Source organism: Macaca nemestrina, chromosome 12 (assembly GCF_043159975.1).
Source record: "Macaca nemestrina isolate mMacNem1 chromosome 12, mMacNem.hap1, whole genome shotgun sequence".
In the NCBI taxonomy this organism is placed as follows: domain Eukaryota; kingdom Metazoa; phylum Chordata; class Mammalia; order Primates; family Cercopithecidae; genus Macaca; species Macaca nemestrina.
The window spans coordinates 156,626-294,070 of NC_092136.1; the positions used below are offsets into that span (position 1 = coordinate 156,626).

The 137,445-nt window shown below is 55.7% G+C and overlaps 8 protein-coding genes, 1 long non-coding RNA gene and 1 pseudogene across 13 annotated transcripts; 5 read left to right on the forward strand and 5 right to left on the reverse strand.

Annotated features, from left to right (window-relative positions):
• Positions 1–17,622: 17,622 nt before the first annotated feature.
• On the forward strand, positions 17,623–24,806 carry LOC105494122 (NLR family pyrin domain containing 6). Of its 3 annotated transcripts, none has more exons than XM_011762247.2 (8): positions 17,623–17,817; positions 18,539–18,819; positions 19,048–19,086; positions 19,298–21,056; positions 21,924–22,016; positions 23,137–23,307; positions 23,386–23,553; positions 24,041–24,806. In XM_011762247.2, the coding sequence occupies exons 1-8, from the start codon at positions 17,789–17,791 to the stop codon at positions 24,177–24,179; spliced, it is 2,679 nt and encodes an 892-aa protein (XP_011760549.2). In that variant the 5' UTR covers positions 17,623–17,788; the 3' UTR covers positions 24,180–24,806. The 3 variants fall into 3 exon arrangements, with proteins under 3 accessions (XP_011760549.2, XP_011760547.2, XP_011760550.2); XM_011762245.2 differs by having other exon boundaries at positions 17,684–17,817; positions 21,921–22,016; XM_011762248.2 differs by lacking the exon at positions 23,386–23,553 and having other exon boundaries at positions 17,684–17,817; positions 21,921–22,016.
• Positions 24,807–27,096: 2,290 nt separating this feature from the next.
• LOC105494123 (protein-glucosylgalactosylhydroxylysine glucosidase) lies at positions 27,097–33,782 on the forward strand. The gene is made up of 14 exons (XM_011762249.3): positions 27,097–27,250; positions 27,721–28,131; positions 28,444–28,654; positions 28,725–29,160; positions 30,019–30,138; positions 30,591–30,722; positions 30,985–31,096; positions 31,262–31,334; positions 31,465–31,601; positions 31,692–31,825; positions 31,927–32,022; positions 32,195–32,292; positions 32,363–32,574; positions 32,661–33,782. Exons 2-14 carry the CDS (start codon positions 27,873–27,875, stop codon positions 32,759–32,761), a joined length of 2,121 nt encoding a protein of 706 aa, XP_011760551.2. The 5' UTR covers positions 27,097–27,250; positions 27,721–27,872; the 3' UTR covers positions 32,762–33,782.
• Positions 33,783–36,413: 2,631 nt separating this feature from the next.
• Positions 36,414–37,390, reverse strand: LOC105494125 (interferon induced transmembrane protein 5). The gene is made up of 2 exons (XM_011762252.2): positions 37,205–37,390; positions 36,414–36,626 (listed from the first exon to the last, which is right to left on the reverse strand). The coding sequence occupies exons 1-2, from the start codon at positions 37,388–37,390 to the stop codon at positions 36,414–36,416; spliced, it is 399 nt and encodes a 132-aa protein (XP_011760554.1).
• Positions 37,391–43,231: 5,841 nt separating this feature from the next.
• Positions 43,232–44,449, forward strand: LOC105494124 (interferon-induced transmembrane protein 3-like). Its single transcript, XM_011762251.2, has 2 exons — positions 43,232–43,565; positions 44,135–44,449. Exons 1-2 carry the CDS (start codon positions 43,317–43,319, stop codon positions 44,285–44,287), a joined length of 402 nt encoding a protein of 133 aa, XP_011760553.2. The 5' UTR covers positions 43,232–43,316; the 3' UTR covers positions 44,288–44,449.
• Positions 44,439–47,902, forward strand: LOC105494171 (uncharacterized; annotated as a pseudogene).
• A 5,875-nt stretch (positions 47,903–53,777) lies between these two features.
• On the reverse strand, positions 53,778–55,011 carry LOC105494126 (interferon induced transmembrane protein 1). The gene is made up of 2 exons (XM_011762253.2): positions 54,677–55,011; positions 53,778–54,127 (listed from the first exon to the last, which is right to left on the reverse strand). Exons 1-2 carry the CDS (start codon positions 54,860–54,862, stop codon positions 53,936–53,938), a joined length of 378 nt encoding a protein of 125 aa, XP_011760555.1. The 5' UTR covers positions 54,863–55,011; the 3' UTR covers positions 53,778–53,935.
• A 3,769-nt stretch (positions 55,012–58,780) lies between these two features.
• Positions 58,781–60,018, reverse strand: LOC105494127 (interferon-induced transmembrane protein 3-like). 2 transcript variants are annotated; one of them, XM_011762256.3, is made up of 3 exons: positions 59,661–60,018; positions 59,216–59,383; positions 58,959–59,093 (listed from the first exon to the last, which is right to left on the reverse strand). In XM_011762256.3, exons 1-2 carry the CDS (start codon positions 59,907–59,909, stop codon positions 59,246–59,248), a joined length of 387 nt encoding a protein of 128 aa, XP_011760558.1. In that variant the 5' UTR covers positions 59,910–60,018; the 3' UTR covers positions 58,959–59,093; positions 59,216–59,245. The 2 variants fall into 2 exon arrangements, with proteins under 2 accessions (XP_011760557.1, XP_011760558.1); XM_011762255.3 differs by lacking the exon at positions 59,216–59,383 and having other exon boundaries at positions 58,781–59,093; positions 59,661–60,003.
• A 10,047-nt stretch (positions 60,019–70,065) lies between these two features.
• LOC105494172 (interferon-induced transmembrane protein 3-like) lies at positions 70,066–71,775 on the reverse strand. Its single transcript, XM_071073989.1, has 2 exons — positions 70,886–71,775; positions 70,066–70,319 (listed from the first exon to the last, which is right to left on the reverse strand). Exons 1-2 carry the CDS (start codon positions 71,033–71,035, stop codon positions 70,179–70,181), a joined length of 291 nt encoding a protein of 96 aa, XP_070930090.1. The 5' UTR covers positions 71,036–71,775; the 3' UTR covers positions 70,066–70,178.
• Positions 71,776–77,454: 5,679 nt separating this feature from the next.
• LOC139357392 (uncharacterized) lies at positions 77,455–81,876 on the reverse strand. Of its 2 annotated transcripts, XR_011610379.1 has the most exons (4): positions 80,787–81,876; positions 80,139–80,355; positions 77,987–78,228; positions 77,455–77,493 (listed from the first exon to the last, which is right to left on the reverse strand). It is a non-coding gene; the product is annotated as an uncharacterized lncRNA (long non-coding RNA). The 2 variants fall into 2 exon arrangements; XR_011610378.1 differs by lacking the exon at positions 77,455–77,493 and having other exon boundaries at positions 77,513–78,228.
• Positions 81,877–125,290: 43,414 nt separating this feature from the next.
• LOC105494128 (beta-1,4-N-acetyl-galactosaminyltransferase 4) lies at positions 125,291–136,857 on the forward strand. Its single transcript, XM_071073990.1, is given in 21 exon segments — positions 125,291–125,477; positions 127,578–127,681; positions 128,145–128,237; positions 128,329–128,424; positions 128,503–128,593; positions 128,669–128,769; positions 128,922–128,989; positions 129,215–129,293; positions 130,469–130,535; positions 130,641–130,775; positions 130,849–130,958; positions 131,087–131,187; positions 131,269–131,369; positions 131,439–132,103; positions 132,105–132,346; positions 134,280–134,563; positions 134,728–134,881; positions 134,992–135,064; positions 135,154–135,307; positions 135,674–135,800; positions 136,403–136,857. Coding segments are annotated over 21 exon segments (3,120 nt in total). The 5' UTR covers positions 125,291–125,326; the 3' UTR covers positions 136,527–136,857.
• Positions 136,858–137,445: the final 588 nt, after the last annotated feature.

Sequence of the window (137,445 nt, forward strand, 5' to 3'; positions counted from 1 at the left end):
AAAATTAGCCAGGCTTGGTTGTGCACACCTCTAATCCCAGCTACTCGGGAGGCTGAGGCAAGAGAATCGCTTGAACCCAGGAGGCAGAGGTTTCAGTGAACTGAAATCGTACCACTGCACTCCAGCCTGGGCAATAAGGGCGAAAAATAAAAATAAAAAAATGAAATAAAATAAAATAAAAAGAGAAGAAAAGAAAGAAGCAAACTAAGCATAGAAGAAATTTCCTTAGTCTTTTTTTTTTATTTTTTTTATTTTTTGAGACGGAGTCTCGCTCTGTCGCCCGGGCTGGAGTGCCGGACTGGAGTGCGGTGGCCTGATCTCAGCTCACTGCAAGCTCCGCCTCCCGGTTCCACGCCATTCTCCTGCCTCAGCCTCCGGAGGAGCTGGGACTACAGGCGCCCGCCACCTCGCCCAGCTAGTTTTTTGTATGTTTTAGTAGAGACGGGGTTTCAGCGTGTTAGCCAGGATGGTCTCGATCTCCTGACCTCGTGATCCGCCCGTCTCGGCCTCCCAAAGTGCTGGGATTACAGGCTTGAGCCACCGCGACCGGCAATTTCCTTAGTCTTATCTTTAATAAACAAACAGGGCTGGGTGCAGTGGCTCATGCCTGTAATTCTAGCACTTTGGGAGGCTGAGGCAGTCAGATCATCTGAGGTCAGGAGTTTGAGACCAGCCTGACCAACATGGAGAAACTCAGTATCTGTTAAAATTACAAGCCTGTAATCCCAGCACTTGCAGTGAGCTGAGATCCGGCCACTGCACTCCAGCCTGGGCGACAGAGCGAGACTCCGTCTCAAAAAAAAAAAAAAAGAGAAAATTACTGGGCTCACTCATTTGGAAAACATCAGCTGCTCCCACTGGGTGCCAGGACCTGTGCTAGGTGCTTGGGAAGTGTCAGCAAGCAAAACAGACAAATCCCCAGCCCACATGGAGGGGCTAGGAGAGAGGAGGAGGGGGAGGAGCAAGGAGGGAGGGGGGAGTGAGGGGGAGGGGGAGGAGCGAGGAGGAGGGGGAGGAGCGAGGAGGAGGGGGGAGGAGAGAGGAAGGAGGGAGGAGCGAGGAGGAGGGGGAGGAGCGAGGAAGGAGGGAGGAGCGAGGAGGAGGGGTGAGGAGAGAGGAGGAGGGGGAGGAGTGAGGAGGGGGAGGAGTGAGGAGGGGGAGGAGCGAGGAGGGAGGGAGGAGCGAGGAGGAGGGGGAGGAGCGAGGAGGAGGGGGAGGAGCGAGGAGGAGGGGGAGGAGCGAGGAGGGAGGGAGGAGGGGGAGGAGCGAGGAGGGAGGGTGGAGCGAGGAGGAGGGGGAGGAGCGAGGAGGAGGGGGAGGAGCGAGGAGGGAGGGAGGAGCGAGGAGGGAGGGAGGAGGGAGGGAGGAGCGAGGAGGGAGGGTGGAGCGAGGAGGAGGGGGAGGAGCGAGGAGGAGGGGGAGGAGCGAGGAGGAGGGGGAGGAGCGAAGAGGGAGGGAGGAGCGAGGAGGGGGAGGAGCGAGGAGGGGGAGGAGCGAGGACGGGGAAGAGCGAGGAGGGGGAGGAGCGAGGACGGGGAGGAGCGAGGAGGGGAGGAGCGAGGAGGGGGAGGAGCGAGGAGGGAGGGAGGGGCGAGGAGGGAGGGTGGAGTGAGGAGGAGGGGGAGGAGGGAGGAGGGGGAGGAGCGAGGAGGAGGGGGAGGAGCGAGGAGGAGGGGAGGAGCGAGGAGGGGGAGGAGCGAGGAGGGGGAGGAGCGAGGAGGGGGAGGAGGGAGGAGGGGGAGGAGCGAGGAGGGGGAGGAGCGAGGAGGAGGGGGAGGAGGGAGGAGGGGGAGGAGCGAGGAGGAGGGGGAGGAGGGAGGAGGGGGAGGAGCGAGGAGGAGGGGGAGGAGCGAGGAGGAGGGGGAGGAGCGAGGAGGAGGGGGAGGAGCGGGGAGGGAGGAGCGAGGAGGGGGAGGAGCGAGGAGGGGGAGGAGCGAGGAGGGGGAGGAGCGAGGAGGGGGAGGAGCGAGGAGGGAGGGAGGAGCGAGGAGGGAGGGTGGAGCGAGGAGGAGGGGGAGGAGGGAGGAGGGAGGGAGGAGCGAGGAGGAGGGGGAAGGAACTGGACAGGACATCGTGCCAGCCCGAGGGCAGAATGAACTTCAGAGAAGTTTGAGAGCAAAAGGTGCTTTGCTGCTGTTAGACCCTGAAATTCCACAGACCCCTGGACAGTTTTGGGAGCCGGGAGGGTGAGGAGAGTGGATGAAGCATCGCGGGGTGGACCCTGGAGAGATGGGGCAGTGAACGGGTGTGAGGGACTGTGGGATCCTCTCGGGGCGCGGGGGAGTCACTGTTTGCCCTGAGGGGAATCACCGCAGCGGGGACAAGGCTCGGGGGAAACACTTCCTTCTGCGAGGGCGCTGCTGAGCCTCACCTGCTGGAGCTCGCACTGTGCAGTTCACGTTGTGCCCTCACTTGAGCTTCTGATGAGGACGCTGGAGACTTGGCCCTTTGAAGTCCTCACCTGTCCGTCCTCGGGCTGGGGGTGGTGGCTAGGAGGGGCTGCATGGCTCCTGCCCTGGGGTGGTCCCGGCCATCCCAGCTCCCTGGTAAACAGGCTTCTCAAACTAGGGTACCTGGTCCTTGGGAGTTACCTGCAAACCCTGTTCCTCGCTCTAGTTCCCCACCTCCATCCCTCCTCTTGCCTCAGCCCCTTTCTCATCTCACACGCCACATCTGATCCACCCTTTTTATGCATATGCAGAATGTGGCTCCCTCCCTGATTCCCTTCCCCTCGGGAGAGCCTGACGTCTCCCTCCCCTCACACCCTCCCCAGCTCCACAGCAGCTCTCCCAGCCACCCAGGCCTCCTGTGTCCTGACTGGGCCAGCTCCTGCCAGACCATGGCCCTGCCCTGCACCTGACTGTATCCCCACAGCTGACCCGCCCACTCGTGTCTTCTCTCCTCTCTCTGCTCTGCTCTGTCCTTCGCACTGTTTTTGTTTTTTGTTTTTGTTTTTGAGACAGAGTCTCGCTGTCACCCAAGCTGGAGTGCAGTGGTGTGATCTCTGCTCACTGCAATCTCTGCCTCTCAGTTCAGACAATTTTCTTGCCACAGCCTCCCGAGTAGCTGGGATTACAGGCGCCTGCCACCACGCCTGGCTAATTTTTGTATTTTTAGTAGAAACGCGGTTTCACCATGTTGGCCAGGCTGGTCTCTAAGTCCTGACCTCCAGTGATCCACCCACCTCAGCCTCCCAAACTGCTGGGATCACAGATGTGAGCCACTATGCTCTGCCCTTGGCACTGTTTAATCCATGTGTTGTTTATTTATCGTGTTTATTTTCTGTCTCCCAACAAAGGCGTAGCTCCTTCTGGGCAGGGCATTTTCTTCATGCCCTCAGGTACCGCCTACCGCCCTAGAGCAGGAAATAGTGGTCAGCACCAGCTGTGAGGAACATGGTATTGCGGCCAACACAGGAACCACTGACCACAGGGCAGGCACTATTTACAAATTGTGGTAAAGGATCACACATAACAGAACTTTGTTTTAATCATTTTTAAGTGTACAGTTCAATGACTTTAGTTATATTCACAATATTGTGTAACCATCACCACTATTTCCAAAATCCTTTTTATCCGTCAGACAGAAACTCCCTCCCCGTTAAACAGCAACTCTGCATTTCTCCATCCCCCCAGCCTCTGGTCTACTTTCTGTCTCTATGGATTCACCTGTTCTAATTATTTCACAGAAGTGGATTCATACAGTGCCCGTCCTTCTGTGTCAGGTTCATTTCACTTAGCGTGATGTGCTCAAAGTTCATCCATGCGTCAGGACCTCACTCCTGAATCGTATTTCTCTGTGCGGATAGACTGCGCTTTGTTCATCCCCGTTCACCTTTTAGGAACACTCAGGTTGCTTCCACACTTTGACGATTATGAACAATGTGTCATTTGAGTTCCTGTTTTCAATTCTTCCGTGTCTTTTGATTAAAAAACAAGCCTTTCAACACAGTTGCATCATTTTACCACCAGCAACGTGGGAGAGCTTCCCATCACTTGTTTTTTTCATGTTTGTTTTGTTTAGTTGTGTAATCATTGCCATCCTAGTGGAGGTAATATAGTATCTCACTGTTATTTTCATTTGCATTTTCCTAATGACTAACGAGGTTGGGCATCTTTTCACGTGCTTGTCAGTCACTCTCATCTTTTTTTTTTTTTTTTTTAAGAAATGTCTATTCAAGTCCTTTGCTTATTTTGAAATTGGGCTGTTTGGTTTTTGGTTGTTGATTTGAAGGAGTCCTTTTTATATTCCGTATATGAATCCTTACCTGATACATGACTCACAAATATTTTCTCCCATTCTGTGGTGATCTCTTTAGCCGCTTGATAGTGTCCTTTGATGCACAAAAGATTTTAATTTTGATGAAGTACAATTTATCTTTATTTTCTTGTTATTGCCCGTGCTTTTGGTGTTATATCTAAGAATCCAAGGTTGGCCAGGTGCGGTGGCTCACACCTGCAATCCCAGCACTTTGGGAGGCCAAGGTGGGTGGATCACTTGAGGTCAGGAGTTTGGGACCAGCCTGGCCAACATAGTAAAACCCTGTCTCTACTAAAACTACAAAAATTAGCCAGGAGTGGTGGCGCACGCCTGTAGTCCCCGCTACTAGGGAGGTTGAGGCAGGAGAATCACTTGAACCCAGGAGGCAGAAGTTGCAGTGAGCCGGGATCACACCATTGCAATGCAGCCTAGGTAATGGAGCAAACTCCGTCTCCAAAAAAAAATCATCATCATCATCATCTAAGGTCATGAAGATTTCCCTACATTTTTTCCTAAGTGTTTTATAGTTTTAGTTCTTACATGTAGGCCTTTGGTCCATTTCCAGTTGCTTTATGTGTAGGAGGAAGCCTGGCTCCACCCAGGCCCGGCTCTAAGTGTTTTAATATCACCTCCTTTGAGCTCACAACCACCTTATGGAGCAGGAACCGTCCATCCACCGACAGAGAAACTTACCTAGAGTGTGTCCAGAATCACAGAGTGACCAGTGAGTGGCAGAGCCAGGAGCTGGACCAGCCGCCCACTCAACAGGGTGCACGGGACCCCAGACCCCCAGGCTTCACCACCTCTGGAGACCAATGCAGGAGAGAGTGAACTTGGGGAGTACCTTAGGCAGGTGGCCAGAGGCCTCGAGAGAGGAGACATTTGAGCAGAGAAGGGAGGTGGTGTGGCAGTCGTGTGAACCTGCTGTGGGTGTGTGCACCAGAGCGGTGCTGGTGAGAGAGGAGGAACTACCCAGGAGGGCACACTGGGGAGGGAAAGCCAGCTGCCTTTCCCAGCAGGCAGCAGTGTGGCCCTTGGGGCAGGGGCTGGGGCCACCGTAGCGCAGGGGATGGGGAGGCAGAGGGCCCCTGGGCCTGTAATGAGGAGGAGGCAGGACCCAGGTCCTGGTGGGCTCCCCAAGTGCAGCAGAAAAGGCCCTGGTGCTTCTGAGAGGTGACAGTGTGCTAGCAGCCCTCACTCTCAGCCCTTCCTCCACCTCCAGCCTCGGCGTCCACTCTGGCGGCGCTTGAGGAGCCCTTCAGTCCGCCCCGGCACCGTGGAAGCCCCTCTGTGGGATGGCTGAGACCGGAGCCTCCTCCCTCTGCTTGCAGGGAGGTGTGGAGGGACGGGCGCGGGCGGGAACCGGGGCTGCGCTGGCGCGAGTTCCGGCGGGCAGTGGCGCAGGCTCCGCGGGCCCCGCACACGGAGCTGCCGGCCGGTACCGCCGGCCCAGGGCAGTGAGGGGCTTAGCACCCGGGCCAGCAACTGCGGAGGTTGCGCCGGGTCCCCCAGCAGTGCCGGCCCACCGGCGCCACACTCAAATTCTCGCCGGGCCTTAGCTGCCTCCCTGCGGGGCAGGGCTCGGGACCTGCAGCCCACCAAGTCTGAGCTCCTCCCCCTGCGGTGGGCTCCCCGACGGGCGTGCCTCCCTGACGGGGGCCACCCCCTGCTCCTTGGCGCCCGGTCCCCTCAACAGCCCAAGGGCTGAGGAGTGCAGGCCCGGCTAGGGACTGGCGGGCAGCTCCGCCCGCAGCACTAGTGCAGGATCCACTGGGTGAAGCCAGCTGGGCTCCTGAACTGGATGGGGACTTGGAGAACGTTTATATCTAGCTGGAGGATCGTATGTGCACCAATCAGCACTCTGTATGTAGCTAATCTAGTGGGGACTTGGAGAACTTTTCCATCTAGCACTCTTCTGTCTAGCTCAAGGATTGTAAATGCACCCATCAGCACTGTGTCTAGCTCAGGGTTTGTGAATACACCAGTTGGCACTCTGTATCTAGCTAACTCTGTATCTAGCTAACTCTGTGTCTAGCTAGCTAACACTCTGTGACTCTGTGTCTGGCTCGAGGATTGTAAACGCACCAATCAGCACTCTGTCAAAACGGACCAATCAGCTCTCTGTAGAGTGGACCAATCAGCTCTCTGTAGAGTGGACCAATCAGCAGGATGTGGGTGGGGCCAGAGAAGGGAATAGAAGCCGCGGTCCTGAGCCAGCAGTGGCAACCTGCTGGGGTCCCGTTGCGCAGTGTGGGTGCTTTGTTCTTTTGCTCTTTGCAATAAATCTTGCTGCTGCTCAGTCTTTGGGTCCACGCTGCTTTTATGAGCTGCTTTTATGAGCTGTAACACTCACCACGAAGGTCCGCAGCTTCACTCCTGACAGCGAGACCACCCACCAGAAGGAAGCAGCTCCGGACACATCTGAACGTCTGAAGGAACAAACTTCGGACACACCATCTTTAAGAACTATAACACCCACCGCGAGGGTCCGCGGCTTCCTTCTTGAAGTCAGACCAAGAACCCACCAATTCCGGACACACTTCCATGTACCCAGTCACCACCCTGATGGCCTTGACAGCCGGGAGAGCCCCTGCCCTGCAGGGCAAGAGGGACTTTCTGCCCCGAGGAAGACCTTCATATGCCCTGGAAGCAGTTCTGCCTCAGGGGCCACCTGGCTCTTTGCTCCTCCCAGGCTGCCTGTCCGCTATGTCCTTGGAAGTAAAGGGGACTGATCCTGGGGCTCCACAAAGATGGGCACCTCCTCTCATCCACCTAATGAGGCAAAAGAGGGGGTTCTGCCCCTGAGGCTGCGGGGCACAGCCTCCTCTGGAAAGAGAGTCCCACTCATGCCCCTCCACCAGGCCCCGCTAACAGGAGGTCCCAAGGGCAAGGCCCTGCCTCCCCAGTGAAGACCACCAGGGCCTGGGGGCCAGGGGGGGAGGGAGGCTGCCCCAGCTGGTGAAGGGACACCCCACAGCCACCAGCGGTCATGATTAATTCACACTTGAGGGACAGCTTTGGTTCTGAGCATCTTGGCTCTGAGGGAATTGGATAGAGGATAGACAGCTTGCAGGCGCCTGTTCTCCGAGGGTGGCAAGGGTTGGTGGCGTGATGACCCTGATAAGACTTTACGGCCCCTGTTCTCGGGGTGGGGCAGATCGATTGCTGCTGTCAAGGTCCTGCCGGGGGCCTTCCTGAAGAAACAGGCAGAGGCTTTGATCTCCTGACCTGTCTGGGGAAAGCACTTGAGCTAATAATTAATCAGATTATGGTTACACTGGCTTTTTTTAATCTTATTTTTTAAATTGTGGTAAAATTTATATAACATAAAATATACCATGTTAACCGTTGCTAAGTGTGCATTCAGTACATTCACAATGTCCACCCATCACCACCGTCCCTCTCTGGAACTTTCTCATCTGCCCAAACTGAGACTCTCTCCCCATTAAACACCCGTTTTCCATCCCCTTCCCACAGCCCTGGCACCTGCTGTTCTACTTTCTCTATGAGCGGGAGGTGCTAGGGGCCTCAGGTAAGTGCTGCCACACAGCATTTGTCCTTCTGTGTCTGGCTTATTCGATGTCCTCAGGGCCGTCCATGTTGCAGCTGTGTGCAGGTTCCCTTCCTTGTGGAGGCCGTCTTACTTTTGAGACCAGTTTGAACCTTTCTCTCTTTAGCTACCAGGTTTCTTGGTAGAGTGAGTGCTCAGTGGAGCAAGCGTTTGACCAGCAGTTTCATGGGGGAGGCACTTTCTCTCTGGGTCTGTGGGGGGAAGGGAAAGACCTTCCTTAAGGAGCGCTGGACGCAAAGCACCTGCCTCGGAGGAGAGTTTGTTTTCATGGAAGATTGGGCCACAGAGAGCATTGCTGCGGAAGGAGACATCAGAAGTGGGGCCAAGTGCACATTGCCTTTCCACCTGCAGCCTCGGAGACAGGTCCAAGGTGTACGTGTTAAGATGGCCTTGGTCCGCACGAAACCGAAACCCACAGGGGAGTCGTTATCCCAGAACAAAGCCCTGAGGTGGCCTCCCAGCTGCCAGGGTCATCTCCTCTCCCGGGCTCCTGAGCCTGGGCATCACTCATGGACCTCTGAGCTTTGTGTCCATGTCCGACAGGACAAAGGTGGAGGGAGGCCAAGAGCCAACGTGTAGGGAGACCCCTTTCACTATCTTGTGTGTATCTATTATTTCTCGACCTGCTGATCCACTTGGAAACAAAGAGGCCCATTGCATTGCGGGCTGCTGGCCAGATCCTCAATACCAACGGCCGTGGCAGCTCCACCCACCACCTTCAGGAGCCATGGTTTCCCCAAGCCCACCCAGCAGGCTCCCTCTCCCCTAATTGCCCAGACTATGTCCCAAGGTCACCTTCTGCAAAGCTTTATGGGAAAGCACTTCGCTGATCCACAGAAAAAGGGTTCTGTTGGTAAGAAGAGGGGAAGATGGACCTTGGGTTGGCAGCAAACAGGTGCTGCCACTTCTGGTTCCATTTGGGACCCCCGAAGGCTCTGGGGGCGAATTGTCCTAGAAGGAGAGCTGGGGGTTGATGAGTTGATGAGGCGGGGGCTTTGGTGCTGTCCCCAAGAGGAGTGCACGGGAGAGAGAGGGCTAGCATCGAGGAGAGAGGTATGGGCGGTCAGAATGTTGGGGGCCCAGGGGAGAAGGACGGAGGAAGTGGATGAGAGTATGGTACCAAAGCGCTGTCGATGAGTGACAGAAACGGAGGGGGGATTTTCGGCCACTGTCCGGAGTGTAGGACTCTGTGCGGAAAGGGTATAAGCCTAAAGAGCTTCTTTGAGGAAAACTGTGCTCTGTGATGTGGGTAGATCCTGGTACTGCCCCTTTGCAGAAGCTGAACACAGATCACCGTTGCCTTTTCAACTGAACTGAGGATTTCTGGAAGCAGCTGTGGCCCGTGGGTCAAGAGGCTGTTTAGATTTATGTGGGTTCCATTGAGGACTCTCAGGGATTTTGGACCTAAATTTGGCAACTGTTGCACCTTGAACTGAAATATCATCCAACCGTTGAGCAGAAGGACAGCATCCCTAGCCTGGGCACCACAGGGAGACCTTGTCTCTAAATAAATAAATAAAAAGTAACCAGATGTGTTGATGCATGCCTACAGTTCTAGCTATTTGGAAGGCTGAGTAGGAAGGATCCCTTGAGCTTAGAAGTTTGAGGCTTCAGTGAGGGAAGATCGCACCACTGCACTCTAGCCTGAGCGACAGAGTAAGACCTTGTCTCAAAGAAAAAAGATAATTCTTGCCGGGCGCGGTGGCTCACGCCTGTAATCCCAGCACTTTGGGAGGCCGAGGCGGGCGGATCACAAGGTCAGGAGATCGAGACCACGGTGAAACCCCGTTTCTACTAAAAATACAAAAAAAAAAAAAAAAAAAAAAAAAATTAGCCGGGCGCGGTGGCGGGCGCCTGTAGTCCCAGCTACTCAGGAGGCTGAGGCAGGAGAATGGCGTGAACCCGGGAGGCGGAGCTTGCAGTGAGCCGAGATTGCGCCACTGCACTCCAGCCTGGGCGACAGAGCGAGACTCTGTCTCAAAAAAAAGAAAAAAGAGAATTCTTTGTCTATTTTGGATAACAGTCCCTTATCAGATATGTGTTTTGCCAATATTTTATCCCAGTGTGTGGCTGTCTCCTCATTCTCTTAATACTGTCTTTCCCAGGGCAGAAGTTGTACATTTTAATGAAGCCCACTTATCAACTTTTTCTTTTTCTTTTTCTTTTTTTTTTTTTTTTTTTTGAGACGGAGTCTTGCTCTGTCGCCCAGGCTGGAGTGCTGTGGCCGGATCTCAGCTCACTGCAAGCTCCGCCTCTCGGGTTTACGCCATTCTCCTGCCTCAGCCTCCCCAGTAGCTGGGACTACAGGCGCCCGCCACCTCACCCGGCTAGTTTTTTGTATTTTTTAGTAGAGACGGGGTTTCACCGTGTTCGCCAGGATGGTCTCGATCTCCTGACCTCGTGATCCACCCGTCTCAGCCTCCCAAAGTGCTGAGATTACAGATGTGAGCCACCATACGATCAGTTTTTTTATATCTACAAAATAATTTGCTATGATTTTGATTTTTATTACATTGAATCTGTAGATCAATTTGGGAAGAACTGGCATCCTAATAATATTGAGCCTTCCCATCCATGAACAAGGAATATGTATTTAGAGCTTTGATTTCTTTCATCAGATATTTTCAATTTATCGTGTACACATTTTGTGAGATTTATACCTAAGTCAGGTTTTTGATGCTAATATAAATGATACTATGTTTTAATTTTCAAATTCCAACTGTTCATTGCTAGGCAAGCAAGTGACTTTTGCTTATTACCCTTGCAACCTGCAACCTTGCTATAATCACTTATTAGTTCCAGGAATGTTTTGTTCTTTGGAATTTTCTATACAGACAATCATGTCATGTGCAAGCAAAAATAGTTCATTTCTTCCTTCCCAATTTGCATACCCTCTTCTCCTTTTCTGGTCTTATTGTGAAGGCTAAGACTTCCAGCACAATGCTGAATAGGAGTGGTGAGAGGGGGCACCCTTGTCCTGTTCCCAGTCTTAAAGAGAAAGCATCCAGCTTCTCAACATTAAGTATGATATTAGCTGTAGGTTTCTCTGTAGATGTTCTCTATCAAGTTGAGGAAGTTCCAGCTGGGCGCGGTGGCTCACGCCTGTAATCTCAGCACTTGGGGAGGCTGAGGCAGGTGGATCACGAGGTCAGGAGATCGAGACCATCCTGGCTATCATGGTGAAACCCCATCTCTACTAAAAATACAAAAAATTAGCCAGGCACGGTGGTGGGCACCTATAGTCCCAGCTACTGGGGAGGCTGAGGCAGGAGAATGGCGTGAACCTGGGAGGCGGAGCTTGCAGTGAGCCGAGATCGCACCACCGCAGTCTAGCCTGGGCTACAGAGCGAAACTCTGTCTCCAAAAAAAAAAAAAAAAAAAAAAAAAGTTAAGGAAGTTCCACTCTATTCCTGCCTTGCTAGAGTTGTTATCATAAATAGATGTTGAGTTTTGTCAAATGATTTTTCTTTATCTATTGATATGATCATGCTTTTTCTTAAATAGCCCATTGATGTAATGGATTACATCAATTTATATTTGAGTGCGAAACCAGCCTTGAATGCCGGAGTAAATCCCACTTGGTTGTGATGTATCATTCATTTTACACATATTGGGTTCGGTTTGCTAACTTTTTGTAGAGGATTTTTATATCTACATTCCTGAGAAATATCAGTGTGTTGTTTTCCTTGCTTGTAATGTCTTTGTATAGTTTTGGTATTAAGGTATTACAACCTTCATTACAGTCGTGAGTCACCATTTGGTAAAACCAAATTTTACCCTTTGCATTAGTATACTATTAATGTCAACCCCAATTCTTAGTAAAACCTTATAGAAAAATATATTCAATCTTAATCAGTTTAACCATAATGTAAGATTCTCATAAGCCTTTTGTAACCCCTTACAATTTTTGTTAAAGAGCGATCAGTACTCTAAGAAAAACCTGTTGTGCTTTTATTTTAATGTTTAATTTAGAGAAAAATTGAATACCCCTTTAGCTTCATCTAATATGCTTGCAGAATCTCTTTTATAGTTAATTTTTTATAAACCTTCCACAACTTGTTCAAACCTTTAAGTTTTTTCTGTCTCATTTAAACAATTCTTTAACACTCTAAACTCAAGAAATCCACATTCCCATGCTGTCTTTTTTTTTTTTTTTTTTTTTTTTGAGACGGAGTCTCACGCTGTTGCCCAGGCTGGAGTGCAGTGGCACGATCTCGGCTCACTGCAAGCTCCGCCTCCTGGGTTCACGCCATTCTCCTGCCTCAGCCTCCTGAGTAGCTAGGACTACAGGCGCCCGCCACCGCGCCCGGCTAATTTTTTGTATTTTTAGTAGAGACGGGGTTTCACTGTGGTCTCGATCTCCTGACCTTGTGATCCGCCCGCCTCGGCCTCCCAAAGTGCTGGGATTACAGGCTTGAGCCACCGCACCCGGCCCCCATGCTGTCTTATAATCTTTTACCAAAAGCATACTCTACTTTCCTTATGAGTAAAACTGTTTCTTTAGTAGCCTCAAACACATGTTATACTGTTAACTCTTAGCAACTTTTACTTTCGGTGAAAAATCTGCTTAGTAAGTGACTAATTATGTACCAGGTGTGCAGCCTAGGACATCAGAGAGAAGTGCAGATAAGGGTTATTTCCAACATAGCTAGGAGGTGTGGCTCTCCACATGTTCCCTAGGACTTATCTAGAATCCAGTGCTCCAAAGTAGGTAAAATGAGGCCAGGCACAGTGGCTCAGGCCTGTAATCCCAGCCCTTTGGGAGGCAGAGGTGGGCAGGTCACAAGGTCAGGAGTTCGAGACCAGCCTGGCCAACATGGTGAAACCCCGTCTCTAATAAAAATAGAAAAATTAGCCCAGCATGGTGGTGTATGCCTGGAATCCCAGCTACTTAGGAATCTGAGGCAGGAGAATTGCTTGAATCCAGGAGACAGAGGTTGCAGTGAGCTGAAATCACACCACTGTACTCCAGCCTGGGCAACAGAGCAAGACTCTACCAACAACAACAAAAAAAAAGTAGGTAAAATGAAGAACTTTTAAAAGTCAAAGAATCAGTTTGTGACCTTAAAGCAACTAGCAAACCTAATATCTCCCTGACTGACCTGCCCAATTTACACCAAATTTTGAAGACATTTTTATTTTACCAAGATAAATTGTCTAAATATTTATCTAAATTTGTCTATATTTGTCTAAATTTAGACAAAATAAATTGTCTAAATTTTGAAGCCTTTTTTTTTTTTTTTTTTTTTTGAGACATAGTATCGTTCTGTTGCCCAGGCTGGAATGCATTGGCGTGATCTCGGCTCACTGCAACCTCCACCTCCAGGTTCAAGCAGTTGCCTGCCTCAGCCTCCCAACTAGCTGGGACTACAGGCATCTGCCATGACACCCAGCTAATTTTTATATTTTTATTAGAGACAGGGTTTCACCATCTTGGCCAGGCTGGTCTTGAACTCCTGACCTCGTGATCCACTGGCTTCTGCCTCCCAAAGTGCTGGTATTACTCGCGTGAGTCACTGCGCCTGGCAAATAAATTTTTGTTTTACCAAAAATATTTAAAATTGCCTTTATTTCCCAAAGCTTACTAAAGTCACATGAACCAAAAGACATTATAGTGTTCCTTTTTTTTCTGGGACAGTTTCACTGAACTGTCCAGGTTGGAGTGCAGTGGCACGATCTGGGTTCACTGTAACCTCTCCCCTCCATGTTCAAGTGATTCTGCTGCCGCAGCCTCCCAAGTAGCTGGGACTACAGGCGTGAGTCACGACATCCGGCTAATTTTTGTATTTTTAGTAGAGATGGGGTTTCGCCATATTGACCAGGTTGGTCTCGAATTCCTGGCCTCAAGTGATCCACCCACCTTGGCCTCCCAAAGTGCTGGGATTATAGGCATGAGTTACTGCACCTGGCCAGTTTTTCTGACAAAACATTTGGTGTAAGCACTTATTATTTTTAAACCAACTAATTAAAGCTCTTTTATTTCACACACACAACACGTATAAATACACAGACAGAAGAAGATCCAGTAGTTGTAAGATTTTTCATTCACCAGTTTCTTAAATTGGATTACTGGCTTCAAAGTGGAGCCCCTGGAGGCACAGGGCCAGGAAAGCAGCTTCTATAGCCTAATAAACAAGCACCGCTGGAAGCAAAACAGACCCCAGAAACGAAGGGTCCCATTTTTACACTGGATCCTAAAAGATCCTAAAAGAGAAACACTACAGAACCAGACAATGCAATGATCTCACAGTGCATTTCACTGCACAGCAATCCAAAGCCAATCAGTCCATTTTGTAATTAGCCCATCTCCCATGGGGGTCATCTCTGGGGGGGGCTGGGAGCATTTCCACACCTTCTAGATGGCCAGGAGCTTCTCTAATCCAAACATGCAAAGACCAAGCATTCACCCTTAACTGCCATTAGCCCCTCCTAAAAGTTATTACACATCAAAGCTCTCTCATAATGCGAGGTAATTTCTAGTACCCCCAAAAGTCAAAAATGTCAGATAACGCAATGTACAACAGAACAGAGCCTTAGATTTTGAGAAAGATCTATCCACTTTTAATTCTTGGGGTTCCACGAGGAAAACAGAGTTGTTGTTTTTTTCCAGAACAGGGTCTGTGGCGCCTCCTCCTTTTTTGCCCAGGCTGTTAGAGCATGAATATCCACTTTTAACCAAGCTTACTGTTAACCATACTGCTCTTAAAAAAAAAAAAAAAAAAACTCCTTTTAAATCTCGTATTACCCAGCTTTAGCCAGGCCAAACAGCCAACATTTCTGCCTTTTGAACTTTACCAAAGGTAACCTCACAGGTGTTCAGAGAAAGAAAAAGTCAAGACAGTTCCTGAAAGGGAAGATAATGAATAAATGGTAAAGGTCACTCAAATATCAAACCAGAAACAACTCACTCCCTACGTCAGGAATTGAACCCTGAACCCAGGCCACCATCCTGAAAGGACAGAGCCTCAGCTACTGAGCTACGGCACTGAGCAGTCTCCACTGCCCTTTCCAGAAGGAGCCTGACGCAGCCAATTTTGAGCTTGCAAAGGCTTCTAACTGCTCAAGATAATTTTTAGGACTATGACATGAACCCCCAAACTCCTGTCCACTGGATGGTGGAAGCCAAGAGAAAAAACCGCCACATGGTTACCAGGTCAGAGTCCCAAGGACATGAAACAAAACGAAAGGGAGAATTCATCCTTTTGTTTCCTAGAAACCTGCAGCACAGTTTATGACTGAGCGGTTTGCTGAGCCACCTCGAACAGCAGGTGCCTAGGCCTGCATTCTATACCCCTCTTTATGACAGAACAATACAGGAAGACACATAAAGCACCTCAGATTCGCTACAGTTTAAGACTAGCCTTGGCCAGGCATGGTGGCTCATGCCTGTAATCCCAGCACTTTGGGAGGCTGAGGCGGGTGGATCACCTGAGGTCAGGAGTTTGAGACCAGCCTGGTCAACACGGAGAAGCCCTATCTCTACTAAACACACACACACACACACACAAATTAACCAGGCATCATGGCGCATGGCTGTAATCTCAGCTACTCGGGAGGCTGAGGCAGGAGAATCTCTTGAACCAGGGAGGCGGAGGTTGCAGTGAGCCAGGATCACGCCACTGCATTCCAGCCTGGGTGACAGAGCAAGACTCTGTCTCAAAAAAAAAGGAAAAGAAAGAAAGACTAGGCACACGAATCCTTTTTCCCATTAGTCCGAACTTTACAGGAGACAAACAGTGATTTTTACCATTCATTCAACCAGTTTGCACAGAGAGAAAGAAAGAGGCCGGAAGTCTGTCTGGTAAGAAATTCTTACCCTTTTGCTGGTATGTCAGGGTTCTGGGTTCCCTCTCCCTAAGCGGCCCTGGTGACCCAGCTGGCTGCACCACAGCCCTGGGGCCAAGCGGCAACACAAAGGAAAATTATCTTTGTCTGTTCTGGCCGGAGTAAAATACGTGTGACAAAACATAGACATTAGCCACTCTGCTTAGCACCCAGTATCAAACTGGCAAGGTTCAAATTTGCCCCCGTCATCGTTAATCCAACCTCCAACATGTAGTCTTTGGGCAAGATGGTCTCTCTGACTAAGAGAAAAGTTAAGAAAGGGAAAGATCAGAAAGGGAGAAAAGCATTGCCTGAGGCAGGGTGGGGAAGGCCAGCGGCTCAGGGAGGCCAGAGTAAGATCCACCCTTCCCAGTGACACTGAATCAAAAGCTCAGGAGGCCGCTGTCAGTCAAGAAGGGCTCTTTCCTAGTAGTCCCATCAGCTCTTTTTTTTTTTTTTTTTTTTTTTGAGATGGAGTCTCGCTCTGTCGCCCAGGCTGGAGTGCAGTGGTGCGATCTTGGCTCACTGCAACCTCTACCTCCCGGGTTGAAGCAATTCTCCTGCCTCAGCCTCCCAAGTAGCTGGGACTACAGGCACCTGCCACCATGCCCGGCTAATTTTTGTATTTTTAGTAGAGACGGGGTTTTACCACGTTGGTCAAACTGCTCTCGAACTCCTGACCTCAGGTGATCCGCCCACCTTGGCCTCCCAAAGGGCTGGGATTACAGGCGTGAGCCACCACGCCCGGTCCCATTAGCTCTTAAGTGTCTCACTTTGGGAAGGAGAAAGCTCCACATGTCCCATGATCCTGCACATGCCTAATTCTGTCACCCACAGCCATCAGCAAAGACTGCAAGGCAGATTACTCCAAAGACAACAGCGCTTAACATCCCATGGTACCAAATCCATTCTTAGCCAAGAGGAACTTTACCGAGTGGGCTTCTAAACTCCTAAATCTTAGAAGGGACTCTAACCATCCTAAGTTGGGCCTCAAACCCAGGTTTGGTCAAGCATCCTTGCCTTTTATTAAGAGGGGCCTTGCTGAGCACAGTGGCTCACGCCTGTAATCTCAGCACTTTGAAAGGCCAACGCGGGCGGATCACCTGAGGTCAGGAGTTCGAGACCAGACTGGCCAACATGGTAAAACCCTGTATCTACCAAAAATACACAAATCAGCCAGGCATCTTGGTGCGTGCCTATAGTCCCAGCTACTCGGGAGGCTGAGGCAAGAGAACTTCTTGAACCCGGGAGGCAGAGGTTGCAGCGAGCCGAGATCACGCCACTGCACTCCAGCCTGGGCAACACGAGCGAAACTCCGTATCGGAAAAAACAAAAACAAAAAACAGAAACAGAGGCCTTTAACCCTCTTGGTCTTAGGAGAGACTCTAACTCCCCTAAGCTGGGCCTCTAACGCAATCCCATCCTTTACTCGGGTACCTACCACTTATCCAAAGTTGGCCAATTTGTGCTGCAGCCTATTTCCTTTGGGTCAGGGGTCTCCTCAGTATCATCCCTTCTGTGGTTTGACAGAACGATGTCACCAGAAAGGAGTCCCAATCCGACCCCCAAAGAGGGTTCTTGGATCTTGCACATGAAAGAATATGAGGCAAATCCATAAAGTGAAAGCAAGTTTATTGAGAAAGTAAAGGAACAAGATCTTTCATTTTCCAGGTGGGCCTAAATGTCTCCCTGAATGCCATAAGTTGAAGCAGAGGGTGACTAGACGCCAACATGGCACAGTGTGGCACTGAAGCTGCTGGCTCTGAAGATGAGGAGGGAGGCCTCAGGGAGGCGCTGAGCCAGTCACCTCCTTCACAAAACCCACCTTGCTCTGCAGCTGCCTGCTCACAGCCATGCCCCGATGCCACACCCAGGGGTTCTCGGGGAACATTAATGGAATGAAGGAGTAAGAAAATCAAAGGTCACCAAGCCGAGCCCTTAAAGGGCAATGATGTGTGTGCCACAGGGCCCCATGGCATCTCGTGCCAGCTGAGCTGGGGTGTGTGGACCCGGGTAATGGACCCGGCTGGACAACCTCTAAGGCTTGGCTCCATCTCAGCCTGTGAAGGAATCACTTCTCTGACCCCCCCCACCTCTGCCCAGGAGTGTTAGAGCCAGGGAGGAAGAGACCCCATGGACCAGCCAGAGGACCCCGGCTCCAGGTAAGTGCTGGCTCCAGGGTAGTCACTGGGAATCAGCTGGTCTCAGCCCTCTGGGGCCTCCAGCTCACCCGCTGACTCCCTCGGGCTCTCCACCCTTGTCGCATCCTTCCCCACCCTCACCCCCAGGCTCAGGAGTCTAAGGACTGCCTCCCCACAGAGGGCATTTGTGGAGTCTGTTCCCCACCAGAGGCTCAGACTCAGGCCCTGGTGCAAGGCCCCCAAGCTGGGCCTCACCAAAAGGCAGCCAGGTGGGGACCCCAGGAAGACAGCCTGGGCCTGGCAGTGTCTGCTGCCATAGAGGCCAGTTCTGCCTCGGCTCGGGAAGAGAGGGAAAAGAAGGAAAGGGAGGAAAGGGGGTTCAGGGTCTCTTGGAAATACCTCCCTCAGGGCATGTGACCTGGCCTGGGGTATGGAAGAACAGAAGCAGAAAGGGAGGTGCAGGGGAGGAAGGTGCCCCCCAGAGCTCAGGTCGGCGGTGGCCAGTGCCCACTTCACCCTCAGAGGGCGAAGAACACCAAGATGCCCCGACCCGGGTCCGGGGACGGAGGAGGGCAAAGTCTGCGGTCACTCCCCGTTGCCCCCTTCCCTCACCCCATGGATCCAGCTTGGCCCGGGGCTCCCTGAGGCCCTGCCCGCGGTGGGTTCTCAAACGCCAGAGTCGGGGGTGGGCGGGGGTCACCCGAGGGCCGCTCCCAGATGACCCACGCCCGCCCGTCTCCAGCACCGGGCTGCGCCTCGCGGTGGCCCGCGAGCTGCTCCTGGCTGCGCTGGAGGAACTGAGCCAAGAGCAGCTGAAGCGCTTCCGCCACAAGCTGCGCGACGTGGGCCCGGACCGACGCAGCATCCCGTGGGGGCGGCTGGAGCGCGCGGACGCCGTGGACCTCGCGGAGCAGCTGGCCCAGTTCTATGGCCCGGAGCCTGCGCTGGAGGTGGCCCGCAAGACCCTCAAGAGGGCGGACGCGCGCGACGTGGCGGCGCAGCTCAAGGAGCAGCGACTGCGGCGTGAGTTCCGGGCGGGAGGTCCCTCCTGTCTGGACAGAGGCTGGGCCGCCTTCCTCCCGGCTTCCGCGAGAAGCCCCGGCGCGGCCCCCGACCCCCGCGCGTTTTATCCACAAATTCGCGGGCCCCAGGGGTAGGATCCTGCGTGCTCCTCAGGGTGACTCGGACCCCAGTGGCGCCTTCCCCCGGTTCCCCGCCCTCGGCGGAACCTCACCCCAGTTTCCCTTCCAGGGCTCGGGCCCGGCTCCGCGGCGCTGCTCTCCGTGTCCGGTGGGTCTCTCTTGCTGGGGGGCACGCGTGTCCCAACCCCACTTGGAGGGTCTGGGGGAGGACCGGGGTGGGAGGGCCGCCAGGGGCGTGGGCCGTGGTCCAGTAGAGGAAACTGAGGCCTGAGCAGAGCCGGGGAGGGCGTGGGCTCCCAGAGGGCGCAGCCTGCCCCACCGCCGACCCCTGTCCCCGCGCTGTCTCCCGCTGCGCCCAGAATACAAGAAGAAGTACCGGGAGCACGTGCTGCAGCTGCACGCCCGGGTGAAGGAGAGGAACGCCCGCTCCGTGAAGATCACCAAGCGCTTCACCAAGCTGCTCATCGCGCCCGAGAGCGCCGCCCCGGAGGAGGAGGCGCTGGGGCCTGCGGAGGAGCCCGAGCCGGGGCGCGCGCGGCGCTCGGACACGCACACTTTCAACCGCCTCTTCCGCGGCGACGAGGACGGCCGGCGGCCGCTGACCGTGGTGCTGCAGGGCCCGGCGGGCATCGGCAAGACCATGGCGGCCAAAAAGATCCTGTACGACTGGGCGGCGGGCAAGCTGTACCAGGGCCAGGTGGACTTCGCCTTCTTCATGCCCTGCGGCGAGCTGCTGGAGCGGCCGGGCACGCGCAGCCTGGCTGACCTGATCCTGGACCAGTGCCCCGACCGCGGCGCGCCGGTGCCGCAGATGCTGGCCCAGCAGCAGCGGCTGCTCTTCATCCTGGACGGCGCGGACGAGCTGCCGGCGCTGGAGGGCCCCGAGGCCGCGCCCTGCACAGACCCCTTCGAGGCGGCGAGTGGCGCGCGGGTGCTGGGCGGGCTGCTGAGTAAGGCGCTGCTGCCCACGGCCCTCCTGCTCGTGACCACGCGCGCCGCGTCCCCCGGGAGGCTGCAGGGCCGCCTGTGTTCCCCGCAGTGCGCCGAGGTGCGCGGCTTCTCTGACAAGGACAAGAAGAAGTATTTCTACAAGTTCTTCCAGGACGAGAGGAGGGCCGAGCGCGCCTACCGCTTCGTGAAGGAGAACGAAACGCTGTTCGCGCTGTGCTTCGTGCCCTTCGTGTGCTGGATCGTGTGCACCGTGCTGCGCCAGCAGCTGGAGCTCGGCCGGGACCTGTCGCGCACGTCCAAGACCACCACGTCCGTGTACCTGCTTTTCATCGCCAGCGTGCTGAGCTCGGCTCCGGTAGCCGACGGGCCCCGGGTGCAGGGCGACCTGCGCAATCTGTGCCGCCTGGCCCGCGAGGGCGTCCTCGGACGCAGGGCGCAGTTTGCCGAGAAGCAACTGGAGCAACTGGAGCTTCGTGGCTCCAAAGTCCAGACGCTGTTTCTCAGCAAAAAGGAGCTGCCTGGCGTGCTGGAGACGGAGGTCACCTACCAGTTCATCGACCAGAGCTTCCAGGAGTTCCTCGCGGCACTGTCCTACCTGCTGGAGGACGAGGGGGTGCCCAGGACCGCGGCTGGCGGCGTTGGGACACTCCTGCGTGGGGAAGCCCAGCCGCACAGCCACTTGGTGCTCACCACGCGCTTCCTCTTCGGACTGCTGAGCGCGGAGCGGATGCGCGACATCGAGCGCCACTTCGGCTGCGTGGTCTCAGAGCGTGTGAAGCAGGAGGCCCTGCGGTGGGTGCAGGGACAGGGACAGGGCTGCCCCGGAGTGGCACCAGAGGTGACCGAGGAGACCAAAGGGCTCGAGGACACGGAAGAGCCAGAGGAGGAGGAGGAGGGAGAGGAGCCCAACTACCCCCTGGAGTTGCTGTACTGCCTGTACGAGATGCAGGAGGACGCGTTTGTGCGCCAAGCCCTGTGCCGGCTCCCGGAGCTGGCGCTGCAGGGGGTGCGCTTCTGCCGCATGGACGTGGCTGTTCTGAGCTACTGCGTGAGGTGCTGCCCTGCCGGACAGGCACTGCGGCTGATCAGCTGCAGACTGGTTGCTGCGCAGGAGAAGAAGAAGAAGAGCCTGGGGAAGCGGCTGCAGGCCAGCCTGGGTGGCAGCAGGTGCGTCTCCAGGGCAGAGATGCTCTCTTGTGTGTGAGGTGTGTGTGCGGGTGCAAACCTGTGCACCTCAGTGTCCATCTGGCATGGGGAGCACGTTCAGACCAGACCTTGGCTCCCCAAAAGGGGAGACTTTGACCACCCCCTTGCAAGGCGACCACTGAGTTCCTATCTTCTTCCCCAGGGTGTCCTCACCATGCCCACCCTCAGCCACCCACAACCTATGAAAACTTCCTAGTATGTCCCTACAGCTCTGGCCCAGCTCTTCTTCCCATTATATGTCCTGACAATAAGTTCTGGAACACACGATGCCCTCTGTCCTGAGCCTCTGCACTTGCCCTTCCCTCCACCTAGAATATTCTCAGTTTGCTGCCTGTCCTACAAGTCTGCCCTGGCTCCCCCAGCTGGCTGGGGGCCCAACTGGCTCCGGAAGTGCCCTTTTGACCATCCTGCTATGACATCTGCCCCACACCTCCACCAGACCCTCAGCTCCTCCCGGGCAAGGCTTTTGCCAGAGTTCCCTTGAATTTAGCTCCAATTCAGCCCCTGCCCAGGTGCTTGGCATCTGTTGAGAGGATGAATGTCACGATGTTGGCAGGGACTGGGCCTGGGGACCCAAAGACCCATGTAGGGGATGTGGGTGATACTCAGACACTCCAGGGGGATGGTGCCTGGGCCACAGATGAGTGGTTTTGCTCTGGGTGTGGTGGGGGGAGTGTGAAGGGAGTGACTTCACACTCCTCACCTTCAGCATGGAGGTGAGGAGGAGGGGCAGCTCTGAGACCCCAGGACCAGAGATAGGCAGGAGTCCTTTCTGGGAGGGCACTGTGAGGGGCAGGGTGGGCTTCACCTTCCTCTCTCTCCCAGCAGTTCTCGAGGCACCACAAAACAACTGCCAGCCTCCCTTCTTCATCCACTCTTTCAGACAATGACTGACCCGCTGTGCCGTCTGACCAGCCTCACGTGAGTGGCCACACCCCCAGCCCTTCCTGTGGAGCAGACTGAGAGCAGGACGCCCTGGGAGAGACAGAAGTGTGGCCTAGGAAAGAAGGCTGAGGGGTCAGGCCAGAGCCTGAGGCCTGTGGGTGCTGGGACTGGCAGGCTGTCCTCACACAGAGCGGAGGGAGGAGGGGGTGGGGGTCTGGAGCTTCATTACCAGGTTAGGTACTGGTAGGAAAAGGTTGGTCCTGGTGTGAGTGGAAAGCAGCGAAGCGTACTGAGGGAGGGATTAGAGAAGACAAGAGTGTATTTTCCTTCTGAAGGAAGGAAACTGCCGTTGGAAACTGCTGGGTTCTTAGAAGCAGTGGAGGAAGGCGTTCAAGCCCAGGCTCTGAAGTCAGGCTGTCTGCAAATCCCAGCCTGCTTCTGTGTGCCCAGTGGCAAGTCCATCTATCCAAGCTTCCATTTCCTGCCCTGTGAAATGGAGCCAGTAGATCTAGAGAGTTGGGGTGAGATTTAATGTGGCCACACATGTACAGTTCTTACATGGCAATAACTTTCCAGTCACTCTTAGCTACCACCAAGTGAGCAGAAAGGAAGAGAAAATCTAGGAACTAGTACTGATGATGAAACAGGTACATCCTACATGGATGGCGACTCAGCAGATTAGCTTGGTACGGGGGTGGGGGTGTGGCAATCTGGACATAAGCATAGGAGCCAAAAAGGTGATCGCATTTGGCTCAGCAATCCTGCTGGTAAACTAAGATGTTCAGCACACCATTATTTAAAATGGCAAAAAAAAAAGAGGAGAAACACCACAACTCCCCAACCATCAGGACTGGCCGACGAAATAAACTGAGTCGGCCACTTCAGCTTGGTGGACAATCGTGCGGCAAACATGTTGAAACATGTCTCAGCTCACCAAAGAGCTCGTTGAGAGTGTTGTAGGGAGAAATGGACACAGCTCCCAGGGGTGCGTGGTGACAAAGGGCACGGCAGGCTCTGTGGGGTCCAGCGAGGGATGTGGTGCCAACACATCTCTCAGCTGAACCTTGGGCCGCTGGGGAGTGGGCAGTTTATCCAGTTGGAGGTGGTGTGGTGGCTGAGGTGCCCACAGGTAAATCTATGTGCTTCTTGACCACAGGCTGTCCCACTGCAAAGTCCCTGACGCAGTCTGCCGAGACCTCTCTGAGGCCCTGAGGGCAGCTCCGGCACTGACAGAGCTGGGCCTCCTCCACAACAGGCTCAGTGAGGCAGGACTGCGCATGCTGAGTGAGGGCCTAGCCTGGCCCCAATGCAGGGTGCAGACGGTCAGGTGAGGCCTGGCTTGGGAGGGACCATGGGATGCCCCCCCCCACCACCCCAGCAGCTCCTGAGGTCTGCCCTCCCACAGGGTACAGCTGCCCAGCTCCCAGCAAGGGCTCCAGTACCTGGTGGGCATGCTTCGGCAGAGCCCCGCCCTGACCACCCTGGATCTCAGCGGCTGCCAACTGCCTGCCCCCATGGTGACCTACCTGTGTGCCGTCCTACAGCACCAGGGATGCGGCCTGCAGACCCTCAGGTGGAGGCAGGGGTGGGAAGGGTGTTGGGGACACAGCCCGTCAACCCAGGTGGGGGTGGGTGCCTGGGGGCTTCCCCTGAACCCTGAAGAGGAGCCTCTCCCAGGGACCTCCCACGTGACAGAGCTCAAACACCAACCTGGGAGCCCGGCCCTGACAGGCCTGCCCTCTGAAGCCCTGGCCACAGCTCCGGGCCTTGACCACTTTGCCTGACCAAATGTTCATCTGTTGTCTGGTGCCCATGGCCGCACCCTGGGCCAGTGGCCCCGAATACCCTTTTGCCACCCCCAAGGCCTGGCCTCTGCCCCTCCCCTAGCCTCTGACAAACCTCTCAACTGACACCGCCTGTCCCTGAGTGTCTGTGGCACAGCTAAGCCGACAGCCCCGTCACTGCCCGCAAGCCCTGGCTGCTCCCACAGCCCTGCCCGAAAGCCCTGGCTGCTTTCCCCCACCGCTGACCCTGCTTCTGCTCTGTGTGTGTGGCTGCAGGCTGACCTCTGTGGAGCTGAGTGGGCAGTCACTACAGGAGCTTCAGGCTGTGAAGAGAGCAAAGCCGGATCTGGTCATCGCACACCCAGTGCTGGACGGCCACCCAGAATCTCCCAAGGAACTCGTCTCAACCTTCTGAGGCACTGGTGGCCAGAGCAGGGTGGAAGACCCTAGTCAAAGTCCCTATGGAGAGAACGGCCCATTCCAAGCACGGGAGGACATTGCTCTCAGCCTCTGGGAAACTTCTGAGCTGAGAGGCCCCGGACAGGCATGTGGGAGGCCCAGACATGGCACCCTGCCCCGTCCAGGACAGGTCCAGGATCTGCCCCTCTCTCCATACTCTGGGGGACTCCTTCTCCCCCGGCCTCACCACTACTGCACCCACCTTCCTCTCCTGGGCCCCTCCAGCCATTCCCCTTGAAGACACCCCCCAACCAACCCAAGCCACAATAATGATGGTGAGAGCTCCTACCTGGGACACAGTGACCCTTCTCTGCCCAACCCCCATCTGCAGTGTGGCCCAGCAGCCCCCAGGACTGTGCCCCTGTAGACCGAAGGTAGGCAGGTCACCGTCCCTCCCTGTTAGGAATGAGACCATCCCTGAGGCTGTGGCCCAGGCCCAGAGGTGTCCAGGGTCTGAGATCTTTGGGAAGGGAGACTAGGGCAGGGTAGAGACAGAGCAGAACCCCCGTGCTGGGTGGGAGGCATGACCACATGGCAGGTGAGCAGCCCCCATGCACTGATGATAAATTCTCCTGTGCACTCATTTCTGTTGGCTTCTATTACACCTGGCCAGGCATGGTGCAATCCAGGTCGGTGCTCACAGTCTTTCCAGCATCCCACTTTGACAGGGCAGGATGGTGGCCCCCAGTTCCTCAATGAGGAAAGTGAGTCTCAGGGGGCAGGCTGACTGCAGGAAGCGCTGTGACAAGGGCCTTGATGGACAGGACCAGCAGCGGACAGTCCTTGAATCCTGGTGTCTTCTCTGCTCAACCCTACTGGGCTGCTGAGACTCCAGTCTGAGTGGGGAGGTGGGGGAGACTCTAGATTCAGCCCCATCACTTCCGAGGGGAAATCTACTATAATCCACTTTCAAACTCCATTTCTTCATATCACAAAACACAAAAAAACCCTGTCCTCCTAGACTTGGCATTCTAGGTAGGAAGACAAACATCTACATGATACATAGTATAATACTATATATATATATGCTACACACACAACACATATGTATGTGATACACAGCACAATAGCACAAATACGTATATTATACGTATACGTGTGCCAGGTGTGGTGGCACGTGCCTGTCATCCCGGATACTCAGGAGGCTGAGGCAGGAGTTCGAGGCTTGAGCCTAGAGTTCGAGGATGCAGTGAGCTATTAGGTTGGTTGGAAAGTAAGCAAAAACCGCAATCACTTCTGCAACAACCTAATATGATTTTGCCGCTGTACTCTGGCGTGGGCCACAGAAAGACACCCCATCTCTAACAAGTAAATAAATGTGTCTCTGATACATAAATACACACCACAATCAATAGGCCTATGATGCCTAAACAAGTAACGATGTAATAAAGATGCACAGGTAGGGCTGATAAATGCTGCGGAGGAAAGTAAGGCAGAGCCTGGGACTGGTGGGAATGGAGCCAGGGTTTCCTGTTGCATGAAAGGGGGGTCTGAGGAAGTCTCATTGAGGACTGGCCATTTGAAACCCCAAAGGAGTGAGGGGCAAGCCCCGAAGAGGTCTTGAGAAAAAGTGCTTCAGACAATGATGCTGCCAGAGCAAGCCAGGCAGGGGAGTGTGCTTGGAAAGTTCTAGAAGCAGCAAGGAAGCCAGGTAGCCGCAGTGGGGTAGGGGAAGGCGGCAGCGGCAGCGGGGAGATGAGGTCAGGAAACCAAGGCAGGTGCAGGAGAGGGTTTGCGGGTGGAGCTTGTATGAGGAGCGCTTTTGGCCCATCCTCAGGGAGTTGGGTGCCATGACTGCGTTCTGGGCAGAGTGCAGGGTCTGCCTTAAATGTTGGGGGGGGGGGTCTGTTCCCAACAAAAGCAGAACTTGGGAGCGACTGAGCCACTCCAGGAGGAGGTGTGGGCGGATGGAGGTGGAGCCACAGGACCTGCCCATGGGTTGAATGGAGTGTGGGTGAAGACGGGCAGAGGTAAACCAGGGTTCTTGGCCTGGGCAGCAGGACGGGTGCAGTTATCCTCACCTGTGCTGGGGAGGCTGTGGGAGCAGCAGGCTTCCGAGCACGTGTTGGGCTCCGGCGTCTCTGGCTGCACCCAGTGGTCAGGACAGGGACATGAGGGCCGGGTCAGGGAGCGTGAGATACAGGGACAAGCGGGCCCAGGGCTGAGCCCTGCAGTGTCCAGGTGGGCGGTGGCGTTGGGATGGGAATTGGGAACTGCACGGGTGGTTGCAGGAGGATGGAAAAACCCAAACAACAGCTAGAACAGGACCGAGGCAAAGGAACCGCAGGATAACAGAAAACCCCAAATGAGGGCGAGAAAATGGCCAAAACCCCGTGCGAGGGACACGTCCATGACCCTCCCGGCAAAAACCCAAATGAGGGAGAAAGGAGGCAGTCACGGCGGGGGCCGGGGTGTCCCTGAAATCCCCTTCTTTTCCAGACTCCCTAGAGATTATTCCGCCCCCAAGGAGGAGACCCAAGCTCCGCGGAGCGCGGCGGGTCTGCGTCTTCGCTTCTCCTCCTGCCTCTCGCTTCCTCCGACCCCACCCTGAGTTCTTTCCCCTGACGATGTCGAGAACCCGGGCGCCGGCTGGGGCTGGGGTCTCACTGGCATCGGAGCCCCCCGAGCCCCCCGGCAGCAGCGAGGCGAAGACCCGGGTGGAGGCGGCCGGGAGGGCGCAGGGGGAGGGAGGAGGCGCGGGAGGGAAGCCCCGGCCCGCGGGCCCCACCCACAGCCCCCCGGACACAGCTCCGGGTCCCGGCTCGAGCTCCGCGCACTCAGGGCGCTGCGCGCGGGAAGGCCCCGGACGCGACCCAGGGGAGCCGGGGCTGCAGCCGCGAGTGCACGTCCCGCCCCCGGGCCCAGCGACCGCCCCCGCCGCCCAGCGACCGCCCGGGCCCTCGGGGGCGGGGACCGCGGGCCTTCCTGGTGGCGCGGCAGCCGGGCGGCTCCTCCTTCCCCGGCCCTGGCGTGGAGCAGAGGGACACAGGTTTCCACGCTGGCGCCCGGCGACCGGGTGGGGCTGCGGTGAGTCCCAGAGGCCCCCGCCCCGCAGCTCCAGGCTTCCTCCCCGCTGCCCCCCGCCCGCCGCCCTCCCAGCCTCCAGTCGCCCCCCTCCAGCGACTCCAGCCGCCCCATCCTCCCTCCCGACCCCCGCCTGCCCCAGTCGCCCACACCCCCGAGACCCCCACCCGCCCAGTGCCCCATCCCCCCAGGGCCCCTGGCAGCCCCAGACTCCCTCCCCCATCCCGCCCAGCGCTCCCCCCTCACCACACCCACCCCGCCCTCGTCCCCACTTCCACTTCCCACCGACAGACGCAGGTCCCGACCTCAGAGGGTGGGGGCAAGACCGGGGTTGTGGGGGCGGTCGTTGGGAAAGCAGGGTTAGGACTGGAATCTAAGGTGCCAGGTGGGAGAGACAAACTTAGGGACTCAGCTGGGCTCCCGGAGATCAACCTCAGGGGTCTGAGCTCCGTTCCTGGGCGTTTTCCTCCTAGGAGGGGCCTCAGGAAAATCGGGGCTGCCCAGCTGGTTCTGCAACTCCCCCCAGTTCTGAGGGAGGCTTCAGGGGATTACAGACGGTCTCAAGAGGGCGGCTCAGCCAGTCCCGGGGCCCCTGAATCCCCATCAGGCCGCTCAGGCCCAGCCCATGGAGGACTCCGGCGAGGACCCCACCACGTTTGCTGCCCACTCTCTGCCCAGTGACCCCCGTCTCTTGGCCACTGTGACCAACGCATACCTGGGCACACGAGTGTTTCATGACACGCTGCACGTGAGCGGCGTGTACAATGGGGCTGGCAGGGACACGCACCGGGCTGTGCTGCCCAGCCCCCTCAACGTCCGGCTGGAGGCCCCTGCAGGGATGGGGGAGCCGCTGACCGAGACCTTTGCCCTAGACACCAACACAGGTATGGCCGCCTGGCCTGCCTCACCCCTGCCCCAGACATTGTTCCAGGCCAGTGGGGGAAATCCCACCAGCACCTCCTGAGTTTACACAGGAAGTCTCACTAACACAGGAGGCCCCAGAGGCCCGCAGAGTCCCCCTTTCCCTCTGCCTGGAGGCCTCCTGTGCAGCTGTAGCAAGAAAGAGCAGCCCAGGGTCCGGAGGGATCTGCCTCATTGTGGGGAGAGGCCACGGTGGGGGGTCCACTCCTGCCCCAGGGAGGCCGTAGCTTGGCCACCCACCTGGAGTGGTCCTGCCTTCCCTTCTGCCTCCCCAGGCTCCTTTCTTCACACCCTGGAGGGCCCCCACTTCCGGGCCTCGCAGTGCATCTATGCGCACCGCACACTGCCCCACGTCCTGGCTTTCCGTGTGTCCATCGCCCGCCTGTCCCCGGGGAGCGGGCCCATCACGCTGCTGCTGTCCTCAGCCTTCTCCCCGGAAAGCCCAGACCTGGACCTGCACCAGGGTCCTGACTTCCAGGGAGCCCGGTAAGGAGGGGGCTAGATTTGCGGCCAGGGAGTTCAGGAGGGAGCTCATCCCTGAGCCATACTCTCACAGGTACCTGTATGGCCACACCCTCACCCCTGAGCAGCCCGGGGGGCCACAGCAGGAGGTACACATGCTGTGGACACCAGCACCCCCAGACCTGACCCTTGGGGAAGGTGAGGAGGAAAGGACATGGGACTTCCTGACGGTGGTGGGCGGCAGCCGGGCTGAGGCTCAGGCCTGCCTCACTGAGGCCCTGCAGCTGCAGGCCAGGGGAGCTCTGTACACGGCTCACGCACAGGCCTGGGCCCAACTCTGGGCAGAATGTGGCTTGGACATGGTGGGGCCCCTGCCGCTGCGCCAGGCCCTGCGTGGCTCCCTCTACTACCTGCTCAGTGCCCTACCCCAGCCCAAGGCCCCAGGATACATCTGCCATGGCCTCAGTCCTGGGGGCCTCTCCAATGGGAGCCGTGAGGAATGCTACTGGGGCCACGTCTTCTGGGACCAGGTGAGCATTGTACACCCAGCACCAGCCACACAGCAGGCGACACATGGAGGTCCACGGTCTCTGCCCTCCCTGGCATCAGGGCTGTGGCTGGGGAAGCACAGGGACTGTGGCAAAAGGGAAGGGGCCTGGAAAAGGTGGCATCTCAACAGGAGGGTGGCAGAGGAGTGATCTAGGTGAGGGGAATGGAAGGTGCAGAGACCAGAACTGAGAGGGCCTGAGGCACCTGCCAGGGCGTGGGGAGGGGCCCCCACCAAGGCGAGAAGGGCTGCAGACCCAGGTCGCCAGGGTTTATAGGCAGCAGTGTGGTGCTTGGCGTTTACCTGAGAGCCAGTGAGCTGCAGAGACCTATCAGGACGGGGACCTGTGGGGACTGGGAATACCTGTGTGGCTGCTGCGTGGAGCCCGGTGCTGGAGGCCGGCGAGGGTGACGGGGGCACTGAGGGCACAGGGTAGAGGGGCGTGATGGCTGCTGGGCATGCAGGTGTCGAGAGTGACGGCGCTGGAGCTGAGCCTCCCTGTGCCGCTACTGTGGCGTTTCTTTGATGAGGCTCCCAGAGGCGTTCACTGCGGGCCGGCCGGCCTGAGGCCGCCCATGCCCATATTCCGGCCGAGCCTCGGAGGCCACACAAACTCTGGCTGGGGAGGCGAAGTGTGGGGCTGAGGACCAGAACTCCAGGAGCCTCTGGGCTGGAGACAGAACTGGGTGGGCAGGTGGGGAGGGTCTGCAGATCTGAGTGGGCAGCAGAGGAGGAACCCAGCAGGCGCCAGCAATGGAGCTCTGCCAGGGTGGAACGTGGCCAGCAGGGGCGGGAGCAGTGAGGGCCTGCCCGGCCCTAGAACGAGGGACTGTGCTCTCAGGACCTCTGGATGTTCCCGAATATCCTGATGTTCCACCCCGAAGCCGCCAGGGCCATCCTGGAGTACCGCATCCGCACGCTGGGCGGGGCCCTGGGGAATGCCCAGAACCTGGGCTACCAGGTGAGGGGACCTGGGCACTGGCCACAGGGCCTTGCAGGGCCTGCAGCCCCCACACCCCTCCCAGGCATGTATCCCTCTCCCCAGGCCCCCTCTCTGGACAGAGCTGGGATGTCCTAGATTCCCCACCCTGAGGCTTGTGGGGCCTCAGCAGTGTCCCCCCCGCACCTGAGAGAGAGAGGAGGTGGGAACCGCAGCAGGGCTGGGACCCCACTTTGGCCCAGGACCCCCTGGGGTGCCCCTGCTGCCCTGAGCCAGGGTCAGCACTGGGTGAGAACTGGGCAGAAGCTACGTGGCCCCCAGTGAGGACTTGCAGTGGGCACATCTCGCAGTAGCATCCACCAGGGTACGTGGTGCAGGCCGTGCCCCCCTCCTCCAGGGCAAGGGCATGGGAAAGTTGATGGGCCACCCCTCGCCTCCAACAAGGCCAAGTCTGCCCCCTCCCAACCCCTCAGGGAGCCAAGTTTGCCTGGGAGAGTGCAGGCTCCGGCCTGGAGGTTTGCCCTGAGGACATTTATGGAGCCCAGGAGGTCCATGTCAATGGGGCCGTGGTGTTGGCCTTCGAGCTGTACTACCATACCACCCAGGTGAGGTGGGCCTGCCTCCCATTCCTGCAAGGGGGCCAGGCAGCTGGTGTAGTCCCCACTCCTCGTGGCTCTATCTGGGGCCGGTCCTGGGAAGCTGGCTGAGGACGGGTGTCTCAGTGCCAGGCCCTGTTTGGGGCCGGTCCTGGAAAGCTGGGGCTGAGGACAGTTGTCTCAGTGCCAGGCCTTGCTTCTGGGCACAGACAGGCCACTGGGAATGAGAGTGACTGGGGCCCTGGCCTCTGTGCTGTCTCCTGCTCCCCAGGACCTGCAGCTCTTTCGAGAGGCTGGTGGCTGGGACGTGGTCAGGGCTGTGGCCGAGTTTTGGTGCAGTCGTGTGGAGTGGAGCCCCAGGGAGGAGAAGTACCACCTGAGGGGTGAGGGCCACGGTGGGGAGGGGCTCAGGGAGGAAGGGTGGATGTTCCCAGACTCGGCAGATGTTTTCAGACACCTCACGTGTGCCAGCCCCACGCTGACCGCCAGCGTGGAGGGAAGGCCTCTGAGGCTCTGCACTGAGCACCATCTTGGACTTGTGTGTCCAGGAGTCATGTCCCCCGACGAGTACCATTCAGGGGTCAACAACTCTGTGTACACCAACGTCCTGGTCCAGAACAGGTCAGACACAAGATCCCCTCACCTCACCCCGCCCCTGCCCCAGCTGGAGACCTGCCCCAGTGCCCCCACTCGGCAGGCAGCAGCTGGAAGCGCAGGGGTTGCAGCCTCCCCCACCTACCTCCACCTCCAGCCTGCGCTTTGCTGCTGCTCTGGCCCAGGACCTGGGTCTGCCCGTCCCCAGCCAGTGGCTGGCAGTGGCTGACAAGATCAAGGTACCCTTTGACGTGGAGCAGAACTTCCACCCGGAGTTCGATGGGTATGAGCCTGGTGAGTGACCCCTTCAAGGCCTCCTCCCCTGCCGTCAAGACCCTCGAGTCTGTCCTGGAACACCCTCCAATCAGCAGCACCTCCACGTAGGAGAGGTGGTGAAGCAGGCAGATGTCGTGCTCCTGGGATACCCGGTCCCCTTCTCCCTGAGTCCTGATGTTCGCAGGAAAAACCTGGAGATTTACGAGGCTGTGACATCCCCCCAGGGCCCCGCCATGACCTGGGTGAGCACCCTGGGGCTGGGGGGTTCCTGCCTCAGTGGCTTCAGTCTTCTCTGCCCACGCAGTGGGCCTCACCCCGTGTGTCCTCTTACCTCTGACCGCAGAGCATGTTTGCTGTGGGCTGGATGGAGCTGAAGGACACAGCGCGGGCCCGGGGCCTCCTGGACAGGAGCTTTGCCAGCATGACTGAACCCTTCAAGGTCAGCCTGGCCACGCCTGCCTCCACTGGGCCCCTCGTGGTGGGAGTGGAGCCGGGCCTCAGAGCAGGCACGGCAGGGTGCACCCCTGGAGCTTCCTGCCGGATCTTGGGACAGCAGCCCAGAGAGGACGGTGTCCGGGGGGTCCTGGTGTCAGCTGCCCTTGCCCCTGCAGGTGTGGACGGAGAATGCAGACGGGTCAGGTGCTGTGAACTTCCTGACAGGCATGGGGGGCTTCCTGCAGGCGGTGCTCTTCGGGTGCACGGGGTTCAGGTAAGTGCAGAGGCTGGCAGGGGGCAGCCCATACCCCCACCTGCCGCCTCACAAACCTCTCCTCCCGCAGGGTCACCCGAGCAGGTGTGACCTTTGACCCCGTGTGTGTGTCGGGGATCTCCAGAGTGAGCGTCTCTGGCATCTTCTACCAGGGAAACAAGCTCAACTTCTCTTTCTCCGAGGACTCCGTGAGCGTGGAGGTCACGGCCCGAGCAGGGCCCTGGGCTCCCCGCCTGGAGGCTGAGCTGTGGCCGTCCCAGGCCCGCCTCTCCCTGTTGCCAGGTAGAAGACCACCCCAGCCCCCAAGAGAAGAGCCCAGGCACCTGTGACCACAGGCTGTGCCCCTCAGCCTGCCTCTCTCCCTACAGGACACAAGGTCTCCTTCCCCCGCTCGGCTGGCCAGATACAAAGGTCACCCGCGAATCTGCCTGGGAGTTCCAGCTCCGGGTTCCCTGGGAGGACTTTTTGAAGATGTTGGGTACCTGCTCCAGAGCCGCAGGGCCCCCTCTGGGTCACCCTTGTCGGTCCCTCCAGCCCCACTGAGTCACTCACCGTGGACCCTGCCCCTGAACAGTCAGGAACGTTGGCTTCAGAAATGCCTCTTCCTTCCCTCTGGCCACTCCTGCACCCACTCCTCCTGGGCACCCTCCTAGCCTGCCACCCCTCACCTGCAGCCAGGCTCCCAGGGAAGGTCCACGCTGCTTGGCCTGAGTTCAAGGCGTTCTGCCTGTGGCCTGGACTCCCGTGGACCCCCGTGGGCAGGTAGCTTCCCCGTGGCATCCCCACGCCACCTCTGCCTGCCCCTGTGGACTGATGCTGTCACGCACCGTCCCATGGCACCGCCCCGAGCTCTTGAAGCCAGGGTCTGAGCCGACATCACCTCTGGCCTCTCATCCCCTACTCTCCTGAGAGCCGTGGTCACAGCGGCCGGCCGCTCTGCTGAGAAGGCAGAGAGGCAGGTGCAGGCCTCAGCGGGGACAGCAGGGATAAGGGCACGAAGGAAGGGGACTCGGCCCCCTTCAGAATTCCTCCAGACTCTCAGATGCAGCTTTGCCAAAAAGGAACTTTTCACGCCATGCGGCTGTGGAACTTAGTCTCAATCCCAGGCTCCTCTTGACTCTGGGCAGCTTTAATCAGGTTGGGCGGCCTCTGCCACAGCGTGGGGTGGGATGGCCGTCTTTCCTCAACCATGCAGCTTGTGAGGATGGGTGGGGGAGTGGGAAGTGGGAAGTCACCAGAGAACAGGAGAGGGATTTGAGAGCGAGACCCCAGCGCTCTCCACAGACCAGCCAGAGGGGCTGGAGCCAGACGTGCATGGGTTCAAGGCCCTGGCCCTGCCCAGCCTCTGTCTCGGGGCCTCAGCCCCAGTTTCCCAAGAACAAGATGTGACGGCGTCTGCCGCCGAAACCCTGACGAGGACCAGGCCCCCTGCTCTGCGGTCAGCCTGAGGAATTAAAGCTTTGGTGCTGGGAAGAGCATTGTTCCTCCGAGGAATTGTGCTTCCTTCCTTCTGAAGTAAGGGCCGTGCCCTGGGCCCCATTTCTCCTTCCACTTGGGTCGGGAAGCACAGCAACTTTGAGGCTCACGCTGAGAAACGTGGGTCCCCTCGCGTCTGCGCCTCCCTCCTGCACTGGTGCTGCCGCCGCACCCTGTCCTCAGAGTCTCCTTCGGATGGAGACTCAGGGAGGGAGGGAGGGAGGCAAGGACGCCTGTGGAAACCTCTTCCAGGCAGCTCTGGGGTCTGGGGATCAGGAGGCCTGGGTCTCCCAAGGCCTGTCTCTGCCACTCTCAGCGGCTGCCAGAAGCAGTGTGTGGGGGATGCGTGTCTCCAGTGCAGCGCACCCGCGGCCGAGACCAGCACTCAGAGGTTGGCCGGGAGTTCTCTCAGGTGCCCTGACAGGAGCCGCGTAGAGTGCAGATGGCTGAGACCTGTGGACACCGGGTGTCTTGCGGCAGCTTGCTTGCTGGGGCTCACGGCCACAGTGGAGAGGGGCTGCGGGTCAGGGTGCAGCCCAGCGTGCGGTCCAGTGCCGGGCGCGAGCCTTGGGGAATGCAGCCTGATGCCTCCATGTGGCTCCCCAGTCCCCTACAGGCTCCCTCAGCTGCAGAGCTGGGTCCCATCCAACGCTGTCACTGGGCAGCGAGAGGCAGGTTCCCCGAGGGAAGCATGGGCCCCTTCTCCCACCAGGGTTGTCCCAGCAGGAGCTCATCTTTGCAGTCCCAGAGCCAGGGTGATGTGTGCACAGGTGTCAGGTCGGTGGGTCGCCCCGTGCCTGCAGGAGAAATGTGGCCTGAAACCTGCTGCATGTGCATGCCACACAGGTGTGTGGTCACCTCTGCACATCCTGAGGTGACCTTTTTGGGGGGTTGTGATGGCCAGTGCATGTGTGCCAGCCTGGCTGGTCAGGGTTCATCCGCCTGCCCAGGAGTCTGAGCCTGAGGCAGGGAGGTGCTGGTGACTGTTCCCCCAAGGTGGCTCACCCACAGCACTGGGCACGGGCCAGGTCGTCCCTGCCCCTCAGTAAGCCTGGGGACTGGCAGACCGTCTCATCCCTGGGGACATGTATCCAGCCACACATGGGCTGACCCCCTCCCAGCCTCAGCATCCAACACAGTCTGGTCCCTTCTCAGGCCATCCTGGGGCTCAGGGCTGGCACACTGTCTCTATCCCAAGGCAAGCATAGGTGGGCACACTGCCCTTGTCCTTGGTCCACCGTGAGACTGGGCTGGGCTGGCCGGGCCTGCACTCAGAGTCCTGGCCACACCTGCTGTCGGCTGCAGGCATATCACAGATAGGGAGCACTGCCCAGGGCTCCAAGTAGACCAACTAGATAAAGATTCCCACCCACAGCCCAGGAAGATCCAGCAGGCAAGGGTGAGGGAAGGGCCCCGGGGTGGGGTGCTCAGAATCCCAGGCCACTCTGCGGTTAAGCACCACCTCCTGGCAATGGCTGGCCTCAACGAGGCCCCAGGGCCTCCCTGCAGCCCACGGTGTGCATGTCCCTGGCACTCTCCCATCACCAGGCTGTGGTGGGGGTGTGTGGGGAGGCAGTGGTGCACAATGCAGGTAAAATCATATGAGAACATGCACCCCATGGTGCATGCACCCATACACCAAGGGACTCAGTGCAGGTAAAATAATGTGAAAACAAGCATCCAGCACCAGGGGACTCAGAAAATGTCACACACACACCCATTTTCTGTCTTTCTGGATAGTTTGGTTGGTGTGTGTGTGAGAGAGAGAAAGGGGAGCTGCTATCCTGCCCACATGTGTATGTGTGTGTATCCAGCCCCGCCCATGGGATGGTCCCCGCCCTGCCTTCCCAGTCACCCTCACTGGCCCAGGAGGGAGGGAAACCACCGTGGGGACTGGGATTTCTCAGAATTAAGGGGGCGCGCAGGGTCATAGGGACAGACAGAATGACCCAGAAGGAAGGAGGCGTACACCAGACCCCAGATGGGGCCCACACACAGGCACGGACCCTCACGCAGACTTCGAGCACACGCATGTGCACAGAGATGGGACGGGCACACGTGGAGTTGGGACGCACCCATGATGTTCTGGGGCACAGGCCACTAAACCACAGAGCAGCAGAGATCAAAGGCCTGGGCTTCAAACTTAGTTTAAAATACTCGGGGCCTCCACCCCATAAGCCACAGGCCGCCAGTGGCTGAGAGAAGCGGGCAGTGGGGGCAGGGCAGGGCTGCCAGGGGCACTCGCACCGTTCACTCAGGGTCGGCCGTGGCATTTGGCTTTGCTGGTCCCTAGGGCAGCTCCTTCCCCCACACTAGGCAGGAAAGAGGCCCAGGCGGCACTTTCTGGAACCAGGCACTTTTAATCGTGGAACCGAGGGGCCTGGAGTGTGAGGAGGGAGGGGCAGGGCTGGGGGCAGAGTTAGGGCCCGGGAACCCTCAGGTTAGGGTGAGGACCCTGGGGTCTGACTGGGTCAGCGTTAGGTTCCCATGTTGGGGCTGGAGGGCCCCAGGTTCAGGATGGGGCAGGGATGGAGGCCCCACAGAAGGAGGGCCAGGCTCCGGGGAGTCAGTATTGAGCCCCAGGGGCAGCAGCCTGGGGTCAGTGTCCTGGGGCTGGGACAGGACCCAGATCAGGACCCAGCCTGTCAGTCATAGTCCCCATCGTCAAATTTGGTGCTGAAGAAGGCGGCAGAGTCCTTGGCCAGCCGGGCCAGGTGCAGGGCACCAGTCACCACCAGCCCCAGGAGCAGCAGGGGCGGCACCAGCGTCCACATCGCGGCCAGGATGTTGTAGCACTTGGCCTTGGAGCCAAAACGCCGCGCCGCTTCCAGGTCGCCAACCACCTTCTGATCTCGGGCCTGCAGAGAGACCGCAGGGCCAGATGGCTTTGTGTCCTTGGGGCCTGGGGGCCATTCCCCACCCCCACCCAGGGCACCTGGAAGGCCCCTGCTGGACCCAAAATCTGGATGGAGGGTTGTGGCCTGAGGAGATACTCCCCGGGGCCCCAGCTATGGACCCAGGGGCCCTCCCAGGCCAGTGTCAGCCTATCAGAGTTCTCTACGGGTGAGGGTCCTCCAGGGTGCAGAGACACCCCCAACCCTGACACCCAGGAGCTGAAGTCAAAGGGACCTCTGTTCCAGGAGACCCCAGCACGTGAAACCCCTTGATTGCAGAGACCTCTGTGGGTGCCTCCCATGGCCTCTGTGCTCTTGGACACGCCAGACCCCCTTAAGAAGAGGCCCCGTGTTTAATGGAGAGGCCCCTGGCCTTGCCTTCCTGAGGAGCTCCTTCCAGGCCATACTGATGGTGTCCCCTTCACAAGCGGTACCCACAGAGCCCCTCAGACAAGTGGAGCCCCCCGCCGCCCCCAGCACGGTGAAGACCCCCACGGAGCTCCCCACCCGTCCCCCCCCACCTTGGTAGGGCCCCCGCCCACCTTGATGGAGTAGGCCAGCGCCAGGAAACCAAGGCAGCACAGGTTCAGATAGAGGGTGCTGAACACTGACCAGATCAGGTGGTCTCGAGGTGGGGGGTGCGGGGCCCCCAGTGTGAGGGCTGTGTGGGCACGGGCCTTGCTGGGCGTGGGGGCCCGGGGGTCCTCGCGGGGATACGCGGTGTCCATGGGTTCCAGCGCCGTCTCTTCCACACTTAGACTGGTGCTGGGAGGGTGGGCACCCACTCACTTATAGCCCTGCTGCCCTCCCAGCCCAGCCCCTCCATGCTATATATAACACAAATTACAGCCTGCAGCCCGAGGGTGCGGCCCGCCCCTTAGCCCCCACCCCAGGAAGCCCCGTCCGAGGCTGCCGTGGACCACCCAGCAGGGCCCCTCCTGCCAGACATCCCCCCTTGGAAGGCCACTGCCGGGCAGTGGCAGAGACCCCCACCCACACACCTCATCCCCCCACCCCCATCAAACGCAGTGGGCAGACCATTGGCCAGAGCCCCCTCCCTCCAGGCCAAGAAGGGTGGGAGGTGCTGCCTCAGGGCCACGGGTCTCACAGTTCAGGGACGTACAGGAGCCCCCTCCTCAGAGCCAGAGCTGCTGACACCGCAGCCCCTCCATTCCCAGAACTCAGAACTCAACTCTGCCCCAACACTCGCCGAGCAGGAGCACCAGCGCCGGGCCCTAGGAGCGCTGGCGTCCCTGCAAGGGGGAAGAGGAGGGCGGCTGTCAGAGGGCGCGCGGGAGAGGAGAGAACCGCGTGGGGGGAAAGCCAGGGGGTGCAGCCTGTTAAGAACCCGCAGGGGACCCCCAGGGGCCAGCAGCAGCTGTTAACACTGGTGGCCGGATGCAGGGAGCCTGTGGGCGCCTGTGGTGGACACTCCCCTCCTCAGCCTCCTCGGCTGCCCTCCCTGATCCCAGAATGTCTGTGGTGAGTGGTCCTGCTTAGGGCTCAAGGTCCGCCCCAGTCTTGTCTCTGTGGCTGCAGATGCCTCTGCGTGCTGACGGCTCACATTTATGTCTTCAGCCCAGACTGACCCCCAAAGACATTGGTTTGGTCCCCAGCTCTGGACTCACACACTGCTCTGTGGACCTCCACCCACTTCCCAACGATAGACCCCGGATCCTCCCTCCAAACCTCCTGTGCCCAGCCTTCCCGCAAGCAGTGGTGGCAACTGCACCCGGCCAGAAGGCTCAGCTTCCCAGTCTCGCAGTCGTCCACACTCCCGAGCGCCTGGGACTGAGCTGCCCTCCCTCCTCCAGGACCCGCACTCGCCACCGGCAGGGGATGGTTGGGTAGGGGGTTCCTTGCTGCTGTGCTTGAACCTGTGAACCCCAAATATCTGAGACAGGTCTCCGTTAATTTAGAAAGTTTGTTTTGCCAAGGTTGAGGACGTGCCCATGGCTCAGGCTCAGGAGGTCCCGAGGGTATGTGCCCAAGGTGGCCGGAGCACAGTTTGGTTTTACACATTCTAGGGAGACAGGAGACATCTGTCAACATGTGTAAGATGAACATTGGTTCAGCCTGGAAAGGCAGGACCACGCAAAGCAAGGCGGGAAAGACTCGAAGTGGGGGGCGCTTCCCGGTCGCAGGTACATAAGGGACGAAGGTTGCATTTTGCATTCTTTTGAGTTTCTGACTCGCTTCTCCAAAGGAGGCAATCAGATAGTCATTTACCTCAGTGAGCAGAGCGGTGACTTTTTTTCTTTTCTTTCTTACTTTTTTTTTGTGAGACGGAGTCTTACTCTGTCGCCCAGGCCAGTGCAGTGGCGCTATCTCGGCTCACCGCAACCTCTGCCTCCCAGGTTCAAGCGATTCTTCTGCCTCAGCCTCCCGAGTAGCTGGGATTACAGGCACCTGCCACCACGCCCGACTGGTTTTTGTATTTTTAGTCGAGAGGGGGTTTCACCATGTTGGTCAGGATGAAAAAAGCTAACTGTGTAAAGTATTTAAAGAGGTTTGTTCTGAGACAACTATGACTGACCACGGCTCATGACACAGCCTCCCGAGTTCCTGCAAATGTACCAGAGGTGGCCGGGCTACAGCTTGGTTTTATACATTGTAGGGAGACGGAAGTTACGGGCAAAGACATAGATCAATGCAAGTGTCAACGAAAAGAGTCCAACTCTGTGAAATATTTGAAGAGATTTATTCTGAGCTATATATGAGTGGCCATGGCCCGTGATGTGGCCCTCAGGAGGTCCTGAGAACATAGGCCCAAGGTGGTCGGGGCACAGCTTGGTTTTATACATTTTAGGGAGACATGAGGCATCAATCAAGTCCATTTAAGAAATACATTGTTTTGGTCCAGAAAGGCAGGACAACACAAAGCCTGTGGGGGGGCGGGCGGGGGAGGCGGCAGTGTTCCAGGCTATAGGCGAATTTAAACATTTTCTGACAATTGGTTGAGTTTGTCTAAAGACCTAGGATTGGTAGAAAAGGAGTGTTCAGATTAAAATCAAGATTGTGGCTGGGCATGTAATCCCAGCACTATGGGAAGCTGAGGCGGGCAGATCACAAGGTCAGGAGTTCAAGACCAGCCTGATCAACATGGAGAAGCCCCATCTCTACTAAAAATACAAAATTAGCCGGGCGTGATTGTAGCAGGACGAGCGGCAGACAAAACGCCTCAGACACCAAGTTAAAGAAGGAAGGGGTTTATTTGGCCGGGGCATCCACAAGACTTCTGTCTCAAGAGCCAAGCCCCCCCCCCCTCGAGTGAGCAATTCCTCTCCCTTTTTTTTTTTTTTTTTTTTTTTGAGACGGAGTCTCACGCTGTTGCCCAGGCTGGAGTGCAGTGGCACAATCTCGGCTTACTGCAAGCTCCGCCTCCTGGGTTCACGCCATTCTCCTGCCTCAGCCTCCTGAGTAGCTAGGACTACAGGCGCCCGCCACCGCGCCCGGCTAATTTTTTTTTGTATTTTTAGTAGAGACGGGGTTTCACTGTGGTCTCGATCTCCTGACCTTGTGATCCGCCCGCCTCGGCCTCCCAAAGTGCTGGGATTACAGGCGTGAGCCACCATGCCCGGCCGTCCCTTTTTTTTTTTTTTTTTTTTTGAGACTGAGTCTGGCTCTGTCGCCCCGGCTGGAGTGCAGTGGCCGGATCTCAGCTCACTGCAAGCTCCGCCTCCCGGGTTTACGCCATTCTCCTGCCTCAGCCTCCGGAGTAGCTGGGACCACAGGCGCCCGCCACCTCGCCCGGCTAGTTTTTTGTATTTTTTAGTAGAGACGGGGTTTCACCGTGTTAGCCAGGATGGTCTCGATCTCCTGACCTTGTGATCCGCCCGTCTCGGCCTCCCAAAGTGCTGGGGGGGCTTAGATTTTTATTTTTGGTTTTCAGTCAGCACTCCCGTCCAGTCGGGGGCTTCAGACCATGAAGAGGGAAGGTGTCCCAACAGCACAGCCAGACACAAATCCCAGGACATCCTGTGTGTGGGGGAGACACAGCCCAGGATAGAAGGCGTGTGGAGGCCTGGACGTGCCTAAGTCCTTTGCACTCACCCCAGCCAGCAGAAGAAAGAGGACTTAGGGACCCAGGCCTGACGACAGACTCCTGCAAGTGGGCATTAGTATAAGACATTAGTGGCCGGGCGCGGTGGCTCAAGCCTGTAATCCCAGCACTTTGGGAGGCCGAGACGGGCAGATCACGAGGTCAGGAGATCGAGACCATCCTGGCTAACACGGTGAAACCCCGTCTCTACTAAGAAATACAAAAAACTAGCCGGGCGAGGTGGCGGGCGCCTGTAGTCCCAGCTACTCGGGAGGCTGAGGCCGGAGAATGGCGTGAACCCGGGAGGCGGAGCTTGCAGTGAGCTGAGATCCGGCCACTGCACTCCAGCCTGGGCTGCAGAGCGAGACTCCGTCTCAAAAAAAAAAGACATTAGTATCTTACTTTCAGGGCCGGCAGTGGTGGCTCACACCTATAATCCTAGCACTTTGGGAGGCCGAGGCTGGCAGATCACCTGAGGTCGGGAGTTCAAGACCAGCCTGGCCAACATGGTGAAACCTCGTCTCTACTAGAAGTGCAAAAATTAGATGGGCAGGGTGGCAGATTACCTGTAATTCCAGCTACCCCAGGAGGCTGAGGCAGGAGATCACTGGAACGCAGGAGGCAGAGGCTGCAATGAGCAGAGATTGTTCCACTGCACTCCGGCCTCGGCACCATAGCGAGACACCATTTCAAAAAGAAAAAACACTTTACTTTCGGGATACAATTGAGGCAGGAGAATAGGGTCTGGAGGCCATTTCACACTGTCTTCCTGGAATTAGGAAGTCTTACTCCCTTTGCAAACCCCCACTTCTGCATGGCAGATGGGAAATTGAAAGTACCTCTGATTGGCTTTTTCTAATCAATCAGACATTTGCATAGGACTGTACCCTTGTAACTTAATTGAAGCTTCTGATAGGAGGACAAGTCTTTCCATAGAAGTGCAACTTTGTAACTTCACTTTAGCCTCTGATTGGTGGCTTTCTGCAACGATTTCATTTTCATTTTAAAAAATCATTTTTTATTTCCAAAAATAATTTCATTTTGAAAAAAATCTCTGCTTTTGTTGCTTCATTCTTTCCTTGCTTTTGTGCATTCTGTACAATTCTTTGTTCAAAACGCCAAGAGCCTGGACATCCACTACCAATCACGCAATCCTTGCTGCGTGGCCTGGAAAACATCCAGTAGCAAGGGTGTTTAACGTCGAGAAGCACTGTGATTCGACAGTAGACACAGTCGTTGTTAAAGTTAAATCTTTTAAATCTTACAAATTATCAATAAAATTTATCCTATAGAGCCAAAGTCATCATTACTCAAACACATCACTCTGCAATTACACGGCTGCACGCTACTGTCATGTGAGCTCCGGAGGTCACTGATGTGGACCTGACCACCCGCTGCGGTGAAAGGCTACAGCAGGGTGAGCAGCCGCCCATCTCTGCAAGTTCCACCTGCAGCGATGTCCTCTGGGGAGTCTGGCCTGGTGGGCAAAGGAAAATGGGCCCATGTGGCACATCAGGAATTAAACAGGTCGCACTGCACACAGGCCTGCAGGCCACGCTCCTGCCCTGTGAACCCTCCCCTGCCAGCCCTGCCCACACTGCCCCCTCTGACCTGCCAAGTGCACAGCATCAGCTCAGTTTGCCACAGTAGCCTCTGCCAAGGAGGGTCCAGGAAGAAACCCAGCGGCCACACAAGGTGTTTCCACAGGGAGGACGTAACCTCAGGAGCTGCTCAGCGGCACAAACCGGTTCATGAGAAAAACAGGTGGCAACTGCAGGAAGCAGCTGGCACCCGTGTGAGGACCCAGGGAAGAGGCAGAGATGATCAGAACCTGGAGATCTGGAGGGCGCCCCAGGGACCAGACACCCAGAGCTCTGGGCAGCGTGGGTGCCGCTGGGCCGCGTGGAGCGGGTCTGGGAGCCTTCACCCAGGTGGGCCTCCAGGGTAAAGGGCCATGGCTCCTAACTCCACCATCCAGGCCTCTGCCACTGGCATCCCACAGACCCCTCTTCCGTCAGTGCTCCCCAGAGTCCCCGTTCCTGGGCCTGGAGGGCTCCTTTGGGACAGGCAGCACTGGCCGCCAGGCCTCTGACCTGCACCAGGAGACACGGGGACCTTTAGCCCCCACACCCGCACGGAGCAGGACTGCAACCCCAGGAAAGGACAAGGCATTTCAGCAGATGAGGCCTGTGACAAGTGAGGCGAGGGCTTTGGGGGAACTGCTGTGGGACCTGGCGTGTGGAGGCACCAGCACAGGCCTGGCAGGAGCCCTGAACCAGGACAGTGAGGTCCTGCAGCTGCTGGCCTGCGGTGTGGAGACTCCCAACGTACGGGAAGTCTCCAGGACCCCCACAACCCTAACAAGATGAGAAATGTGCTCACTTGGGCTCTAGAGAGGAAGCCCCTCTTAGCCCTCAGCCCCTCCTTCCTCCCCGTCCTAAAGTAATTTGATCCTCAGGAATTTGTTCCGCCCTCATCTGGCCCCGGCCAACTCTGCATTTGACAAATGCCAGGAAGAGGAAACTGCTGAGAAATCGAAACTACTGGGGAAAGGGAGGGCCCACTGAGAACCATCCCACTAACCCGACCACTACTGGCCTTCGCAGGACACCATGAACCACACGGTCCAAACCGTCTTCCCTCCTGTCAACAGCGGCCAGCCCCCCAGCTATGAGATGCTCAAGGAAGAGCACGAGGTAGCTGTGCTGGGGGCGCCCCACAACCCTGCTCCCCCGACGTCCACCGTGATCCACATCCGCAGCGAGACCTCCGTGCCCGACCATGTTGTCTGGTCCCTGTTCAACACCCTCTTCATGAACACCTGCTGCCTGGGCTTCATAGCATTTGCCTACTCCGTGAAGGTGCGTATGGCCCCAGGGAACGCTCAGAGGGTCCCGGTGAGCCTGGAACTCCACCTGTCCAGAAGCTGCCCGGGGTGGGGACTCGTATGTCCCTGTGAGTGTGAGTTTGTGTGCACCTCTGTCCCGTGTGTGCCCACGTCAGTAGCTTTATCTGTGTGATCTGTGTGTGTGTGGCTTGGGGAATCCACCCAGTGCAGGTCTAGGAGGAGGCTCCAGGAGGCTGGCTGGCTCAGAGTTTGTCCCCAGCGATCCACTAGCCCAGAGCAATTCTCCCTACAGCCCAATACCAGAAATTACACCCTCACCTTCCAGACTGGCACCCAGGCTCTCCCAGAAAGTGAGAAGGGAACTCACAGGCGACTTCACCCCGTGGTGGGGAGAACAGCCTATGCTGGGGCCCAGGCAGAAGGAGGATGAGCCCCGAGGCCCCTGGGGAGTCTGAGCCTGGTGAGGAAGGGAAGGAGGTGGTCCCTGATCTCAGAGTGGGGAGGAACCGGGGGGAGTGGGAGCCATAGCACATGGCTCTCAGCGGAGGGATCCTGCTCCCCTCACCATCTCTTCTCCTCCAGTCTAGGGACAGGAAGATGGTTGGCGACCTGACTGGGGCCCAGGCCTATGCTTCCACCGCCAAGTGCCTGAACGTCTGGGCCCTGATTTTGGGCATCCTCATGACCATTCCGCTCATTGTCATCCCGGTATTGATCTACCAAGGCCATCGATAGATCAGGAGACATCATTCAGGCGAGGAGCTCTGCCCATAACCTGTGTCCCACGTGCTCCACCTTCCATTCCTGGTCCTGCCCCCAGAGCTGAGTCCTGTATCAGCCCTTTATCCTCACACACTTTTCTACAATGGCATTCAATAAAGTATACATGTTTCTGGTGCTGCTGCGACTTCACCTGGGGAGGGGTCCTGCTGGTTCTAAGATTAAATGTAACGCCAAAGGTTCTTGCCTTAGCCACGCCACCAAAGAATTGGTGTGTCGGCTGCCTGCGACAAGTGATGGAGACACGGACCAAGAGAAAAAGAAACTGTAGGCTTTATTGAGCAGAATGACAGTACAAAGATTCCACGGCGTGGAAGGGGTCCCAAGCGGGTAGCCACTGCTGGTTTTGGGTGATTGCCTCTTAAACTCTTTAAGGCGGGAAATACATGCGGCGGGAAAATATTACCAGAGCAAGAAACAAAGGCAGTAAATTATTTTGTGACGTGTCTTAGATTTTGAGGAAAACCGGAATTGCAACTTACGTTTTATCTAATTTTATCTATTTTATGACCTTGCAGCGGCATAGCAAAGGAGACAGGATCTCACAGGACTTTACAAAGTATGTTCACAAAGAATTGGGATTGGGAGCATAGATAAGGTCTGCTGGTCACAGAAAAAGGGGTTTTTAACATTCCTTTTAGTTTTAGGGGAGGGGGAAGGAAGAGGGAGAGAGGACACAGGAAGCTTACAGCAGAATTTTCGCTGTTTATAGCTTTCTTGGGGAAGAAAACACATAAACAAATCCTGGTGTTAGGAATACTTTAGGCATATATCTTCAATACTATTCATCTAGGACCTAAAGGAGAGCCGATGCAGGAGACAGGGGTTTCACAGCTTTCTGAGCCCCTACTCGACCCAGGATGCGCAGCTGGCCCCTTCTTTCACGAGCAGTGTGGTCAGCCCCTGCACTGCCCCTTCTGGCCTCTGCAGCTCTTGAGGACTGGGCAAGTGCTCAGGCCTTCTGGTTTCCGGCCTCCTGCTGTGGGCAGCAGCTGGATCCAGGACCCTGGGAGGAGTTCCTGTGTCCTGGAAGTCTCAGCTCCGACTCAAGGTGGGCTCTTTTCGGGAACGTCAGTGCTGAGTCGGGGACACCCTGGGCCCAAGGATACTCTCTTGGCCTGTCAGCAGTCCAGGCTGTAGGCTGAGGACAGAGGGAAGGGCTTGAGCCCCCAGCAGGGCTAGGAAAGGGCAAGGTGGCACCGGCTCCCCAGCTGCTCCCAGGCCCTGCTCTGTGGTGCTGGGGACCTGGCTTTACTTCCTCGGGGTGGAGGGAGCACCGAGCTGTCTGGAGCAGCCAGTCCTGCACATGTGGGCGGCTCAGGCCCTGTGGGAGCGAGGGGGTTTTGTGCCCAGGGCAGCAGCTAAAGGAGCCCCGGGCCTCGTAGCCCGTCCTGGGTGACCCAGGTGCTGCTTCGTGGCAACTGCCGCCTCCAGTCCGGCGGGCATCGTCCCTGATCCCCCGCGGTGGGGGCAGCACAGGAGCAGAGGAGCTGCCCTCATGGAGGTTCCCTCCACCCGGGTCTGACCCCTGGACAGACTCCCCCGCCCCGACCTGGTTACAGCTCCCTTCCCCGGTTCGGTCTCCGGTGTGGGCGTCTGGGGTGCCCCGTGGGCAGCCGCGGTGGGAGCTGGGGTGGCCACGCGCGCCCGCCCCGCCGTCCGCCCCCGACTCCAGGTGTGGATCTACTGCCCCTCCCCACCCGCACCCGCCCCAGACCCGGAGCCGCGCTCTCGGCCCAGGGGTCCAGGCGCCCTCTCCCCTCGGGGGTCTCCCGGACGTGAGTTCCAAAGGCGGCGAACTCCGAAGTGGGCCCGGGCGGGAGGCGCGCGGCCGCGCCGGGCGGGGAGGGAGAAGCGGCGGAGGCGGGAGCTCAGCGGCGCCCCTGGCGGCGGCCGGCGCAGGTGCAGGTCCCGGAGGAGGCTCCGCCCGCAGCCCGGACCCCGGGGGGTGCGCGGGGCGCGGACCCCGAGACCCGCAGCGCCTGACGAGCACGGGCGTCCCTCTCCTCCCCCTCGGGCACGTCCCCGGCCGAGCCTTCCGGCCCCGCTCTGGGGCTCCCACCTCCCCTTCACCCGCGGGGGTCCCGATTTCCGCGTCTCCGGGGCCCCTCCCTGGGCAGGGGCTCCAGCCTGAATCCAGGAGTGACCTGTGGGAGGACTTGGTGGTCCGGGAATCACCCTGGGAGCCCGGTCCTGTGACCCCATAATGGGTTCTCTTTGCGCTCCGGGACAGAGCCCGTTGGTCGCGTCGGGGCAGGGGACTTGCAATAAGGAAGGTGGAATTCGCGCAGAGCCGGCTGCAGGGGAGACCCGAGTTTTGTTATCACTCAAATCCGTCTCCCCCAAAACGTGGGGATCCGCGTTTTGAAGGATGATTTGGTGGGGAGGCGGCCAGTGAGTCAGGAGTGCTGACCGGGCCGGTTGGAGATGAAGCCTTGGGGGGTCGAAGCTGTCTTCCCACCCCTAACCCAGTTCCTGGGTAGGGGCCACAGGACCAGGGGAGCCAGATTGTGGGTCTGGGTGGTGGCAGCTGATCCAGTGAGTGCACGGGTCTGTAAAGTATCTCAGACTCTGATCCTAGGTTCTACAGTCGTGCTGTGATCCTCGGGAGCAACCTGGGGGCTGGCGGGGTCAGAATCTTCCATCCTCCAGCTGCGTGACTCCTAAACCATCATTTCTAATCCTACGGCTAATGTGTTAGTCCTGCAAAGGCAAACTAGTCCCCAGGCAAGAAGGGGGCTTGGTCAGCCTTCATCGATAAACGCTTCTCCCCAGATTAGTTTAGGCGAAGCCCAGGGATGAGCAAGGACAGCTTGGAGGTTAGGAGCCAGACGGAGTCGGTTAGGTCAGACCTCCTTCACTGTCGTCATACTCTCAGTGATGACTTTGGCAAAGGTGGTTTCATTTCCATGCCTGCCCCTCAGAATCCTGCCTCCCTCTTGTGCCCTGCAGTTTCTTCCTCCCTAAACCACAAAACACCTTCCACAGGAAATTGAAGCCGCACCCTGTGGGGAAAAGAAAGATCAGACTGTTACTGTGTCTATATAGAAAGAAGTAGATATAAGAGACTCCATTTTGTTCTGTATTTGAGATGCTGTTAATCTGTGACCCTACCCCCAACCTTGTCCTTGCAAGAGACAGGTGCTATGGTGACTCAGGGTTTAAAGGATTTTGGGCTGTGCAGGATGTGCTTTGTTAAACAAATGCCTGAAGGCAGCTTGCTGGTTAAAAGTCATCACCATTCTCTTAATCTCAAGTACCCAGGGACACGTACACTGCGGAAGGTCACAGGCACCTCTGTCTAGGAAAGCTAGGTATTGTCCAAGGTTTCTCCCCATGTGATAGTCTGAAATATGGCCTCGTGGGAAGGGAAAGACCCGATCATCCCCCAGCCTGACACCCGTGAAGGGTCTGTGCTGAGGAGGACTAGTATAAGAGGAAAGAAGGCCTCTTGGCGGTTGTTGGCAGTTGAGATAGAGAAAAGCATCTGTCTCCTGCCCGTTCCTGGGCAATGGAACATCTCCGTGTAAAACCCCATTGTGTGCTCTGTTTACTGAGAAAGGAGAAAACCGCCTTAGGGTGAAAGGTGGGACTTGCTAGAGCAATGATCCTAAAAGGTTTATGGAGATGTTTGCATATGCATATCAAGGCACGGCATTTCCCTTTAAACTTATTCATGTCACAGAGAACTTTATTCATATGTCTTACTGCTGACTTTCTCCCTACAATGATCCTATTATCCTGCCACTTCCTTTTCTTTAAGATGGTAAAGATAATTAACAATAAATACTAAGGGAACTCAGAGACCGGTGCCGGCATGGGTCCTCGGTGTGCTGAGCGCCGGTCCCCTGGGCCCACTTTTTCTGTATACTTTGTCTCTGTGTCTCATTTCTTTTCTCAGGTCTCTCGTTCCACCTAACGAGAAATGCCCACAGGTGTGGAGGGGCAGGCCACCCTTCACACCCCACTCCGCAGTCACATGTGGCCTTTGATAGGAGATCACAAAGCCTTGCAGGGAGTTTGTTTAGGCAGCCCTCGATGTCTCAGAGCAGGCTCCATCCACATCCACCCCTGGCTTGCCGGGACCCGGCCACAGTTTGGTCTAAGTGGCCTGGGATGTGGTTGGGCCTGGCAGTGGCCTGTTGGGATTGGGTGGAGGGTGGCGGGGATGGTGTTCGATTTGGGGAGGCCCAGCTGTGACTCCTAGCAAGGGTGACGGCGAGCTCTTCATAGGAAGTGTCGACGCTTCTGCAGGCTGAGGGGTCTGGCGACCTGGATGCAGATTCCAGATGATCAGGCCAGATAGCCGGCCATGTGTCTGCCCCAAGGTACTCTCTAGCAGCCCTGACTCTGGCAGAGTACATCTGCCTAGGATGGGAGTTTAACCTTCATATTCGTTTGTTTTCACACTAGTATAAAGAACTGCTTGAGACTGGGTAGTTCATACATTAAAGAGATTTAATTGACTCACATGGCTGGGGAGGTGTCAGGAAACTTACCATCACGGCAGAAGTTGAAGGGGAAACAGGCACCTTTTCCACAATGCGGCTGGAAGGAGAATGAATGAAGGATGAACTACCCAACGCTCTTAAAACCATCAGATCTCTAGAAAACTCACTCTGAGGAGAACAGTATGGGGAACCACCCCATGACCCAGCTCCCTCCACCTTGTCTCTCGGGTGACATATGGGGGTTATGAGCATAACGAGGATTATAAGTGAAGACGAGATTTGGGTGGGAACACAAAGTATAACCATAGCACCTTCTTTGGAGCTCATCTATTTTTGGGTGTTTGTGTACCTGTGTTTTGGGAAAAATAATAAATGCAGACTAAAATCAATAACCCCTCCGTACCCATTACCAGCATCCACAATGCTCACCTTCTGCCACTTTCTCATCTATGCCCCCATCTGAGATTAGATGATAGCTCATCGTCTTTTAGATTTTTAGGTAAAACTTACGTTAATAGGGGCAAATCCCATCTGTCCAGTTTTGAAAATGTAAAACCACCTTGTGAAAAATTATGTTGTTAGCAGCAGAATGTATCTGAGTCACAGGGCATGAAAATGTTAGTGGTGGCAAATCCATGTGGCTCTGCAGCAACCTCAGTTCTTGCCCCCTCAGAAGAAAGAATTCGACTGAGGGGCATAAGGCAGAAGGAGAGACCAAGGCGAGCAGCAGGAGTGGAAGGAAGGAACCGCACTGGGAAGAGGGCAAAGTGAGCAACTTAAGACATGAAGTAAGCAGCTGGATCTTCGACGTGGGTTTTATGTGGTGGCTTCTGCGTCTTCCGCCCCTTCTCCGCATTCGTCTCTTGGCGCGGGCTATCTGCAAACACGGTGGTCTGCCAGCACTTGGGAGTGGCTGCGTGCAGGGTGTTTGCTGGAGCTCTGCGCGTGCTCACTTGGGGCCTTCTTCCCCTACCAGCTGAAAGCTCGTGGGAGGTCATTCGCCAGTTAAACCAGCCATTTGACCTCCTCATGCGCATGCCGGAGCCACTCACCCAACTCCTGAGGTCTTACTGGGAAGCTGCTGACCACGTTTCGGGTTTTTTCTATCTACTGGGAGACTGCCTTTCCTTGGCACTGGTCACTACCAATTATTATTTTAGAGAAACGGTGTAACAACCATCTGACCATCACCTGAGGGGTCGCCTGACATTCCTGGTTGGGGGTGGGAAGCGCTCTCCTGTCCTGCTGAAGCCGCAGGAGCTACCTACTGTAACAGTATCAGTGAGAAGAATTATTGAAACTGTGAACTGAGCTAACCCACCCCCCATCTTGACATTCCCTTAATTATTCCTGGTTTTTGGGGCCAAACTGACTTTGAGAGACATATAGGCTATTGTTTCAATGACAATAGGCCTTGTCCAAAACTCAGCGGCTCGTCATGATTGGGGACTAAACTCTGATTTTTTTATCTTGCCCAAATTCCTATCTAAGGGGCTTGGGAAGCCATGCCCTACAAACCATAAATTCTCATCAGATGGGTTTTATTTTACCATGTATATCATGACTTACTTTCCAACCTGACCCTGGCATAACGTTACGATACGAGGAAGAAAATAAAAAACATTTGGCCGGGCGCGGTGGCTCAAGCCTGTAATCCCAGCACTTTGGGAGGCCGAGACGGGCGGATCACAAGGTCAGGAGATCGAGACCATCCTGGCGAACCCAGTGAAACCCCATCTCTACTAAAAAATACAAAAAACTAGCCGGGTGAGGTGGCGGGCGCCTGTAGTCCCAGCTACTCGGGAGGCTGAGGCAGGAGAATGGCGTGAACCCGGGAGGCGGAGCTTGCAGTGAGCTGAGACCCGGCCACTGCACTCCAGCCTGGGCGACAGAGCGAGACTCCGTCTCAAAAAAAAAAAAATAATAAAATAAAATAAAATAAAAAACATTTTACCCCGAAACATGTTTCTTTGCCATATTTTGAAATGGCCCTGTAAAGCCGTTCTTTGTTGGGGGGAAATTTGCATCTGTAAAGAATCTCTATTGGCCGGGCGCGGTGGCTCAAGCCTGTCATCCCAGCACTTTGGGAGGCCGAGACGGGTGGATCACGAGGTCAGGAGATCGAGACCATCCTGGCTAACATGGTGAAACCCCGTCTCTACTAAAAAATACAGAAAACTAGCCGGGCGAGGTGGCGGGCGCCTGCAGTCCCAGCTACTCGGGAGGCTGAGGCAGGAGAATGGCGTGAACCCGGGAGGCGGAGCTTGCAGTGAGCTGAGATCCGGCCACTGCACTGCAGCCTGGGCCACAGAGCGAGACTCTGTCTCAAAAAAAAAAAAAAAAGAATATTAGCTAAATCTTTTTCTTCCAGACCCTCCCAGTCCTGAGGAGATTAACAGTTGAGCACCTTTTAAAGATCTGAATAGGGAACATTTGTCATCTATTGTCTCCTAAGGACAGCCACTATAAGACTTCAAAAGAACTTCGGTCTCCACAATCTTTATTTTAACCTGTACACTCCCTTTCTACCAATCCCAGGTCTTTAGACAAACTCAGTGACTCAATCATCAACGAGAGGATTAAATTCACCTGCAGGCTGGAGCGCTGCCGCCGCCCCCCCTCACACCCCCCCCCCAGCTTTGTGTTGTCCTGCCTTTCTGGACCAAACCAATGTATTTATTTTTTTTCAATGTATTTCTTAAATGTATTTGATTGATGCCTCATGTCTCCCTAAAATGTATAAAACCAAGCTGGGCCCCGACCACCTTGGGCCTATGTTCTCAGGATTTCCTGAGGGCAGCATCACTAGCCATATTTAGCTCAGAATAAATCTCTTCAACTATTTCACAGAGTTCGACTCTTTTCATCGTCGTAATTTAGAGCTTAAGATTGGCCTTTTGAGATTCCCCCCCTCCGTTTTTTGCATGCCTGACACCCATGGCTCCCCCTGGACCTGACAGCTCCTGTGGTCCCACCCCGGAGGGGCGACTCAGCTCAAGGGGACAGAAAGGGTCTATTAAACCCTTTTTTTTTTTTTTTTTTTTCCCCCCCGCAGAGTGCTCTGCCGCCCAGGCTAGGGTAGGGTGCGGTGGCGCGATCTCGGCTCACTGCAGCCTCTGCCTCCCAAACCCCTTCTTTACTGAAGGCCCCTCCAGCGATTGCAAATGGATGCCCGCCGCACACACCGCCCCGCCGCACCCAGAGTCCGCCAGTCGCTTCCCCTCTCAATCTCCGCCCTCTGGGAGGCAAATCTGTCCACGCCGGGGTCAGCCTGGCCGGTCCCACGGCATCCCGTGTGGGGCAGGTGTGTCCTCCGGCGCCTGCCGCCTGGGCTCGGCGTCCGCCCCGTCCCTCCCAGGAGGGTTTCTCCCGCTGTGGACGCGCCCCATGTGGCCGCCTTCTCCCGACCGAGAGCACCTGCGCCGTGCCTGGTCTTGCCCTTCTCCAGAGCCGGCGGCCCGAGTCTCCCCTGCAGAGGAGGGAGGCCCAAGGCCGCCGGGGCCTGGCGGGCGATGCCGTCCACGGGGACCCGAGTCCGCTCTCCCGCGAGTGCTGTTTGGGAAACTTCTCGGCTCGGGCCTCTCACCTCCCCGCGGTGGGCGCACACCCGACGCCCGCGGGGACCGGGATCTGGCCGCGCTGCTGGGCCGTGGCGAGCTGGCGTTCGGCACCCAGGACCCACGACGCGCGCTGCGTCTCCGCCTTCGTGATGCCTCAGACTTCCCGTCACATCTCAAGACCGCGGGATCCCGGGGCCCTTGCGGGTGCACCAGAGGGGTCTCCCCCGGCAGGACCCTCTTCCCCAGCTCCCGCGGGGCTCCTGGTCGAAGCTGCCCTCCCGGGCCCTCGCGAGCGCTGCCCGCCTGGGGGAAGTCCCCGCACCGGCGCACCCCGCACCTGGGCCTGGGCACCTGGCTGCGCCGCCCCCCGGGCCCGGCTGCTGCTCCCGCCGGCCTCCCTGCCTCGGAGCGAGCGAGTGCCTTTCCCTGACCCGGCGGCGCCGGGCCCTCCCCTCAATGCCCAGGACCTCCGAGCCGGCCTCGCTCCCTGGTCACGCTGGCAAAAGTGGAACCCTCGGCGAGAGGGCGCGCCCTGATGCGCGTCCATGGCCCCCCTCCCGAGGACCCCCACAGTTAGGGCGCCGCAGGTGAGCGGCGGGGGAAGTGGGGGACAGTTAGGGCGGTCGGTCCCCAGCTAGGTCCCGGGACAGCCCTGCAGTACCGCCGGCTGAGGCAAAAGGCAGGCGGGGCTTGTCATCGCGGTCCCACTGCTGGCAGGCTGAGAGCCAGAATCCCCCAAGGGGCAAGGCACCTGTGGGAGGACCCCCGCCGCCACAGTGAGGCCCTGCTTTGGCCCCAGGAACTCCTCTACCCAGGAGGCCCAGCCAGTTTTGGGTTCAGACTTCAGAGTTTCCGTCCGACTTGGTGGAGAAGTCACTGGGTCTGACTGGCTTCCGCAGTCAGCCCACAGTCGGGGGGGGCTTCGCGCCACCCTCGGGCCACTGGCTGCCCCCACCCCAGGGGAGCAGGGAAGACCCCGGCTGGACTGGAGGAGGCAGGTGCCAGGACCCAGCACACCTGGATCACCCAGGAGGGGTTGCAGCCCTGAGGCTCCTTCAGCTGCTACCCTGCCCCTCCCGCAGGGCCTAAGCCGCATACCAAGCCCGTGCCCCTCCCACAGGGCCTAAGCCGCACACATCTGCAAGAGGAGCTGCTCCAGCCAGCTCAGAGGCAGGCAGGGTTGTCCTGGCCCAAAGGTATTCTGGACACAGTGTGTCCTTACCTTGGTGTCAGAGAAACACCCACCCCACAGTCCTGGTCCAGCTGCTGCCCATGGCAGGAGGCCGAAACCAGCAAATTCTGAGCACATCCCTGCTTAACGTGAGAGCTTCACAGAGGAGGGATGCGACTGTGCAGGGGCTAACACTGGGCTGTTTCAGGACTAGGCTGGGACCCTGCAGCAGGGCCCCCATGCCAGGTGAAGTCACAGCATCATCACAAGCATGTGCACTTTATTGAATGTCATTGTGGACAGGTGTGTGGGGATAAAATGCTGTATCTAGGGGCAGGACCAAGGGGACAGGGACAACAGCCCCAGCGTGAGGGCCAGCATTGCAAAGTGGTGTACAAGGGTCGCGGGCTATGGGCAGCTACTAGTAACGCTGTTTTTCCTGTACGATCTGTAACATAACATGGTAGATTGCCACAGAGCCAAACACCAGTAACAGGATGAATCCGATGGTCATGAGGATGCCCACAATCAGGGCCGAGATGTTCAGGCACTTGGCAGTGGAGGCATAGGCCTGGGCCCCGGTCACGTCGCCAACCATCTTCCTGTCCCTAGACTGGGGGACAGGACACAGCTGAGGGCTCTGAGAGCCATGTGCTATGGCTCCAGCTTCCCCCTGGCTCTTTCCTGCCCTGAGATCAGGGACCACCTCCTCCCCTTCCTCACCCAGGCTGACTCTCCAGGTGCCTCAGGGCTCATCCTCCCTCTGGCTTGACCCCAGCACAGGCTGTTCTCCCCACCATGGGGTGAAGTCACCTGTGAGTTCCCTTCTCACTTTCTGGGAGAGCCTTGGTGCCAGTCTGAACGGCATCCAGGTAGGGAGAATTGCTGTGGGCTAGTGGATAGCTAGGGACAAACTCTGAGCCAGCCAGCCTGCTCTAGGAGGAGGTCCTGGAGCCTCCTCCTAGACCTGCACTGGGCAGATTCCCCAAGCCACACACACACAGATCACACAGACAAAGCTACTGACATGGGCACACACGGGACAGAGGTGCACACAAACTCACACTCAGGGACACATAAGTCCCCACCCCAGGCAGCATCTGGGCAGGTGGAGCCCCAGGCTCACTGACACCCTCTGAGCATCCCCCGGGGCCACACGCACCTTCACGGAGTAGGCGAATGCTATGAAGCCCAGGCAGCACCAGTTCAAGAAGATGGTGTTGAACAGGGACCAGACGATATGGTCGGGCACGGAGGTCTCGCTTTGGATGTTGATCATGGTGGACCTTGGGAGGATGGTGCTATGGGGTGCCCCCAGCACAGACACTTCGTGCTCCTCCTTGTGCATTTTCTGGCTTTGGGGAAAGAAGTGTTGAGTGAAGGTTCGAGAAGTGTGGTTTTCAGTGTGGAGGGAAGCAGAGCAGTGGTGTCCGGATGCAGTGAGCCCTGCTTTCCTCTGTTGTTTCAGTTTCTCAGAAGTGTGTATTTCTCTTAAGTTTCTATTTCCTGTTGTTTATAAATTGGTGAATTAGCCGGGGACCAATGAGGTGTGGAATAAATTCTTGAGGATCAAATTACTTTATGGCAGGGTGGGAGAAAAGGCTGAAGGTTAAAAGGGAGGAGCTTCCTCATCAGAAACTCGCCAGGATTAGTGACTTCCTAAGTCTTGTGTTTAGGGGACCCTGAGGATTTTACCCAGGCTTGGATTCTCTCCACCCCAGGTCAGCAGGTGCAGGACCTCACTGTCCCAGTTCAGGGCCCCTGCCAGGCCCCCACTGGGGCCTTCACACTCCAGGCGCCAGGACAATCCCCCCAAAACCCTCACCTCATTTGTCACAGGCCTCGTCTCCTGAAATCCTTGCTCTTTTCCTGGGGCTGCAGTCCTGCTCTGTGCGGGTTTGGGGGCTAAACCTCCCAGGTCAGAGGCCTGGTGGCCAAAGTTTCCTGCCCCAAAGCAGCCCTCCAGGCCCAGGAACAGGGACTCTGGGGAGCACTGACTGAAGAGGGGGCTGTGTTGAGACACAGTGAGGATTCCAGGGCCTGTCGGGGGAGCTTTGGAGCACAGGACACACTTGAGCCACCCCTACCTCCTGGGTCCCAGCATTTCCCGTGGCTTTGGTTGGGTGGGTGCTAGGCGTTGGGTCGCAACCATGCAGGAGAGACCTGGAAGGTTGACAAAACCAAGTCTGGGGTTGTCAGGCCTGGGGGCCCCTTCACAGGGACATAGAATTGTCAACTGAGTAGCAGGAGGGAGCCCTCAGGCACAAGGATCATGAATTACAATTGCAAATTACATAAAGTTCTTAAGTTCTCTTTCTGCTTTCTTTTCTGCCTGCTTTAAGTCTGCTGTTACTTTTCTACAGAGATAAAATCACTGTTTGCATCCAACCATTTCTTTTTATTGTTTGTGTAAACCAATGAATTTGTATGACTATCTCATGGCTGGAGTTCTGAAGTAAAAGCCATACTTTTGCTTGAGTGTGTATGTGTGTTTATGTGTGCATACACATGTTTCGTTACATGTTTTTGGCCACAAGTTACCAAATTTAGCTTAAACTTATGGAGTACTCATAAATTAAATAAAAAGCCTAAATGCTTTTCACATTCATGTGACGTAAGTAAAATCTTTAATAAGCTAGCTTTAAAATTACTGGTAATGTTAGAAATTGTAGCAGGACGAGTCACAGACAAAACCCTCAGACACCAAGTTGTGGAAGGAAAGGGCTTTATTTGGCCTTTATTCAGACGGGAGCATTAGCAGACTTCCATCTCAAAAGCTGAGCTCCAAAACCATCAGCCCCTCCCTACCCATTGCAGCCAAAAAAAAAAAAAAAAAAAGAACTCGCCATCGCCCTTGCTTGGAGTCACTGCTGGGCCTCCCCATTTCGCACACCAACCCCGCCACCCTCCACCCAATCCCCAACAGGCCACTGCCAGCCCCAACCACATCCCAGGCCACTTAGACCGGCAAGCCAGGGGTGGATGTGGATGGAGCCTGCTCTGAGATATCCAGGGCTGCCTAAACAAACTCCCTGCAAGGCTTTGTGACCTCCTATCAAAGGCCACACATGACTGCAGAGTGGGGTGCAGCTTCAATTTCCTGTGGAAGGTGTTTTGTGGCTTAGGGAGGAAGACACTGCAGGGCACAAGAGGGAGGCAGGATTCTGAGGGGCAGGCATGGAAATGAAACCACCTTTGCCAAAGTCATCACTGAGAGTATGACGACAGTGAAGGAGGTCTGACCTAACCGACTCCGTCTGGCTCCTAACCTCCAAGCTGTCCTTGCTCATCCCTGGGCTTCGCCTAAACTAATCTGGGGAGAAGCGTTTATCGATGAAGTCTGACCAAGCCCCCTTCTTGCCTGGGGACTAGTTTGCCTTTGCAGGACTAACACATTAGCCGCAGGATTAGAAATGATGGTTTAGGAGTCACGCAGCTGGAGGATGGAAGATTCTGACCCCGCCAGCCCCCAAGTTGCTCCCGAGGATCACAGCACGACTGTAGAACCTAGGATCAGAGTCTGAGATACTTTACAGACCTGTGCACTCACTGGATCAGCTGCCACTACCCAGACCCACAATCTGGCTCCCCTGGTCCTGTGGCCCCTACCCAGGAACTGGGTTAGGGGTGGGAAGACAGCTTCGACCCCCCAAGGCTTCATCTCCAACCGGCCCGGTCAGCACTCCTGACTCACTGGCCGCCTCCCCACCAAATCATCCTTCAAAACGCGGATCCCCACGTTTTGGGGGAGACGGATTTGAGTGATAACAAAACTCGGGTCTCCCCTGCAGCCGGCTCTGCGCGAATTCCACCTTCCTTATTGCAAGTCCCCTGCCCCGACGCGACCAACGGGCTCTGTCCCGGAGCGCAAAGAGAACCCATTATGGGGTCACAGGACCGGGCTCCCAGGGTGATTCCCGGACCACCAAGTCCTCCCACAGGTCACTCCTGGATTCAGGCTGGAGCCCCTGCCCAGGGAGGGGCCCCGGAGACGCGGAAATCGGGACCCCCGCGGGTGAAGGGGAGGTGGGAGCCCCAGAGCGGGGCCGGAAGGCTCGGCCGGGGACGTGCCCGAGGGGGAGGAGAGGGACGCCCGTGCTCGTCAGGCGCTGCGGGTCTCGGGGTCCGCGCCCCGCGCACCCCCCGGGGTCCGGGCTGCGGGCGGAGCCTCCTCCGGAACCTGCACCTGCGCCGGCCGCCGCCAGGGGCGCCGCTGAGCTCCCGCCTCCGCCGCTTCTCCCTCCCCGCCCGGCGGGGCCGCGCGCCTCCCGCCCGGGCCCACTTCGGAGTTCGCCGCCTTTGGAACTCACGTCCGGGAGACCCCCGAGGGGAGAGGGCGCCTGGACCCCTGCGCCGAGAGCGCGGCTCCGGGTCTGGGGCGGGTGCGGGTGGGGAGGGGCAGTAGATCCACACCTGGAGTCGGGGGCGGACGGCGGGGCGGGCGCGCGTGGCCACCCCAGCTCCCACCGCGGCTGCCCACGGGGCACCCCAGACGCCCACACCGGAGACCGAACCGGGGAAGGGAGCTGTAACCAGGTCGGGGCGGGGGAGTCTGTCCAGGGGTCAGACCCGGGTGGAGGGAACCTCCATGAGGGCAGCTCCTCTGCTCCTGTGCTGCCCCCACCGCGGGGGATCAGGGACGATGCCCGCCGGACTGGAGGCGGCAGTTGCCACGAAGCAGCACCTGGGTCACCCAGGACGGGCTACGAGGCCCGGGGCTCCTTTAGCTGCTGCCCTGGGCACAAAACCCCCTCGCTCCCACAGGGCCTGAGCCGCCCACATGTGCAGGACTGGCTGCTCCAGACAGCTCGGTGCTCCCTCCACCCCGAGGAAGTAAAGCCAGGTCCCCAGCACCACAGAGCAGGGCCTGGGAGCAGCTGGGGAGCCGGTGCCACCTTGCCCTTTCCTAGCCCTGCTGGGGGCTCAAGCCCTTCCCTCTGTCCTCAGCCTACAGCCTGGACTGCTGACAGGCCAAGAGAGTATCCTTGGGCCCAGGGTGTCCCCGACTCAGCACTGACGTTCCCGAAAAGAGCCCACCTTGAGTCGGAGCTGAGACTTCTAGGACACAGGAACTCCTCCCAGGGTCCTGGATCCAGCTGCTGCCCACAGCAGGAAGCCGGAAACCAGAAGGCCTGAGCACTTGCCTGGTCCCCAAGAGCTGCCCAGGCCAGAAGGCCCAGTGCAGGGGCTGACCACACTGCTAGGTCTCAGATCCACGCTCAGGACCCAGAGCAGGACCCCTCCCCAGGTGAAGTCGCAGCGGCACCAGAAACATGTACACTTTATTGAATGCAGTTGTAGAAAAGTGTGTGAGGATAAAGGGCTGATACAGGACTCGGCTCTGGGGGCAGGGCGAGGAATGGAAGGTGGAGCACGTGGGACACAGGTTATGGGCAGAGCTCCTGGCCTGAATGATGTCTCCTGACCTATTGATGGGCATGGAAGATCAATACTGGGACGACAATGAGCAGAATGGTCATGAGGATGCCCAAAATCAGGGCCCAGATGTTCAGGCACTTGGCGGTGGAGGCATAGGCCTGGGCCCCAGTCAGGTCGCCAACCATCTTCCTGTCCCTAGACTGGAGGAGAAGAGATGGTGAGGGGAGCAGGATCCCTCCGCTGAGAACCATGTGCTGTGGCTCCCACTACCCCCGGCTCCTCCCCACTCTGAGATCAGGGACCACCTCCTCCCCTTCCTCACCAGGCTCAGACTCTCCAGGGGCCTCGGGGCTCATCCTCCTTCTGCCTGGGCCCCAGCACAGGCTGTTCTCCCCACCACGGGGTGAAGTCGCCTGTGAGTTCCCTTCTCACTTTCTGGGAGAGCCTGGGTGCCAGTCTGGAAGGTGAGGGTGTAATTTCTGGTATTGGGCTGTAGGGAGAATTGCTCTGGGCTAGTGGATCGCTGGGGACAAACTCTGAGCCAGCCAGCCTCCTGGAGCCTCCTCCTAGACCTGCACTGGGCGGATTCCCCAAGCCACACACACACAGATCACACAGATAAAGCTACTGACGTGGGCACACACGGGACAGAGGTGCACACAAACTCACACTCAGGGACACACGAGTCCCCACCCCGGGCAGCTTCTGGACAGGTGGAGTTCCAGGCTCACCGGGACCCTCTGAGCGTTCCCTGGGGCCATACGCACCTTCACGGAGTAGGCAAACGCTATGAAGCCCAGGCAGCAGGGGTTCATGAAGAGGGTGTTGAACAGGGACCAGACAACATGGTCGGGCACGGAGGTCTCGCTGCGGATATGGATCACAGTGGACGTCGGGGGAGCAGGGTTGTGGGGCGCCCCCATCATAGCCACCTCGTGCTCTTCCTTGAGCATCTCATAGTTGGGGGGCTGGCTGCTGTTGACAGGAGAGAAGAAGGTTTGGACCGTGTGGTTCATGGTGTCCTGTGAAGGCCAGCGGTGGTCGGGTTAGTGGGATCGTTCTCAGTGGGCCCTCCCTTTCCCCAGTAGTTTCGATTTCTCAACCATTTCCTTTTCCTGGCATTTGTCAAATTGGGACTTGGCCGGGGCCAGATGAGGGCGGAACAAATTCCTGAGGATCAAATTACTTTAGGATGGGGAGGAAGGAGGGGCTGAGGGCTAAGAGGGGCTTCCTCTCTAGAGCCCAAGTGAGCACATTTCTCATCTTGTTAGGGGTGTGGGGGTCCTGGAGACTTCCCCTACGTTGGGAGTCTCCACACCGCAGGCCAGCAGCTGCAGGACCTCACTGTCCTGGTTCAGGGCTCCTGCCAGGCCTGTGCTGGTGCCTCCACACGCCAGGTCCCACAGCAGTTCCCCCAAAGCCCTCGCCTCACTTGTCACAGGCCTCATCTGCTGAAATGCCTTGTCCTTTCCTGGGGTTGCAGTCCTGCTCCGTGTGGGTGTGGGGGCTAAAGGTCCCTGTGTCTCCTGGTGCAGGTCAGAGGCCTGGCGGCCAGTGCTGCCTGTCCCAAAGGAGCCCTCCAGGCCCAGGAACGGGGACTCTGGGGAGCACTGACGGAAGAGGGGGCTGTGGGATGCCAGTGGCAGAGGCCTGGATGGTGGAGTTAGGAGCCATGGCCCTTTACCCTGGAGGCCCACCTGGGTGAAGGCTCCCAGACCCGCTCCACGCGGCCCAGCGGCACCCACGCTGCCCAGAGCTCTGGGTGTCTGGTCCCTGGGGCGCCCTCCAGATCTCCAGGTTCTGATCATCTCTGCCTCTTCCCTGGGTCCTCACACGGGTGCCAGCTGCTTCCTGCAGTTGCCGCCTGTTTTTCTCATGAACCGGTTTGTGCCGCTGAGCAGCTCCTGAGGTTACGTCCTCCCTGTGGAAACACCTTGTGTGGCCGCTGGGTTTCTTCCTGGACCCTCCTTGGCAGAGGCTACTGCGGCAAACTGAGCTGATGCTGTGCACTTGGCTGGTCAGAGGGGGCAGTGTGGGCAGGGCTGGCAGGGGAGGGGTCACAGGGCAGGAGCGTGGCCTGCAGGCCTGTGTGCAGTGCGACCTGTTTAATTCCTGATGTGCCACATGGGCCCATTTTCCTTTGCCCACCAGGCCAGACTCCCCAGAGGACATCGCTGCAGGTGGAACTTGCAGAGATGGGCGGCTGCTCACCCTGCTGTAGCCTTTCACTGCAGCGGGTGGTCAGGTCCACATCAGTGACCTCCGGAGCTCACATGACAGTAGCGTGCAGCCGTGTAATTGCAGAGTGATGTGTTTGAGTAATGATGACTTTGGCTCTATAGGATAAATTTTATTGATAATTTATAAGATTTAACTTTAACAATGGCTGTGATAACCAACAACTCACAGTGTGTCTTGATGTTGAACACCTTTGCTACGGGATGTTTTCCAGGCCACGCAGCAGTGATTGTATTCACATAGTATAATTTTTTTTTTTTTAATTGGGTTGGAGTCTTGCTCTGTCACGCAGGCTGGAGTACAGTGGCCGGATCTCAGCTCACTGCAAGCTCCGCCTCCCTGGTTCACGCCATTCTCCTGCCTCAGCCTCCCAAGTAGCTGGGACTACAGGCGCCTGCCACCACGCCCGGCTAATTTTTTGTATTTTTAGTGGAGAAGGGTTTTCATTGTGTTAGCCAGGATGGTCTCAAGCTCCTGACCTCATGATCCGCCCTCCTCGGCCTCCCAAAGTGCTGGGATTACAGGTGTGAACTACCACGCCCGACCCACATAGTATAATTTTTTTTTATTTTTGAGATGGAGTTTCACTCCTGTTGCCCAAGCTGGAGTGAGGTGGTGCCATCTCGGCTCACTGCAACCTCCGCCTCCTGTGTTCAAGTGATTCTCCTGCCTCAGCCTCCCGAGTAACTGGGACTACAGGCGCCCGCCACCACGGCTTATTTTTGTATTTTTGGTAGAGATGGAGTTTCACCATATTGGCCAGGCTGGTCTCGAACTCCTGACCTTGTGATCCGCCTGCCTCGACCTCCCAAAGTGCTGGGATTTCAGACGTGAGCCACTGCGCCCGGCCACCACGTAGTAAAATATTAACATCTCATACTAAATGCCGACTTGCAGGAGTCAGTCCTCAGGCCCAGCTGCCTAAGTGCTCTTCTTTCTGTCGGACAGAGTTTGTTCTAAGGAGCCATGTCCAGGCTTCCACTCGCCTTCTATCTCGGGCCTTGTCTCCCTGCAACACAGGATGGCCTGGCTTCTGTGTCTGGCTCTGCCATGGGGACACCATGGTCTAAAGCTCCCCTCACCGAGTGGAGTTCAGTGCCGTCGAGATCCTACTTGCTCCCTCACCCACGGCTGACGCATGGAGCCCCAGGCTCTGAATTCTGCCTCCTCCATCTTCTGGTCCCCCGGGATTCTCACTGCAGCCCTGGACATGAACGGAGGGACAGGCCTTGGGAAAAAGTGGTGCGGGACCCGGTCAGGGCAGCCTGCCTCTTCCATCCGCGTGCTCTGATTCCATGCTGGGAGGAGGCATTGGTGCTGGTCCACCACCTGCTCTTACTCAGTGGGTCTGACAGGGCCCTGCTGGTGGCACACGGTTCTGCCGCAGGCTCTCGTGGTGTTCCCTGTCCATCTTTGGCAACAGAATAGAAAAGATTGCATTTGCCAGATCAGTGTCCACACCTCCCAGCCTCCAGGCCGACTTGATCTCCACCCGGCGGTCAGCTGCCACTGGGCTACACTGGGTTGGTCTGCACCAATCCCCTCCACCCGCCGGGGACCCTGGGTCCTGCGGGGCCAGACTGCTAAGAAAGGGAGGACGACCGGGGACCAGGGCCCTGCACCCACCAGGCTCCGAGGGTGCCACTTACTTCTGTCCCTTCCCAGATGAGACGTTGCTTTCGGTTGACTCTCCCAGCTGGGGCGGGAGGGGAAGCAGTTTCAGAGACTCCACCTGCCTCTCTCCCATGCAATAGCTGCTGCCCGCCAGGCCACTGACGGCACGAGGGGCTGTGCCCACCCCCATTTCTCCCAACTACACATTTTGGGAATGGGAAATGCCTGGGGGGACGGGTCCCTGGGCCAGGGCCCCACTGATCCCTTGGCTCCCCGTGTCCCTCGCGGGCCAGTGGCCAGGATGATGTTTTCTGAGTCAGGGTCCTGGCCTGTCCCCCGTGTCCAGCGTGGCCTGAGATGTCTGGGATGCCCTTTCCTCAGGGCCCGTGATCCGAATGCACGGCCACAAGCTGCTCGGGAAGGACTGAGGGATGTGAGGATCCTGGGGCCTCCGGCCTCACTGAGAGGATGGGCCGGGGCGGAAGACGTGCTGGCGTCTGGAGGGACCAGGTCCTGAGTGGTGATGGTGTCACCTGTGGCCTGCTCTGCCGCGGGCTCCTGGGCCGGTGGGAGCTGGGAGCAGCCCTGTTGGCCTCCTCCTCTTTCCCTGTGGGGACAGCGTCTTTCCAGACATCTGGGGACTCTGCTGGCAGATGTTGTGGGGACTGCTCTCACTTGCGTTAGGAGGGGACTACTCTCCACCTGGGATCTTTTCGTCTCCGAGCCATCAGGCCCCTCTTCCGAAGGAGGTCAGTCCCAGTCGGGGCAGGGAGGCCTCCGCGGACGGATCGTCCTGTGTGGCTGGCACACTCCCAGCTGCGACCTTGGCGCGGGGGGTGCCCTGGCCCTCCCTGGCCTGCTGGTGGGTTTCCCAGCCTCAGAGACAGCATCCTGGATTCAGGCTGAACCCCTGCCCAGGGAGGGGCCCAGGGGACACAGAAATCGGGACCCTTCGCGGGGGATGAGGGGGTGGGAGCGGCAGAGGAGGGCAGGAAGCCTCGGTGAGGGGCGTGCCCGAGGGGGAGGAGAGGGGTTCCCGTCCTCGCCAGGTGCTGCAGGTCTCAGGGTCCGCATCCCGCCAACCCACGGTGCCCCAGGAGCTGCACACGAGCACGCGCCCGTCCGTAAGAGCTGCACAGAGGCCGGAAGGGGCACGGCAGGGACTGACCACTCTGCTTAGTCTCAGAACCACACTCTGGACCCTCAACAGGACCCTCCCCAGGTGAAGTGGCAGCAGCACTGTTGTGGGATTCAGGAGGAGGAGAGAGAGACCTCACGTTAAAACAGGAGAATCTTCTATTAAGTACACTCAGGCCCAGCAGACTCACGTACAAAGACTGAGCCCAGAACAAAGACAGCATCTGACTTTTATACTCACTTCACAGAAGGGCAGGGCTAGCTTACAGCGGTGTGAAAGCCGGGATACAGCAGCAGGACAAAGACAGGATCGCACGTGACCGCTGCCAGGCAACCCAGATGTCCGTATCTAGGCTCGTCTGGGCACGGGCTTATCCTGTAACCCTCACTGTGGTGCCCAGGCAGCTGGAGTTCAGGCCTGCTCAGGCTTCACGTGACCGTTGTTGTACTTCTTAGATAAAACAGAATACTTAAAGTCACTAGTTACAGAGAACAGGAATCTATAAACTCATTCCATAAAACTAAGGAAAATCTGTTTTTTTCTTCTCCCTGTGTTGAGGGAGTGCTGGGAGAGTCTCCAGAGCACAGCAGATAATATTATCAAGACTCTGCCGGGGTCTGGCCTGTGCCTGTGGCTGCCTCTGGGACAGGTCAGCCTAATACAGGAAAACCTATTTCTCTTTCTTTTTCATTTTATTTTTATTTAATTTCCTGCCTCATTCCCTTCCCCTCTTTGAGGCCTTTTATTATTATTATTATTATTTGAGACAGAGTCTCACTCTGTCCCCAGGCTGGAGGGCAGTGGTGCGATCTCCGCTCACTGCAAGCTCCGCCTCCCGGGTTCCCGCCATTCTCCTGCCTCAGCCTCCCGAGGAGCTGGGACCACAGGCGCCGCCACCGCGCCCGGCTAGTTTTTTGTATATTTGGTAGAGACGGGGTTTCACCGTGTCAGCCGGGATGGTCTCGATCTCCTGACCTCGTGATCCGCCCGCCTTTGAGGCCTTTTATAAAAGAAGTTTACTGGAAGGCCTCAGTATTACTTAATTCTGAATGAAGAGACAGGTTTTCTTCTTTGGGCAAAGGTTGATATTTATGCAAAGCATTAGCTGAGGGGTAGTTTGCCTCGCTACTATTGCCTCTGCAGTTGCTTGAATGCTGCTGACAAGGAGAGGTAAGAAACATGTTAGGCAACTTCCTAGTATGGCCAGAGCAACGCCTGTTAAAGTCTTGAACCTTCCGTAAAATGAAAACTAGCATCTCAAGAGAGAATCTGGAGGCTGCTTTTTCTGAGTGTGAACTAGAACATGGGCCGTTGATTTAATTCTTGCAGCTATTTCCATAACGGCCTTTCTATTATCATCAATATCTAGGCAGCAATTTGTCAGGTTTAACTTTCCACACACTCCTTTCTCCAGGAGGCAGCCTACTTTGGTAAATGGCGTTTCTCATTTTTGTGGTTTGCTGGCACAGCAATGTATTTGTCCACAACAACATACATGTCCACAGACATGTATTTGCTGTCTCATTAGTGATGAGTTCAACTACTGCCCACAACTTTATGATACGGTTAAGCATGTCAGTAGGAGCACGGTACCTCCATGGCCTACCTTGGGCCCATAATATTGAATTATCCTTTCAGGGGCCCGATCTGTATGTTTCCAGTCTTCTATTTTTATGTCTTATGTTTACATCTCTTTTGTTCCTTTCTTTAGTTTCATCATAGACAGGATACCTTAAAGTTTCTCCTTGCTGCAGTGGGAATAAGAAGAAAGATGGTTTGATTGTTCCTTGTACACAGGCCCCTGCCCAGTTGGTGGGCAGCTACCGATAGGCCTGTGGCCTACAGATCCGACAGAAGCCAGAGAGCGTTTGCTAGGTGTTTGGTGCCTCTAGCTGATACCAGGAGCGGTTTAAAGAAGGAAAACGAGGCCAGGCACGGTGGCTTACGCCTGTAATCCCAGCACTTTGGGAGGCTGAGGCGGGCGGATCACGAGGTCAGGAGCTCGAGACCATCCTGGCTACCACGGTGAAACCCCGTCTCTACTAAAAATGCAAAAAATTAGCCAGGTGTGGCGGCCAGCGCCTGTAGTCCCAGCTACTTGGGAGGCTGAGGCAGGAGAATGGTGTCAACCTGGGAGGCGGAGGTTGCAGTGAGCCAAGGTCGCACCACTACACTCCAGCCTGGGCAACAGAGCGAGACTCCGTCTAAAAAAAAAAAAAAAAAAAAAAAAAAAACGAAGGAAAACGAGAAAATGGGTTGCGGTCTGGCAACCTGGTTATATCTTTACTCGGCTTATTTTTCCCTTGCCACAAAGTTTTCTTTACCATCTTGTTGGAATATTGTCGTGGACAGACTAATTCCCCTACTGGGTTTGTGAAGGCTTTTCCTCAGCAGGCAATGCACAGCCTCCTAATGAGAGGAGTTTTTAGGAGCCGGACACCTGAGCTTGGGAGCGCTGGTTTGGGGGAGGTAAGGGTTAAGGTAAAGTTCTCTCGAAGCAATAGCTTTTTTGCCTCCCAAGGCCACTGGCTCCTCTTGTTTGTCCTCCGGTGAGGAGATACCGGAGACACCTGGGCTGCCAGCTATGTCTGCAGCCAACTGTGCAGACAGATACTGTAGTACTCCGTGGAACCGTGGATTACGGGGAAGGGTGAGCCTACGGATGCTATCCCGCAAACATCGAAATGTAGAGATGTGACTCCCTTGTGGGAGCAGACGTTGGTCTGGTTTAAGAGGCTTCTTTCCCTTGACCCGGTGCGAGTCTCAAACCAGGTCCCAGGTAAAAGCTTAGGATCATAGCACCCACGAGACTCGCCATTCTCTGAGTCAGACTGAACAGGTTGTCTGGTTGTACACACTAGTCCTCGGAGGGTTTTCTGTGCATTTATAGTATGTATGGCACAATAAAGTCTTTTTTTTTTTTTTTTTTTTGAGATGGAATCTCGCTCTGTCTCCCAGGCTAGAGTGCAGTGGTGCGATCTCCACTCACTGCAAGCTCCGCCTCCCGGGTTCACGCCATTCTCCTGCCTCAGCCTCCCGAGTAGCTGGGACTACAGGAGCCCGCTACTGCGCCCGGCTAGTTTTTTGTATTTTTAGTAGAGACAGGGCTTCACCGTGTTAGCCAGGATGGTCTCGATCTCCTGACCTCGCGATCCGCCCCCCTCGGCCTCCCAAAGTGCTGGGATTACAGGCGTGAGCCACCGCGCCCGGCCGGGAATAAAAGTCTTAACTGCTGTGTTTCTTATCAACGTAGTATGCATGCAGTGAGGGCGTCCTTCTATGGGTCCTTTTCCTTCTAGCATAGCTTTGGGGATCAGTAAAAGCAAAGCAAGAGTACATTCTTTTTTTTTTTTTTTTGAGACGGAGTCTCGCTCTGTCATCCAGGCTGGAGTGCGATGGCACGATCTCGGCTCACTGCAAGCTCCGCCTCCCGGGTTCCCACCATTCTCCTGCCTCAACCTCCCAAGTAGCTGGGACTACAGGCACCGGCCGCCACTCCCGGCTAATTTTTTGCATTTTTAGTAGAGACAGGGTTTCACCGTGTTAGCCAGGATGGTCTCTGTGGGGAAAAGAAAGATCAGACTGTTACTGTGTCTATATAGAAAGAAGTAGACATAAGACACTCCATTTTGTTCTGTATTTGAGATGCTGTTAATCTGTGACCCTACCCCCAACCTTGTCCTTGCAAGAGACATGGGCTGTGGTGACTCAAGGTTTAAAGGATTTTGGGCTGTGCAGGATGTGCTTTGTTAAACAAATGCCTGAAGGCAGCTGGTTAAAAGTCATCACCATTCTCTTAATCTCAAGTTCCCAGGGACACGTACACTGCGGAAGGTCGCAGGGACCTCTGCCTAGGAAAGCTAGGCATTGTCCACGGTTTCTCCCCATGTGATAGTCTGAAATATGGCCTCGTGGGAAGGGAAAGACCTGATCATCCCCCAGCCTGACACCCGTGAAGGGTCTGTGCTGAGGAGGACTAGTATAGAGGAAAGAAGGCCTTTTGGCAGTGGTTGGCAGTTGAGATAGAGAAAAGCATCTGTCTCCTGCCCGTTCCTGGGCCATGGAACATCTCCGTGTAAAACCCCATTGTGTGCTCTGTTTACTGAGATAGGAGAAAACCGCCTTACGTCAAAAGGTGGGACTTGCTGGAGCAATGCTATTAAAAGGTTTATGGAGATGTTTGCATATGCATATCAAGGCACAGCATTTTCCTTTAAACCTATTCATGTCACAGAGAACTTTATTCATATGTCTTACTGCTGACTTTCTCCCTACAATGATCCTATTATCCTGCCACTCCCTTATCTTTAAGATGGTAAAGATAATTAACAATAAATACTAAGGAACTCAGAGACCGGTGCCGGCATGGGTCCTCGGTGTGCTGAGCGCCGGTCCCCTGGGCCCACTTTTTCTGTATACTTTGTGTCTCATTTTTTTTCTCAGGTCTCTCGTTCCACCTAACGAGAAACGCCCACAGGTGTGGAGGGGCAGGCCACCCCTTCAGTCTCGATCTCCTGACCTCGTGATCCGCCCGCCCAGGCCTCCCAAAGTGCTGGGATTACAGGCGGGAGCCACCGCGCCCGGCCCAGAGTACATTCTTATACCCAGCATGGACAGAAAAGGTGTTTTCCTGGAGGAGGAACCAGGAGTACGGGAGGAACATGAAAGTGGACGAGGAGTGTGACCGTTGAAGCACAACACCACAGGGAGGGGGTTCAGCCTCCGGATGACTGTGGGCAGCCCTGGATAATATCCAGCCTCCCACAAGAAGCCGGTGGAGCAGTGTTCCCCGACTCCTCCAAGGAAAGGAGACTCCCTTTCGCGGTCTGCTAAGTAACGGGTGTCTTCCCAGACACTGGCGTTACCGCTTGACCAAGGAGCCCTCACGCGGCCCTTATGCGGGCGTGACAGAGGGCTCACCTCTTGCCTTCTACGTCACTTCTCACGATGTCCCTTCAGCACCTGACCCTATACCCACCGGTTATTCCTTCATTATATTAGTAATGCAACAAAGAGTAATATTAAAAGCTAATGATTAATAATGTTTATAATAATGATTGATAATTGTCCATAGTCATCTCTATATCTAATTTGTATTACAACCGTTCTTGTTCTATTTTCTTTATTATACGGAAACAGTCTGTGCCTTCAGTCTCTTGCCTCGACCCCGGGTACTCCTCCGCCCACGTTCCCGGCACTAACGCGAGGAAGAGCAAGGCAGCCGGGTTTAGGGTATTCACAGTCGCTAAAGTCAGTTGATCGGCCTCCTGCACCCGTAGGGCAGTGGCAGCTACTGTTTAAAACAAGGAGGTCATCCAAGTGCCACAGAATCTAATTACCCGGGTAAGCACGCCGCCGGGCGATGCCGTGACCTTATGGCTTGAGTTAGAAGTTCTGTGGCCTCCCTTTCACTCGTGGACAAGCAAGAAGAAAAGCTTGGTTAGTTAGATCAGGCAGCCCTGAAGCTGGGGCCTGAGGTAAGCCTTCTTTGATTTCTTTAAAAGCTTTCTCCTGGCCGGGCGCAACGGCTCACGCCTGGAATCCCAGCACTACCGGAGGCTGAGGCAGGCGGATCACAAGGTCAGGAGATCGAGACCATCCTGGCTAACACGGTGAAACCCCGTCTCTACTAAAAAATACAAAAAACTAGCCGGGTGAGGTGGCGGGCACCTGTAGTCCCAGCTACTTGGGAGGCTGCGGCAGGAGAATGGCGTGAACCCGGGAGGCGGAGCTTGCAGTGAGCTGAGATCCGGCCACTGCACTCCTGCCTGGGCGACAGAGCGAGACTCTGTCTCAAAAAAAAAAAAAAAAAAGAAAGCCTTCTCCTGGTCAGCCTCCTAGAGGAGCGTCTCCTTCTTTCCTCTTTGTGGCTTCATATAATGGCTTAGGCGTGAGCAAGAAATTTGGGATTCCAACGCAGCAGAACTTTGCTGCCTCTAGGAACCCTCTTATCTCTGACGCCGGGTGGTTGGAGGAGGAAGGGAACAAACAGCTGCTTTCTGTTCACTGCTCTCCGTTCACTGCTAAGCCATCTTTCCTCTTGGCTTATATAGAAGCTTAAACACTGGACACTGTCAGGCAGATTTGAGCCTTTTTTCCTGACACTGTATCCTGCCTTCCACAGCACCAGAAACACCTGCACTTCACTGAATGCCACTGTGGAAAAGTGTGTGAGGATAATGGGCTGATACAGGACGCGGCTCCGGGGGCAGGACCAGCAGTGGATGGCGAGTACCTGGGCGCTACTACTGGCCTTGGAGATTCTTTGTCATCTGAGAAATTGCTTGGAATATTATCACAGAACTACTGGTGAAAGGATGGTGAGTGCAATTGTCACAAGGATACCCACAGTCAGGGCCCAGATGTTCAGGCACTTGGCGGTGGAGGCACAGGCCTGGGCTCCAGTCAGGTCGCCAACCGTCTTCCTGTCCCTAGACTGTGGGAGGAGACAGTGGGGGACCAGGATTCCTCAGCTGAGAGCCATGTGCTGTGGCTCCCACTACCCCCGGCTCCTCCCCACTCTGAGATCAGGGACCACCTCCTCCCCTTCCTCACCCAGGCTCAGACTCTCCAGGAGCCTCAGGCTCATCCTCCTTCTGCCTTGGCCCCAGCACAGGCTGTTCTCCCCACCACGGGGTGAAGTCGCCTGTGAGTTCCCTTCTCACTTTCTGGGAGAGCCTGGGTGCCAGTCTGGAAGGTGAGGGTGTAATTTCTGGTATTGGGCTGTAGGGAGAATTGCTCTGGGCTAGTGGATCGCTGGGGACAAACTCTGAGCCAGCCAGCCTCCTGGAGCCTCCTCCTAGACCTGCACTGGGCGGATTCCCCAAGCCACACACACACAGATCACACAGACAAAGCTACTGACGTGGGCACACACGGGACAGAGGTGCACACAAACTCACACTCACAGGGACACACGAATCCCCACCCGGGGCAGCTTCTGGGCAGGTGGAGTTCCAGGCTCACCGGGACCCTCTGAGCGTTCCCTGGGGCCATACACACCTTCACGGAGTAGGCGAACGCTATGAAGCCCAGGCAGCAGGGGTTCATGAAGAGGGTGTTGAACAGGGACCAGACGACATGGTCGGGCACGGAGGTCTCGCTGCGGATGTGGGTCACGGCTGACTTCACACCGTGCTCCTCCTTGATCATGGCTCAGGTTTCCGGGAAGCTGATGTTTTTGGTGGTGACGAAGGCTTGGGAAGTGTGGTTCCTGCTCTCTTACACGACCGTTTGTGGAGTGACGTCTGGATGCCGGGCACCGTCTCTGGCAGGTCTTAGGTCTTCTCAGGCTCCTGGACCTGCTGGACTCAGGCGTTCTGCTTTCTTAGAAGTTTGTTTCCTGCTTGGAAATTTGTGAATTGTGTGAGGTCTGAGGAGGGGGTAACAAATTTCTGAACGTGAAGTTATACATTCAGGGCGGGCGGACGCACTGTGGGATAAGGAGCCTTCTCTCCAGGACCCCGGCAGGACAGCGTCATGTGACTCCAGCTTCCTCTTGGAGGGGAGTCAGAGGCCCCCGTGAACTTTACTAGACCTGGGAGTCTCCTCACCTTACGCCAGCAGTTGCAGGACCTCACTATTGGTTCGGGGTCCCTGCCAGGCCCCCGATGGGCCTCCACAATCCAGGCCCCACAGGGGGCCCCTCAAGCCCTCACCTCTCTTGCCACAGGCCTCCTCTGCTGAAATCTTCCCTTTCTTGGGGCTGCAGTTCTGCTCTATGTGGGTCCAGAGGCCCAAGCCTCCCTGTGTCTCCTGCTGCAGGTCAGAAACCCAGTGGCCATTGCTGCCTGCCCCAAGCAGCCTCCAGGCCCAGGACCGGGGACCGCGGGGAGCACTGACGGAAGCGGAGGCGGTCTTGGATACAGGGAGGATTCCAGGACCTGTGGGGGCAGTTTCAGTGCTCAGGGCTGACACGCGTGACCCCCTCCTTCCTCCTGCCTCCTTCCGGGGCCCCTTTGCTTTATAAAACACCACAGAGGTTGAGGGGACATGAGGGGCGGGGGTTCCTGGACTCAGGGCCACACCCCGTGGGGCCTGGGCAGGGCTCTAGGGCCCCACTGGCCAAGAGCTTACTGAGTTTACAGCACTTTCCTCCTCCTGCCTCAGCGCCCCGTGGATAGGAGTGCAGTCTGAGCAGAGCAAAGTGAGGTCACTGGGTCAGCGGCTCCTGTGGCATCTGGCCAAGGACAATGTGCTGAAAAGTTTCCCTGGAAAAAATCAGAAACCAAACTGACCTCAGAAGAGGCCCCTGCGCCCTCCAGGAGGAAGTGGGAGTCACGTGAGGCCTGTCTTGATTGGGGTTCCTGGAGAGGAGCCCCCCTCTCCACCTGTCCCTAGGTGGGGGCTCCTGTTTCCCCTGCTCTGCTCTCTGAGGTGCCCAGGGTCCCGTCCCGGAATCTGGGGTTGCCTGCACCTCCTCTGATCCTGCACCTCTGGCCTGGCTGCTGCACTCTGGGGAGCTCCCTGTGGCCACCCTTGGAACGTGGCCAGTTCCGTTCTCAAACTGCTGTGAGGACAAAGCTCATGTTGGATTTTGAAGATTTGGTGAAAAAAAAATTTCTTTATAAAATGTCACTATTTCATCAGTAGTATATTTTGTTGATGATATGGTGAGGTAGTATTTTGGATATATTTGTTTAAGTAGATTGCTGGCCAGGCATGGTGGCTCACTCCTGTAATCCCAGCACTGGGAGGCCAAGGCAGGAGGATCGCTTGAGGCCAGTGGTTGAGGCTGCCATGAGCTGTGATGGTGCCACTGCACTCCAGCGTGGATGACAGAGATCCTGCCTCTAAAAACAAGTAATTAAAATTAAATCAGTACATATTTTTTTTTGAGATGGAGTCTCGCTCTGTCACCCGGGCTGGAGTGCAGTGGCGCGATCTCGGCTCACTGCAACCTCTGCCTTCTGGGTTCACACCATTCTCCTGCCTCAGCCTCCCAAGTAACTGGGACTACAGGCGCCCACCACCACGCCTGGCTAATTTTCTGTATTTTTAGTAGAGACGAGGTTTTACCGTGTTAGCCAGGATGGTCTTGATCTCCTGACCTCATGATCCACCCACCTCGGCCTCCCAAAGTGCTGGGATTACAGGCGTGAGCCAGCACGCCTGGCCTATTTTTTTTTTTTTTTTTTGAGACGGAGTCTCGCTCTGCCGCCCAGGCTGGAGTGCAGTGGCCGGATCTCAGCTCACTGCAAGCTCCGCCTCCCGGGTTCACGCCATTCTCCTGCCTCAGCCTCCCGAGTAGCTGGGACTACAGGCACCCGCCACCTCGCCCGGCTAGTTTTTTGTATTTTTTAGTAGAAACGGGGTTTCACTGTGTTAGCCAGGATGGTCTCAATCTCCTGACCTCGTGATCCACCCGTCTCGGCCTCCCAAAGTGCTGGGATTACAGGCTTGAGCCACCGCGCTCGGCCTCTTCTTCCTTTCTAAGTAAGTGAAGGAAATGATGTATACAGTGGTCCATTTCCAAGACAAAGTGCCCTACATCAGCTTAGGTCAGCAAACCACAGAAGAAACAGGATATACTAGGCCCCTGCTTGGATAGCTGATGCCTTCTTGTCAGTCTCCCTGTCCCTCCCCTTCTCCATCCACTTAGTTGCCCTCAGGCAAATCAAGGAAGTTTAGTCTGAGATGAAAGTTTACTAGCTTGCAAAATAGCTCGGTTCATCCGTCCGTATCCGCCTGCCCAGCTGCTTAGGTCATAAGTCAAATAAATACACAAGGAGCCCCTGAGCTGACTGGGATTGCAATGCATTGTGGGCCGCAACAAAATGCAGCAGGACAACCCTAAAGCAAACACCTAAAACCCCTGCCCAACAACCAATAGGAAGGCAGTGACCTCACAGTGCTCGGCCTATGAGGAGCTGGGGGAGGGGCCTGCACACTGGGGATAAATGGCTTGTTCTGTACTGCGTGGGCCCATCAGATGCCTGATCTCGAAAGACCATCATTAAAAGTCTCACTTTTGGCCGGGCGCAGTGGCTCACGCCTGTCATCCTAGCACTTTGGGAGGCCGAGACGGGCGGATCACGAGGTCAGGAGATCGAGACCATCCTGGCTAACACAGTGAAACCCCGTCTCTACTAAAAATACAAAAAACTAGCCGGGCGAGGTGGCTGGCGCCTGTAGTCCCGGCTACTCGGGAGGCTGAGGCAGGAGAATGACGTAGACCCGGGAGGCAGAGCTTACAGTGAGCCGAGATCCGGCCACTGCGCTCCAGCCTGGGCGACAGAGCGAGACTCTGTCTCAAAAAAAAAAAAAAAAAAGTCTCACTTTTGCTGTTTTCCAGGTTTCTAAGTCCGTTCTTGGGGTTTGGACAAGTGAGTTTGTTTCTCACAGTCAGGCTCCAGAATTTTGTGACTCAGAATTTTAAGGAAAAAGCAAGTCTCCATGGGGTCTCTTCGTGGCCAAAAAATGGAGGAAGGAATAGAGGTTTGTTTTGTTTTGTTTTGTTTTGTGGGTTTTGTTTCTTTGTTTGAAACAGGGTCTCACTTTGTCACCCAGGCTGAAGTGCAGTGGCACCATCACAGATCACTGCAGCCTCCACCTCCTGGGCTCAAGCGATCCTCCTGCCCCAGCCTCCCAAGTAGCTAGAACTCCCAAGTAACACACCAGCATGCCCAGCTAATGCTTAAATTAGAGTTTTAATTCACAGATAAATAAAGGTTATTTGTATCAGGAGAACCCGCTCCCAGTGGTTATGTGGGTTCTTTTCTATTTCCTTTTTTTTTTTTTTTTTTTTTTGAGACAGAGTCTCGCTCTGTCGCCCAGGCTGGAGTGCAGTGGCCGGATCTCAGCTCACTGCAAGCTCCGCCTCCCGGGTTTACGCCATTCTCCTGGCTCAGCCTCCCGAGTAGCTGGGACTACAGGCGCCCGCCACCTCGCCCAGCTAGTTTTTTGTATTTTTTAGTAGAGACGGGGTTTCACCGTGCTAGCCAGGATGGTCTCGATCTCCTGACCTCGTGATCCGCCCGTCTCGGCCTCCCAAAGTGCTGGGATTACAGGCTTGAGCCACCGCGCCCGGCCTCTTTTCTATTTCCTAAGTGTCTCGGCTGGTTTGAGAAATAAAGGGAAAGAGCATAAGAGAGAGGAATTTAAAGCTGGGTGTCCAGGGCAGACACCACCTGTCGGCAGGATCCCTGATGTTCCCGAGCCATAAAACCAGCAAGTTTTTATTAGGGATTTTCAAAAGGGAAGGGAGTGCACGAATAGGGTGTGGGTCACAGAGATCACGTACTTCACAAGGTAATAAAATATCATAAAGCAAGTGGAGGCAGGGCAAGATAATAGGACCACAGGATAGGGCAAAATTAAAATTGCTAATGAAGTTTCCGGCAGGCATTGTCATTGATAACATCTTATCAGGAGACAGGGTTTGAGAGCAGACAACCTGTCTGACCAAAATGTATTAGGCAGGAATTTCCTCGTCCTAATAAGCCTGGGAGCGCTACAGGAGGCCGGGGCTTATTTCATCCCTTCAGCTTCAACCGTAAAAGATGGCGCGGCTCGCTCGCTTCAGAGGGGGCAGTTTATAGACCTGCCCTCAGGGGCGCATTCTCTTTCTCAGGGATGTTCCTTGCTGAGAAAAAGAATCAGCAATATTTCTCCTATTTGCTTTTGAAAGAGGAGAAATGTGACTCTGTTCCATCCAGCTCACCAGTGGCCAGAAGTCTTTATCTGGTGTTCCGTGAATATTGCTGTTATCCTGTTCTTTTTTCAAGATGCCCAGATTTCATATAGTTCAAACACACAGGCTCTGCAAACAATTTGTGCAGTTAACGCAATCATCACAAGCCCCTTCCTCCAGCCTCCGTTCGAACAGCCCCGTGAGGGGTGCCCTGACCTTCTTGCTCTAATGCATCTGCAGCTCCCCAGGGCAGCGACTCCCCCCTCTGCCTCCCAAGTGCAGCCCCGCCCTCTTCACAGGCACGCACCCCACAGCAGTGCCTCGAGGTGCACCGGGAGGCCCATCAGTGCTGTTCCCCAAGCCTCCGGCTTTCTTCCTGGAATCTTTCTTCCTCACCCCCTCGCAGCTCGGCATGAACTTGTCACTTGAGGTGGCCAGTGCGATGTTGTGGGCATGAGAGGTGGCACCAAGAGATCAGGCATGACTCCACCTCCCATTCCCACCTCAGAGGCCTGGCAGCACACGCTGGGGGCTCCCCAACCTGGGTGGCTGGGCAAGGACGATGCACAGACCACAGACCCCACACCTGCCACCGGCCCACACTGGAGGGAGTCAGCGGCTGAGGGTGGGGCTGTTCGTTACCACTGCACAGCCTGGCTCATCCTGGCTGACTCGGGGCAGTGCTGCCTGGGCCAGGCAGAGCAGGGAGGACGTGGTGGGGGCAGCGACCCCTGGGGTGTTTGGAAGGAGAGCAAGAACCTAATCAATGTGAGTCCTGGACTTTGAGGCTGGGCAGCGAATGTTCTGTGGGTGCTGCCTGAGGCCAGATGCGGGTTTTGGCATCATGAGTTCAGGAGAGAACCAGTTGGTGGGTGAGCAGGAGCGAAAGGAAACCAGGAAAACCCAGGGGGGCTTTGTGGGTTAAAAGAGGCCACTGCCTTTCCATCCTGACCATAGAAGGGAAGATTGCAGAGCCCTTGAGTGAAAATGTCAGCGTTTGCGGCTGGGGTGGAATCAGGAGCCGGCACCGCTCCGGCTGCTGGAAACTCCGAGGAGCTCGCAGCGTCTCCAGGTAGGGTCCTGCCAAAGGAATGGCCCAGGAAAGCCCTTTTATTGCACCAAATGCTCCAGGAAAAAGAGACTAAGGGTGTGACTCAGGCTCTTCAGCCTGACCTGATGCCACATTTTTTGCGGAGAGATTTTAGAGGGAGGGGGGCAGTGGGGGCTGAGGACGACCAAGGAAAGAAACGCAGCCCAGCCAAGGCAGGCAGGAGGAGCGGGTGTGACTCGGCACAGGGACCTGACCAAATCAGACGGAAGTTTAGAGAGCTGATTTACGCCGGGTGCCATGGCTCACGCCTGTAATCCCAGCACTTTGGGAAGCTGAGGCGGGCGGATCACTTGCTCCCAGGGGTTCATGACCAGCCTGGACAACATGGTGAGACCCTGTCTCTACAAAAAGTATGAAAACATAGCCAGTGGTGGTGGTGCATGCCTGCGGTCCCACCCACAGGGAGACTGGAGTTGGAAGGATCGCTTGAGCCCAGGAGGTTGAGGCTGCACTGAGTGGCGATCAGTCACGTCCAGCCTGGGCAGGACCCTGCGGTCAGGCCTCTGAGCCCAAGCCTGGACTGTACATCCAGATGGCCTGAGGCAACTGAAGAACCACAGAAGAAGTGAAAATGGTCGGTTCCTGCCTTAACTGATGACACTACCTTGTGACATTCCTTCTCCTGGACAGTGAGTCTCAGAAGCTCCCCACCGAGCACCTTGTGACCCCCGCCCCTGCCCGCCGGAGAACAACGCCCTTTGACTGTAATCTTCCATGACCCACCCGAATCCTATAAAACTGCCCCACCCCGTCTCCCTTTGCTGACTCATTTTTCGAACTCAGCCCGCCTGCACGCAGGTGATTAAAAAGCTTTATTGATCACACAAAGCCTGGTTGGTGGTCTCTTCACAAGGACGCCTGCGACACCTGCCTCAAAAAAAAGAAAAAGAAAAAGAAAAAGAAAGTTGATCAAAGATTTGAAAGAGTTGCACTGTCCTAAAAACACAGGCTGGATCCAAAGACTGTGACAGCCTGAGACTCAAAGTAGCCCTTGGGCTCCCCACGTATCTACAGGCAAGAAGGGAGCTGAGGAAGCCACTCGGCTCTCCAGCACCCACGCTGGTGGGGCCACAGAGGACCGTGGGGATGGGAGGTGTCCCCTCCACCGACCACAGCCCACATCTCTTCCAGGAAATTGCTCCCCGGGGTTGGGGTCCTCCCCCAGCCACCCGATGGGACTTTGGAGCCACTGCAGAGCCTGACTGCTGGGGTCTGCCTTCTTCCCCTTCCATACCAGATCCTGGAAGCCCCTGTCCCTGCTCCTTGGTTGAATACCGGGGGCGTGGGCAGCAAACGCTTCATCTTTTTAACTCAGAGCCCTCCAGCTTGGGATGGATGCGGCAACTTGTGTACGTTTGACCTTCACGTAGCTGGAGGACGCCGGGATGGTTGCCTTGGAGGAAGCGGGTGTGCTTTGCTTGCAGGAAGGGCAGGCTTCCAAGTACCTCGCAGGTGCCTGGATGTGGTGTGCCTCAGTGCTGTTCACCAGATACCTTCGGCTCCCCTCTGGGCAGACGGCAGGGCTGAGTCTTCCCGTGGAGCTCCTTCTTTCGCCTCAGTGGCCATGGAGACGCCTGTCGAGGTGTGACTTCGTCTGGGCCTCTGCATGAGGGTGGGGAGCAGAGTCCTTGGTGGGGTGGAGCGTGCACGGGATGTCATTATGTGGGGCCATTTGTTATGCAGCCTAACGCAGCCTGTCCTGGCTGACGCGGACGGCCATTGCAGCGGTCATCTGCGGGTCCTCAGCTTAGTCTCACCCTCACTGGAGATCTTAGCCTTGGCCTTGCAGGCTCTCCAGATCTTTTCCTGGCAGAATTTTGGTGATTTCAGAAATATTATTACTGCTGACCCCACTTCTTCCAGCATTTCTATTTGTGATTGCCTGGTGTATATAAAATCCATGTTAATGGGGGCATATACTTTTAACGTTTCCCTATTGTGAAATTTAATAAATTTAGCCGGGCACGGTGGCTCAAGCCTGTAATCCCAGCACTTTGGGAGGCTGAGACGGGCAGATCACAAGGTCAGGAGATCGAGACCATCCTGGCTAACACGGTGAAACCCCGTCTCTACTAAAAAATACAAAAAACTAGCCGGGCGAGGTGGCGGGCGCCTGTGGTCCCAGCTACTCCGGAGGCTGAGGCAGGAGAATGGCGTAAACCCGGGAGGCGGAGCTTGCAGTGAGCTGAGATCCGGCCACTGCACTCCAGCCTGGGCGACAGAGCCAGACTCAGTCTCCAAAAAAAAAAAAAAAGGCCGGGTGCGGTGGCTCAAGCCTGTAATCCCAGCACTTTGGGAGGCCGAGATGGGCGGATCACAAGGTCAGGAGATCGAGACCATCCTGGCTAACATGGTGAAACCCTGTCTCTACTAAAAATACAAAAAACTAGCCGGGCGAGGTGGCGGGCGCCTGTAGTCCCAGCTACTCGGGAGGCTGAGGCAGGAGAATGGCGTAAACCCGGGAAGCGGAGCTTGCAGTGAGCTGAGATCCAGCCACTGCACTCCAGCCTGGGTGACAGAGCGAGACTCCGTCTCAAAAAAAAAAATAAATAAAATAAATAAATAAATAAATAAATAAATTTACAGCAAAATGTATAAAACATAAAAGTAAAAAACTACCACCCTAGTCAAAATGGTGCATTGCCCATCCCCCAGAAGGTGCCTGCCTGTCCCTGCCCAGTCACGACCCCTCCCATCCCAAGAAGACCACCACTCCGGACTTCTATGGTGAACACATTCTTGCTTTTTTGTTTTGTTTTGTTTTGAGATGGAGTCTGGCTCTGTTGCCCAGGCTGGAGTGAGTGGCACAATCTCGGCTCACTGCAAGCTCCGCCTCCCGGGTTCACGCCATTCTCCTGCCTCAGCCTCCCAAGTAGCTGGGACTACAGGCACCCGCCACCTCGCCCGGCTAGTTTTTTTGTATTTTTTAGTAGAGACGGGGTTTCACCGTGTTAGCCAGGATGGTCTCAATCGCCTGACCTCGTGATCCGCCCGTCTCGGCCTCCCAAAGTGCTGGGATGACAGGCTTGAGCCACCGCGCCCGGCCCACATTCTTGCTTTTGTCAGGATTTTAACATCCACGTGGGGGTTAAACCAAACCAAATCCAGTGTCGGCTAAACCCAAACACGATGAGTTAGAGCTTCCAGCATCTACGTTCTTGGAACTCTGCTGATTAGGGTTTTCTGTGGAGGCCTCATTACGTAGGGACGACTGCTTAAATCATTCCCCTAGGGACTGACTCTGTCCAGTCCCTCTCCCCTCCCCACGGGCTGAGGGTGGGGCTGAAAGTTCCATCCCCCGAATCACCTGGCAGCCAGAGCCCCTTCCCAAACCCTCTTCTTCAGTGTAAACCCAGGTGTGGTTGAGAGAGGCTCTGCCTTTACTCCCCATCGCCTCGGAGTCACAAGAGTGTTAGGGGCTCTGCAGAACCAGGACTGAAGAACCAAACCGGTTCTTCTTATTGCATCACCGTATCCATTTCTCATTCCTTGGAAAAAATCCTCATGTTTACCTTTTGTTTCCAGAAACATAGCGAGCACAGCTGGTTTATCGTCTGGGAATTCCAGCACCCGGAGTTCCTGCTGCCAGTGGCTCCTGCTGACCCTCACCCTCGCTGTCTTCTCCCTCCATGTTGCCTGTTTATGTTTCATGGCTGGACACGGAGCTGCTTTCAGGCCTGGGGTGTTGTCTCTGTTGGGGGAGGATTGCGTGTCGATTCCGTCAGGCACCTAGAATCAGCCAAATTCAGTTTCAAAGAACTTTTCCGTATTTCTGGGTCTTTTCTTAAAATGCATCTCTAATTAACTTTCTGTCTTTTAACTCATATTTGTCATAATAATTCTTCGACAAGGACATATTTCTGCCACAGTTTTTATATTTTCTATTTGCCCTACTTTTGGAGGTTTTTTCTTTTGGTGATTTTCATGAGAGATTTTTTCTTTTATAACTTTTCTAAAAATTTATATTGATTCATTCAACAAATACACACACACACGTATATATATACACACACACATTTTTTTAAGATGGAGTTTTGCTGTTGCCGAGGCTGGTCTCAAACTCCCGGCCTTGGAGTCTTCATGTTGTCTAGGCTGGAGGCTGGTCTCAAACTCCCGGCCTCAGGCTCTCCTCCCACCACGCGTGGTGCAATGAAACTTACCGAGTGCCTCCTGCTTGCTGCTGGGGCTCCACATGTGACCTTGGCGTGCTGAGTACTTGGGTCTGGGGCCATTAAGGGCCTCACAAGCAAAGCGTCTCTGACCTTCTCCTTCCCTTCTATTTCCTGCCCCATTTTCTCCCCCGTGTGAATCACGGAAACCAGAATTCCTTTTCCCCATGGTGAGTCATAGAAAATAGAACTCGTCTCTCCCAAAGCAGGCCGTAGAACCTAGAAGGTCACTCTGTCCCTCTTCCCTTGGAGGCCTTCCTTCCCAGGGTCCTGCCCCCATGCATGGGAGGGAGGAAGGAGCTTTGCAGCGGGTGCTGAGAAGGCTCCGGGCAGCCTCGCTGGGTCTGTCCCCTCAGCCTTCCCACTGGATTGTTCCCATTTCTACACAGCTGCTCATGCTTCATCTAATCGAAGCATAAAAAGGGTTTCCCGGGTCTCTGGGTCTTCTGTGTCACATAAAACTTTGGCTCCATAAATGTGTCCTTTTCTCTTGTTAGCTGTGTGTGGTTATAAGAGAGTCGCTGTCCCTGTGAGGGTGAAGAGAGGCCTCACAGCTCTCTCTGCTCCTGCGGTGCCAAGAATTGCTGCACATGATGAAACAAACCACAACACCCTAAAATACCGGGCGTTGTCGAGGTGACGAAACTTAAAACACAGGGCGATGCTCGGTCCCTCTCTGCTTGCCTGGTGGCAGGACAGCGAGGTACAAAGACTGAGGTCTTCCTGGCCTCCTCTCTGCCTTTCGCACCTGAAGACACTTGCACATCCCCTCAGAGACAGGGAGAATCCCGGCCCTTCCTGCAAATGTTCCTCCCCACATTTTCCTGCCTTTGTCTTTTCCCATAGGATTTATGACTCATGTTAAAATACTATTGAAGTAAGGCTCCAAAGCCACCGCAGAGAGAGAGAAATACTCTTAACCTGAGGCCTGTCCCGCGAGGCAGGTACAGCAGGCATCCATAAACTGCTGTTGCTTTTTCTCCTGTTAATCTCACTTTTATTTTCAGGAGACTGTCTCAACTAAGAACCTACGAAGGAAAGAAAGACGTTGTCTCCTCTCCCCCCCGGCAGTGGGCACGCAGCGTGGCCGAGCGAGTTCCTGTGATGGTGGCCTTAGGACCCACACTGTTCAGCTGCCCGTGTTCACATCCTGGACTTGCCACACCTGGATTTCCCGGCACCCTTTGGCAAACTTCCCACATCCCTTGGTTCTCTCACTCCCTTCCTGATGGCATTATCTAGATCGTCAGGCTTTGCACAACTGTATTTCCCTCATCTTTGCCCTTTGTGTTACCTTTTTATTGGCAGTGATTTGTTGCTAATAACAGATTTCACAAACCCATTGTGTCCCCAGACTTCTCCTGTGGCCTGCAGCACTTCCTGGATTTCTGTTTTTTCTATTTTTTTGTTTTTTGACTTCCTTCTTCAAGAATATTTTCAGTGTAGACGTGAGGGAGGGACACATTCTGAGGCTTTCTGGAAATAGCTTTATTATGCTCTGAGCTTTGAATAACAATTTGGCTGCATATAAAATTCTAGGGTTTTTTCCTTCAATTCTGTAAAATATCACCCTATAATCTCCTTATTTGTGTTAAAATATAAACAAGGCCGGGCGCGGTGGCTCACGCCTGTAATCCCAGCACTTTGGGAGGCTGAGGCGGGCGGATCACAAGGTCAGGAGATCGAGACCACGGTGAAACCCCGTCTCTACTAAAAATACAAAAAATTAGCCGGGCGCGGTGGTGGGCGCCTGTAGTCCCAGCTACTCGGGAGGCTGAGGCAGGAGAATGGCGTGAACCCGGGAAGCGGAGTTTGCAGTGAGCTGAGATCCGGCCACTGCACTCCAGCCTGGGCAACAGCGTGAGACTCCGTCTCAAAAAAAAAAAAATATATATATATATATATAAACAAAAGCACAGGAAAAATTTTTTTTTTTTTTTTTTTTTTTTTTTTTTTTTGAGACGGAGTCTTGCTCTGTCACCCAGGCTGGAGTGCAGTGGCCAGATCTCAGCTCACTGCAAGCTCCGCCTCCCGGGTTTACGCCATTCTCCTGCCTCAGGCTCCCGAGTAGCTGGGACTACAGGCGCCCGCCACCTCGCCCGGCTAGTTTTTTTGTATTTTTTAGTAGAGATGGGGTTTCACCGTGTTAGCCGGGATCGTCTCTCGATCTCCTGGCCTCGTGATCCGCCCGTCTCGGCCTCCCAAAGTGCTGGGATTACAGGCTTGAGCCACCGCGCCCGGCCAAAAAAATTTTTAAAGTTTATTTGTACGAGCAGCAATTCATGAACTGGGCAGCGCTAAACTGCAAGCAGCTCAGGGCTCCATCAAAGGGAACTTTACAAGGGGTGTCCGGAAGGTAAATCCTTCATTGGCAAAGTTGGAGCCATGGCCTCGAAGTCCCTTCTTCGAGGTTAGTTGACTGATGAAGCTTAAGTTGTGTTTTCCTAGGATATGACCTTTCAAACTCAGCTGGGTTTCAGGGCACTGGGGCCTCCTCAGTCTGATGGCATCCCGATGGAGTCTTCTAAAAACTCCCCCATCAGCCATCCTCTCATTTATCGGAGATTGACCAAAAGTCAGATGCAGGCACCCTCTGTCACCGTCATGGCTGGTTTGTCTGTTTCCACATGGAATTTGCAAGTCACAATGTCAGGCTCATTGGAAAAATTTTTCTTCTCCCTTTTCGGTTGTTCTAATCACAGGAAGACCATCTGGTGTACCATGGATGGCTTTGAACGTGCATTTAAGATTCCTGAGATGTCCTGGAACAATGTACTGGAAAAAAAAAAAAAAAAGAGGCCAGACGCAGTGGCTCACGCCTATAATCCCAGCACTTTGGGAGGCCGAGGCGGGTGGATCACGAGGTCAGGAGTTTGAGACCAGCCTAACCAAAATGGTGAAATCCCGTCTCTACTAAAAATACAAAAATTAGCTGGGTGTGGTGGCGCATGCCTGTAATCCCAGCTACTTGGGAGACTGAGCCGGGAGAATTGCTTGAACCTGGGAGGTGGAGGTTGCAGTGAGCCAAGATCCCGCCGTTGCACTCCAGCCTGGGTGACAGAGTAAGACTCCATCTCAAAAAACAAAGAAAGAAAAAAAAATAAGACCCCTGAGAGAATACGGTTCCGCAGGGACATCACAATGAGGCGTCAGGAGAATGATCTCAAGAGACTAGGACGCTCCTTAGCCAAGCTTCCCAGAAACCAAACCGGTTAAAATAAACAAAAGGAAAACAATGGCTAATGGTTACCACAAACTAAAAACGATGTCCCTGAGTCCAGAAAGCAGTTAGTTGAGATTTCTAGATCTGAGCTGAAAGCCTGTTTCTGTGGGTTGATAGCATCAGGCATCTTGGTAAACTCTGAGTCACACGCAGCAGCGGCCTGGAGGTTCTCCTCTGAGGTTAACACTTAATCGTCCAGCTTCAGCTTGCAGGACTCCAGCAATACGCAAAGCCTCAAAGAAAATGAGGGAAATATCGTCATGGGTGCACTATAGTTTTCTGATGAAACATAATTCCTCTCTATAGTAGAAACCCCCATTTTAACCAAAGATAATTACAGTAAGCCTAATTTGTTTGCAAAATAGCTTTAGTCTCATTAAACTCGGCCTGATTATTTACATGTCTGCAATGAATATGACTAGTGATGGATCACGTGGGGTTTTTAAGAGTCTGCTTTGGTAGAACTCTTTCTCTTTTCTCTGTCACCCAGGCTGGAGTGCAGTGGCGTAATCACAGCTCACTGCAGCCTCACACTCCTGGGCTCAGGCGATTCTCCCACCTCACCCTTTTGAGTAGCTGGTACTACAGGGATGTGCCATCACACCCCGCTAAGTTTTTCTTTTTTATTGAGAGGGGGTTTTTGCTGTGCTCTCTAGTAGTCCCAGCTACTAGAGAGGCTGAGACAGGTGGATCACTTGAGTCCGGGAGGTTGAGGCTGCAGTGAGCTGAGATCACACCACTGCATTCCAGCCTGAGTAACAGAGTGACGCCCTGTCTGAAAACACATAAACAAAATAAGCAACAAAAAACAGTCACTTTACAATGTTTATAAACCCAGTTCTAGCCACCTAACTACACAAGGTTCTTCCTCCCTCTCTCTTCACAGCTTTCTGTACTCATTTCTTCCACTCATTCTGAAAGAAACTTTAACTCCAAAACAGAGAAATTACTTTAAAAAAAAAACACACATCTTCATACCTTATGTTTTTTTTGTTTTTTGAGACTGAGTCTTGCGATCTCTGCTCACTGCAACTTCCGCCTCCCAGGTTCAAGCGATTCTTCCCCCTCAGCCTCCCAAACAGCTGGAATTACAGGCATGAGCCCCTGAGCCCAGCCAAGATTGACTCCTCAAAGGGAAGCAGACTCTTCCAGTCAAAGCCTTGGTAAAACAACCACTTTCTCCAACTGTGTCCTACTGCAAAAGAAAGAGGGAATCTTATTGCACCGATGCAGAGGACTATATTGCCACAAGAATACTCACAGTTTCCAAATTCTGGAGGAACCAGAAAGAGAGAAACAAACATTCTCCAAATGCTTTTAAATTGAGATGGGGTCTCACTCTGTCACCCAGGCTGGAGTGCAGCGGCACAATCTCAGCTCACTACAACCTGTGCTTCCTGGGTTCAAGAAATCCCCCTGCCTCAGCCTGCTGAATAGCTGGGATTACAGGTGCCCGCCACTACATCCAGCTAATTCTTGTATTTTAGTAGAGGTGGGGCCTCCCCATGTTGGTCTCGAACTCCTGACCTCAAGTGGTCCACCCACTTCAGTCTCCCAAAGTGCTGGGATTACAGGCTTGACTCACTGCACCCGGCCCAAATTTTGTCCACAGGAGTATACCTTACTTATTATTGAAGGCTGTAAATCGTTCAAAATAAGTTTCCTGGACTCTGAAAAACAAAACAGGGATCGGCAACAATCCGAGCAAAAGTCAGAAAGGTGGCTCCAGCCTCCTGCATTCAGTCCATTTAGTTAACTCTGGTTATGCTTGACATTCGTGAACATTTCAGCTCTTTAGGGCTTCTGTACACTTTTCTTTATTCTCATGTTACAATTGCCAAAATTATCAGAAGCCTGTATCTGAGAACACTTGTTAAAATCCTACAGCTTATTGGCCGGGTGTGGTGACTCACACCTGTAATCCCAGCATTTTGGGAGGCTGAGGCGGGCGGGTCACAAGGTCAGGAGATGGAGACCAGCCTGGCTAACACGGTGAAACCCCGTCTTTACCAAAAATACAAAAAATTAGCCGGGCGCGGTGGCGGGTGCCTATAGTCCCAGCTACTCGGGAGGCTGAGGCAGGAGAGTGGCGGGAACCTGGGAGGCGGAGCTTGCAGTGAGCTGAGATCGCACCACTGCACTCCAGCCTGGGCGACAGAGTGAGACGCTGTCTCAAAATAAATAAATAAATAAAATAATCCTACAGCTTATTATAAACCATCTTTTGAAAAGGATTAAAACAAGACAATTATCTGTGAATAGCAAAATGTCCAGGGTAGTTACAGTTAGAAACACGACTGACAATTTGGTTATCTCCGTGGTTTACAATAACTTAACAACCTTAATTATGATTGATAGCATCTACTTAGACATTAGAATTTTAGAAATCCCATACAATTTTGGAACATAGATTAGCATTATTCATAAAAATATAACCTGAAGAAGATTGAGCCTCATTTTGGCAATTTCATGTACCCAAATATCTTGAATAATCCTGTTTACATCTTTTTTCTGGACACTTTGGGGTCCTCTGACGTATTTGAAGAGCCAGGTACTAGGTGTAAGGTCCTCTGAGCTGGCCGCACCGTGGTCCAGCCAGGTGACATTCCCCTGTCCTTGTGAATGTACTTTGTAATGTTCCTCCCCGCCCTGGTGAGGATACACCTTCCCTGCCCTTGAGAATATACTTTGTAACATCCATCCCCTGCCTGCAAAAAATTGCTGCTGACCCACCGCCTATCCCAAACCTATTAGAACCCATGGTAAGCCACCACCTTGACCGACTTCTTTCTCGGAATCAGCCCTCCTGCACCCAAGTGAATAAACCGCCTTGTTGCTCACACTAAGCCTGCTTGGGTGGCCTCTTGTACGGTCTGCTCGGGTGGTCTCTCATATGGCCGCATGTAACAAGTTTGAGAGCAACCTGGCCAACGTGGTGAAACCCTGTCTCTACTAAAAATACAAAATTAGCCGGGCGTGATGTCGCACACCTGTAGTCCCAGCTATTCGGGAGGCTGAGGCAGAAGAATCGCTTGAACCCGGGAGGCAGAGGTTACAGTGAGCCGAGATCATACCACTGCACTCCAGTCTGGGAGACAGAGCGAGACTCTGCCTCAAAAAATAAAAATAAAAGTTAACTCGCTGATGGGTAGAGAAGGGGAAATAAACAGTTATAAAATTTCTCATGCAAGTGGTTCCTCCACCGCGGAGAGAAGCTTAAGCTTCATGACTGTCCAATGGAGTCAAAACCCTTGGCTGGGGAAAGGGAAGGCTGTGGCGCTGTGTGGCTGGGGATCTGCCAGCTGGCTGTGTGGGACCCTTGGGCCGGGCGTCCCAGGCCCAGCACAAAGGAGCAGCTGGGAGCTGCTGTTCACCAGTGTGTCCCAAAAAAGGAAGGAAAAGGCTATGAAAAGGCCCCTGATCCCCCCAGGAGTGACAGGGGATGGGGAGCAGTTTCCTGTAAGCTCAGAAGTCCACGGATGAAAAGGCTTAGAAGCCACAGTGAGAGGCTCTGACACCGATTCCACTCACTGCTTCTCCAGTCCCATGTTGGGCACTAAAAATGTTGCAGGACTTTTCCTTAGTTTAGCTAAAGACGGGGTTCTTTGTCCCATGGCCACGAAAATTCAGGCTCACAGACAATCTGAACGGTGAGTAAGACAGGGTTTTATTGGATGAAAAGGGAGAAAGGGGAAACAGGGACTCTCACAAGGCCGGAGTCCCCGCTAGGTGCTTCCCCTGCCAGCCATTTGAATCCCAGGTTTCACACCAGAAAAAGGGGGCCGGGCTCCTCCTGCTGCAAAAGGCGTGAATGTTCCGAGACTCCGCCCCAGTGGGCAGGCCAGCTGGCGTTTTTCTGGGGACCCCCTCCTACCTACCTGTCTCACTTATATCATGTTGCATTAAGAACCTTTGTTTTAATCCCATCAATTTCCATTTTATTTAGTCCATTTCTTAATAACCATCTAAAGATTTCCCCCCTGCAAGGATGAGTCCCATGACCCTCCCCTTTCTTTTTCCTCTTAGTTTCACCCCTGCTGATGCTTTTTATTGGTCTTCTTTTGTTTTCTCTTTGTTTTATGAGGCAGGGTCTTGCTCTGTTGCCCAGGCTGCAGTTGCACTGGAGCTCACTATAGCCTCAAGTCTGCAGGCTCAAGCAGGCCTCCTGCCTCAGCCTCCCGAGTAGCTGGGACTAGAAGTGCACATCACCACACTTGGCTAATTTTTTTTTTTTTTTTTTGGAGAGAGGGGGTCTCCCTATGTCAACCCACGCTGTTCTCAAAATCTTAGGCTCAAGCAATCCTGGTGCTTCAGCCTCCCAACATGCTGGGATTATAGGCATGAGTCACCATGCCCAGCCTGGTCTTATTTCTTAATGACCCTTTAACAATTTCCATCTTCTCTTGATTGAGTCCTTTGAGTTCCCCTTTTGCGTTTCCCGGTTCTTCTGTTGGTTAACCTCATCTTTTTCTTGGCATCTGTAAGACCCATGAGGGGAAGCTAAGACAGCAAATTGGATGAGGCTCCCTGAACTATCTTTCAGCTTTGCAGCGGTCAGGTTACATAAGGTGCCCATGAAAATGGGTGTCCTCTAACCACAGCATTTACCGTGACCTGGGTAACAGGCGTATTCCGTGGGTGAACTTCCTGGTCATCACAACGCCAGCCCCACGGGGCTGCTTCTCTCGGGGTTTACAGGTGGATTCAGGCAGCCCCTCTTCTTAGAGTCAACGGATCTTACTGTGCACTCATCTGTGATTGTCCAGCACTGAGCTGTGGGTCCTGCACCAACCGAGCTCTTCCACTCGGAAGCGTTTAGCACCAAAGACAGAGCCTCCAAATTTGAATTGCAGTGAGCTGAGATCCATCTGAGTGAAGGTATTTCAGGAAGCTGACGGGGGTGGTCTACAGGTGGCTCAGTTCTTCACGTTACTCCTCCGGTTCCCACCACCCTTTGGTTTTGCCTTTTCCCTGGCATTGGTTGCCTTTAGGTAACCACAGATCACAAACGTGCATTCTGAGAAAATTTTGCCCTCAAGGGCTGGCCCTGGGGCTAGTGGCCTGAGCTCGGACTCACTGAAATCTGACCTTGGTGTGGCATCATCAGGGTCAGACCCAACACTCTCTTCTTTTGTTTTTTTGAAACGGAGCCTCACTGTGTCACCCAGGCTGGAGTGCAATGGCCCATCCTCGACTCACTGCAACCTCCACCTCCCAGGTTCAAGCAATTCTCCTGCCTCAGCCTCCTGAGTAGCTGGGATTACCACCACCAGGTGCCCACCACCACACTTGGCTAATTTTTGTATTTTTAGTAGAGACAGGGTTTCACCATGTTGGCCAGGCTGGTCTCCAACTCCTGACCTCGTGATCTGCCTGCCTCGGCCTCCCAGAGTGCTGGGATTACAGGCTCGAGCCACCGCGCCTGGTTAATTTTTGTATTTTTAGTAGAGGCGGGGCTTCACCATCTTGACCAGGATGGTCAACACTCCCTTTTAATTTCATTTTAGCCGTTACAGATCATGACAACCAAGAGACCAAATGTTTCACTTTTTCTTTTTTCTTTTTTTTTTTTTTTTTGAGACGGAGACTAGCTCTGTCGCCCAGGCTGGAGTGCAGTGGCCGGATCTCAGCTCACTGCAAGCTCCGCCTCCCGGGTTTATGCCTTTCTCCTGGCTCAGCCTCCCGAGTAGCTGGGACTACAGGCGCCCGCCACCTCGCCCGGCTAGTTTTTTGTATTTTTTAGTAGAGACGGGGTTTCACCGTGTTAGCCAGGATGGTCTCGATCTCCTGACCTCGTGATCCGCCCGTCTCGGCCTCCCAAAGTGCTGGGATTACAGGCTTGAGCCACCGCGCCCGGCCTCACTTTTTCTTTTTAGCGTTCATCTCCTTCTGGATCCAGTGAACCAACTCCCTGGGAGCTGGATGCATCTCGGAATTCCACTGGTAACTTTTCTCCTTAGTAACTGAGCGCGGCCCAGCGGCAGCTCCAGGGGTGACCACACAGCCACCCAGGAATCAAAGGTTACTCATCCCCCACCCTTTTATCATTTCTCTTTCTGTCCATTTAGTTCATCTTTATTGTGTTTTTCCTTCATTTTGAAACCATCCTTAAATAATAACTAGAAAAAAGATTTCTCGCCAGGTGCAGTGGCTTACACCTGTAATCCCAGCATTTTGACAGGCCAAGGCAGGCGGATCACGAGGTCATGAAATTCAGGCTGGGCGCGGTGGCTCACGCCTGTAATCCCAGCACTTTGGGAGGCCGAGACGGGCGGATCACGAGGTCAGGAGATCGAGAACATCCTGGCTAGCACAGTGAAACCCTGTCTCTACTAAAAACTGCAAAAAAATTAGCCGGGCAAGGTGGCGGGCGCCTGTAGTCCCAGCTACTCGGGAGGCTGAGGCAGGAGAATGGCGTGAACCTGGGAGGCGGAGCTTGCAGTGAGCTGAGATCCGGCCACTGTACTCCAGCCTGGGCGACAGAGCGAGACTCCGTCTCAAAAAAAAAAAAAAAAAAAAAAAAAAAAAAGAAATTCAGACATCCTAGCCAACATGGTGAAACCCCATTTCCACTAAAATACAAAAATTATCCAGGCATGGTGGCACGTGCCTGTAGTCCCAGGTACTCAGGAGGCTGAGGCAGGAGAATCACTTGAACCCGGGAGGTGGAGTTTGCAGTGAGGAGATTGCACCATTGCACTCCAGCCTAGTGACAGAACAAGACTCCGTCTCCGAAAAACAAAAACAAAAACTTTAGCAAAAACCACATCCTCATTTTCTAAAATAAATCTCTTCACCAAAACACATCTTACTTTCTTTACACACTCTGTATATAGAATTTATTTTATATCCAGTAGCTTTAATTACATATATTGACTACTATTTTAGCTCTTAGTAACCCCAATTTCCAGCGAAAAACCTAAGATTACTTAATTTAACCTAACAAATCTTTAAGATTTTAAACTACCACAAAGAATTTTGAAATTATGGGCCGGGCACGGTGGCTCACGCCTGTAATCCCAGCACTTTGGGAGGCTGAGGTGGGCAGATCCCGAGGTCAGGAGATCAAGACCATCCTGGCTAACACAGTGAAACCCCGTCTCTACAAAAAATGCAAAAAATTAGCTGGGCGTGGTGGTGGGCACCTGTAGTCCCGCTACTTGGGAGGCTGAGGCAGGAGAATGGTGGGAACCCAGGAGGTGGAGCTTGCAGTGAGCTGAGATCGCACCACTGTACTCCAGCCTGGGCAACTGAGCAAGACTCTGTCTCAAGAAAAAAAGAATTTTGAAATTATGACACAGGTATCTTCCCTAATGCTTCTCCAGTCATGCTGGGTTCCAAGTCCTTGCATGGCATCCAAGACCAGCTATGAAGGGCGGGCCTACCCGGGTTCTGAATTTCCACACCAAGTGTGGCGCTCAGGACGGAGGACAGAGTTTTAGAGGCAAAAGTCTGACCCATCCCAGCATAGCTCAAAAACAACAACAACAACAAAAACCAACAACCAAACAAGCAGAATACCACAGCAACATCGGGAGGTTACTCTACACGGTCTAAGGGAGGAGGCAAGAATCATCCACCCCTTGTTTAGCGTATCATCAAGAAATAACCAAAAAAACGGGCAGCCAGCAGCTCTCGGGGCCCCTCTGTCTACGGAGTAGCCAATCTTTATTACTTCACTTTCCTAATAAACTTGCTTTCCCTTTAGGGACTCGCCCTGATTTCTTTCTCGCACGAGATCCAGGAACCCTCTCTCGGGTCTGGATCGGGACCCCTTTCTTGTAACATCTTTCTGGTGACCACAGAAGAAAAACCCCAGACCCAAAAGCTAACTTTGGGTAGGCGGTGGGGCCCAGTGACGTATTTCTGGCGACCACAGGAGGGGCCACGGTGCGGAAACCCAAGACCTAGAGGCTAACTTTGGGTAAGGGGTGGGGTCCGGGCACATCTTTCTGGCGATCCCTGAAGGGACAACACTGAGGAGGAGCCCCCAACCCAAAGGAAACAGACTCAGCCCTGATCGGACGACTCTGGGTGAGTGGTGGGGTAGCCGGGAAAGGATGGGATTGGGTGAGGGGCCAAGGCCGACAGCGTGAAAGGCCACTCTTAGTAAGAGGCAAGGATGCTTGGCCCACCTGGGGTTAGAGGCCCCCCCGTTCTAAGATTTAGGGGCTTAGAGGCCCCTCTCAGTAGAGTCCCTCTGGGAAAAGTCCCTCCCGGCTGAGAACGGGTTCGGCCCCAGGGGACGTTAGCGGTTATTCTCTTTGGGGTTAATCTGCCTGGCACTCTTTGCTGACGGCCGTGGGTGACAGGTGTGTGTGTGGTGTGTGTGTGTGTGGTGTGTGGTGTGTGTGTGGGGTGTGTGTGTGGTGTGTGGTGTGTGGTGTGTGTGTGTGGTGTGTGGTGTGTGTGTGTGGTGTGTGTGTGTGGGGTGTGTGTGTGTGTGGTGTGTGTGTGCTGTGTGGTGTGTGTGGTGTGTGGTGTGTGTGGTGTGTGTGGTGTGTGTGTGGTGTGTGGTGTGTGTGGTGTGTTTGTGTGTGTGTGTGGTGTGTGGTGTGTTTGTATGTGTGTGTGTGTGGTGTGTGTGTGGTGTGTGTGTGCTGTGTGGTATGTGTGCTGTGTGTGGTGTGTGTGGTGTGTAGTGTGTGTGTGTGGGGTGTGTGTGTGTGGTGTGTGTGTGTGTGGTGTGTGTGTGGTGTGTGGTGTGTGTGGTGTGTTTGTGTGTGTGTGGTGTGTTTGTATGTGTGTGTGTGGTGTGTGTGTGCTGTGTGGTGTGTGTGGTGTGTGTGTGCTGTGTGGTGTGTGTGGTGTGTGTGGTGTGTGGTGTGTAGTGTGTGGTGTGTGTGTGTGGTGTGTGTGTGTGGTGTGTGTGTGGTGTGTGGTGTGTGTGGTGTGTTTGTGTGTGTGTGGTGTGTTTGTATGTGTGTGTGTGGTGTGTGTGTGGTGTGTAGTGTGTGGTGTGTGGTGTGTGTGTGGTGTGTGGTGTGTGTGGTATGTTTGTGTGTGTGTGTGGTGTGTGGTGTGTGTGTGTGGTGTGTAGTGTGTAGTGTGTGTGTGGTGTGTGGTGTATGTGTGTGGTGTGTGTGTGGTGTGTGTGGTGTGTTTGTGTGTGTGTGGTGTGTGGTGTGTTTGTATGTGTGTGTGTGGGGTGTGTGTGTGTGGTGTGTGGTGTGTGTGGTGTGTGTGTGGTGTGTGGTGTGTGGTGTGTGTGTGGTGTGTGGTGTGTGTGTGTGGTGTGTGTGTGTGGTGTGTGGTGTGTGTGGTGTGTGTGTGGTGTGTGTGTGGTGTGTGTGTGGTGTGTGGTGTGTGGTGTGTGTGTGTGCTGTGTGGTGTGTGTGGTGTGTGGTGTGTGTGGTGTGTGTGGTGTGTGTGTGGTGTGTGGTGTGTGTGGTGTGTTTGTGTGTGTGTGTGGTGTGTGGTGTGTTTGTATGTGTGTGTGTGTGGTGTGTGTGTGGTGTGTGTGTGCTGTGTGGTGTGTGTGCTGTGTGTGGTGTGTGTGGTGTGTAGTGTGTGTGTGTGGTGTGTGTGTGTGTGGTGTGTGTGTGTGGTGTGTGTGTGGTGTGTGGTGTGTGTGGTGTGTTTGTGTGTGTGTGGTGTGTTTGTATGTGTGTGTGTGGTGTGTGTGTGCTGTGTGGTGTGTGTGGTGTGTGTGGTGTGTGGTGTGTAGTGTGTGGTGTGTGTGTGTGGTGTGTGTGTGTGGTGTGTGTGTGGTGTGTGGTGTGTGTGGTGTGTTTGTGTGTGTGTGGTGTGTTTGTATGTGTGTGTGTGGTGTGTGTGTGGTGTGTAGTGTGTGGTGTGTGGTGTGTGTGTGGTGTGTGGTGTGTGTGGTATGTTTGTGTGTGTGTGTGGTGTGTGGTGTGTGTGTGTGGTGTGTAGTGTGTAGTGTGTGTGTGGTGTGTGGTGTATGTGTGTGGTGTGTGTGTGGTGTGTGTGGTGTGTTTGTGTGTGTGTGGTGTGTGGTGTGTTTGTATGTGTGTGTGTGGGGTGTGTGTGTGTGGTGTGTGGTGTGTGTGGTGTGTGGTGTGTGTGTGGTGTGTGGTGTGTGTGTGTGGTGTGTGTGTGTGGTGTGTGGTGTGTTTGTGTGTGTGTGGTGTGTGTGTGTGTGTGGTGTGTGGTGTCTGTGTGGTGTGTGTGTGTGGTGTGTGTGTGGTGTGTGGTGTGTGTGTGTGGGGTGTGTGTGTGGTGTGTGTGTGTTTGTGTGTGTGTGTGGTGTGTGGTGTGTTTGTATGTGTGTGTGTGGTGTGTGTGTGTGTGGTGTGTGGTGTCTGTGTGGTGTGTGTGTGTGGTGTGTGTGTGTGGTGTGTGGTGTCTGTGGTGTGTGTGTGTGTGGTGTGTGGTGTGTGGTGTGTGGTGTGTGTGGTGTGTGGTGTGCGTGGTGTGTGTGTAAACTGGACGAGGCTTCCCTCTGGCCCGTCGTGTCCTTGGGAGCTTGGCCTTGTAACCACGTGGCCGTACTTTCTCTTGGTCTCCGCCATCACACTGTGCGCCCGGGTTCAGGGTTCAATTCTCAGCGTAGGGGATGGATCTTTACCTTCTGTTTGTCCGTGTTTTTATACGTGTTGCGTGTGTAATACAAAAGAGCTTTAATTAATTGGTTTAATAATAAGAGCTTAAATCAAAAATTGTGTCAGAAAAGTTAAAAGTGCAATGCCCTTCAGTTCATGTGACTTAAGTAATCTTTGGGAAATAAAGACAGTTTTAAAGATTATTGGTAAAATAGAAATACCTTCAAAAATGTAAACATTTGGCCGGGCGCGGTGGCTCAAGCCTGTAATCCCAGCACTTTGGGAGGCCGAGACGGGCGGATCACGAGGTCAGGAGATCGAGACCATCCTGGCTAACACGGTGAAACCCCGTCTCTACTAAAAAATACAAAAAACTAGCCAGGCGAGGTGGCGGGCGCCTGTAGTCCCAGCTACTCGGGAGGCTGAGGCAGGAGAATAGCGTAAACCCGGGAGGCGGAGCTTGCAGTGAGCTGAGATCCGGCCACTGCACTCCAGCCTGGGCAACAGAGCGAGACTCCGTCTAAAAAAAAAAAAAAAAATGTAAACATTTGGTCTAAATAATGCATGTCAGGTATGACATCTACTAAATGCTTTAAGGTCATAAACTGCTTCTTTCACTTTTGAAAATTGTTGAGTTTACCTACCTTGGAGCATTAGATTCTAGGGAAGGGCTGGGGACAGGTGGAGTTAGCCACGCCCCGGCTTTGCTGGGGTCGCCTCCTCCCTGTACTTTAGCCTGGTGTGTCCTAGGCAGGCTCTACACCTGATGCATCATGAAATTCCCGAACTTACCAAGGTTTTCAACAAAAGTAAACGTCACTTAGAGTTGACATTATAACATGTCATTGAGACTACTGAGGAAACAGTTCTACATGCAAACTGTGTAAAGAAAGTGAATGTGTTTTTGGTTAAAAAAAAAAAAAAATATATATATATATATATATATGCACACACACACGTATGTAAGAAGTTGTGGAAATGTGGATTTTTTCTTGCCTAAGTTAAAAGGTTAAAGGATTGTTTTAAGTTAGGATAAAAATAAAGGTTTAAACAACTTGTGGAAGGTTTATTTTTAAAAAAATTAAATGGTAGAAACTCTGTGAACATATTGGCTAAAGTTAAAGTGGCATTATTCTGCTTTTCTGTAAACTGAACATTGGAATAACACCCCACCAGGTTTTTCTTAAAGCACTAATCTACTCTGTAACCAAACAATTGTAAAGAGTTATGGAAGGTTTATTAAAGTCTTCCCTACGGTCAAAGTGATTAAGATTGAATAGGTTTGTTTATAATGTTTTGTTAAGAATTGCGTTTGGGCCGGGCACGGTGGCACACGCCTGTAATCCCAGTACTTTGGGAGGCCGAAGCGGGTGGATCACGAGGTCAGATGTTCAAGACCAGCCTGGCCAAGATGGTGAAACCCCGTCTCTACTGAAAATACAAAATATTAGTCGGGTGTGGTGGCAGGTGCCTGTAATCCCAGGTACTTGGGACGCTGAGGCAGTAGAAGCACTTGAACTCAGAGGGTGGAGGTTGCAGTGAGCCGAGAGCGCGCCACTGCACTCCAACCTGGGTGACAGAGTGAGACTCCATCTAAAAAAAAAAAAGACTTGGGTTTGACATGAATAATACAAAAATGCACCAGTGACATTTGGCTTGTTTAGTATGAGTCATACAGGAAGCACTGGCAAATGTGAAATGGTGTTTGGTTTTCTTTGGGCTGTGTTTGTATGTGTTATGGGTATGTATTCCAAAATTATACGCAATTCCTATAGTTCTGAGATGACTTAGTGTATGTTACTAATAGTCATAATTACGTAAAATTGTTACGTACTCCAGAAGTAACCAAATTTCGTTATCAATTGTGACTTTAATGGTGATTGTCCTAAGGCTTTTATCATCCACAGACACTTGTTGTCTTGCTTGGTCTTCTTCAGAAGGTGGTTTACGATCAGCTATAAAACTTTACTAGGTGTGGCCGGGCACGGTGGCTCACGCCTGTAATCCCAGCACTTTGGGAGGCCGAGGCGGGCGGATCACGAGGTCAGGAGATCGAGACCATCCTGACTAACACGGTGAAACCCCGTCTCTACTAAAAAAATACAAAAAAACTAGATGGGCGAGGTGGCGGGCGCCTGTAATCCCAGCTACTCGGGAGGCTGAGGCAGGAGAATGGCGTAAACCCAGGAGGCGGAGCTTGCAGTGAGCTGAGATCCGGCCACCGCACTCCAGTCCGGCACTCCAGCCCAGGCGACAGAGTGAGACTCCGTCTCAAAAAACAAACAAAAACTTTACCAGATACACTCAAATGCAGATTTCTTTGTTTTGGTGTTTTTTGTTTTGTTTTGTTTTTGTTTTTGTTTTTTCGTGTTTTTTTTGACAGAGTCTTGCTCTGTCACCCAAGCTGGAGTGCTCTTGGCTCACTGCAACCTCTGCCTCCCAGGTTCAACCGATTCTCCTGCCTCAGCCTCCCCCGTAGCTGGGATTCAGGCATGCACCACCACATTTGGCTAATTTTTGTGTGTTATTAGTAAAGACAGGGTTTCAGCATGTTGGCCAGGCTGTTTTTGAACACCTGACCTCAGGTGATTCACCTGCCTCAGCTTCCCAAAGTTGTGGGATTCCAGGCGTGAGCCACCGTGCCCGGCCCTCAAATGCAGGTTTCTAATAACTTTGGAGACTGTGACATTAGAAAAAAGGGAAAAACTTTAGGACTCTCATGGAGAACTGAAATGTTCATGAATATCAAACAGGAGTTAAGTGCATAGACTAAAGAAGCCTGAACTTGGCCGGGCGCGGTGGCTCAAGCCTGTAATCCCAGCACTTTGGGAGGCCGAGGCGGATGGATCACGAGGTCAGGAAATCGAGACCAGCCTGACCAACATGGTGAAACCCCGTCTCTACTAAAAATACAAAAATTAGCAGGACATGATGGTGTGTACCTGTAATCCCAGCTACTCAGGAAGCTGAGGCAGGAGAATCGCTTGAACCTGGGAGATGGAGGTTGTGGTGAGCTGAGATCACGCCACTGCACTCCAGCCTAGACAGAACGAGACTCCATCTCAAAAAAAAAAAAGAAGTCTGAAGTAATCTTTTTAATTTTGTTGAAAAGGTTGCTGATCTTTCGGTTTTCAGAGTCCAGAAAATTTTTCTGTTGAGCTATTTACGGCTTTTAGCAATTGAGTAAAGTATACTTCTGTAAACAAAATTTGGAGTGTATTTGTTTCTCTCTGCCTGATTTGGAAACTATTCACATTCTTAATTTGGAAACTATTTATATGATTAATTTATGGCAATACAGTTATTTGCATAAGTGCAATAAGAATCTATTTTCTTTTGCAACAGGACACAATTGGAGACTTTGGTTATTTTACCAAGGCTTTGACTAGAATGGTGTGCTTTCTTTTAAGGAATGAAACTTGACTTGCGGCCGGGCGCGGTGGCTCACACCTGTAATCCCAGCACTTTGGGAGGCCGAGGCAGGCGGATCACAAGGTCAGGAGATCGAGACCATCCTGGCTAACACGGTGAAACCCCGTCTCTACTAAAAATACAAAAAAAAATTAGCCGGGTGCGGTGGCGGGCGCCTGTAGTCCCAGCTACTCAGGAAGCTGAGGCAGGAGAATGGCGTGATCCCGGGAGGCAGAGCTTGCAGTGAGCCGAGATCGCGCCATTGCACTCCAGCCAGGTTTCTGATCTGTGGTAAGAAACGTTTCTTTCTTTTCTTTCCTTTCTTTCCTTTCCTTCCTTCCTTCCTTTCTCTTTCTTTTCTTCTTTTTTTTTTTTTTTTTGGAGACGGAGTCTCTGTCTCCAGGCTGGAGTGCAGTGGTGCGATCTCGGCTCACTACAACCTCTGCCTCCCGTGTTCAAGCGATTCTCCTGCCTCAGCCTCCCAAGTAACTGGGACTACAGGCACCCACCACCATGCTCGGCCAATTTTTGTAGCTAATTTTTGTATTTTTCGTAGAGACATGGTTTCACCATGTTGGCCAGGCTGGTCTCAAAGTCCTGACCTCAAGTGATGCGCCCACCTCAGCCTCCCAAAGTGCTTGGATTACAGGTGTGAGCCACAGTGCTTCGTAAAGAATGTCACTTTCTAACAGGTCGAGGAGCCCCAAGTTATCTTGGGACCCCAAGAGGAGAGGAATTTACTCAACTGGCAGGTATTTGAGGGCGGAAACCTTTGGCAGGGCTCGACTCTAAAACCGGCTTATCTAGGATTCCTTGTATGGAACAGAGTTCCATCAAAGCGAAGTTAAAAAACGCTTCTGTAAAAATTAATTATTCGTGCTGCACTTTATACAAATAATCAGGTGAAATATAATAAAGCAAATTGGTCACACTACGATTTGTCTTTAGTAAAAATAGGAAACTAGAGAGAAAAAAATGATGTTTCAAGAACTATGGTACATTTGTTATTAAATTCTAGTCTCATCAGTTGTGTTAAGTTTGCATTTAGTGAACTTAATATCTGACATGCATTATTTAGACCAAATGTTTACATTTTTTAAGATATTTCTATTTTACCAATAATCTTTAAAACTGTCTTTATTTTCCAAAGATTACTTAAGTCACATGAACTGAAAGGCATTGCACTTTTAACTTTTCTGACACAATTTTTGATTTAAGCTCTTATTATTAAACCAATTAATTAAAGCTCTTTTATATTACACACACAACACGTATAAAAACACGGACAAGGGCCGGGCGCGGTGGCTCAAGCCTGTAATCCCAGCACTTTGGGAGGCCCAGACGGGCGGATCACAAGGTCAGGAGATCGAGACCATCCTGGCTGACACGGTGAAACCCCGTCTCTACTAAAAAAATACAAAAAAACTAGATGGGCGAGGTGGCGGCGCCTGTAGTCCCAGCTACTCGGGAGGCTGAGGCAGGAGAATGGCGTGAACCTGGGAGGCGGAGCTTGCAGTGAGCTGAGATCAAGCCACTGCACTGCAGCCTGGGTGACAGAGTGAGACTCCGTCTCAAAAAAAAAAAACAAAACACGGACAAACAGAAGGTAAAGATCCATCCCCTACGCTGAGAATTGAACCCTGAACCCGGGCGGCCAGTGTGATGGCGGAGACCAAGAGAAAGTACGGCCACGTGGTTACAAGGCCAAGCTCCCAAGGACAGGACGGCCAGAGGGAAGCCTCGTCCAATTTACACACACACCACGCACACACCACACACACACACACACACCACACGCCACACACACATCACACACCACACACACACCACACACACACACCACACACACACATACAAACACACCACACACACACACACACCACACACACCACACACCACACACCACACACACATCACACACCACACACACACCACACACACACACCACACACCACACACACCACACACCACACACACCACACACCACACACACACACCACACACACACACCACACACCACACACACACACACACCACACACCACACACACATCACACACCACACACACACCACACACACCACACACCACACACCACACACACCACACACCACACACCACACACACACCACACACCACACACACACCACACACACACCACACACCACACACCACACACACACCACACACACACATACAAACACACCACACACCACACACACACCACACACACACACACCACACACCACACACACCCCACACACACACCACACACACCCCACACACACACCACACACACACCACACACACACACCACACACACACCACACACACACACCCCACACACACACCACACACACACACACCCCACACACCACACACCCCACACACACACCACACACACACCCCACACACACACCACACACACACCACATACCACACACACCACACACACACACCACACACCACACACACACACACCACACACACACACCACACAGACAACACACACCACACACACATACCACATACACACACCACACACCACACACACCACACACCACACACACACAACACACACACACACCACACACACACACCACACACCACACACACACCACACACCACACATACACCACACACACACCACACAACCACACACACACCACACCCACACCACACACATGCACACACACACCACACACACCACACATCAGACACACACCACACACACCACACACACCACACACACCACACACACACCACACACCACAGACCCACACCACACACCACACACCACACACACCACACACACGCACACACACACACAGAGGCCAGGAGTCTGACTGGTGAGTAATTCTTACACTTTTGCCAGCATGACAGGCTTCTGGTTTCCCTTCCCCCGGGGGACCCAGTGACCCACTTGTAGCCGCACAAGCCGCAGACAAAACCCCTCAGACACCCAGTTACAGAAGGAAGAGCTTTATTCGGCCGGGAGCTTCGGCAAGACTCACGTCTCCAACAACTGAGCTCCCCGAGTGGGCAATTCCTGTCCCTTTTAAAGGCTCACAACTCTAAGGGGGTGCGCGTGAGAGGGCCGTGATCGATTGCGTGAGCAGGGGGTACATGACTGGGGGCTGCACGCACCGGTAATCAGAACGGAACAGAACACGACAGGGATTTTCACAGTGCTTTTCTACACAATGCCTGGAATCTGTAGATAACAGAACCGATTAGATCAGGGATCGATCTGTAACTACCAGGCCCAGGGTGTGACGCCGGGCTGTCTGCCTGTGGATTTCATTTCTGCATTTTAGTTTTTACTTCTTTCTTTGGAGGCAGAAATTGGGCATAAGACAATATGAGGGGTGGTCTCCTCCCTTACAACTGGCGGCACCACAGCCCTGCGGGCCAAGCCGCAACACAAAGGAAAGTTGCTCCTTCCGTTCTGGCCAGAGCAAACTCCGTGTGAGAAAACGTAGACAGCAGCCACTCTGCTTGGCACCCAGTATCACACTGGCAAGGCTCAAACTTGCCCCCGTCATCGTTAATCCAACCTCCAACCAGGAGTTTCAACACGCGTTCTCTGGGCAAGATGGCCGTCCTGAGGGATGGAAAAGATAAAAACGGGAAAAGAGAGAGAGAAAAGCATTGCCTGTGGCAGGGTGGGGAAGGCAAAGGCTCAGGGAGGCCAGAGAAAGGCCGGCCCACTGCAGGACACTGAGGAGCTCGACGGCTGCTTTTGGGAAGGGACTTTTTCCCGCCGTCCCATCAGCTCTCAAGTTTCCCTTTTCGGGAAGGAAAAAGCTCCCACGTCCCACGATCCTGTCCGTGCCTAACCCCGTCACCCACGGCCGTCAGCAAAGAGTGCCAGGCAGATTAACCCCAAAGAGAATAGCCGCTAACGTCCCCTGGGGCCGAACCCGTTCTCACCCAGAGGGACTCTACTGAGAGGGGCCTCTAAGCCCCTAAATCTTAGAACGGGGGGGCCTCTAACCCCAGGTGGGCCAAGCATCCTTGCCTCTTACTAAGAGTGGCCTTTCGCGCTGTCGGCCTTGGCCCCTCACCCAATCCCATCCTTTCCCGGCTACCCCACCACTCACCCAGAGTCGTCCGATCAGGGCTGAGTCTGTTTCCTTTGGGTTGGGGGCTCCTCCTCAGTGTTGTCCCTTCAGGGATCGCCAGAAAGATGTGCCCAGACCCCACCACTTACCCAAAGTTAGCCTCTAGGTCTTGGGTTTCCGCACCGTGGCCCCTCCTGTGGTCGCCAGAAATACGTCACTGGGCCCCACCGCCTACCCAAAGTTAGCCTTTGGGTCTGGGGTTTTTCTTCTGTGGTCGCCAGAAAGATGTTACAAGAAAGGGGTCCCGATCCAGACCCGAGAGAGGGTTCCTGGATCTCGTGTGAGAGAGAAATCAGGGCGAGTCCCTAAAGGGAAAGCAAGTTTATTAGGAAAGTAAAGTAATAAAGATTGGCTACTCCGTAGACAGAGGGGCCCCGAGAGCTGCTGGCTGCCCGTTTTTTCGGTTATTTCTTGATGATACGCTAAACAAGGGGTGGATAATTCTTGCCTCCTCTTTTAGACCGTGTAACCTCCTGATGTTGCCATGGCATTTGTGAACTGTCAGGGAACTGGTGGGAGTGTAGCACTGAGGACGGCCAGAGGTCACTCTCGTCACCATCTTGGTTTTGGAGGAATTTGTCCGGCTTCCTTACTCCAAACTGTTTTATCAGCAAGGTCTTTGTGACCTGTGGCTATTGCCAACCTCTTGTGTCATCCTGTGCCTTAGAACGCCTTAACCACCTGGGGATGCAGCCCAGTAGGTCTCAGCCTCGTCTTGCCCAGCTCCTCATCAAGATGGAGTTGCTCCGGTTCACACGCCTCTTACAGAACAGTCTCTGCTGTTTCGCCCTCTGGACCAGCCAGAACATTTCTCTCGCTGTCTCTCCACTCTCCCTGGGACGCCGCTAGGTCTCTGCTCCTGAGACCAGGGTGTTTACCTTGGAGGCACGTGGAGTCCGTTTTCCCCATTGTGTGGCTGTGGGCCTGGTGCTAGTGAGGCAGGAAAACGAGGCCTGGAGACAGGGAACGTAAGACCGATTCACACCTCAGGTATGACAGGAAATAGCCTCTCCATAGGGCCTGCGCCCAGTAAATGACTCTGTAACTTTATTTCATCCTCCATAAGGCCTACACCCAGTCAATAACTTTGTAAGTTTACTTCATCCTCTCCATTTACATAGGGCGTACACCAAGTAACCAATGGAATCTTCTAGAAGGTATTTAAACTCCCCAAAATTCTGGAACGGGGCCCTTGAGCCCCACGCTCTGACGGCTCCCATGCTGTGGTGTGTGCTTTCATTTCCAGTAAATCTCCTCATTCCTTCCTTCCTTTGTATGTTTTGTCCAGTTCTTTGTTCAAGACGCCAAGAACCTGGACACCCTCCACGGGTAACGATATGAAACTCACATTCCCCCAGCGACTCTGCACTTTTTAAAGAAAAGAGACTTCGGGTGTTACTTTACCTCTACAGGGGCCGAAAGGGCCCCCCAGGCTGGGACAGAAGGCCCCGCCCAGCTGCTATTGGTGGGCGGCACCGCGCACCCAGGCCACAGAGCAAAAGACGCTCAGAAAGGTCTCTTTCTAAACACATCAAAACCCAGTTTTGTTTTTGTTTTTTGGCTTTTGTTTTTTTTGTTTGTTTGTTAAAGCAAAACACCCGTTTCATCTCAGACTTACTGCAGGAGAACCAGCAAAGCCCTGTGTCTGCCCAGGCACGTTCCTATGGAGAAACCCCAACTGGTTTCCAAGGCAGGAAGCCTGGCCCAACTGTGTGGACTGTGCCAGGGAGTCGGCCTCAGGCCAGGAACGGAGCTGGCCCCAGAGGCCGGGGTGAAACACAAGCTGTGAGCTGCCAAGCAGAAACAGAGCAACCGGACACTATTTTCATGATGAGATTCTGGGTTTGTCCCTGATATTTGTTTCCTGGGTTTTTTTGGTTTTGTTTTTTTCCTTCCCAGTATTTTTGGACTTGAACTTTAGAACTTCAACTTCTCTGAGGTTTAGCTTGGCGGGAGGAGGGGGATTAATTATTGTACTTAATTTCTCCTACGATACTGGATTTGGGAAAGGGTATAGATCTTAATTTGGCATTCTGAATTGCTTGCGTTTGATTAAAAGCCTGACTTCTATCATTTGAGTCCAACCCCACGGGGCTTGGTGGGTGTTCTCACCATGTGTGGAGAGATCGTAAGAAATAAATACACAAGACAAAGAGATGAAGAGAAAACAGCTGGGCCCAGGGGACCACTACCACCAAGATGCGGAGACCGGTAATGGCCCTGAATGGCTGGGCGCGCTGATATTTACTGCATACAAGACAAGGGGTTAGGGTAAGGAGGGTGAGTCGTCCAAGTCATTGATAAGGTCACGCAAGTCACATGATCATAGGACGGGGGCCATTCCTTATAGGCAGCCGAAGCAGAGACGGAAGGCAGCATACGTCAGCGTTTTCTTCTGTGCACTTATAAGAAAGATCAAAGACGGCTGGGCTTGGTGGCTCACGCCTGTAATCCCAGCACTTTGGGAGGCCGAGGTGGGTGGATCATGAGGTCAGGAGATCGAGACCATCCTGGCTAACACGGTGAAACCCTGTCTCTACTAAAAATACAAACAATTAGCCGGGCATGGTCGTGAGCGTCTGTAGTCCCAGCTACTTGGGAGGCTGAGGCAGGAGAATGGCATGAACCCAGGGGGTGAAGCTTGCAATGAGACAAGATCGTGTCACTGGGCAACACAGTGAGCCTCCATCTCAAAAAAAAAAAAAAAAAAAGATCAAAGACTTTATTTCTTCTATCGTTACCTTCTACGAACTTCAAAGAGGAACCAAGAGTACGGGAGGAACATGAAAGTGGACGAGGAGTGTGACCACTGAAGCACAGCACCACAGGGAGGGGTTTAGGCCTCCGGATGACTGCCGGCAGCCCTGGATAATATCCAGCCTCCCACAAGAAGCTGGTGGAGCAGAGCGTTCCCCGACTCCTCCAAGGAAAGGAGACTCCCTTTCGCGGTCTGCTAAGTAACGGGTGCCTTTCCAGGTACTGGCGTTACCGCTTGACCAAGGAGCCCTCAGGCGGCCCTTATGCGGGCGTGACAGAGGGCTCATCTCTTGCCTTCTAGGTCACTTCTCAGGATGTCCCTTCAGCACCTGACCCTATACCCACCGGTTATTCCTTGGTTATATGAGTAATGCAAGAAAGAGTAATATTAAAAGTTAATGATTAATAATGCCCATGCTGATTGATAATGTCCATGATAAAAGCTGATTAATAATGTTTATACTATTGATAATGCTCATGATCATCTCCATATCTAATTTGTATTCTGACTGTTCTTACTCTATTTTCTTTATTATACTGAAACAGTTTGTGCCTTCAGTCTCTTGCCTCCGCACCTGGGTAATCCTCCGCCCACACTATCGCATGCCCTGAATAACGGGGTTAAGAACAATTTGGGTGGCAAACAGGGTACGAAGGGCACAGGGGGCTCAAAACACAGGGAGTTAGTTTAACTGCGGTCCAGGCCTGGGGTCTAAGGGGCGGAGGGAACTGTAGGCTGGGCCTGGAGCTCGGAAGGGAGCTGAGGTGGACTTCAGGAGTCTGGTGGGTTCTTCCCGTGCACAAACGGGCAGGATCTGAGCTTCCACCGTCTAGGAAAATGCAGCCCAGTGGATTTCAGCCTCATTTTACCCAGCTCCTCATCAAGATGGAGTTGCTCTGGTTCAAATGACTAGCTTCACCACCTAGGGGGTGAACCGGCCACAGTTCCCCGGAGGCCATCAGAAGACAGAGCCCCTGGGTCAGAAGCAAGGACGGCTGACTTCTCTGGCAAGGAGGTGGCCAAGGGAACCGCTTCTGCGGCGGCTTCCCAAGCCCCAGCTCCCACAGGAACCCGGAGGACCGGGGGACCCGTGCCACGCAGTGGGTGGCGGCAGGAGCCCAGCCCGGGGCACATCTTCCCGGACAAGAACTCTGCCCCGACACTGGCTGCCCTCGGCGCCGGGGAGGCCTCCCAGGGCTGTGCCAGGAAAACACCCCCGAACCGACGGCCCGGAACCGAGCGGGGCGGGGCGTTTCCCAGACCGAGGAAAACAACCCTGAACACGCGGCCCGGGACGGATGGGTGTGGGGCGCTCCCAGCTGCTCCCCAGGGATGGGGGGAGGGGGGAGGACGTTCCAAAGGTGGGGGGCGGGTCTGCGTTTCGAGCCCCCAGACACGCAGCGCTCGGAGGAGCGTCCCGCCCGTCTAGAGCCCCCTCCTCCTCAGCAGGGCCAGGGCGCAGGGGGTCTCCCCGCACCCAGCCCGTCCCGGCCCGAACACAAAGGGCTCTGCCCGCCCGCGCTCCCACGAGGCGGCCCCTCCCCGCTTCCGGCCCAGGCGCGGTCGTCACTTCGGGGAAACGGAGAAAGTGCCTGGGGGGCGGGGGCGGGGGCGGGGGCGGGTTCGGACGCTGCCAGGGCGCGGCATCCCCTGTCCGTCCCCCCCTTCCTGGGACCCCTGGCACGCCCCGGACCTTCCCACCGCGCAAGCGCGGCCCCCGGCAAACCCGCCCCCCAGATGCTCGGAGCCGCTCCGCCCCGCCCTCCGGCGAGAGGACCCGAGCCCGGCCCTGCGCGCGCCTCCCGGCCGTTCGGGGCCCTGCGGCGCCACCTGGTGGCCGTGCCGGCAAAACGCGCCCTCCGGGAGGGGCGAAACGGGGCCCGCGGGGCAGGAGTGGCTCCTGAGGAGGCGCCGCGGCCTTCGCCCCCCAACCCGTTAGCCCCCCGGGACGCCGGGGTCCGGGACGCTGAACCCAGATTTCGACGGACTCCGGTCCTGATGGTCCCCCGAGCATTTCTGGTCAAACCGAAGCCCACATCAGGCCCGAGCGGGAGTTTGTGCTTCCGCTGCGCTGTCCCGGTTCGCCGGGGTCGGATGGAGGGGACCCCGCGGAGACGCAGGGTCGGACCCCAGCAGCCCGGGGCCCCGGTCTCGTTCTTCCAACAGAGCGCAGGGCGGTGCCCAGGGCGCTGGAGCCACGCAGGCGGCGTGGACCCCGGAGCCCCTGAGCCCACCCACCCCTGGAAGAGGAGGCCGGGAGGGCGCGCAGGGCGGGGAAGACCTGGCGGAGCCTCAGGTGCCGCAGGGAAAACCCAAACCCTAAGCCAACAGCTCGGGGGAATGGAAAGGCCTGGAAGCACCGGGCTAGGCCTGGCAGGACAGGGGCACCCGGGGGAGAGGGGGAGGCCGCGGGGGGCGCCGAGGGAGAAGGAGGGGCTGGTGCGCACCCCAGGGAGGGACCAGAGGAGGGTCAGGGCCAGGCCTGGGGGCGCCGTGGGGACCCAGGAGCGGGCCCTGCCCAGGGGAACGTCGGTGCCGGGAGCCACCGCGTCTGGAGGAGGCGCAGAACAAACCTCCCGCCACCGCGCGGGCGTCCAGGGGCTCAGCGCGCAGCAAACTCACAGGCGCCGCTCCGGGAGCCCGCGGTGGGCGCGATCACGCCGGGTCACCCTCACCCGCTCGGCTGCCTGCATGGGGGCCACAGGCCCGGCCACCAGGACTCAGGGCCCACAGCGAGGCCTCTCCCAGCAGCTCTACCCGGGGCTGAACCCACTCCTCGGCCGGGCCCCCGACTGCAGGTCACACACTCTGGCAGGCTGGGAGCCCCCTGCCCCCGCGCATTTGTCCTGCGCAGGGAGACCGACTCTGCCGCCCTGTGAGTCACACAGGGGCACCCGGGTTGCATCCCCAGTGATCCTCGGCCTCCTTTCCCAGGTCCCCACGGTGGCATTAACCCAGACACAGCCGGGGGTACTCCTCCTAACTCACCCAGGAAGAGACTCAGGCGGTTCCCCAACCCGGCCCGTTACGCATGGGGGCGTCCCAGGCCTGCTGACCTAGGGCTGGGGTCCTGGCCGTTGTCCCGCTGCCAGGGAACAGCCCTCACCCTGCTGCCTGGAGCCACGAGTCGGCCCCACCCTGGGAGCCCAACGGAGGACACGGAGGAGGTTCAGGGGCAATTATTATAGGCATGTGGCCAGAAGGCACCCCCATCCCCAATGGAGAGGCATCGAAAGGCCGCCCTCCCCAGGACACAGCCGCTCCAGTGGGGATTTGTGGTTGAACTTGTTTGGGACCCGGTGCATTGCTTTGACCCAAGCCACAGGGCAGCCTCACACGCTGAGCATGTGCGGCCTCCGTTGCTGGAGCCGTGGTGTGCACCTGTAATCCCAGCTCTGTGGGAGGATCGTTTGAGACCAGAGTTAGAGACCAGCCTGGTCAACATAGGGAGACCCTGTCTCAGTGAAAAATACAATTAGCTGGGTGTGGTAGGGGCTGGTGGCATGTGCCTCTAGTCCCAGCTACTCAGGAGGCTGAGATGGGAGAATTGCTTGAACTCAGGAGGTCGAGGCTGCAGTGAGCTGTGTTGGCACCACTGCACTCCAGCCTGGGTGACCGAGTGACGATATAGGAGTTAAAAAGAAATTATTTAGGCAGGCAGTGAGGGTAAAGAAGTCCTCGGTAAGGTTTTCCTTTTAATGAAAAGCAGCCCCCAAATCATTTTCTTTTCTAACAAAGAGCAGCTGGAAAAATCCAGCTGCAGACATAGACAAGCAAGCTGGAAGTTTGAACAGGTGAATACTGACAGCTATGCCAATAGGAAAAGGCTACCTGGGACTAGGCATGATCAAAATGACAGTTCCATTTTCTCTTCCCTTTGGCAGCCATGTGTACAGTAAGGAGCAGACAAGATGGCGCTGGTAGGCCGGGTGTGGTGGCTCACGCCTGTAATCCTAGCACTTTGGGATGCCGAAGTGAGTGCATCATGAGGTCAGGAGATCGAGACCATCCTGGCTAACACGGTGAAACCCCGTCTCTACTAAAAATACAAAAAATCAGCCGGGCGTGGTGGCGGGCACCTGTAGTCCCAGCTACTCGGGAGGTTCAGGCAGGAGAATGGCATGAACCCAGGAGGCAGAGCTTGCAGTGAGCCGAGATCGTGCCACTGCACTCCAGCCTGGGCGACAGAGCAAGACTCTGTCTCAAAAAAAAAAAAAAAAAAAAAAGAAAGAGAAGACAAGAAAATTACTTCAACTTGATAAAATTCATCTACCCAAAAATGTGCAACTGACATCACACTTACTGGTGAGACTGTAGATACTGTGCCCTAAGAGAAAGAGCAAGACAAGGCCATCTGCTCTCACCATTCCTATTCAGCATCGTACTGGAAACCCAGCTTGATGAAATAATACTGAAAAAGGAATAAAATGTGTATAGGTTGGGAAGGAAGAAGTAAAACTGTCTTTGTTCACAGAAGACATGACTATCTGTGTAGGAAATCCCAAATAATTATCTATAAAACTCCTGGAACTGATAAGTGATTATAGCACGACTGTAGGATACAAAGTAATACACAAGAGTCAGTTGCTTCCTACGTACTAGCAATGAACAATGGGGATTCAGCATTTAAATCTCAATACAGTTACGTTAACACCATAAAAATGAAATACCTAGGTATAAATGTAACAAAATATGTACAGGAACCACACGAGAACAGCTACAAAACTTTGATGAAAGAAATCTAAGATCTAAATAAATGGTGAGATAGTTTGCGTTGGTTGATAGGAATTTAATATTGTTGGGATATCAGTTCTTCCCAATTCGATCATAGATTTAATACAATCCCAATCAAAATTCCAGCAAGTTGTTTTGTGGCTACTGACAAACCGATTCCAAAGTTTCTATGGAAACTCAAACACTCAGAATAGCCAGTATCATACTAAAAAAAATAATAAAGTTAGAGGACTGACACTGCATGACTTACTGTAAAGCTATAGTCATCAAAACAGCCTGGTATCAGCAAAATAAGAGACAAATAGATCAATGGAACAGAATTGGGAGCCCAGAAATAGGTCCATACAAATATAGTCAACTGATCTTTGAGAAAGAAACAAAGAAAATTCAATAAAGAATGATAACCTTTTCAACAAATTGTGGTGGAACAATTGGACATCCATATACAGAAAGATGAATCTAGACACAGACCTTACACTTATCACAAAAATTAACTCAAAATGGATCACAGATCTAAATGTAAAATGCAAGACTATAAAACTAGATGATAACATAGGAGATAATTTAGGTGAGCTTAGATTTAGCAATGAGTTTTTTAGATATATCATGAGCATCCATGAAAGAAATTTAGGCCGGGCACAGTGGCTCAAGCCTGTAATCCCAGCACTTTGGGAGGCCAAGACGGGCGGATCATGAGGTCAGGAGATCGAGACCATCCTGGCTAACACGGTGAAACCCTGTCTCTACTAAAAAATACAAAAAACTAGCCGGGCGAGGTGGCGGGCACCTGTAGTCCCAGCTACTCAGGAGGCTGAGGCAGGAGAATGGTGTAAATCTGGGAGGCGGAGCTTGCAGTGAGCTGAGATTCGGCCACTGCACTCCAGCCTGGGCGACAGAGCGAGACTCCGTCTCAAAAAAAAAAAAGAAAGAAATTAGTTGGACTTTATTAAAATTAAAAATTTGGTTCTGGGCTGGGCGCAGGGGCTCACGCCTGTAATCCCAGCACTTTGGGAGACCGAGGTGGGTGGATCACCTGAGTTCGGGAGTTCGAGACCAGCCTGACCAACATGGAAAATACAAAATCAGCCAGGCGTGGTGGCGGGCGCCTGTAATCCCAGCTACTCGGGAGGCTGAGGCAGGAGAATCGCTCGAACCCAGCAGGCAGTGAGCCGAGATCACACCACTACACTCCAGCCTGGGCCACAAGAGCGAAACTCTGTCCAAAAAAAAAGGAAAGAAAAGAAAAAAGAAAAAGAAACAGTGAATGGATAAACTGTTTAGAACATTCATATAATGAAATATTGCTCAGCAATAAAAAAGAGCTATCAAGTTACAAAGAAACATGGCTGACCCATATGTGCACATGGCTAAGAGAAAGAAGCTAGTCTGAAAAGGCTGCATGCTCTACAATTCCAACAGTATCACATTCTGGAGAAAGTAAAACTACAGAGACCAGAGGCACAGGGGCCTGGGGATGAAATGAATAGGGGAAGGGCAGAAGAATTTCTTAGAATGGTAAAACTATTATGTATGGTACTGTAATGGTTGATACATGACAATCAAAACCTTGAAACTGGACAACACAGAGTGAACCTTCATGAATGAAAATTTTGTTTTATTTTTGAGACAAGGTCTTGCTCTGTCTTCCAGGCTGGAGTGTGGTGGTATGATCACTGCTCACTGCAGCCTTAACCTCCTGGGTTCAAGCGATCCCCCCACCTCCGACTCCCCAGTAGCAGAGACTGTAGGTGCACACCACCACACCTGGCTAATTTTTGTGGGATCTCGTCATGATGCCCAGGCTGGTCTTGAACTCCCGGCTCAAGCGATTCTCCAGCCTCAGCTCCCAAAGTGCTGGGATTACATACCCAGCCTCAAAAAATTTAAATAATAATTTAGTGAAGGGGTGGCCTGCCCCTCCACACCTGCGGGTGTTTCTCGTTAGGTGGAACGAGAGACTTGAGAAGAGAAATAAGACACAGAGACAAAGTATAGAGAAAGAAAAGCTGGGGCCCAGGGGACCGGCGCTCAGCTTACAGAGGACCCACGCTGGCACCGGCCTCTGAGTTCCCTTAGTATTTATAGATAATTATCTTTACCATCTTAAAGATAAGGGAGTGGCAGGACAATAGGATCGTTTTTAGGGAGGAAATTAGCAGTAAGACATAAGAACAAGGATCTCTGTGACATGAATAAGTTTAAAGGAAAATCCTGTGCCTTGAGATAAACCTTTTAGCAACATTGTTTCATCCTATCACATGGGGATAAACCTTGGACAATACCTAGCTTTTCTAGGAACAAAGACACACCCTGCACGCCCAAAATCCATTAAACCTTGAGTTAGCACAGCACATGTCTCTTGCAAGGACAAGGTTGGGGGTAGGGTCACAGATTAACAGCATCTCAAATACAGAACAAAATGGAGTCTCTTATGTCTACTTCTTTCTATATAGACACCGTAACAGGCTGATCTCTTTCTTTTCCCCACATTTAGGAGGGCAGGGGATCCCAAGAAAGATGTAGAATGTGACAGAAGAATGCGATTGTGTTACAAAGGTATGAAAGACCTCGATGAAGCGGGCAGGGGAGAGGAGCTGACCTAAGTGGCTCTGGAAATGAGTGGGGTCTGTGAGACTAAAGGCAAAAGGAACTCGCATGTGCAGTGTGCTTTAGTTGATGCAGTTGCTTCCCACGGGGATACAGGTTGGCAATTCTGATATCACGGTACATCCGTACTGGGGTTGAGCAGCTAAATAAGTAAAGAGCAGATGGTGGAGCTCCGTCCCTCGCTCGCAGAGGCGAGTTTAAAGATCATGAAGGGGAGGCAGCTGAATGATCCTGGTGGTGACAGGCGGGACTGGAGGCATCTGTGAGGGTTCCTGTTTAACTTAACATAGACACAGATGGCTACAGACAAAACTATGTACAGATGAGTGCATATACATGTTAGCACACACACGTATTTATTGCTTTTGTCTGCAAGAGAACATAAAGGAAATAACACCCCAGCAGCAGTGAACACACCTGGCACCCGGATCTTGGTTTCCTAGTCCCGTTCTGCCCGAAGGGAACCAGCGCTCCATGGGGAAGTGGCTGATTCTAGGACTGGGACAGGAAAAATACAAGATGGGTCTGGAGCATCCTGCAGTGCCATAAAGGAAGAAAGTGCTCAGAACAAACAACTACAGACCACACACACACGCACACACATGCACCATGCACACACACACCCCACAAACTCACACACACCACAAACACATACACATGCACAATGGACACACACACGCATACACACAAAGGCACCATGCACACACACACACACACACACCATAAACATACATACACTCACACACACCATGCACACACATACACCACAAACACAAACACACACCACACACACCATGCACTCACACACAGGCACCGTGCACACACATACACACCACAAACACACACACCACAAACACATACACATGCACAATGGACACACACACGCATACACACAAAGGCACCATGCACACACATACACACCACAAACACATACACACACCACAAACACACACACACACCACACACACCATGCACTCACACGCAGGCACCGTGCATACACATACACACCACAAACATACACACATACATTCACACACATGCCACACACACACACACACCATGCACACACACACACCACAAACATACATACACTCACACACACCATGCACACACACACCACAAACACACATACACACACTACAAACACACATGCACCATGCACACAAATATACACACACATCACACACACACCATACACTCACACACAGGCATTGTGCACACACACACATACACACCGCAAACATACATACACACATACACTCACACACACACCATGCACACATATACACCACACACACACACCACAAACACACACACATACATACACACAAAGGCACCATGCACACACACACACCAGGCACCATGCACGCACACACTCCACAAACATACATACACACACTCACACACACACACCATGCACACACACACACACCACAAACACGCATACATACACATACCACAAACACATCACACACCATGCACACACGCACACACCACAAACACACATACACATACACCCACCATGCACATACACACACCACAAACATGTGCACCATGCACACACACACCACAAACACACACACCTTGCACATACACATACACACCACAAACATACATACACTCACACACATGCACCATGCACACACATATACACACACACCAGACACATACATGCACCATGCACAGACACACCCCACACGCATACACACATGCACCATGCACATACACACACACACACCACAAACACACCACACACACATCACACACATACACAGCACACACACATACACACAGACACCATGCACACACATATATACACATACCACACACACCACACACACAAGCACCATGCACATACACACACACCACAAACATACATACACACATACACTCACACACATACACACCCAAACTCACACACACACCATGCACACACCACAAACAGGCATACATACATACATACATACACTTTTACACACACACCATACATACATACACATACATCACACACATACAACATACACACACCACAAACACATACACGCCCCATGCACACATACACATACACCACACACATACGCATGCACCATGCACACACATACACACAACATACACATACACACCACAAATATGCACCATGCCCACAAATACACACACACCACACATACAACATACACACAAGCACCATGCACATACACGCACCATGCATACACAAATATACCCACATATACACCACATACACATACACACGCACATACACACATACACTAAACGCATACATACGCACACACCACACACACATACACATGCACACACGTGCACATACACATGTATACACATACACATGCATACACATACACACCAAACACAAAGATACACACACACACTCGATGTAAATATGCGAGTGGACCCAGCGTCCAACGGAGTGAACTCCCAGAGTTTGAGCAACACAATGAATGAAGTAGCACCTCATTCTACATCCCTAACCCAAAGTGTGCTGTAAATATCTACAAGTCCATAGCGATATAAATAAGTGATCAAATAAATTCACATATGGGGGAGAAGAGACCAATCTCCTCTGTGGAAGAATTCTAAACCAATGGCGTAGACACTGCCCCTAAGGAGGAGCAGAGCCCCCCACCCAGCCCCTCGACTTGGGCTGGCGCAGTGCCGCCCGTCCAGAGAGCGCGGGGTGGGAAGGGCTGGGCTCCTTCCGCGCGGCTCCACCTGCAGAAACCCTCGGGGCTGGCAGATCCCTCGTGGCTAGCAGAGGAGCCTGAGGGCTCTGCCTCTGCAGAAGACGAGGCCGGGCCAAGTCAGGAGTCCACCGATGATGTTGCCCTTTTTTTTTTTTTTTTTTGAGACGGAGTCTCGCTCTGTGGCCCAGGCTGGAGTGCAGTGGCCGGATCTCAGCTCACTGCAAGCTCCTTCTCCCGGGTTCAGGCCATTCTCCTGCCTCAGCCTCCCGAGTAGCTGGGACTACAGGCACCCGCCACTTTGCCCGGCTAGTTTTTTGTATTTTTTAGTAGAGACGGGGTTTCACTGTGTTAGCCAGGATGGTCTCGATCTCCTGACCTCGTGATCCGCCCGTCTCGGCCTCCCAAAGTGCTGGGATTACAGGCTTGAGCCACCGCGCCTGGCCGATGTTGCCCTTAATAGGATGGATGAAGATGCTGCTTCACCTCTGGCATCTTCTTCCAAAAAACCTGTAACTCCAGCCTCATCATGAGAAAAAGAGCAGGCGAATCTCAGCAGGGACATCCCGCCACGGACCCGGCCTCTTCGGAGCTGTCCAGGTTGTCAAAAACAAGGAGTCTGTGAAACGGCCCAGCCCAGAGGCCCTGGGAGACAGACGCTGAGGAATGTGGTCCTGGAACGCAGAAAGGATGTCAGGGAAAACAAATGAGGGAATCTGAACCGTGACTTTATTTGGTCAATAATGCGTTGATACTGGTTCATTCATTATAACAAATATACCAAACTAAGGCAAGACGGTAATAACGAGGCGAACTGTGGGTGGGGTTGGGGGGGCAGGGAAGCTCTCTGTATTATTTCTGTAAATCTCAAACCCTTCCGAAAAATAAAGTCCATTCGTTTTTTAAAAATGCTAAACTGGGGCCAGGCACAGTGGCTCACGCCTGTAATCCCAGCACTTTGGGAGGCGGAGGCGGGTGGATCATCTGAAGTCAAGAGTTTGAGACCATCCTGACCAATATGGCGAAATCCTATCTGTACTAAAAACACACAAATTAGCCAGGCATGGTGGGGGATGCCTGTAGTCCCAGCTACTTTGGAGGCTGAGGCAGGAGAATTGCTTGAACCCGGGAGGCGGAGATTGCAGTGAGCCAAGATCAGTCACATCACTGCACTCCAGCCTGGGCGACAGAGCGAGATTCTGTCTCAAAAAAAAAAAGCAAAACTGACTATGTTGTCATGCCCCCTCCTCCCTAATTATGAAAGGCACAATTAGGTGTTGCAGTGGGCCCTGGAAATGGGGTCTCTGCTGGTCCCAGCACGGTAGGACGGGGATGGTACCTCATGTCTACAGACAGGAGGATGTGGCCACAGAAACGGGCAATGCGGCCCAGGCAGGGTCAGCATGGCTCCACCTGCAGAGCCCTCGGAGCTGGCTGACCCATCTTGGCATCCCTTGGCTTGGGGCTGCCCGCTGAAGCCTCACTTGGTTTGTGTAATCAGAAAAACTCTGGGTGTGGTGGATAGAAGTGTCAGTCAGCTCAGTCTGCCATTACAAAATACCGCAGAACAGAAATGTATTTTCTCCCCTTTCTGGCTGCTGGAAGCCTGAGATCAGGGTGCTGGCGTGGTCAGGTTCAGAGGCTCTGGCTCCATCTCTGTGTCCTCCAGGGGCTTTCCTCAGCATATGCATGTCGAGGGGAGAGACAGAGAGGGAGAGAGAGAAAGAGGGAGAGAGAGATGGGGGAGAGACAGAGGGAGAGAGAGGTGGGGGAGAGACAGAGAGGGAGAGAGAAGTGGGGGAGAGACAGAGGGAGAGAGAGAAAGAGGGAGAGAGAGATGGGGGTGAGACAGAGGGAGAGAGAGATGGGGGAGAGACAGAGGGAGAGAGAGGTGGGGGAAAGACAGAGAGGGAGAGAGAGATGGGGGAGAGACAGAGAGGGAGAGAGAGGTGGGGGAGAGACAGAGAGGGAGAGAGAGAAAGAGGGAGAGAGAGATGGGGGAGAGACAGAGAGGGAGAGAGAAGTGGGGGAGAGACAGAGGGAGATAGGGATGGGGGAGACACAGAGAAGGAGAGAGAGATGGAGGAGAGACAGAGACAGACAGGGAGAGAGAGGTGGAGGAGAGACAGAGAGGGAGAGAGAAGTGGGGGAGAGACAGAGGGAGATAGGGATGGGGGAGACACAGAGAAGGAGAGAGAGATGGAGGAGAGACAGAGACAGACAGGGAGAGAGAGGTGGAGGAGAGACAGACAGGGAGAGAGAGGTGGAGGAGAGACAGACAGAGAGAGAGATGGGAGACAGACAGAGCAGAAGAGAGAGATGAAGGAGAGAGAGAGACAGAGAGAGATGGGGAGAGACAGAGATAGGGAGATAGATGGAGGAGAGAGGGAGAGAGAGACATGGAGACAGAGAGAATTTGCAGGGACAGAGTGCATGAGCTCTGGGCTTCCCCTGTTATCAGGGCACCAACCCTGTCCTGTGAGCCCAGCCTCGAGACTTCATCTGACCCTAATCACCTCCCAAGGGCCCCCTCCAAATGCCGTCACATAGGCTTAGGGCTTCCACATACGGATTTGTTCAGTCCACAGCGAGAAGCCTGGGTTCCTCACAACAGAGCTGTGGCGCCTCTGCCAATTTCCATTCCAAGTCAGTCCACAGAGCCAGGCCCTGAGGAAGGACCTGATGACTCTGCCGAGGGATTTTTTTTTTTTTTTTTTTTGAGACAGAGTCTCGCTGTGTCGCCCAGGCTGGGGTGCAGTGGTGTGATCTCGGCTCACTGCAAGCTCCTCCTCCCGGGTTCACGCCATTCTCCTGCCTCAGCCTCCCAAGTAGCTGGCACTACAGCTGCCTGCCACCTCGCCCGGCTAATTGTTTATATTTTTAGTAGAGACGGGGTTTCACCGTATTAGCCAGGATGGTCTCGATCTCCTGACCTTGTGATCCACCTGCCTCGGCCTCCCAGAGTGCTGGGATTACAGGCGTGAGTCACTGCGCCTGGCCAACACTGCCAAGGATTTTACTGTAAATTTCCTTCCTGGACTTCCCATAGGCCCCTAAGAACCACGTGCCAGGTGGCTATGAAGGGAAGGAGAGAAACACAGTCTTTTCAGGGACCTGGCTATGCATGGACGTCGATTCCACAGTGGTCTGCTCGGCATAGCAGGGGCTTGTGGCCATCTGGTGATCCCTGAGTTCTAGCTGAGATCTGTCTCTGGCGAGGGCAGTGACCTGCTCTCTGGTTTTGGAATGCATCATTGGCACAGACATCCTCAGAATCCTACATTGGTCCCTGACCCATGGGATGAGGCATCTCATGTTGGTAAAGGCCAGAAGGAGGCCATAGAGCTGCCTCTTCCCAGGAAAATAGTTCATCGAAGTCAGTCCTGCCTCCTGGAGGAACAGCAGAGAATAGTGCCACCGTCGAGGACCTGAAGATGCAGGGCTGGAGGTTCCACCACAGCCCAGTTTGCCTCCCTTATTTGGCCTGTGCAGAAGGCAGATGGATCTTGAAGAAGGACAGGGAATTGCTGTAAAAATAATCAGACGGTGGTTAGTGTAACTACCGCTGCTGACATGCTTTCGTTGAGCAGCAAATCCACACGTCCCTCGCGGCCTCACGGGCAGCGTATTCATCAGGGCAGGGCTTTGTCTCCACGCCTGCGGGTGAAGACCATCGGGAGACTCTGCCTTCAACAGGCAAGGCCAACAGTTCACCTTCACTTCCCTCCCTCCAGGGACGCCAGCGCCCAGCTCAGAGTCGTCCTCTGGTGACGGGAACCCACATCGCGCTCGCTGCCCTCGCTTGCAGGGAATCACACACCGCCTCTTCTGTGGGAGGCCATCATGTGGACTGGACTCGCTGAGCAGAAAGTAGCCGCTGCCCTCAACACCTCCCTCGAGCATCTGCGAGCCAAACGCCTGGGGCCCACACTCCGGCACGTCTAGGGACCCAGTGGCCCATCCCTTCCCAAGCACAAGGCAAGTGGCTACCTCAGTCCCTTCCACCACAAAGAAAGAGGCACGATGCCTAGTGCTGTAGGTCTTGTGTTATTTGGGAAGCAACTTTTGCCTTATTTGGAAGTGCTGCTCCAACCCCTTAACCCAAGACAAGAGGTGGCCTGCTAGGGGCCACGCACCATGTGGGCTGCTCGGCCACTTGGACCTCATGGTAGGGGCCACACACCACGTGGGCTGCTCGGCCACTTGGACCCCATGGTAGGGGCCACACACCACGTGGGCTGCTCGGCCACTTGGACCCCATGGTAGGGGCCACGCGCCACGTGGGCTGCTCGGCCACTTGGACCCCATGGTAGGGGCCACGCGCCACGTGGGCTGCTCGGCCACTTGGACCCCATGGTAGGGGCCACGCGCCACGTGGGCTGCTCTGCCACTTGGACCCCATGGTAGGGGCCACGCGCCACGTGGGCTGCTCGGCCACTTGGACCCCATGGTAGGGGCCACGCGCCACGTGGGCTGCTCGGCCACTTGGACCCCATGGTAGGGGCCACGCGCCACGTGGGCTGCTCGGCCACTTGGACCCCATGGTAGGGGCCACGCGCCACGTGGGCTGCTCTGCCACTTGGACCCCATGGTAGGGGCCACGCGCCACGTGGGCTGCTCGGCCACTTGGACCCCATGGTAGGGGCCACGCGCCACGTGGGCTGCTCGGCCACTTGGACCTCATGGTAGGGGCCACGTGCCACGTGGGCTGCTCGGCCACTTGGACCCCATGGTAGGGGCCACGCGCCATGTGGGCTGCTCTGCCACTTGGACCTCATGGTCGAGCAGACCCAGTGGTGCTTGAACTGTGTGGAGCTTCTGGCTGGACCTCTAGTTGGCCCCTGCGCTGACCTTCAGCAGGGCGTTGCCACCATCTGGAGAGAGGTATCCCAGGGTCCACCATCTGGACAGAGCTGTTGCAGCCCATGGCATCTGGAGATAGGTGTCCTGGCACCCACCATTTGAAGAGAAGTGTCCTGGTTCCCACCATCTGGAGATAGCTAAGCCAGACCCACCATCTGGAGAGAGGTATCCCGGCCCCCACCATCTGGGGAGAGCTGTCTGGCTCCCACCACGCTCCAGATACTGAGCAGGGTCAAGGGCCACATTCTTTTTTTTTGGATAAGGTCTTGCTTTGTCTTTCAGTCTGGAGTGCAGTGGCATAATCACGGGTCTGCAGCCTCGACCTCCCAGGCCTCAGCAATCCTTCCACCCCAGCCTCTCAAGTAGCTGAGACTACAGGTTTGACCACACCTGGCAAATGTTTGTATGTTTTGCAGAGATAGGGTCTCCCTGTGTTGCCAAGGCTGGTCTCAAACGCCCGTGCTCCAGCGATCCTCCCACCTCCACCTCCCAAAGTGTTGAGATTACAGGCATAAGCCGCCATGCCCAGCCCCAAGGGCCACATTCTAACGCCTGGGCTGCCGTCGTGCCCTGGGTGTGGTCGGACCCACCAGCCTCAGGGCTGGGTGTGCACAGCAGATGCCACTGACAGAAGTGGTCTATGCCTGATCAGCTCAAACAGGTCCTGGGGGGCCTGAGGTCCTGAACAGGCGTGAACAGGCAGCTCCCCTCACTCCGCCTCATCTCTCTGAAATACACCACTGGGTCGTGAGGAGTTCCCTGGGACCGGATGACTAACAAAGCACAAATGCAGCCCTGGTCACAGATGGCTCTGCATAATAAGCTGGCACCACCCCGAAGTGGGCACCCCAGCAGGGCAGCGCCACCTGGGTGTGGGAGGCCAGGCCTGCACGACAGACGCAGAGGCAGGATGAAGGAGGAGGCAGAGCTCCGTGGACCCCCCGCCATGGCCGACGGTCTAGCTGACCGCCAGGCACTTGGAGGGGTACGACTACAAAGTCAGAGATGAAAAGGTCTGGGTGACGGTGTGTAGACAGACCTCCTGGGGTGGGCAGAGTGTGAAGAATTTGTGTGCAAAGACCTGCCTCAGCAGAGGAGGACCCTAACAGTCAGATGGACAAAATGACCCATTCGTGCGCATAAGCCAGCCTCTTTCCCCAGCTCCCCTTGTCCCGAGTCAGGGCCAAGTGGCTGTGGCAGTGGGAAGCGGGTTACCCTGTGTGCCCCGCAGCCAACAGCAGAGACCAACACTGGCCCCTTCCTCCACCATGGAGGACGCTTGGCCCAGCAGGAAGGGCTCCCACCCCAGCTGTGGAATGCTCAGTGCCCTCAATGCCTCTGCCCAAACCACCACCCCGCACATTCGAGGCACCTCACCCACCCACGGGGTGCTCCACACGGTGGCACTGCCATTGTCCTGGGGACAGCAATGGGCCGGTGCTCCTGGAACCCACGGATCTCGCCGTGTTCCTCACGGAATGGCCTTTGGGAGGCTCAGTTTTGGCACCAGCTGAGTGGCAATGCTGTGGATTCGGGGTCCTCCGGATGCAGCGGACCTACTGAATCAGCACCTGATCTCTGGCTTTTCCCAAAGCTGGGGCTCACTGGTCCAGGTGTGGAGGAGTGGAAACCACAATGTTTTCCCATTGTCGTTAATCTCCAGTGAGCCACACATGAAAGTTTTGCCCCCTGCAGTGTCGCCCGCTGTTGGTCTAGAGGCCTCAGATTCCCAGGGACCAACTCATTCCAGTTGGCTTAAGACTTTGCCAGGTTTAAAACGGAAAGTCCCATGTCCTAGGAATCCCCCTGGTCCCGGGAAAGCTCTGGAGTGCTTCCACCAGGGGACACGTTACGCAGGAAGCTGAGACTGTCCACCTGGACGCGGGTTCCTCACACCAGGGGGTCGACAAAGAAGAGGGTCCCTGTGCTGGCCGGGCTGACTGACCCCAACAAGGGGAACCTGGAACCCGATTACAGAATGGGGCTAAGGAGGAGAAATTTGGGGGGCAGGAGATCATCTGTAATATCGCGTAGCTCTCCTAAGCCTTGTATAAAACGCCACTAGAAAACCAGAACCACCCCATAAGGCAAAAGTGCTAACGGCATAGGCCTTTTGGGAAGGAACGTTTGGGTCACCCCACCAGGCAATGAACCATGGCCAGCAGTGGTGCTTGCAGAGGGCAAAGGGCCCACACAGGAGTGACAGAAGAGCGTGGCCATAAAGACGGCACCAGCCACGACCACGTGACTGTAGAAGTGAGTACCTCTTATCCTCACACAAGTCATATTTGTACTAACATTATCCAATCATTCTTCCTGCTTTTCTCCTCTTCCGTTGCCCTGCTATCTGCATAAAATGTGTTAACAATAGTTAACTTCACATTTCATATCAGTATTTGTGTCATCCAACCCCCGAACATGCTCTTTGGAGTGTCAAGTGTTAAATGCTCTTAGAGAAACTGAGTGGAAGAACAAGGACCATCTTCTGAAATGTGGATAAAATGACACGAACCTTTTGTTCAGTCCCTTCTGGTTGGAATATTTGCATCATATTACGTAGAAGCATGAATTTGTTTTTTGCTTTATTCGGAAGTTAAATGTGGTTTTTAAGAGACGTGTGCGTGTGTGCTGAGCTGTCAAGAGGAGGGTCCTGCCAGGTTGTCCTCTTATTCCAAGCTGGAGACCCATTTCCCAGAACCTTTGCCTCTGTGGTTGGGTCACACAGAAGTGAGGCAGTGGCCATTATTCTTTGGAAGGGGCCGAGATGGATGTGGTAGCATATGGAGCATCTGCGTCCAGCAGATCCCAGCCTGCCCCTCAATTGCACAATTGAGCCGGTCCCTCAATTGGATCCACAGAGGACACCATCTGGCTGTGGACCCATCAAGTGTCCCGAACGCGTCTCTCCCAACATTGCCAACACTTGCCTTCTAAGAACCCTGTTTATGGATCAGGCCAGCCGTTGCCTCCCCAGAGAGAGACTGTGGAGCTGAAGCCAGCCTCCCTCCATCCCCCATCTCATCTCCTTCACGTCACTCACCATCAGCAAAGTTACTATGTGTTCACTGGTTTGTCCCTGCCTAGTAACATGTAAACTCCACGAGAGGGGGCCCCTTTCTGTCTTGCTCACTGCTGTGTCCCATAAGTCCCAGCTCGTCAGGACACTAGAATATTAGGTAACGTCCACTGGCTGGATGAATGTGCCTAGGATGGGGTGCCATGCAGTGAAAAGACGGAAAGCATTAGATGCACAGCAAGACAGACACATATAAAAATTATGGAGGCCTTGGAGAAACAGAATGATACATAAAAGAGCACTATTGGCCGCGCACAGTGGCTCACACCTAGAATCCCAGCACTTTGGGAGGCTAAGGCGGGAGGATCACTTGAACCCAGGAGTTCGATGCCAGCCTGGGCCACATGGTGAGACCCTGAGTCTATTTAAAAAATACAAAAAATTAGCCCGGCATGGTGACTCCTGACTGTAGTCCCAGCTTCTCAAGAAGCTGAAGTGGAAGGATCGCTTGAGCCCAGGAGGTCAAGGCTGCTGTGAGCTGAGATTGCACCACTGCACTCTAGCCTCAGAGACACAGTGAGACCCTGTCTCAAAAAGGGGTGGGGGGCCGGGCGCGGTGGCTCAAGCCTGTAATCCCAGCACTTTGGGAGGCCGAGACGGGCGGATCACGAGGTCAGGAGATCAAGACCATCCTGGCTAACACAGTGAAACCCCGTCTCTACTAAAAAATATAAAAAACTAGCCGGGCGAGGTGGCGGGCGTCTGTAGTCCCAGCTACTCGGGAGGCTGAGGCAGGAGAATGGCGTAGACCCGGGAGGCGGAGCTTGCAGTGAGCTGAGAACGCGCCACTGCACTCCAGCCTGGGCGACAGAGTGAGACTCCGTCTCAAAAAAAAAAAAAAAAAAGAAAGGGGTGGGGCACTATATTTTAATGAATATGCAGATAACAGAAATATGGAAAGTGGACTGCAGGAGGTAGGAGATGAGCTGATGGGGTGGGGGAAGGTTTGAGAGATTGGGTGTTGTTTAAGGGCTGCTATGAACAGCAGGATGCAACCAGCTTGCTTCTTACTTGGAAGTTACGGGGGGAGGGAGGGAAAGGAGGGATGAAGGCAACTTCTGGTCAATCTTCCATTGTGAGGTGGGGTCCACGTCCCCACAACCCACAAACTTGGGTGGCCATGGCGGCATATGGCAAACCTGGCAGGTGATTCCAAGAGGCTTCACTCTGTGTGCTGGACCGGCAGGCTGCCCCGGGAGCTGGGCGTGCAGGTGCCCTGGCCAACCACCCAAGGTGAGCCCAGCCATTCATGCCGAGGGTGCACCAGCTCAGGGCAGAAGCTTCTGGATGGCTCCAGCCTGTCCCGAAGAGCCGGCCCCACCACTCACGTCTTCCCGCGGGAGGCCAGCACCTAGAGAAGCAGAGAGGAGCTGTTCCCGAGTGCCCTGAGTTCCTGACCCACAGAGGACACCATCCGGCTGTGGACCCATCAAGTGTCCCAAACAGGTCTGCTCCTCTGCCGAACAGGAACGCTGCTGTTGGACAGCACTGAGGTTGGGCGGTTTGTCACACACCCAGAGACCGCTGAACAGAGGGAAAAGAGTAGGGTCAAGCTGGCAGCTAGACAAGGGAAGTACTGGGGGGACAAAGGGATTGGCGGGGGTTGGTGCAGACCAGGCGAGAAAGGGCACAAAGGGGTACAAGGTCCCCGGTGAGAGGCATGGCACGGTCACCCGCCTCAGGCCGCGCTAGATGGGGCGAGGGCCACCAGCTGGGGCCGCTCCTGCCGCCCAGACAGGCGAGATCCCGCAGCGACTGCCACCCCTGGGCTGAAGTCGGTGCTTGCCCACCCTCCTCCCGCCTCTCTCGCCCGCCCCCCATCCCCACCCTCATTCCCCGTCTCCCAGCTCCCCGGGTCCCTCCCTTCCCTCCTCGTCGTCTGGCTCCAGTCCTTCGGGTCACTGTTCTCAGGAGGCTGCCCCGGCTCCTAGTCGGGCTATGCCCATCCCCCGCCGACCCCCACGGTCCCCGAGCCGCGCTCCGTGGCCCAGGTGGACGTGCGCCCCGCCCCCCCCCGCCCCCCCCGCCCCCCCCCTGCCCCGCATCCCTGCCCACCCCGCATCCCTGCCCACCCCGCATCCCTGCCCGCCCCACACCCGCACCCCGCACCCCGCCCCGCACCCCGCGCCCCGCCTCCCCGCGCCCCTACCCCGCCCCGCTCGCCGCCATTGGCTCCCCGCGGCCTGGCTCGGCCCGATTGGTTCCGCGCGCGGCCGGGGCCTGATCCGCGGTGGCAGCTCCGCGGCGTGGATGCTGCTCGGTCCGCCGCCGCCGCCCCAGGAGCGCGGAGCCGGGAGCGGCCGGGCGGGGGGCACCGCGAGGAGCCGCCCCCGCCGCCCACCCCCGGCCCGCGGCCGAGGGCGGCCTGGGGGGGTCGCGGCCGCACCCGGTGGCCGCACGCGGCGGACAAAGGACCATGCGGGGCCGCGGGCGCTGAGCGCGGCGGGGCGGGCCGGGGATGCGGCGCGGGGCGGGCGGGGGCCGGGGGCTGCAGCGGCGCCGCTGAGCGCGGCCTGGGGCGGGCGCGGCGGCCGCGATGCCGCGGCTCCCGGTGAAGAAGATCCGCAAACAGATGAAGCTGCTGCTGCTGCTGCTGCTGCTGAGCTGCGCCGCGTGGCTCACCTACGTGCACCTGGGCCTGGTGCGCCAGGGCCGAGCGCTGCGCCAGCGCCTGGGCTACGGGCGAGGTACGGCGCTAGGGGCGCGGGCGGCGGGGGCCCCGGGGCGCGGGCCGAGCCTCCCACCGCACGGGGGTCTCTGCTGGGCCCGACCCGCCCGGAGACCCCGCCCGCTGTTCCCCGCCCTGCGATTTGTGAGGAGGGGGCGCGGTTCGGCTCGGCCCAGACGCTGGATGACGTCGGCAGTGACGCGCGCGACCCTCTCTGGGAGGGACCCTGGCCTGGATCTGGTAGTGAGCGGCTGACGGTGGCCTCCCGGGGGATTCTCTGCCCCAGACCCTGCTGAGCCTTCCGAGAGGCCTTCTCAGGCCTCGCCTCCATCCCCTGCCCGCTTAGCAGGGCCTCAGTTTCCCCGTGTGCTGGGGACCCGGGCCCGGGCTTGGCGAAGTGGCCGGTGCAGCTGGGACGCTTCCCGGCGGGGGCGCCCTCGGTGAACTGTGCCAGTGTTGTGGGGGTCCGTGCGTGGGGATGGGGCCCAGCTTGCAAAGCCTGGCGTAAACTCTCCCGACCCCAACCCACAAACAAAGCGGATCGGGTCACGGTGAGCCAGCCGGGGTAGGGCTCCCTGGAGATGGTGATCTTTGACACACACCTTTTGTGCAAAGAGCATTCCAGACAGGAAGGCGCAGATGAAAGCCTGGGGGGTGGGGGGAGAAGGAGGGACAAAATGCCCCCTCCTGAGGAGGAGGGAGGTTAGTGCCATGCCCAGACCAGGAGAGACCCCAGTTGGCTGCCTCTGAGCCTTCTCCAGGGAGCCGGGTGTCCTGAGGGGGCAGAACAATGATACTGGCGGGGGACACCTGGGCCACTCCACCTGCCAAAGCTCCTCTGTCTTCTCTTCGTGCGCTGGGAGGCCGGGACCCACACAGGCCAACGGTCTGGGGCTTGTCCCAACCCACATACCTCGCAGCTGCCACCCCCTCAAGAGACCCCAGATACTGCTGAATCCCTAAAAGAAGCTCCACCCCAGCTCTTAGCAGACAGGGCAGGATCCACAGCTGCCCCAATGACAGAACAGAACCAGCCCCCTCCGCAGGAGCCTCTGTAGTTTTCGGAGCAGCGGAGGGATCTAAGCCCAACCTGGAGGGGGCGGATGCATACGAATCCCCCTTCCAAGGACCCCTTGAGGCTAAGCGAGCTCCGCCCCAGGGCACCTGTACTACTTGCTACCTTTGAGGCCAGGGCCAGGGCCAGGACAAGAGGAACTCAACAGCTGCCCAGGGACATGGGGAGTGGGCAGACTGTTCTGTCGGGGGAGCTGGGGCCAAAGTCGGGGGAGCCCCCAGGAGACCCTTCCCAGGTCTGCCTGTGGACATCTCTACTGCCTCCCCACAAGCCTGGGCAGGCCAGCTCTGCGCCCCAGCCCTCTCCACTTCCTGGACCTCCCTAAGCTGAGGACCTAGACATCCTCACTGCGGCCCCAGGGGGTTCCACGCCCTGGGACCTGAGCATCTGAAGGGATGCTTCACTTCACCCCAGTTCTGCCCCTCCTGGTCCTCCTACCCAGGGACACTCAATCCAGGGCCACCCTCTGCTCCAGGGCCACGCCTGGGCTTCCGCATCCATGCCTGTCCCTCAGTCCAGACTTTGAGAGCTCAAATCCTTCAGGAGAGGCAGTGCCGGCTTTCCTGACTACAGTCCCTGGCACTAACCCTGAGTTCTCAGTTCTGGTAAGGGAGGCAGACATGGAACACACCAGCACACAGAGAAAGTGCTGAGGGCACAGGGCAGTCCTGGGGTCTTCCTGGAGGCAGAGCCACTTAACAAGAATGGCCAGATGGGGGTGCATGTGGGTGCCTACACACACCAGCTGGCGCACCCAGCTTTCCTCCCTCACACCTGCTGGAGGTTGGGAACAGCCTGCTGGAAGGCTCAGCCCGGGCTGCCCCACCAGAGGTGGGGTGTGGAAGAAGTTGCCTCGCTGTGGGGTGGGGCATCTGGTGGTAGAGGACGCAGATGAGAAGGAGAGGTTTGGCTTTAGTGAGAGACACCACAGCCTCCTTGCCCTGCTCTGGCCATGTGGGTCCCCAGCCTGGCTGACCCCAGCAGCAGGCAGAGTGGCCTTGGAGAGAGCCTGGGCCCGAGACAGGCCTCACGTGCCACCTGCAGATGGTGAGAAGCTGACCAGTGTGACCGACGGCCGGGGTGTCCATGCTGCGCCATCCACACAGAGGGCTGAGGACTCCAGTGAGAGCCGTGAAGAGGAGCAGGCGGTGAGCAAGGCCTTGGGGAGAACGCGTGTGCACGAGACGAGACCCCAAAGCCCCGAAGCCACTTGAGCATTGGTGTCTTGAGAACCTGTCCCTTCTGGAGGACACAGCAGGGGGGCATGAGACACAGGACATGTGGGTGGGGAGCACGGCATGGCTTGTCAGTGTGAGCTGCAGCACCAGGCATCCTGTCTGGAGCTCTGTGTCTGGGGGCTGCAGCAGGTGCGTGAATGCACCAGCCGGTCAGTATGTGGGGTGGCCGGGCATCTGCTTGGGCGAGAGTGACCAGGGGGTCTGAGTGTACGTGCCAGGGCCATGGGTCAGGGTTTGCGCGGCTGTGGGCTCGCAGGCATTTAGGCCTGTGTGGCTCCATGTTGGAAGGGGTCTTTGTGAAGATCTGTCTTGCTGTTTGTGACCTCCTCCCTGCCCTTCCAGCCCTGACCCCGCTGCCTTTTCTCTCCTGCAGCCCGAAGGTCAGGATCTAGATATGCTGTTTCCTGCAGGGGCTGGGAAGCTGCCACTGAACTTCACCCATCAGACACCCCCATGGCGGGAGGAGGTGAGCTGGCTCAGCCTGTAAGGGGCTGGGAGGCAGGGCGGGGCTGGGGGGGCGGCGGGCCGTGCAGAAGGTAAGGCCCCCCGATCCCCAGTACAAGGGGCAGGTGAACCTGCACGTGTTTGAGGACTGGTGTGGGGGCGCCGTGGGCCACCTGAGGAGGAACCTGCACTTCCCGCTGTTCCCTCATGTGAGTGCCGGGGTTGGGGGGTGCAGGGCGGGCAGGGCACGCAGGGGGCTCCGACAGCAACAGTCACTGCCCCCTCAGACTCGCACCACCGTGAAGAAGTTGGCCGTGTCCCCCAAGTGGAAGAACTATGGACTCCGTATTTTTGGTTTCATCCACCCAGCGAGGGATGGTACGGGGGTGAGGGTGCCCTGGGGGAGGGGTGTCGTGAGGCTGCACCCGCCCTGAGCCTAGTCTTGTGGACTAGGAGACGTCCAGTTTTCTGTGGCCTCAGACGACAACTCGGAGTTCTGGCTGAGTCCGGATGAAAGCCCCGCTGCTGCTCAGCTTGTGGCCTTTGTGGGCAAGGTACCCCCACCCCACCCCTGGTGTCTTCCCAGGCCTCCTGCAGCTCAGTCACCTGTCCCCACCAGCCTCTTGGGAATGAGGACCCGATGGGTTTGGTGTCCCCAGGGAGACAGTGAACCCCCCCCCGCCGCCCCTCCCCTATCACCCCCCAGACTGGTTCCGAGTGGACAGCGCCTGGAGAATTCACCAAGTTCAGCTCCCAGGTGTCCAAGCCCAGGCGGTGAGTGACTGTGGGGTGCATGTGCATGCACTTGTGTATTCGTGGGAGGGGGCTACGTGGTGTTTCCTTACCCGGTGCACGATTGCACACACTCTGCACAAGCACCCGCCCAGCCCAGCTGCCATCCTCCTGAGGGCCAGCCCTGAGGGGTGTGGGCACCACCTGCCCCCTTCCCTGGCTCCACTATGCATGGCGGGGCCCAACCCTTGCTCCTCGTGTCCCCAGGCTCATGGCCTCCCGGAGGTACTACTTTGAGTTGCTGCACAAGCAGGACGACCGCGGCTCGGACCACGTGGAAGTGGGCGTGAGTGCCCCCCGCCCCCGGGAGTTTCTGGAGACTCCACTTCCGCTGCCTCCCTTCAGGACAACTGCAGTGGAGTCCCCGTCCCAAAGCTGACAAAGCAGTTGGTCAGGGCCATGGGCCTGAGGTCAGGAGGGTCTGCTCTGCCCTCTTGGGGGGCTCGGTGAGGCCTCACTAGGAGTCACCTTTGAGTAGAGTCTTGAGAGAATGGAGACATTCAGTAGGGAGATGTGGGGGGCAGATAATTTGGGGTGGGGCGTATGGTGGGTGAATTCTAGACCACGAGAGCAGCGAAGGAACAGACTCAGCAGAGGAAGCGGGTCTTTGGGACTGGGAAGGCTCTGGTGGCCAGATCAGGCGGAGCCTGAGCACCACTCTGCACAGATAGGGCTTTGTCCTGAGAATGAGGCCATGGGATTTGCATTCCAGGAAAAAACCCCTGGCCAGAGTGGAGAGAGCCTGGGGGAAGGGTTTTTACTGTGGCCTTTGGTCCTCGAACCCAGGGAGGTGGCTGTGGGGATGGATGGGGGAAGCGGAAAGGGGTTACACAGCAAGGCAGAGGGCCTGGAGCCTGGTGGGTGTTGCGGGCTGCTCCGTGGTGCCTGTGTCTGGTGTGTGGAGGGCGCGTTTCACCCCAGCTCAGCTGGGCAGAGGGCCCAGGCTGGAGACAGGGGTTTGAGGTGGTCTGTGGAGGCCCCAGGATGAGGTGGGAACAGAAGGACCCTGGAGCCCCAGCTTGGCGGTGGGGGCAGAGTGGAGAGGGAATCCAGCCCGGCCCTTAGGGGGCCAGCAGTGACTTCACTGGGAATGGGCAGGGTTGGAAGTCATAACCTGAGGTGGGCAGGGGGGTGGACCTCAGGGAGGGAGGGAGAAGGGGAGGGGGTCTCAGGGAGGGAGGGAGGGAGGGATGAAAGGAGGGGGGCCTCAGGTAGGAAAGGTGAGGAAGGGAGTATGGGGAGGTCTGGCCCTGCTCCCAGGGCCCCTCAGCTTTCTGGGCTTCCTTCCCCAGCTTCCCTGCTGCCCCTTGTTGGAACCCCCGGACCCCTCTACCATCTCCCCTCCTGCATCCTTTAAGGGATTGGTCCTACTAGTCCCCTGGTCCTGAGCCGGGGTAGACCCTTTCTTCCCTGGACCCAGCCACGGCCCTGCCCCTGACGCCCACCCTCTCTGCCCCGCAGTGGCGAGCTTTCCTGCCCGGCCTGAAGTTCGAGGTCATCAGCTCTGCTCACATCTCCCTGTACACAGGTGCGCGGGCGCCGCTGGGGACGTGGGGCTCCTTGGGACGGGCTCTGGGTGGGAGCGGGAGGAATGGAGGAGTCTGAGCACACCCTGGAACCCCTCTTCCCCCAGATGAGTCAGCCCTGAAGATGGACCACGTGGCCCACGTCCCCCAGTCTCCAGCCAGCCACGTGGGGGGGCGTCCGCCGCAGGAGGACACCAGCGCAGACATGCTGCGGCCAGATCCCAGGGACACGTTTTTCCTCAGTGAGAGGGGGCCCGCGCGGGGGCGAGGGCGGGGGTGCCTGCCCCAGCCGCCCCATGACCGCACCTCCTGCAGCTCCGCGCATGGAATCTTCGAGCCTGGAGAACGTGCTGGAGCCCTGTGCCTACGCCCCCACCTACGTGGTCAAGGACTTCCCCATCGCCAGATACCAGGGACTGCAATTTGTGAGTGCGGGTGGAGACCTGGTCTCCCGTCCGGGACTCCCTCCGCGGAGCCTTCTCCAGCCCCTTGGGAGGCCGCCCCGGGAGGTCCCCGCCCTGAGCCCTGAGCCCGCCTACTCCCCGCCCCCCAGGTGTACCTGTCCTTCGTTTATCCCAACGACTACACCCGCCTCACCCACATGGAGACGGACAACAAGTGCTTCTACCGCGAGTCTCCGCTGTACCTGGAGAGGTGGGCTCGCAGCCCGGCTGGAAAATGCGGGGCGGGGCGGGCGGGGCGGGACTCGGCTCTGATGCTTCCGCTCCGCCCCAGGTTTGGGTTTTATAAGTACATGAAGATGGACAAGGAGGAGGGGGACGAGGATGAAGAAGAGGAGGTGCAGCGCCGAGCCTTCCTCTTCCTCAACCCGGACGGTGAGTGTCCGCAGCGCCCCCAGCCCTTACCCACCTGCGCAGGGAGCTTCTGACCCGCGTTTCCCGCAGACTTCCTGGACGACGAGGACGAGGGGGAGCTGCTCGACAGCCTGGAGCCCACGGAGGCGGCCCCGTCCAGGAGCGGCCCCCCGTCCTCCGCCCCAGCGGTCCACGCGGAGCCCGGAGCCACCCCTGCTCCGCCAACCCCTCCCCGTCCCCGGGACGAGGGGACCCCCAGGCACTCCCGGGCCCTGAGCTGGGCCTCCCGGGCCGCCCGCCCCTTGCCGCTCTTCTTGGGCCGAGCTCCGCCCCCGCGCCCTGCAGCGGAGCAGCAGCCCCCGAAGGTGTACGTGACCAGGGTGCGGCCAGGACAGCGGGCATCCCCCCGGGCCCCAGCGCCGCGCGCGCCCTGGCCGCCCTTTCCCGGCGTCTTCCTGCACCCCAGGCCTCTGCCCAGAGTGCAGCTGCGGGCGCCCCCACGCCCACCCCGGCCCCACGGCCGCAGGACCGGCGGCCCCCAGGCCACACAGCCGAGGCCCCCAGCCAGGGCGCAGGCCACCCAAGGGGGCCAGGAGGGCCAGGCGCGCACGCTGGGACCTGCGGTGCCCACAGTGGACTCAAACTTGTCTTCCGAAGCGCGGCCCGTGACCTCCTTCCTGAGCTTGTCCCAGGTGTCCGGGCCACAGCTGCCCGGGGAGGGCGAAGAGGAGGAGGAAGGGGAGGACGATGGGGCCCCCGGGCGACGAGGCTGCGTCGGAGGACAGCGAGGAGGCCGCGGGCCCGGCGCTCGGACGCTGGCGTGAGGACGCCATCGACTGGCAGCGCACGTTCAGCGTGGGCGCCGTGGACTTCGAGCTGCTGCGCTCGGACTGGAACGACCTGCGGTGCAACGTTTCGGGTAACCTTCAGCTACCGGAGGCGGAGGCTGTGGACGTGGCGGCTCAGTACATGGAGCGGCTCAACGCGCGCCACGGCGGGTATGGGGCCGGCTCAACGCGCGCCAGGGCGGTTGTGGGGCCGGGGACAGCCCGGGAGAGGAGGTCCTGGCCTTGGTGGGCCCCTCAGACCTTCCCCAGGGCTCAATGGTGTACCGGCCTGGGCTGAGGCACCGCCCCCCACCCCAGCGAAGCCCCAGCTTCTCCCCTTCCTTCCCTGTGTCCTGACTGCCCAGGGCACTTGTCCAGCCTCAGGGACCTCCCTGGAGCCCCACCCAGGGCTGGCGCCTCATCCTTGCATCTGCGAACCCCACTTCTGTCATCCTGGACCTGGGCCCAGGGATGAGTCCAGGCTACATAGGTCAGCGTCAGTCCCAACCAGTTGCTGGGCAGACAGCCCCATTCAGGGGCCAGGCTGAGACACTTAGGGCAAAGCTCAGGACCCCTGGACCCCTCCTCCTCTCCCCTCGCAGTGCCCCTGGGTGTTCCCAGGCGCTCAGGGCCTGACTACAGAGGAGGGTGCAGGGCTTCTGCCCATTGGCCCCTCTGGTCTCCCCCAGGCCCCAGGAATCTAGGGCTGTCTGCCCTCCCTACAGGCTGGCGGGCGCGAGTGGGGAGTCTAATTTGGCCTCCGGGAGGCCTGTGGAGTCCTAAGAAGAGGCAGCATCTGTTGTGCCCAGCCTTGAAAGCGAGTTAGGAGCTGCGCAGTGATGACAGGCAGAGGCAGGGTCAGAGGACGGAGGCAGAGCTGGGACTGTTTCTCCTGTGCGTGATGGAAGGTTGTGAGCAGGGCAGGAATTCCACCGGTTTGGGTACAGACAGGTGTGCCGCTGCCTGGAGGGGAAGGGGTGGTGGTGGTGGTGACTGACAGCCTGGAGCCCTGGGGGGTGGGTGCTGGATTCAAGGTGGCTCAGAGGGCACGCCTGCCCCTGGCTCTAAGCTTCCTGAGAGCAGCTCGTCATGCCATGGAGGCCTCATGGGATGGTCATTGTTGTGGTCCCACCTTTGCCCACTTGGGTGTGGCTCAAGGAGCAACAGTGTAGAAAGACCAAGAGCATTTGGGGCAGGAGGTCCCTGGCACTCAGGGCTTTGGGGTGGGGAAGGACAGGAATTGGAGGGAGGCCTCGGACCCCTCGGCACCCAGGTGGGCGTCCCCCGGTGAAGGGCACAGACTGCCAAGGGAGGATGTGAGGCCGACTGAAGAGAAAGCGTCGTCTAGGGCAGGATCCTATTTTCTCCAGATGAGGAGAGCAAAGTGGAGGGAAACTGAGGTTCTCGGCTGGGCAGAATGAGGAGGAAGGGGCCGGGAACAGGCTCCCAGCATTGAAGCCTCCTCCACTCGGGGATCAGGACAGGCCCAGAGCTGCTGCCTGGGGAAAGGGGTTCTGTGAAGGCACGGGGGGGGGGGGGGGGGCTTCTCAGAAGAGGTAACCCAGGGCCTGAGAGAGGAGTGGCTGGGAGGGCTGGGGCAAATATCCCAGGCAGGGGACTCCTCAGGACAAAGGAGAGGAGACAGTGGCTGTGCCTGAGGAGGAGTCTGCTACCCCAGTAGGAGGGGAAGATTGAAGGCCACAAATTCGAAACTGCTTAAGGTCCTAGAATGCCATAGAAGCCGTTTGAACCTTGTCCCATGGGCGGTGGCCAACTCCTGAAGGTTTCTGAGCAAGGGGGTAACAGGACAGTTGGACATGTCATAAATGTCACCTGGGACGTGCGTGGTGGTCGGGAGGCCCGCGAGGGGGTGATGATGGGCCTGGGCTCGCTGGTGTGCCCCCAGTCCTGCCCCGACCCTGGAGGGGTGGCTGGATGGTGGACCTGCCCGCTGGGCCTGCCTGGAGGGGCAGAAGCTGTGCCGCGGAGCCCGCAGCCTCCCGCAACTCCAAGTCAGCTGAGTTTCTGTGGCCAGGGCGGCCCAGGGTTGCGGGTGGGGTGCAGGCTGGAAGCCTTCCTACCGGCTGACCACCCAGCCTTGCAGGCGCTTCGCGCTTCTACGCATTGTGAACGTGGAGAAGCGCCGGGACTCGGCGCGAGGGAGTCGCTTCCTGCTGGAGCTGGAGCTGCAGGAGCGTGGGGGAGGCCGCCTGCGACTCTCCGAGTACGTCTTCCTGCGGCTGCCAGGAGCCCACGTGGGGGATGCAGACAGAGGAAGTCCCGAGCCCGCTCCCGCGGCCTCTGTGCGCCCAGATGGCCGCCCCGAGCTCTGCCGGCCACTGCGCCTGGCCTGGCGCCAGGACGTGATGGTTCACTTCATCGTGCCAGGTGCGCAGGGCGGGCTCGGGGTCTCCGGGAGACCGCGTGGGAGGAATGTGGACCCTAATGACTAGGAAAGGGTGTGGGTGTCCGGGATGAGGTTCTTCGGAGCTGGGAGGCCCCAGCATACAGTCAGGGTCGTCTCAGCGCCCCGCCCCCCATTTCTCCTCCAGTGAAAAACCAGGCGCGGTGGGTGGCGCAGTTCCTGGCGGACATGGCTGCGCTGCACGCGCGCACCGGGGACTCGCGCTTCAGCGTCGTCCTGGTGGATTTCGAGAGCGAGGATATGGACGTGGAGCGGGCCCTGCGCACTGCGCGCCTGCCCCGGTAACGGCCCCTACTTCCACCTGGGCGGACCCAGCGCACCTTTCCTCCCCGGGAGGTGGGTTTCCCTGACCCCACCCCCAGAGATCGTGCCTGTGACTCCTCCTCCCCAGGTACCAGTACCTGAGACGAACCGGGAACTTCGAGCGCTCCGCCGGGCTGCAGGCGGGAGTGGACGCGGTGGAGGTCCGAGGGCCAGATGGGGGTCGGGGAGCAAAACGGGGCGTATCCGGGGAGGAGCGGAGGGCGGAGCTCAGACCTCCCGCACCCCCCAGGACGCCAGCAGCATCGTGTTCCTCTGCGACCTGCACATCCACTTCCCACCCAACATCCTGGACGGCATCCGCAAGCACTGCGTGGAGGGCAGGCTGGCCTTCGCGCCGGTGGTCATGCGTCTGAGCTGCGGGAGCTCGCCCCGGGACCCCCACGGTGAGGCCCCAAGCGCCCCACCCTGTGATGGCAAGGTTCCCACCAACCGCCACGGTAACGTCCAGGAACCCGGGGCCTCTCAGTCCCCAGGGGAGACCTGGGAGTCCATCAGTGCTCCCCGTAGAGCCCAGAGCCCCAGTCCCCCGGCACCAGCACACCCAGGGCCATGCGGGGGTCCCCGGGGACCTCCTGCAGTATCCTGCGTTTATGCATCGCGCTCCAGGGTCATTACCGGGCACCGCCGGAAGCCCCCATGGTGATGGGACCCTGCCCCTGAGGCCCTCCCGAGGTCTCCTGGCGGCCCTTTGCGGGGAGGCCTTGCAGGACCTGGTCTGAAGGGCAGCACTCCTCACCCTCCCGCCCCAGGTTACTGGGAGGTGAACGGCTTTGGCCTTTTTGGGATCTACAAGTCGGACTTTGACCGGGTCGGAGGCATGAATACAGAAGAGTTCCGAGACCAGTGGGGGGGTGAAGACTGGGAGCTCCTGGACAGGTGACCGCCTCCCACTCCCCTCACCCCTGCGTCCTCCTCGGAATGAGGAAAATGGCGCCCACATGCTGAGAGAACTCTACCCTTCCCCATCTTCCCAGTATCCTGTAGGCTCAGAGAGACCCCCTCCACCCGCATCACTCCTGAGACCCTGTCCCACCCCCAGGGTCCTGCAAGCTCAGGGACATCCCTGAACCAGCTCTGCCCCCGATCCTGTAGGCCTTGGGTGGCCCTGAGTCCCCAACCTCCCACTGGGGCCCTGGAGGCTGGAGGCAGCCCTGACACCCCCAGTCCCTGGACCAGGGTCCTGATCACCTCTCCTCTCTCTGCCCCTGGCTCCGGGGTCCCGACCACCCATCTGTCTGCCCCGGAGTCCCGACCGTCTCTCTGCCCCCGGCCCCGGGGTCCCGACCTCCTCTCTCTCTGCCCCCTGTCCCGGGTCCTGATCACCTCTCTGCCCCCGGCCCCTGGGTCCTGACCAACTCTCTCTCTGCCCCCTGTCCCGGGTCCTGATCACCTCTCTGCCCCCGGCCCCTGGGTCCTGACCACCTCTCTCTCTTCCCCCTGCCCTGAGTCCTGACCACCTCTCCTCTCTCTGCCCCCAGGGTCCTGCAGGCAGGGCTGGAGGTGGAGCGACTCCGGCTGCGGAACTTCTACCACCACTACCACTCCAAGAGGGGCATGTGGAGCGTCCGCAGCAGGAAGGGCTCTCACACGGGGGCGTCCTGAGGACGGGCAGCCCCTCCTAGCCCCGGTGGGAGTCCGGAGGCAGCTGCTGGGGGCTGGGCTTTGAGCTTGGTCCCGAGGGACCCGGCAGGGCTGGTCAGAGGGGCACAGCCACCACCTGTGCCTGTTCCTCTCTGGCCCACTGGGCCCTGGCGTCGTGCCCCTCCCCGGAGAGGCAGCCTTCACAGCGGGTCAGGGCCTGGCCTTGGTCCCCACTCTGCGATGATTTCTGTGAAATTTTGCTGTAGCGACGACATTGTTTTCAGGATTTCCAAGAGTTCCGTCTGTTCTGTTTTTTATTCAGAATGAAATGAAATATTTTTTTTAGTTCTGACTTGTCCTCTGTGCCTGTTCTCTTGAGAGGTGGAGTCCTCACCGCTGGGGGACCCTGAGCACGACCTCCTGACTCCCAGCGGCAGCCCTTCCAGACCCCGGCTTCTCCCACCCCCGAGACCACTTTCCCCTTCCTGCCTGTGAGGTTCGGTGCCCGGCCCTGTGGGGAGGGGGCTTCCGACTTCTTCCTCCCGCCCTGTGTCTGTGGGGTCTGTGCCCGCTGATAACAGACATAGACAGCACAGGGCCCCCCCACACTGGGGCGAGGAATGAGCAGTCACCGCCACAGTGCCTCCATTCTGCAAACAGAATCGGGTGTCAGTCCCACCCCAGCCTGCTCTAGGGTGATGGACCTGTCTGCACCCGGGTGGGGCATGTCTTGTGCTGGGGCTGGAGGTGATTAGGCAAAACTTGGGGTTGCCAGAAACAGAAACCCAACTCGAGCCAGTGAAGCCATAATCAGGGGGCCTGTATGACTTTGGTACCTTCAAGGTCAGGGTCAGCAGGGCACCAGAGAAGGACTGACTCAGAGGCTGGTCGAAGCCCACTCCTGCCTTGTCTCCTCTCTGCCCGTGGGTCCAGCTCGGTC

What these genes read in the sequence shown, in the direction of transcription:
- LOC105494125 (XM_011762252.2), bottom strand. Translation starts at nt 37,390, where the DNA reads ATGGACACCGCGTATCCCCGCGAGGACCCCCGGGCCCCCACGCCCAGC. An exon ending in CGCTGGCCTACTCCATCAAG is followed by an intron (nt 36,627 to 37,204) that starts GTGGGCGGGGGC and finishes GTCTCTCTGCAG; the next exon opens with GCCCGAGATCAGAAGGTGGT.
- LOC105494126 (XM_011762253.2), bottom strand. Translation starts at nt 54,862, where the DNA reads ATGCACAAGGAGGAGCACGAAGTGTCTGTGCTGGGGGCACCCCATAGC. An exon ending in CATTCGCCTACTCCGTGAAG is followed by an intron (nt 54,128 to 54,676) that starts GTGCGTGTGGCC and finishes CCTGTCCCCCAG; the next exon opens with TCTAGGGACAGGAAGATGGT.
- LOC105494122 (XM_011762245.2), top strand. Translation starts at nt 17,789, where the DNA reads ATGGACCAGCCAGAGGACCCCGGCTCCAG. An exon ending in TGCAGGGTGCAGACGGTCAG is followed by an intron (nt 23,308 to 23,385) that starts GTGAGGCCTGGC and finishes GCCCTCCCACAG; the next exon opens with GGTACAGCTGCCCAGCTCCC. An exon ending in TGCGGCCTGCAGACCCTCAG is followed by an intron (nt 23,554 to 24,040) that starts GTGGAGGCAGGG and finishes GTGTGGCTGCAG; the next exon opens with GCTGACCTCTGTGGAGCTGA.
- LOC105494123 (XM_011762249.3), top strand. Translation starts at nt 27,873, where the DNA reads ATGGAGGACTCCGGCGAGGACCCCACCACGTTTGCTGCCCACTCTCTG. An exon ending in CCCAGAACCTGGGCTACCAG is followed by an intron (nt 30,139 to 30,590) that starts GTGAGGGGACCT and finishes CCAACCCCTCAG; the next exon opens with GGAGCCAAGTTTGCCTGGGA. An exon ending in GGAGAAGTACCACCTGAGGG is followed by an intron (nt 31,097 to 31,261) that starts GTGAGGGCCACG and finishes TTGTGTGTCCAG; the next exon opens with GAGTCATGTCCCCCGACGAG.
- LOC105494127 (XM_011762255.3), bottom strand. Translation starts at nt 59,909, where the DNA reads ATGAACCACACGGTCCAAACCTTCTTCTCTCCTGTCAACAGCAGCCAG. An exon ending in CGTTTGCCTACTCCGTGAAG is followed by an intron (nt 59,094 to 59,660) that starts GTGCGTATGGCC and finishes CTTCTCCTCCAG; the next exon opens with TCTAGGGACAGGAAGATGGT.
- LOC105494124 (XM_011762251.2), top strand. Translation starts at nt 43,317, where the DNA reads ATGAACCACACGGTCCAAACCGTCTTCCCTCCTGTCAACAGCGGCCAG. An exon ending in CATTTGCCTACTCCGTGAAG is followed by an intron (nt 43,566 to 44,134) that starts GTGCGTATGGCC and finishes CTTCTCCTCCAG; the next exon opens with TCTAGGGACAGGAAGATGGT.
- LOC105494172 (XM_071073989.1), bottom strand. Translation starts at nt 71,035, where the DNA reads ATGATCAAGGAGGAGCACGGTGTGAAGTCAGCCGTGACCCACATCCGC. An exon ending in CGTTCGCCTACTCCGTGAAG is followed by an intron (nt 70,320 to 70,885) that starts GTGTGTATGGCC and finishes CTCCTCCCACAG; the next exon opens with TCTAGGGACAGGAAGACGGT.